This window comes from Vitis vinifera, chromosome 17 (genome assembly GCF_030704535.1).
Source record: "Vitis vinifera cultivar Pinot Noir 40024 chromosome 17, ASM3070453v1".
Taxonomy (NCBI): Eukaryota; Viridiplantae; Streptophyta; class Magnoliopsida; order Vitales; family Vitaceae; genus Vitis; species Vitis vinifera.
The window spans coordinates 2,712,618-2,856,796 of NC_081821.1; the positions used below are offsets into that span (position 1 = coordinate 2,712,618).

General features: G+C 33.1%; 11 protein-coding genes and 1 non-coding gene across 36 annotated transcripts in view; 6 read left to right on the forward strand and 6 right to left on the reverse strand.

The window, feature by feature from the left end:
• The window catches only part of LOC100264572 (calcium-binding allergen Ole e 8-like), a 1,323-nt gene extending 684 nt beyond the window's left edge, over nt 1-639 (forward strand). The window contains exon 1 of the mRNA XM_010665376.3: nt 1-639. This exon is cut by the window's left edge and continues 684 nt beyond it. Coding sequence (XP_010663678.1) covers nt 1-315 — 315 coding nt within the window. The 3' untranslated portion in view covers nt 316-639.
• A 16,207-nt stretch (nt 640-16,846) lies between these two features.
• Nucleotides 16,847-21,471, forward strand: LOC100242285 (ras-related protein RABA6b). The gene is made up of 2 exons (XM_002281919.4): nt 16,847-17,332; nt 20,951-21,471. The coding sequence occupies exons 1-2, from the start codon at nt 17,112-17,114 to the stop codon at nt 21,384-21,386; spliced, it is 657 nt and encodes a 218-aa protein (XP_002281955.1). The 5' UTR covers nt 16,847-17,111; the 3' UTR covers nt 21,387-21,471.
• Nucleotides 21,472-22,993: 1,522 nt separating this feature from the next.
• LOC100266441 (golgin candidate 2) lies at nt 22,994-38,091 on the forward strand. Its single transcript, XM_002278242.4, has 10 exons — nt 22,994-23,299; nt 23,489-24,583; nt 29,613-29,723; nt 29,893-29,952; nt 30,894-30,951; nt 33,430-33,482; nt 33,652-33,744; nt 36,948-37,073; nt 37,408-37,455; nt 37,567-38,091. Exons 1-10 carry the CDS (start codon nt 23,246-23,248, stop codon nt 37,915-37,917), a joined length of 2,049 nt encoding a protein of 682 aa, XP_002278278.1. The 5' UTR covers nt 22,994-23,245; the 3' UTR covers nt 37,918-38,091.
• A 483-nt stretch (nt 38,092-38,574) lies between these two features.
• On the reverse strand, nt 38,575-50,357 carry LOC100853969 (uncharacterized). Of its 4 annotated transcripts, none has more exons than XM_059734158.1 (10): nt 50,170-50,357; nt 50,005-50,074; nt 49,423-49,490; nt 47,069-47,130; nt 46,359-46,440; nt 46,001-46,234; nt 45,583-45,711; nt 45,437-45,498; nt 45,220-45,336; nt 38,575-38,748 (listed from the first exon to the last, which is right to left on the reverse strand). In XM_059734158.1, coding segments are annotated over exons 1-10 (876 nt in total). In that variant the 5' UTR covers nt 50,221-50,357; the 3' UTR covers nt 38,575-38,747. The 4 variants fall into 4 exon arrangements, with proteins under 4 accessions (XP_059590141.1, XP_003634205.1, XP_010663676.1 ...); XM_003634157.3 differs by having other exon boundaries at nt 38,575-38,753; XM_010665374.2 differs by having other exon boundaries at nt 38,575-38,759.
• A 3,633-nt stretch (nt 50,358-53,990) lies between these two features.
• LOC100853930 (peptidyl-prolyl cis-trans isomerase FKBP17-2, chloroplastic) lies at nt 53,991-55,714 on the reverse strand. The gene is made up of 3 exons (XM_003634156.4): nt 54,966-55,714; nt 54,528-54,572; nt 53,991-54,433 (listed from the first exon to the last, which is right to left on the reverse strand). The coding sequence occupies exons 1-3, from the start codon at nt 55,340-55,342 to the stop codon at nt 54,079-54,081; spliced, it is 777 nt and encodes a 258-aa protein (XP_003634204.1). The 5' UTR covers nt 55,343-55,714; the 3' UTR covers nt 53,991-54,078.
• A 115-nt stretch (nt 55,715-55,829) lies between these two features.
• On the reverse strand, nt 55,830-76,637 carry LOC100854850 (probable serine/threonine-protein kinase SIS8). Of its 21 annotated transcripts, XR_009464644.1 has the most exons (16): nt 75,107-76,637; nt 72,997-73,434; nt 68,749-68,852; nt 67,177-68,402; nt 66,969-67,009; nt 65,354-65,422; nt 64,055-64,155; nt 63,464-63,542; nt 63,253-63,351; nt 63,086-63,154; nt 60,755-60,877; nt 58,904-58,953; nt 58,636-58,812; nt 57,771-57,836; nt 56,156-56,400; nt 55,830-55,952 (listed from the first exon to the last, which is right to left on the reverse strand). XR_009464644.1 is itself a non-coding variant. In XM_019226524.2 (15 exons), coding segments are annotated over exons 1-15 (3,132 nt in total). In that variant the 5' UTR covers nt 75,596-76,637; the 3' UTR covers nt 55,961-56,399. The 21 variants fall into 21 exon arrangements, 18 of the variants coding, with proteins under 18 accessions (XP_019082069.1, XP_059590188.1, XP_010663669.1 ...); XR_002032299.2 differs by lacking the exon at nt 57,771-57,836; XM_019226524.2 differs by lacking the exon at nt 55,830-55,952 and having other exon boundaries at nt 55,961-56,400.
• A 6,816-nt stretch (nt 76,638-83,453) lies between these two features.
• LOC100853898 (histone H1) lies at nt 83,454-86,130 on the reverse strand. The gene is made up of 4 exons (XM_003634155.3): nt 85,783-86,130; nt 84,998-85,675; nt 83,997-84,092; nt 83,454-83,912 (listed from the first exon to the last, which is right to left on the reverse strand). Exons 1-4 carry the CDS (start codon nt 86,113-86,115, stop codon nt 83,757-83,759), a joined length of 1,263 nt encoding a protein of 420 aa, XP_003634203.2. The 5' UTR covers nt 86,116-86,130; the 3' UTR covers nt 83,454-83,756.
• A 15,889-nt stretch (nt 86,131-102,019) lies between these two features.
• Nucleotides 102,020-111,645, forward strand: LOC100853858 (mitogen-activated protein kinase 9). The gene is made up of 11 exons (XM_003634154.4): nt 102,020-102,498; nt 103,338-103,746; nt 103,838-103,965; nt 104,113-104,172; nt 105,811-105,960; nt 106,175-106,330; nt 106,454-106,591; nt 106,678-106,751; nt 109,987-110,088; nt 110,665-110,899; nt 111,160-111,645. The coding sequence occupies exons 1-11, from the start codon at nt 102,220-102,222 to the stop codon at nt 111,232-111,234; spliced, it is 1,806 nt and encodes a 601-aa protein (XP_003634202.1). The 5' UTR covers nt 102,020-102,219; the 3' UTR covers nt 111,235-111,645.
• A 132-nt stretch (nt 111,646-111,777) lies between these two features.
• Nucleotides 111,778-115,896, reverse strand: LOC100854769 (pentatricopeptide repeat-containing protein At4g02750). 2 transcript variants are annotated; one of them, XR_009464543.1, is made up of 3 exons: nt 114,293-115,896; nt 112,681-113,942; nt 111,778-112,428 (listed from the first exon to the last, which is right to left on the reverse strand). XR_009464543.1 is itself a non-coding variant. In XM_059733956.1 (2 exons), the coding sequence occupies exons 1-2, from the start codon at nt 115,784-115,786 to the stop codon at nt 113,136-113,138; spliced, it is 2,301 nt and encodes a 766-aa protein (XP_059589939.1). In that variant the 5' UTR covers nt 115,787-115,883; the 3' UTR covers nt 111,778-113,135. The 2 variants fall into 2 exon arrangements, 1 of the variants encoding a protein (XP_059589939.1); XM_059733956.1 differs by having other exon boundaries at nt 111,778-113,942; nt 114,293-115,883.
• Nucleotides 112,084-112,238, reverse strand: MIR3625 (microRNA MIR3625). Its single transcript, NR_127871.1, has one exon. It is a non-coding gene; the product is annotated as a microRNA MIR3625 (primary transcript).
• A 6,546-nt stretch (nt 115,897-122,442) lies between the features above and the next one.
• Nucleotides 122,443-126,892, forward strand: LOC100853765 (laccase-1). The gene is made up of 5 exons (XM_003634153.4): nt 122,443-122,658; nt 122,763-122,914; nt 124,723-124,964; nt 125,303-125,431; nt 125,540-126,892. The coding sequence occupies exons 1-5, from the start codon at nt 122,548-122,550 to the stop codon at nt 126,655-126,657; spliced, it is 1,752 nt and encodes a 583-aa protein (XP_003634201.1). The 5' UTR covers nt 122,443-122,547; the 3' UTR covers nt 126,658-126,892.
• An 8,123-nt stretch (nt 126,893-135,015) lies between these two features.
• Nucleotides 135,016-136,873, forward strand: LOC100853697 (uncharacterized GPI-anchored protein At4g28100). Its single transcript, XM_003634151.4, has 2 exons — nt 135,016-135,755; nt 136,241-136,873. The coding sequence occupies exons 1-2, from the start codon at nt 135,123-135,125 to the stop codon at nt 136,589-136,591; spliced, it is 984 nt and encodes a 327-aa protein (XP_003634199.1). The 5' UTR covers nt 135,016-135,122; the 3' UTR covers nt 136,592-136,873.
• The last annotated feature ends 7,306 nt before the right edge of the window (nt 136,874-144,179 follow it).

The window sequence follows — 144,179 nt, forward strand, 5'->3', positions numbered from 1 at the left end:
CGTGTGATGAAGGAGATCGACACCGATGACGACGGCTGCATAAACCTGGAGGAGTTCGCCCAGTTCTGCAAGTCGGGGAGCAACGCCGACGCCGGAGAGCTGCGTGATGCGTTTCAGTTGTACGATGGGGATAAGAACGGGTTGATCTCGGCGGTAGAGCTCCACCAGGTGTTGAAGCAGTTGGGGGAGAAGTGCTCGGTGCAGGACTGTCAGAAGATGATCGGATCTTTTGACTCCGACGGGGACGGCAATATTAGCTTTGACGAGTTCAAGGAGATGATGACCAAATCCAGCCCTAAACAGCGTCAACAGTGATGTACGGTGATTCACTGCTGAGGCGCATGGATTCTTGGTAGCCGCCACCACATGGGATCCCTTCGCTGCAGCGCACGGTCTCAAACTGTCACGTATCAGTGTTAGATTTCTGGCTTTTGCAATAATATTCAACGCTAAGATTACAAATGCCGAGTAGTTCCCATTAGATATGGAAATTTTGGATGTTTTTCTTCTCGCTCATGTGCGTTGGAAATATGAATTTACAAACAAAAACATCCACAAACTTTCCTAAAATAATTAAGACTGTTAATGTTTTTAATTTTGTTTCAATAATCTATGCTTTTTAGAGTGTGTTTGAGCCAATATTAAATATTGTCAATATTTATTTTAAACAACTATAATAGGAAAATCTTTATAATTAATCACCGTAACCCAAATTTAAAATTTAAAAAAAAAAACATAATTTTAGGAAATTTTTATTTACTATAATTTTTCTCATAAAATACAGGAAGCGAAAGAAGAAAATAAGGAAAAAAGGGACTCAAAATCGACATTGACCATGTTGATTTTGTCACATATGAAAGGGTTCTAGTTATCATTGTTGATTTTAAGTTAATATAATTTTTTTAATCAATATTATGAATATTAATTTTAATTATTTTTAATATAAGCTTCCAACATTGTTATGTTGGTCCTACCACATACATCAAAAAATAATAATAAAACTTTAAAAAAAAATTGAATATTTAACTGTTATCAAAAATTGATTTGATGGGAGTCATGACTTGTGGCCATTAATTCTTTGGTATCTCTCCATGCGCAAGTATGGGACCGCAAAAGTATCCATATTTAAAGCAGGCTTTTGAAAAGCCTTAAGTGGACAATTAAGTGGGACTTTTCTCAATAGCACAGTAGTTTAAAAAAGTTATGCTTAAATTATTGTAGTAGAAGAAGTTATTACAAATATATGGTAGTTTTTGCCACATAGGAGAGAGGAGAGAGGAGAGAGGGTGAGAGAGAGGAGATAGGAGATAGGAGATAGGGTGATAGGATATTATAAAAGGGAACTCGTCTCTTGAAGAGACGAGTTCCATGAAAAAAAAAATATATATTTTTTTAAAAAAATTCTCATTTACTCAAGAGAACTCGTCTCTTCAAGAGACGAGTTCCATGAAAAAAGACAAGGGAAAGACGAGTTCCCAGGGAAATTTTTTTTTTTTTTAAATATATTTTTTATTTAAAAAAAATCCCAAATTAAATAAAAAAAAATTTCCTAAAGGGAACTCGTCTCTTTGGGAAAATTTTTTTTTTTTTAAATATATTTTTTATTTAAAAAAAATCCCAAATTAAAAAAAAAAAAAAATTCTTAAAGGGAACTCGTCTCTTGAAGAGACGAGTTCCCATGTAAAAAAAAATATATTTTTTTTAAAAATATATATATTAAAAAAAAAATTTCCTAAAGGGAACTCGTCTCTTCAAGAGACGAGTTCCCTGGGAAAAAAATTATTATTTTTTTTTAAATATATTTTTTGTTTAAAAAAAAATTTCCTAAAGGGAACTCGTCTCTTCAGGAAAAACAATATTTTTTTTTTAAAAAAAAATCCCAAATTAAAAAAAAAAAAAAAAAAAAAACAAATTTTTTTTACATGGGAACTCGTCTCTTGAAGAGACGAGTTCCCTTTAGGAATTGTTTTTTTTTTTTTTTTTTTTTTTTTTTTTTTTTTTTTTTTAATTATTATTATTATTATATATATATATATATATATATTTAAAAAAAAAAAAAATTTACATGGGAACTCGTCTCTTGAAGAGACGAGTTCCCTTTGGAATTGGTTTTTTTTTTTTTTTTTTTTTTTTTTTTTTTTTTTTTTTAATTTGGGATTTTTTTAAATAAAAAATATATTTTTTTAAAAAAAAAAATTTCCTATGGCAAAAAAAAATTAATTTAAAAAATTGGACTTTAAGACGAGTTCCCATAGGAAATTTTTTTTTTTAAAATATATTTTTTATTTAAAAAAATCCCAAATTAAAAAAAAAAAAAAAAAAAAAAAAAAAAAAAAAACCAATTCCAAAGGGAACTCGTCTCTTGAAGAGACGAGTTCCCATGTAAATTTTTTTTTTTAAAAATATATATATAATAATAATAATAATTAAAAAAAAATTCCTAAAGGGAACTCGTCTCTTCAAGAGACGAGTTCCCATGTAAAAAAATTATATTTTAAAAAAAAAATTGTTTTTTTTTTTTTTTAATTTGGGATTTTTTTAAAAAAAAAAATATTGTTTTTCCTATGGGAACTCGTGTCTTAAAGAGACGAGTTCCCTTTAGGAAAATTTTTTTTAAACAAAAAATATATTTAAAAAAAAATAATAATTTCGTCAAGAGACGAGTTCCCTTTAGGAAATTTTTTTTTTTTAATATATATTTTTTTTTACATGGGAACTCGTCTCTTGAAGAGACGAGTTCCCTTTAAGAATTTTTTTTTTTTTTAATTTGGGATTTTTTTTAAATAAAAAATATATTTAAAAAAAAAAAATTTTCCCCAAAAGACGAGTTACCTTTAGGAATTTTTTTATTTATTTAATTTGGGATTTTTTTTAAATAAAAAATATATTTAAAAAAAAAAAAAATTTTCCCTGGGAACTCGTCTTTCCCTTGTCTTTTTTCATGGAACTCGTCTCTTCAAGAGACGAGTTCCCTTGAGTAAATGAGAATTTTTTTAAAAAAAAATATATTTTTTTTTTCATGGAACTCGTCTCTTCAAGAGACGAGTTCCCTTTTGTAATATCCTATCACCCTATCTCCTATCTCCTCTCTCCTCTCTCTCACCCTCTCTCCTCTCTCCTCTCTCCTCTCTCCTCTCTCACCCTCTCTCTTCTCTCCTCTCTCCTATGTGGCAAAAACTACCATATATTTGTAATAACTTCTTCTACTACAATAATTTAAGCATAACTTTTTTAAACTACTGTACTATTGAGAAAAGTCCCAATTAAGTGTGCAAACAGTTGATTTGGACAGCAAGCTGCCATGAAAAGAGGAAGAAAAGAGACTTGTGAAATTTATGGAAGCCCAAGATGTCTATAATGATAGTATTATGCATTTTGTAAAAAAATATTTTTTTTTATAATCACATTCTCTAAAAACGCAAAATTTTAAAAAATAAAATAGTTAAATATATAATAAAACAAATTTGTCATTCATCTCATAAAAAAAAAATTCTCCAATAATGATCAATAGCTCAATTCCAAGTTTCCAATGAGTTAAGCATAGAGCTCAACCCCTCGCAAGAAGACCGAGTAGTTCAACTCTCGTTATCTCGAACAAGGTACAACAAAATTGATTCAAACTTCATAATCTAATATCTACAACTTATGTTTAGTGTTCAAGAAGATTTGCCCAATAAAATTAATAAAATTATTAAAAAAAATAATTTGCTTCATAAAAATATTAAAATGATTATCTAACTAATTTTAGGTACACATTCAACTCTTAAAAATGCTATTTTATGGATATGATTACATTCTAGTTGAAATAAAGCCCAAAATCTTTTGGCTTTCTTTTTTTTTTAATAAGAACTTCTAAGAATTTTACCCTAAATACTTTTGATTTAAGAAATAGTTTAATATAAAATTAAAAAAGAATATTTGCTTGTAGAAACATTTTTTTTTTGCTTATGTAAAGAGGTCTTTTGTATTTATTTAAATATTTATAATATTCACATCCATTAAAATAAATACTTACATAAATAAAAATAGAGTTTATAATAATATTTTCTTTGATTTTCAGATTAAAATTACATATGGATCTACAAAAGGACAAAAAACCTCTAATTTTGATAAATAAACCCAAACAAGGCCTGGGATTTCTTCTTTGAAATTATAAATTTTGTTCAAGAAAATTAAAAAGAAAAATCTCAACCTAATTTTATTTTAAAAAAATTAACAGATGTATTAACTAATAAGACTGTGTTTCATAGTGATTATAAGAAATATTTATACGCTTTATAATATCCGAAAAATCTAAGTGTTATAAAGTCGAAAAACACTTCCTAAAACCTACTAAACATACTTTAACTCTAATTAAAATGCTAAAAACGTTAAATTTTATGCAAACCCTTTATCATATGATGGGTAGGTTGTCACGTTCAATGTTTGTTATGGCAGGCAGGCACCTTTAAAGTATGAGCTTTATCTTGTTTACAAGGAAGTGACACAACAAAGAAGAACCAGAGGATTCGATTCTATCTTTTTCTCTCATTATTTTTTCTTTTTGTCATTAAATTATTTGCAATACCTCGAGAAAATTAAGTGCTTTATCAAAAGCAGGAAAGGAGCTTGACACGGAGGACTGTCAAAAGGTATGAGCACATGTTCAAAGATTTTATACGTGAGAAGGTCCCAAATCTTATTATTTGTTAAAAGCCTAACACACCGCCCATGGGATGGAAGAGAGTCGTAATAATATTTTAACATATGGGTTGAACTTACTTGACTTGAGCAAGTTCTTATTTAGAAAACTAAAATGTTATTAATCTATTTTTAATATTTTTAATTATTTTATATGATTATTTTTTAAAAGTAAATCTTAAAAAACAAACAAAATAACTGAAAACAATAAAATGTATATTTTTAAATTTTTTATTTTTTATTTTTATTTTTAAAAACCGAAAATAAAAAACAATTTTTTTATTGATAAATATTTTTTTTTCATTTTTTTAATTCTAAAAAATAGAAAATCATTCTCGAAAATAGTTACAGAATAGCCCTCAGGCTCCCATGAAAATGAGACCTACCTTATAGGCTAAAATATTTTTATTTTAAGAGAATTAATTTACCTTACTTCTTATTGTTGATTGAAATTCATTGGAATACGAATGTATATTTGAGATAAGCGATTTTAATAGGAAAAATGATTGAGATGTTAGGGATGAATAAAACTCGTTGGGTAGGTTTCAAATGATTTGTCCTAACAAGTTGTGGATGAGGAGTGATAATCGGAATTAAGATCAAAGATGAGAACAATTTTAAAAACCTAACTCGAAGATGGAAGAACATGGGATGCGAACTTACTCACATGGGTAATTATTAGCATAAATTAATATGATGATTCATGAATAATGACAAACATGACTACAATATCAAAATTTAGAATCCCAAATCAAATGGCCATGCAATTGGTACTAAGGAGACATGTGTTAAGTGTACCATAGATGAATTATTTATTTGTTTGTAGTGATTCGCAATCATGAATGTCACATGTGTATCATGTAACCGATAATAATGGTTGTTAATCTCTTATATTTTGTGTGTGTGATGTATGAATGGATATACTACCTTTTTGTTGAGTCAATAACACGTGGATGCCTTGTAGATAAGGAGACAAAAGAAACTATTTGGAAACATTTTTTAAAATTAATTTACAATATTTGGGAAACAATTTTTTAAATCTCTTGTATTTTGTGTATGTGTTAGATGTATGAATAGATGACTTGTTAAGTCAATAGCACGTGGATACTTTGGATAAAGAGGCATAGATAAGGACATATAAGAGAATATTTGGGAATATTTTTTAAAATACTTTTTAAAAGTGGTTGGAGTTGGATTTGGATGTCCAAGTGGGTTCACCCGATCCAATCTAATAAATGAGATAAATAAGGAGAGTAGTTTATGAGAATTTTAAAACTATCCTAATATATATATATATATATTTATCTTTTAGAACTCGTTCCTTACAAATAAGAAAGTGAAAACTACATTTTTTCTTCTCTTATTAAAAACAAAAAAATGATACATTTTTCTTTCTAAAAAAACCAAAGTCTTTTTCTAAAAACAAAAGTTTGTTTAAAAAATTCATCTTTAAATTATCCCTTCATGCTTTGATGTTTATTTGTTGAGATCAATATCAAGGAACAAGTGGGCATAATTAAAATTACTATTTTACAACATTTTTTTCGTAAGTGATGTAATCATTTTATATTTTTTGAAATTTTATACATACCTAGCAAGAGAATGAAGAAAACTCACTTTGACATTTTGTAATTGTGTCATTCTTCTCTATTACTTGGTGAAATAAATTTGGTTATTAGGACGAAAGTATATGAAATAATAAATATAAATATCTACACATCAAATAATAATAATATATTAAATTATCATTAAATTGGTCTTAAAAAAACGTGTTTCTTAATCCAATAAAGTTTAGGTTCAATAAGTGAGGGGTCACACACTCTTACAGATGAAGTAAAATCTTCTAATTGTAATCAAAAGAGATTTAAAAAAATAAATATTTCCTACAAATTTCCTTAATGAAGGAGATAAGTTACCAAGATCAATGAACTAAATTTTTTGAATTAACTAAATCTTGAGCTTTGAGCCTAAAAAGTAAGCACCTAGTAAGAAGGGGTGGTGATGAAGGACTCATATTCAATAGGAGAGATTGAGACTTGCTTATGAGCTTTACTTTTTTAAATTGCATATATAAGTTAGCCTTTTGCTTTAACGATCATCCCTCAATCCCCAATGACTTTAAAATGAAAAAAAAATTAGGCAAAATCTCTTTTGTCACTTTTTTTTTTCCACGGGATTTCAACAATCAACAATGATAGATATATCTGCCCACTTGATTTGATCCACTAGAAATGAACACAGCTGAGCGTTTGGATTCCAAATTTAATTATCTAATTTCAATTATAAATAATATTAACTTCTTTTAATGAATAAAACTTTGGATCGATAAAAATAACTCTATACGAGAAAAGAGGTTTTACAAAAAAAAAAAAAAATCGTAAAAAAAACTACATATGTGTTCTTCGTCTTTCGACATAGTCATTCAGAAATAAGCCACTTTACACCAACGCTTTCAAAAAATAAAAATAAAAATCAACAACGTCATTTGTTGGAAGTGATCAAAGCAAAAAAATTAGAGAGAAAATATCATTTTATAAAGAATATTATTGCTAAGTTTGTATCCCATGATTATTAATTTTAATAATTTTTTCTTTAGCATATTTTTTTATTGTTTTGCTTATATCATTGGATGTTACGCCAACAAAATCATTTGAAATGATTATTATACTTTTTTTTAAAGTGAAATGTTATTTTAATAAAAATTTATGAATTAAAAAAGACAAAAGGTAAAGCATAAAAGATGAAAGGGACAGGTTAGAAACCAAAAAGAGAGGGTTGAGACAAATTTCCATCTTTTTACCTTTTTAGTATCAAATAAATACATAAGAATCCAATTTTTTTTGCTTTAAATATAGTATATGTTTGTTGTGAAAGATTTGGAGAGAGAAAAAAAAAAAAAAAAAAGACCTAGTGTTGAAAACTTGAAAGCAAGTTAGATGCATGCATGGGGTGGAGACGTTGAGCGGAATTGGAAAAAGTAGAAAAGAAAGAGATCCGTGGCTAGGCGGATTTTTGATAATTGTACGGTGAATTTAAAATTAATTTTTTTAAAATATCGTATAATGAAAATTATTTTCAAATCTACGATAATTTTTGTCATTTTTAAAAATGTATCTTAAAAAGATATTTTACATCATTTTTATATAAATGATACACATTCAAAAAAATTAAGGTATTCCTTCAAGAGACACATTCCATAATTTTTATATCAATAATACATGTTAAAAAAATTTTAATTTACATTAAAAGTATCTCTTCAAGAAACACCTTTTATAATTCTACAAAATCGAATTTATATTAAAAATGTCTTTTAAATAAACATTTTTCACAGTTTTCATATCAATTGCATAATAAAAAAAATTAAATTTATACTAAAGATGTCTTCTTAAGACATACTTTTTACAATTTCGTAAAATTAAATTTATATTAAAGGTGTCTCTTGAAGAGACACCTTCAATAATTATTACATCTGTTATCTGTTGAAATAATTGAATTTGTACTAAAAGTGTATTTTCAAAAGACACATTCCACAATTTCATAAAATTAAATTTATATTAAAAGGTTTTCCTTCAAAATACACTTTTAGTATAAATTTAATTTTTTTAATAGGTGACTAATATAAAAATTGTGAAAAGTGTTTCTTTAAAAGACACATTTAGTATAAATTCAATTGTATGGAATTGTATAGACTCCTTCAATGTAAATTCAAATTTTGTCACTGATATGAAAGTTATCAAAGATGTCTCTTCTAGAGACACCTTTAGTATTAATTTGATTTTATGGTATTGTAGAAATGATATTTCTTTAGTATAAATTCAATTTTTTTTTTAACGTATATGACTAATAAAAAAATTATGGAAAAGTGTCTTTTGAAGAGACACCTTTAACATATATTCAATTTTATGGAAGACACTTTTAGTATAAATTCAATTTTTTTTTTAACATTTATGGTTGATATGAAAAATATAGAAGGTGTCTCTTCAAGAAATACGTTTCAAACGGCAAAAAGTGCTGTAAATTTCGAATTATTTTTAAAGTACCATATTTTAAGAATTATTTTTCAAAGTACCATTTTTTAAGAATTATTTTTTTTAATAGCCGTACAAGTTTAAAAAGCCCGTGGCTAGGCGGTGGCTGCTGGTGGTTAAGTAGCCAAATTTGTAACAACATTTAAAAAAGAGTCGATGTGGGATAAACTTGTTGGAACAATTCCAATAAAGTGGCTAAGCAAAAATAGAGAATTCATAGAGATTGAACCTGTGAGGCATGGTTGGGCTTGGGCCTAGTGTATGGACGAGGGGCTACACTCTCTCTTTACAAGCCCATGTGGCTAAGAATGTAAGATTCAGCATAAACCACTTTTTATCTGTCCTTTTTCTGTGTGGAAACTCATGCAATCTTCTTATAATCAAACCAATGTTGGTAATTAAATCGAAAAAGTTACCGATTTCAGGTTCACTGATCGGACCGGTGATCGAACCACGGTCGAATTAATGATGTCATAAATATATAATTTATATTTTATTAAAATTAATAATAATTTTAAGAAATTTATATATATATATTAAAAATATATCATTTCATTTTTTTTATTTAATATGTCTATTAATTGATAAACATAAATATAAATGTATTAATATATCAAATTTTATTAAATAGAATATGTATAATATTTACATATGAGAAGAAAATTATAATATTTAATTTTATCTACATATCTATGCATTTTATTATTTTAAAAATATTATATTAATTAATTTATATTATTTTCATATTTATTATTAATAATTATTATAAAAAATTGCAAAGAGCATTAATATAAAATATTGTTACCTATATTTAATAAAGGAATTGTGTAGTATGATGGTTGTTCTTTTTTTTTTTTTTTTTTAGACCTTAGATCTGAGGTTCAAATTCCCACAATGCAACGGAGTAGCATTTAATTTTTCTTTATAATCAAATCCCACATCGAAAACTCACAAATTTAATGAGCTCTATAAATAACCTGCACTTGAAGGAAAATTAAAGTTGCTCAATGGGCTGCCTGGTGGGTGGGAGACTGGGAAGATTTTGGGTCCAATGTGGCAAGGCCCAGAGTGGTGTTTTGGATGAGTTGATTGGCCCACATGTTGACTGGTTCATAGAAAATTGTGCATCGATCCAAAGCCCCTTTCGGCTCACAAGCTGAATCGGACCAGACCTTAAATTACACGAAACGGATGAGTTGATACATGCGTTAAATGAACATGAGAATCCAATCAAAATTAATTAGTTATGCGTCACAAAACTTGAGTTAGATCTGTGATAGACCAAAACAAGCGTTTGGTGAATTGATTTTTTACTAGGATTGAGCTTCTTGAACCCAAAGAGTCGAATGTGAAGTGGGATGAGTACAAGATCACTATAATCCCCATCAAAATATCATTAGACCAAGCACTAGTAATTTCCTATTCGACTAAGAATATCATTCTTCTTCGAGTCTTAATTTTTTTTTTTACTTTAAATATTAAGGTTGTTCGATAAAGTTAATTTAAAATTTATTTTAAATCATCAAATAATATATTTATCCTTATTAATTTTAGATAGTATTTATTTTTACCAATTTGAACTCATGTTTAATTAATTTTAAGTAATAAATTTCTTTGTAAAACATTTATATTCAAAGTATTGTAAATATATAAGAAAATTATAAAATATTTATTATAAAAATAAGACATATGTGAAATTATAATCTTAAAATATATTCTAATTAATGGAGACAAATAAGATTGTAGACCCCTCTTGGAACCAACAGTTTTTTCTCACACCGGGGGAGAGCTGTGTTTTCCATTTCGAAATTGGGGGCCGGTTTTCAGGGGAGTGAGCATGCATGGACGTGGTGGTTGAGATGGTGACAGATTGGCTGAGCAAGGAGCAAGGGGCAGGTGAGAAGAAAAGAGGCTGGGAGATTTTTTGGGTAGCAGGGGATCTTCATTTTTGGGAGGGAGGCGAATGCGAAAGGGACGAAGACCAGAGGGTGAGTTTTTATGAAAAAGAGGTTTTTTGAGGAGATTCCTTTTTTTTTTTGGAGCTTGAGGGGAAGCTGCTACCAGAGAGAGGTATTTCCAGGTATGATTACTAAAGCTCCATGTTCTCCTATCTTCATATTATTTTGTTGATTTCTGCATATTATTTTGTTGGCTGAATCTGAATATCAGAAACCATCATGTTATTGTTGAGTCTGAGATTGTTTTTATGCTTCCACTGTTTGGGTTATGCTCTGGTTTCTTTGTCTCTGTTTTATACCAGATTTGCAGCATTTAGAGGTATTATTTACATTCCTATTTTGGACCCCATTTTGAGATTTCTATACATTGGCTCTCGAGTTCACTGGTAACTCATGAAGCAAAGCTTCACTTGTTGACCCAGTGATTTATGTTTATGTCTTGTTTCTATGGTTGTTATTTTTGCTGTGATTTTCCTATGTTCCTATTGACTGTCCATGGTGTGCATCAAGTGGAGCACTTCCACCTAGGGCTGCTCTGATCTGTTGGATAACATACCATTAATTCGAGGAGCTGTGAAAAGAAAGGAAATTTGAATCAGTTGCAAAATGCTTTGAGAAGGCTAGTTACAGTTGGGTTGAAGTTACAGGGCATGTAAGTTGCTTCATGTCTAGGAATCATTATATGGCAGGAGGACTTTTGGTGGGCGGGCATACATGCCCATTTTCCTTTTTTTTAAGCCTTTATGCTCACACGTTTCCACCAATCTTTTTTTTTATAAAAAAAATCAACTTTCAAAATTCTTGATTTTCAATCACTTCAATCTTCAAATTCAAGTTTTTTTAGGATTCCATTTTCGAATAAATTCCCAAAATTCCATTTTTTTTTTAAATTTAATTTTTAAAAAAAACCTCAAAATTTTAAGTTTAATTGTCAAAACTTTAATTTTCCAAAACTATAATTCTTAAATTTAATTTTCATAGCTTCAATTCTCAATTAATTTCCAAAATTATGATTTCTTTCAAATTTAATTTCCAAAATCCAATTCCTTTTAAATTTAATTTCCAAAATTTCATTTCCTAAATTTAATTTTTAAAACTCTAATATCTTTCAAATTTAATTTCCAAAATTCCAACTCTTAAGTTTAATTTCCAAAATTCCATTTCCAAAATTTAATTATCAAAATTTCAATTTCTTTTAAATTTAATATCCAAAATTCTAATTCTTAAATTTCATTCCCAAGACTCAAATTTTCAAGACTCCAATTTTCAAATAAATTTTAAAAATCCAGTTTTCTCTTAAACAGTTTTAATTCCACTATGGTTTTCAAATAATATTATGTTTCTCTTGATTTTACATAAACAATAATGAATTTTCATAATTCCAGAATAATGAAATTTGCGAGATTAATTCGTGCCAGATAAACTGAGCTTTAATGAGGGCCCTACATAGGAGTTTTATTGCCAACCGTTATACTTAATGAATATTGTCTAATCTTTGTCTTGTTGTTTGATACACATGTGATATATTTTATATTCATTATTGTGCACTAATCCCATTTCATGATAGCGCATGGTGGCTTGTCACCCAGGTACGTATCCACTCCCATTCTAGTAATTCTCTATGCATGTATTGTTTCTCACATGTGCATGATTATTTTCAGTATCCATTGATTTACTCATCAATTGCCATGATTGCTTCATTTTATTAGTAGATACCCGATTTTAGGGATTTAGAAGGGTGCTATGGTCTTTATCGTACATTCTCGATAAGTAACCTAACCCCCGAACCCGATCCGGTTTTTCACATCCAAACGAGGAGTTCCACTTAGGGTTTTCTTTCTTATTTTGTTTACTCTTTTAAAATAAAACAAAAATAAGTGGTAACTTCAGGTCATTTTCTAAAAGATAAATCATTTTCAAAATAAAATCGAGCTTGCCATCGAGTGGAAACGCATGAGTAGAAATGCGGGGTCCACAAAGATAAAAAAGATTTAAAATTAAGAATAAGTTAATTATTTTGACTTAATACTTAAAGTTAAAAATAATTTAAGTTATTTTATCAAACATATTTAGTCTACTTAATGACTTAAATTAAGTTCTTAAATCATATTAAGTCATTAAGTTGATTTATCAAATACTCATTTAGAATCCATTCGGTAATAATTTTAGGAAATATTTCTAATATTTCTAGTATTTAATTTTTTATTTATCAAAAGAGTTGTTTTTAAGTGTTGTAAAGATCAAAACATGCCCTATAAACATTATCAAACAAGTTATTAATCATACAGGTGAATGAATTTAATAAGTTATTCCTAAACCAAAAACCCTATCAAATAGAATAGTATGTATTAAGTACATTTAAAAAAAATTAAAATATTTAAATGAATATTTAATAATAAATAAAAATTGGGAACCCTATTTTCACTACTTTGTCACATGGTTTATGCTAGCATAAATAATATATAAAAGTCAAGCTTGGCTGGTTGGCTAAAAGCCCAGGGTCCATCTTGCCAGGAAAAAGGACCTGGGCCATGTGATGTGACTGGGGAATGAGATGGCCAGTAGGCCCAAAGCCCACCCAAAAGTTTTGTCCCGTAATCCGGCCCGCATCTAGCCCAAAAAATCCTTAAACTTTCCAATCAACATTATTTAGGTTGCCCTTAGCACAAATTTTTATCAAATATGAAATTTATAACTTAAAACACTCTGAAATTGAGAGAAATTTAAAATAATCTAATATTTTAATACGCAAGAGAATATGATTTTTTAATATCACACAAAATTTTCTTCTTCGCATACATCTTTTTGAAGTCTATTTTGTTAATGATACCAAATATTATGATCGTCATTTTAATATATTGTTTTAAAATTTATAAAAATATTAATCTATTATTGGAAGAAAATCGACAATAATTTTTCACATTGAAGATCTTGTATGACATTTTGGCAATAGTATATGGCCCAATTCTTTAATTGCATCATCTATAAGATTTGAGGCACATGCTTAGTGAGTTGTCACAATTGTACAACTGTACATCCATTTCATCCAAAGGAGAATTTGCAGTTTTCTCAGTTGGGGTGTTTGGTTGTAGGGTTCTACAAGACCATCCAAAAATTTGAAGGAATTGCATGTACTTTGTTGTAAACATGGGGAAAATGTTTGAAACGCTTGAAAAATAATTTACATTCATTGCTATGTTAAAAATATTAATTTTTTTTAATAAAAAGTTTCCTTAAGAGATTTTCATCTTGTATTGTATAACAAATTATATTGAAACATGAAGTATTCCTTGAGGCTATGTTTGATTCCTGAAAATTTTGAGGGAAAATATGAGGGAAATAAAATAGAGAGGAAAAGTGGAAGGAAAGAAAAAATAAAAGAAAATAAAAGAAAATAAATTTAAAATTAATAAATTGTTTTTATATATTTTTTCAAACTCATTTCACTTAATTTCCTCAATTATATAAAGATTAAATAATTTTAAAATATATAAATTTCCAATTAATTTTAATTATATTTAAAAGAAATTATAGTAAAACCAAACATGAAAAAATCATTTTCCTTTACATTTTTTTTTCCTTGGTACTTTCCAAGAACTAAATAGAACCTGATGGTTTGTGTTGAAATCTGAAATATTCCTCGAGGGTTTGTGTTGAAATTTGAAACATTCCTCGAGGGCGTGTAAAAATATATTGGAGTATTGAATTCAAGTGTAAAAGAATTGAAAACTTAAGTATAATGGAATGAACCTCAAGTTTAGATTGAAATAAAAGCAAGTGAACCACGAACCTAAATAACCATTAAATCACTATGGAAACTATATTTGCATTTCTCTTATGTTGTTTTAATTTATTTTGCTTATATTATATTGTTTTATTATTATTACTATTATTTGCACTAAAATTTATTGAAATTAATAAAAAAATTATTGAGATTAGTAAAAGAGACCAATATCCAATCAAATTACCCTCCTTTTGGTGTCCGGTAACTTTTTGGTACATCTAACCAAACAAACTTGATTTGTAAAAGAGATTAACATCCGATTCAATTTACCCTTCTTTTTGGTACGTCTAACCAAACAAACTTGATTTGTAAAAGAGATCAATATCCAATTCAATTTACCCTCCTTTTTATGTCCGGTATCTTTTTGGTACATCTAACCAAACAAACTTGATTTGTAATTTTTCAAAAATTCCCTGTCTTTTTACAGGTGTTCATATGATGACCCAAAACATCATAATTACTTTTTAATAAAAATGGATGCATCACAGGCAACATTCTCACCTTATCCTTTTGTTTATAAAAAGAAAAAAAATAAAAAAATAAAAAAAACCCATCATTATTGTTATCTTAATCGCTTTGCAAGGCAGTCAACATTATAATGTGAATGGAAATGGTCCCACATAAGTTTCCAAAAGTCTCTTGTGGGGTTAATCCCAGAATACCTTCTTTCATATACTTAATCCTTAACCACTAAGTTGCTTTCCCAATAATCCTTAACCACTGTCTGTTTGTTTTGAGGGAAAAGGAAAGGGAATTAGGAGGAAATTCTCAACAAAACTTGTGATCCCATCAATGTTTTTCTGTCCAAGAAGTTAACCCTTAAGATGGACCTTTTTTTTTTTTTTTTTTTTTTGTAAATTCAAAAATTTTAAATGCTTAATTAAATATTGAATATCTCTTTCTTTACCAAATTTAATAAAAAAAACTAATTACAAATATTTACAAAATATGAATATTTTTTTTCTCCCTTTATATTATTATGCATTATTTTTTCTTTTTAAGAAAGGAACCAATAGTGTGGGTTGTCGAATATTGTGTGCCCTTGCTTATTTTTGAAGCAATAAAATAAAATAAATAAATACATAAATAAAATAAAAGGTTAGTTGCTTTCCTTTGGTACTACTTCGAAGTTCATTACCAAACATATATCCCAATCACCAACTACTTGTCAAACCCACACACAAAACCATTATTAGCTTACTATAATTTTAAGGCACTTAGTTAAACTAAATCTTGATAACCTAGTTTTTTTGTTATATAGAATTGAGGAATACCCAATCAAGAAATGCCACATAAGCATGTGAAAAAAACCTAATTACTTTGACTTCTTATTCCATCATAATTTTTATTTAGATTTATGTTTATAAAGTTAATTTTTTTTATAAAAAAAACTTAATAAGAGTTTTATCCTTATGTAAATAATTTTATCAAGAAACTTGATATGAATATTAATAATTCCTATTTTAATTTATAAAAAAATTAATAAAACTTTACAATATCAAATAGTACTCTCTTTTTAAAAAATTTAAGATCCAATCTAGTGAGAGCTAAAAAGCTACAAAATAAAATGTCATTTAAGTGGAAGAAGTCAAATCACCTTTCAATAGAAAATGTATCGGGATCATTAGATTTTAAAATTTTAAGTTTAAGAGAAAAACATGGATAATTATGAAAGGAAAATGCCACTTAGAGGGGTGAAAAGTGAGGTGATGGTTAAAGAAGATAAAATTTGACATGATTTGTTAATACGATATGAATATAAGCACGTTCTTTTTGTAAAATTAAGTTATGTATAAATGAGTTTAGGCTAAATTTGTATTGACCAATATAACCCATATAATAAATAAGTAATTTTGGATTAATCTGCATTACATGATTTGACTCATTTAATAATCTCGTTATTAATCTAACTATATATTTAAATTATTTAACTCATTTTAAATTTGTTTTTAAATACATAGGTTAATTGATTTATAAATATACTTGATTGAGACATTAATCATATAGACATATATAATATTTAACTCAATTTGATTATTAAATAGATTAAATGAGTTAATTATATTACATTTAATTTATTTAGACATACATACGATGTGTTACCTATTTAATAATTAGATAATGTTTAAGTGTATGTCTTTTTATAATTATTATTCATCTTGAGTTTTGATTGAACTATGTAGTAGAATATTTAAGCTTTGACACGAAACTAACGATGGGCCAACAAGAACTACCATCCTTAGTGGTGGTATCATTTTTAAAATAAAATATATATGCTTTTGTAAAAAATGCTAAAAATTATGATAGGACCATGACATGTGGAGGAATACGATTGGACAGTGCTGGGGAGGGAAGTCATCAATAATGGAGTAGAGGTTGGCTTTTCAGCTTGATCATATCAATTTGTAAAAACTTCAAAGTCCAAGGAACAGCCATCATGTCTTTATCACATGTGATCAATCAATACCTCCAAAGCCAAACACCAAAAGACCATTCCTGTTCTACTTCTTCTTTTGAATTTTATACATATACCACCATGCCCATCTTCCTCTTTTCTCCAACCTCTTCTCTTCTTCCATTTTTCCTCCTTCTTCGTCTCCTTCCTCAGAGACCAAAGAAGAAGAAAGAAAAACCCAAGTATATATACCGTTGTTTACATACATGGCTGCAGATTCTTTCGATGATGAGTGTGATTACCTCTTCAAGGCTGTTCTAATTGGGGACTCTGCAGTTGGAAAATCTAATCTTCTGTCCAGATTCTCCCGGGATGAATTCCGATTAGATTCCAAGCCCACCATCGGAGTCGAATTCGCTTACCGGAATATTAAGGTCGGAGACAAGCTCATCAAGGCTCAGATTTGGGACACTGCTGGCCAAGAACGGTATGCTTCCTTCTTCTTCCTTCCTTCCTTCCTTCTTCCTTCAGCTTTATTCTACTTGATCTTGATGTTGTAGAGATACAAAAGTGGCTTATATGATTAGGGTCTTCATCCTTTATATGATCATAGAGAGTTTATACACAGTACAAAGTACATATTAGGGAGATAATTGATTAATTTCGATAATTTCATAATAATATGGTGCTCATTTTTGGTCTTTTAATTGGGTTGTCAAGCACTTTAGACAAAAAAAAAAAAGTTGGTGAGATTTTATTGAGACTGGGTCCTCCTCCTCCATTTCAAAGTTTGAATTATGTGAAGGGTTTAGTGTTTTTATCATTATTGAATTGGAAGGAAAGAAATATTATTGGAATTAAATAATGGTTTTGTTCTTTTGGGTGGGATTTAGATAGGAACGCATCATTTATTATTTTTATAAATATAAATGAAATTGAAATCTAAGTTGATATATATATATATATTTAAAAAAAACTATAAACAAACCCATAGGTAATCTTTTTAATTTCTCTATATAATATAATTTAAATTTTTTATTCATGGATAAAAATGCCTAACCTTGGAAGAACATAAAATTAAAATTGATTATTAATTAAAAGAAACTCATGTAATTAAATCCGTTAGTGTATATATATATATATATATATGTATAACATTAATTTAATCTACTTCAATTAAATATAAAAAGTTGGTATATCTAAAATGCCCAAAAGTCATAAAATTAATATTATGAATATTTAATATTCGAGTATTTGGATCATTTAGAGGGTCATATATTTTAAAAATAGTTTTTTATTTTTAAAAACAAAAAATTACTATTAAATTTTTTTAATATTATTTGATCGTTGTTTTTTAAAAATAAAATGAAGTAGATAATAATTTTTAAATAATAAGTAGAATTTGTTTTTATCATTTGAAAAAATAAAAGGTCAATTTGACTTTATTTTTTAAAACTTATTTTTAAAAAATAAAAACATAAAAAACAATTTTTAAAAACACATTTCATGCTTCCTATTCTTATAAAAATTAAAATCCACTTTTGTTAGAATATTCCTTTCCTAATTCACCTCTATATTCACTACTTTTTTTTATTATTTATTATTATCAAGCACATTATTAAAGTATTAATATCCTCAAGCCTTTAGAATGAAAAAAGAAGCATGAATTAACAAAATGGTACAAACTTTATATGCGTTCTTGATGAACATTATCAACTTTGAAACTAAACAAAAGACTTTAGCAAAGACAGGTATCATGGAGACTATGGAGTCATAGTGTGGGACCCAAGAATGTGATGACTCTTGTCCTTAATCCAATTCATATGATTTGAAAAATGAAAATTATCTCTAAAAAGGGGTTCACGAGAAGAATAAACAATTAAATATTCCATAAAGCGAAGCACTCCTCCACAAGAAAGATAGTTGGGCCTCTTTTTCTTCCATGCTTATATGCTTTAACTTTGTGTCTTGTTTGTTTATGTCACAAGGAAGCATTAGAAAAAGTTCATTTTCTCTTCATTTTGTCTTCTCATAGTAATTAATTTGGTGGTTCCTATGTTCTTCATGTGTCCCATTTGTGCTACAACTATTAGTATTTTCAACTTCCAAGCAAAAGGGCTTTTTTGTTACTTTCCAATGTGATTCAATTCTTACATGTCTTTGAGTTATGAAAAATAAAGGATTTTAAAGATCTTTGAGGAGGAAGCATGGAGTTTGATGAGTATGATTGAATGTTATTGGAAGTTAATTTTATGATTCAACTAAGGTGATGGTGTAAAATGACAACATAATGGGAATTATTGTACTAATTGGTGGTTTAATTTAGTTGGATTTGGTTGAGCAGGATTATGCAATAAATTTGATCAATCGGGTTATTCTTAATGTCAAAAATATTCAACTTGAAATCAATTTAGGTTAGGTTCAAATAATTCATAATGTAAATCAAACCTGATTTTAGGGTTAGCAGAAGGTTCTAAATATTGATAGAAATAAGAAAACTACTAAAGATTTTTAATTGAGTTTTAGAGAATCGTTTCTTAATCCAATCAGTTTTTAGGTATGAGAGAGTCTAGTTAGTAATGTTTTCAAAAATAACTTTTGAAAAAAATCTTTCTAACAATTTTGAGATAAAAAATGTTTTTTGAAAACTCATGAAAATTTCTTAAATGATTTTACATAATTTCAATTGTTTTCCAAACAATTTAAAAAAGAAACATCTAAAAATGTCTTAAATTTGTTCACATAAACAACTTCTAAAATAAATTCTCAAAAAACTGTTTTCAGTGAAAAATTTATTAAATGTGACTTTTTAAATTGGAAAAAAATCTCTCATTTAAAACTATTTTTAATAATAGTTCCAAACATGACCTTTGTGACTCATATATAAAAATTTTGGTATAAAATTCGAATAATATCTATTCTTTTAAATTTAAATTAGTAATAGAGCCTACATAAAATGGGGACAAAAAGGGAGATAGGTTTAATTTGAAAAATATTGTATTAGGGTAACCATGTTAAATTCATTTTGTTTTCTTTATGGTACATAAAGAAAACAACCATAAAGAAAAACAAAATAAAGAAAACAACCATAAAGAAAAACAAAATTCATTTGTCTTACAAAATTCATTTGTCTCATGTACAATCCCATAGCCATGTGGTACTCTATTTCATCACATCAGTTGTCTCATTTCTTAAATTGAAGTAGGAGACTCCCCCACTTCCTGCCAAGCTTAAGACATTTCATGAGGCTCCACATGCACAACCCTTCACTAATGCCTTCAACCCACACAAAAATATTAAGGAATGCCTCAAGTAATTAGGATATGAGGCGAGGCTTTAGTTGTTATTGTTTTGTGCTTAAGGTTGATACCATTATTTTATATTTTTATCTTATTCTTTTATATATTGATTTTGTTCATTTATATTTGCTCTCATATATTTATATTTTATTCAATAATCTTAATTTTATCATATACTTTTAGACTGTGTTTGATTTCTAGGAAATTTGAGGAAAATGTAAGAGAAATAAAATATAAAGGAAAAGTAGAAGAAAATAAAAAATAAATTAAAACTCAATAAATTATTTTTATTTACTATTTCAAATTCATTTTATTTATTTTAATTCATCGATATAAAAATTAAATAAATTTATTGGATTTTATCAATAACAAAAATAAGAATTCGTATGATACTAGATTAAACAAAATCTGGTAAAAAAAAAAAAGAGTATATCTAGGGTTATTTTAGATAATTTTAACTTTAATTGAACATCATTTTCCTCCCACTCACACAACTTTTACATAGAAAAATTAAAATAAAATAAGTTGTCTATAAAGATGGTGATTAGTACCCCATGCAATCCATGAGAAAAAAAAAAAAAGAAAAAAAGAAATAGTAAATGTCATCTAAATAGTTGTTTGATATGTTTAAACAAGATATTATTTAATTTAAGTATTTTTTTTTAATTTAGCTATTTTTGTCATTGAGCTTTTGTAAGGTATATAGCCAAAGAAATTGGTACTTGAATAAAGTTAAGAATGTTTGTGATATGTGGATATTTAAGTTAGATCTTTCCTTTTCATATGTAAATGTAATTTGATTACAGGTTTAGAGCCATCACAAGCTCATATTATCGTGGAGCTCTTGGTGCCCTATTAGTATACGACATAACACGACGTGCGACGTTTGAAAATTTGAAAAAATGGTTACGTGAGCTGAGAGATTTTGGTAAACCTGACATGGTGATTGTTCTAGTTGGAAATAAATCGGATTTAGGTCATTCTCGAGAAGTTGATGAGGAAGAAGGAAAAACCCTAGCAGAAACGGAAGGCTTATGCTTCATGGAAACATCGGCTTTAGAGAATTTGAATGTGGAAGAGGCATTTCTTCATATGATTACTAAAATCCATGAAGTTACTAGTCAAAAAAACTTAGAAGCAAAGCTCAATGAACCGGTCAAACCTCTTATAATTGGGAAAGAAATAATTCATGTTGATCATGAAGTATCTGCGACTAAACAATCAAGTTGTTGCTCAAGATGAATGTATTTTTATTTCTCATAAAAGCTTAACAGCTAATTTTGGATTCAAATTTGACAATATCCATGTGTCTTATCTTTCTTTCAAATCTCTTTTATATGTTTATTCTTTCATGATCATACAAAATGAATAAAATTGTGCAAAGAAAAAGGAGAATATTGTTTCACTTTACAACGTATCTTGTTATGGATTATATTTTATTAATAATACGTTTATATTCTTAACATCAAGAAAGCATATCAAAATGTTATGTTTCTTTATCTGTTTGGACATATAAAATAATTAAAGGAATTGTTTTAGCATGAATTGGTTACAATAGAAGCAAGAAAATTAAATATATGTAGTTAATTAAGACATATTTTCTATCTTCTCAGACTTACTATTACTATTATCATGAAAAATAAAAAATTAAACATAATTAAAATTAGTTTAAAATTTATGTATTTTAAAATCATCTAATCCTTACATAATTAAGGAAAATAAGTGAAATGAGTTTGAAAAAATATATAAAATTAATTTATTGATTTTAAATTTATTTTTAGTTTTTATTTATTTTTTTACTTTTCCATTTTATTTTATTTTCCTCGTAATCATACTTAAATTTTCCATTACCCAACATAACCATAATGATTTGGTTAGGTTAGATTGATTGTAAGCCCAATATATATATATATATTTTGGGGCTTTTGAGCTTTCATTTAAAAAAAAAAAATCATTTCAAGAGCTAGGTTTTCAAAATTTATAAAATATTTATCAATAGAATATATTGCTTTTTCAATCAACAAATGTAACTTTTGGATTCTTAAATTATAAAATTTCACAAGTATATTTTTAAAATTATTGGAATATGTAAAAAATAAGGCCTTAAAGAAAAAAAAATTAGGAATTTAGACACACTAATCTAAATGGCATAAAAATAGTACAACAAAAAAAATCATATGAAATGTCATATTTGTAACGATATGGGATATCACAAACACCCCCCACACAACTTCCTTGTTGTGTCACATAGGACTACGGGGCCAAACAGGCAAACACCCCTTACCGGGGTCGGGGTGGGCCCAAGGGGACCCTTACGGCTTGAAAACGCATCTACTTGGTTAAGAGGAGCCTCTACATATATAGCGTCAGAAACATTCTTCCTTATCCGATGTGGGACATCACAATATTGATTATAGTTAGCTTAATTAGAAAAAGTTATTACTTCAAAATCGAACTAAACTTAAGCAATTAGGTAAAATTTCAAATCAAATCTATCCAAAGAAAAAACTTAATCAATTGAGTTGTTTCGAAATTGAAATGATGTAAGTTAATTTTATTAAAGAAAAAACCTAACTTAGTTCTAATTTTGATAAAAAAAATATTTAACTTGAATTTAAACACAAATAAAATAGATAATTCCTTATATTAAACCAAAGAAATGAAAAAGACTTTCACAAAGCTAGGCAACAAAATTTGACCATCTTAACCCTGAAAAAAATAGGCAAAACTACTATTCAAGAGAGGGCTATCCCTCTGTCCCATTTACGACTTGAGTAATCATTGCAACCAAACACCCCGAGTAATGCTGTTCGTTGGAAGGTTATAATCGTAAATAAATTTCTTGCCGTGCAGTTATCATCGCTCCTCTCCACCAAAGCCACAGTACGGATATGATCTCACCACAAAGATCAATGTTGTATATGCGTCTGTGACGAAGAATTGCTGCACTGTTGTGTTATTCTAGCATTAATTTCCATGGTCTTCCTCCTCCATCTTCCGTTATCAACTCACAACTGCACTGCATCAAGCGCTAAAATGCGCCATGATCGACTAGTGCTCACATCCGATACGCATCTCGAGGACTGTTGAATCGGACGGCCATGGCTGGATGGATATCATCGAAGCTCAAAGTTGCAGAAACCTTACTTCAACAGGCAATTTCAATTTCTTCTGTTACCATTTTTGTTTTTTCAGTTTCTTGTTTGGTCCCCAAGAATAATCGAGAAAATCAATTAATAAAAATTTGGCTAAAATGGAAAATCTAGGGTTGTAATTTTTGAAATGGATCTGTCTTTGTTTTCTCTTTAAATTGATTCATTGAGTGTGTTGAGTTGACCGTTCAGATCGATCAGCAAGCGGCAGAGTCTCTGGGGAAGAACGAGAGGCCGCAATCAGATGAACTTGATGAGAAGATTCCCGCAAAATCTGGAGGGGTTCTGCCTCTGAAAGATCAGCTGAAGAAAAAAACACAAGAAAGCTATGATTTCCAGGGGAAATTGCACAGCGATCCCAATGTCAATGTGCTTAATAGTCAAGATCGGGACAAAGAGGTTACGAGTCCATCAAAACCTTTTTCGAGCCCTAGGTCTAATCTTACGGACAGTGACTGGACTGAACTCCTCAGCACGCCCAATCAAGAGACCCCATTTGGGGCGAATCGGACTAATGGAACGTCTGGGATTCGTGGTCTGCGGAAAGATGGGCGGAGGCAGGCGAGTTCAGGTTTGAATTTGTCAGGACTGGAAGCGAAGAGGAATTATAGGAGTAATAATAGTGCTTCGAAGCCTCAGCGAAGGTCTGATGTTGGACCAGGAAATAGAGAGAATGCAGGTGGATTGGATAGGAAATTGAGTGATGAGAAAGAGTTGGGACGTTCAGACTCAGTGGATAGAACATCGAGTGCTGAGTTGCGAAATGATGGTAAGTATGTGGAAGCACAAGAATCGGAACTTGTGATGGTGGTGGGAGATGACTCGAATCCAGAAAGGAGTGTTGTTAAAGATAGTGTTGAGGATGGAGGGAGGATTATATCTAAGGGGCATTCGGTTGATAAAAATCATCATTTGGAAACAAAATTGGTGGCTGAAAGAGGTGATAGGATACCTGATATGAATAAGGCAATCAATGATGAGCAGAAAAGGTTAGGGCAGTCAAATGCTGGCTTGGGGAGTTCAGTCTCTCTTGAGTTGAAAGGAACTACTTCTGTAAGTGATGAAAGGTCTGATTCAGATACAGACTCTGCTTCCTCGTCTGACTCAGAAAGTGAACGCATCAGGGAGGAAAGGAAAAGGAGAAGAAAGCAGATTCTGGCCGAGAAACAGGCAGCTAAAGCTGTTGCGGCAATCAAAGAACGCGAGAATATGGTTGCAAGGTTGGAGGGGGAGAAAGAAAGCTTAGAGAAAATACTTGAAGAGAGAGAGAAACAGCAAGCACAAGAGGTCATTCCATACATTTTTTTATTAATATTGTCATTCCTGTTATTGTTTTGTTGTTAATGTTGATTTTAATAGAATCTTGTTCTGTTTGGTAGAAATTTCTTACACTCCTATGAATTAGATGTACAATGGATTAATTTTGTTTTGGAGAAAAGGAAAACCCAAGTTGTGTTTCATCCTAGATTATTACTTGTACTAGAAACCAGGCTAAAGTGTAGATAGAAAAAAGTTAAGACCTAAGAACACCTCTGCATTTCTATTGGAGATTATGAGGTGCCATAGTTCTTGAAATTATGCATTTATTAGTACTGAAATAAACTAACTCAATATTCCTTATTTGTCTTGAACATCATGGCTTTCTTCTTAAGCTCAATTATTTAACCAAACTCTTCCTTGACTGACCCAACCTCCAATAATGTCTTCTTTAGACATTAGATTTATTTATTTTTTATTTTATTTATTTATTTTCTAATAAAAGTTTCTAAATCAAAGTAGGATTAGAATTTTGGAGCTAATCATTGTTAGAGGTCTTTGTTTCCTGAGCCTTGCTTAAAGAAGCTTCTTATTTTGAGAGAGTTCATTTTTTTTAGTTAGTGGGATTTTGTAATATACTTTTTAAATAAGCAAGAAAGGTAGTGGTGATCCAAGAATTTTAATTAAAAAATAAATTCAACAAATAAAAATCTCTACATACATCCTGTATACCCTCCTTTATCTATAATACATTTTCTTTATTTATCCAAAAAACAAATAAAAATCTCTGCAGAGTTTGCACTCATTTATTGGTGGGAGTCCATTAATTTCTTTCATAGTTGAGATTCTTAGGAGCCTTTAATTAAATTCAAGGTTTATCTATTTTTTTTTTAATTTACTTCCATTGTTTGGTATGCACTCTGTACATGCGAAGAACCATCCTTCCTCAAACCCTGATTTTATTCCTTAAGACTGTACCTTTTTTAATCATAAATCCTAATGTCACTCTTACCCCAATTCCTTCACACTAAAATCCTCAATTTCTTTTTTTTTTTTTTTTTTTGATCAGTAAGTGATATATGTATTGAAAAAGAGACGCTAAAGAAGCGACTCAAATAGTTACAGTATAGAAAAAACGACTCACCCCCTTACAAAAGAACCCATCCCTCTATGAAAGCACAAAAAACCCTCCTCTTCCTTAATACATGCACACCCAATCTATAAAATCTAATAAGGTCAAAGGACCATCTTTTATCCACACTTTGGTTTCCGACCATAGCAAATACACAAAGGAAATTTTCAGCTTTTGTATAGACAGCACCCCGTCCTCAAAAGCAATTGAATTTCTAGCCTTCCAAATGACCCAAAACAAGCATAACGGTCCCAAAAGCCACGTCACCTTCCTCTTCTTGCCTATTAAGGAACCTCTCCAACCTATTAGAGTTTCCTTAACCGAATGCGGAAAAACCCAAGAGACTCCAAAAAAAGAGAGGAGCAAGGTCCACACCTCCCTTGTTCTTTCACAATGAAGGAGGAGGTGGTCAATCGACTCCCCACACTTTTGGCAAAGAAAGCACCTATTTGCCAAAGCCCAACTTCTCTTTTGCAGACGGTCCAAAGTTAGGACTCTACCCCATGACACCTCCCACGCAAAGAAGCTTATCTTGGGTCGAGCATAAGACATCCAAATAATCTTTGAAGGAAACCAAGCTGACGACACCGGCTGCATTGCCCTATATAAGGACTTTACCGAAAAAACCCCATCCTTTGATTCCACCCATCTCACCCTATCCTCCTCATCCACCCTTACCATCTTTCCTTCCAAACACCTAAGTAACCTTCCCACTTCTTCCAATTCCCAATCATTAAACGGCCTATTGAAAGTAGGAGTCCAACTTCCCCTCCTATCCCCCTCGGCTGTCCACACTTCATTTACCCATGCCTCTTTTGACGTTGCTATGGAAAATAAAGAAGGGAAAGCCTCGCTTAAAGGGCTGGTACCACACCACTTATCTTTCCAAAACCTCATATTCTTACCATCCCCCACCTCATAGCCAAAAAAAGGGGTTACAAATTGTCCCACCTTATTTATAGCTTTCCACAAACCAACCCCATAAGCCTCCCTGATCTCACAAGATCTCCATCCTCCTTTCTCCTCCCCATACTTCCTTCTAATCACCTGATTCCATAAGGCCGTTTTCTCATTAGCAAAACGCCATGCCCACTTTCCCAGGAGAGCCTTATTGAACAACCCAAGACTCTTTACCCCCAACCCTCCTTTACCTTTATCATCACACACAATCGACCACCTTACTAAGTGAGGTTTCTGCTCAAGAGCGCCTCCTCCCCACAGAAAATCTTTTTGTATCTTTTCCAGTCTTATCCTAACCGCCCTTGGAATTTGGAAGATGGACATGAAATAGATTGGCAAGTTGGACAAAGTACTCCGAATTAAGGTAATCCTTCCTCCTTTTGAAATGTACTGTCGCTTCCACATAGCCAATCTCCTTTTGAATCTTTCCTCTATTCCATCCCAAACACCACTAGATTTAAAAGGAGCACCTAAAGGCATTCCTAGGTAAGTGGATGGTAATTTTCCCACCTTATAACCAAATTCATCAGCTAACTCTCCCACATTTTCAACTCTACCAACTGGAATCAATTCACTCTTTTCCATATTCACTTTTAACCCTGACAAAGCCTCAAACCACATTAGCAACCAGCATAGGTGTGTCAACTGATCCTCTTTAGCTTCACAAAAGACCAACGTGTCATCAGCAAACAACAAATCTGTAATCTGGACCCCTTCGCCCCTTCTTCCCTGAACCAAACAAGGTGTCAAAAAACCACCATCAACTGCTCTTTTCATCAAACAACTGAAAGCCTCCATCACTATTACGAATAAATAAGGCGAGAGGGGGTCTCCTTGCCTTATGCCCCTCGAGCTCTGGAAAAAACCCGTTGGACTACCATTCACCATAACTGAAAATCTGACAGTGGATAAGCACCACTTTATCCAATTACACCACCTACCTCCAAATCCCATTTTCCCCATTACCGCTATCAAAAATTTCCAATCTACATGGTCATAAGCTTTCTCTATATCTAATTTGCACATTATTGCCCCTCTATTATTTTTCAGGATGGAATCTATTGCCTCATTAGCGATCAGAACTGCGTCCATAATCTGCCGCCCCTCCACAAAAGCATTTTGAGATAAAGATATCACTTTAGCTAACACTCCTTTTAACCTGTTAGCCAAAACCTTAGCTAACCATTTGTAAAGCCCTCCCACCAAACTTATTGGCCTAAAGTCCTTTAAGTCCTCAGCCCCCCCTTTCTTGGGAATCAAAACTAAGAAGGTTGCATTCATGCTTCTGACAAATCTCCCCGTCTCATGAAACTGTCTGAACAAATTCAAGACCTCCACCTTCACAAAATCCCAAGCAAACTGCCAAAAGGCCATTGAGAAGCCGTCCGGCCCTGGTGCTTTCTCACCGCAACAGCCTTTCAGCGCTTCAAAGACCTCCTCCTCTGAAAATGGCTGCTCCAGCCTCTCTACCTCCCTCTCTTCCAGCCTCTCAAAGTTTAGCCCTTCAATACTAGGCTTCCAATCACCCGGGTCTGTCAACAGTTCTTGGAAATTTCTGCCAACCTCCTCTTTGATTTCCCTCTCCTCAGTAAAACACCTCTCATTCACCTTTATTCTATTCAGTTGCTTTCTCCTTCTATGAGCATTTGCCATTTTATGAAAAAACTTGGTGTTTCTGTCCCCCTCTTTTAGCCAAATTTCCCTAGACTTTTGCCTCCATGATACTTCTTCCAATAGAGCCCACTTCTTATATAACTCCCTTGCCTCCTTCCTAACTTCTTCTTCTTCTATTGACAGAGAACGAACCATTTCTTCCTTGTCCCAGTACTCTATTAAGTTCCATGCTTTCTGTTTCTCTAAATCAATCTGTCCAAAATCCTCAATTTCCCTTGCTGTGTAGAAACTTCAGCAAGCTTTTCCTTTTAAGTTCAGCTAATAAGATGCCCTAAGCCATACCGATCTGATGTTTATCTCATCCAAAAGCCTATTTCCTCCTTCCCCTCCTTAAGGCCTAAAAAACTGAATTCATAACCCACCATTATTTGATTTCAGCACTCTGTTACACACACAATCATCCTTCCTGCAACTCAAATTTCATTTCTTAAGTCTTGCCTTATGATCTTAAAACCGAATACTACTTTTGCCCTGGCTATCTTAACACTAAAATCCCCAAATTTCCTTTCTATGTATAAATCTCAGCAAGCTTTTCATTTTAATTTCTGAAAAAAATGCCTTGAACAGAAGCCAAAACTGGCCACCATTACTTGATTATAGTCAGTTACTTCGTGGATCAATCTGCATCAAGTTTCCTCACCTTGGACACCCCAATTCTGACAATTGCGAAAATAACACCATGTATTGATATTGACATATTAATTTCATGTTCTGTTTCTAGGATATCTTTACCTTTTGTTAGCCACACTGGCTTTATGAAAATTAACGGTTCAGGAAAGTTGATAAATTATCTTGTGAAGTGAAATACTTCTGTCTTAATTGCTAATTATTTATCTATTATTATCTACGAACTAGTTTTTAACCTGTCCAGTACATGGGATGTGAAAGTATTTGAATAATTGTTTATACAAACAATTTTTGAAAGTTGATTAATTCAGTTTAAATAAGAAGGTCCAAAGAAGAATGCAATGCACTACAAAATCAAAAGTCCCTTGAATGAATGAAATTTGCCATATAAAATCTAACAAGGCAAATATAGGAATTGAATGTAGATAATGTTGGTTACAAAACATCTTAAAGCCCACTAAACAATAACTACAAAACATCTTAAAGCCCACTAAACAATAACTCCACACACTTTAGCATAACTAATTGTCTTGCTGAGTAACTGAAAGCCCTGAAACAATAATAAATTTAACATGCTTGCTTTCTATGTTTATAGAATCATCTTTATTGTACTTTGCTTTAGACTCTTGATTTGTATGTCCAATTTTATCTTCTTTCTGGCTTCAGGCTTCAGAACTCCAGACAACAATGATGGAAACAATGGAAGCTGTTGAGTTAGAGAAGCAGAAACATAATAATACTAGAATGGAAGCCCTTGCAAGATTGGCTAAGCTTGAGGTATTGCAAACAATTTTCGATGCCTGATCTGCATTTTAGTTGGAACATTATTAATCCCCTTTTTATTTGCCATAATTGGCACCAAATATTTTTTGCTTCATTGAAGTTTGAGCAATACATATATTCAGGTCATTCTTTTTTGTCAACTAAAGGTGAAAAGTTGTTACAGACTGTCAATGCTGAACTTGCAAGATCCCTGGCTACTGCCCAATGGAATCTTGAAGTAGAGGTATGTTGAGATTTTTGGTTAATCTTCTCCCATGTCTTCTTAATTCAAGTTTCTATTGGCAAGAAAAATGTCTGCTTCATTCAATTTCTTAGATTTTCAGATAAATGGTAAATGAAGGTACAATGAAATTGTTCATAAAAGATGGTCCTTCAACGTTAGTTGGTTTCATTGATTGGTTGGGCTCTCATTGAGGGTGGGGTCTTTTTTTGTACCTCCTTGTTGACAGCTGTTTTTGTTCCAGCTGCGTGGGGGTTGGTGTATCTTTTTTGTTTACCTTGAGTCACTGTTTTAGCGCCTCTTTTTAATATATTTTTACCTCTCTTTACTTATAAAAAAAAAAAAAAAAAGTTACAATGAAAATGGCCATTATCGAAATTAGGCACAATTTTAATTTATTGAACTTCAGTGTAACCTCTTTTTATTGTCCAGTCTTACCCAGAAAGACGGGGAAAAAACAAACAATATTAGCTATCAATATATACATATAGAAAAATTTGCTTTTACAAATTTTCAAACTATAGTATTATTTGGGTGCTTCAGAAATATTAGAGCCATATGGTTTTAAGATTCTGGGTGTTGATGTCACAAAACTGTGTTGTATGATAACAGGATGAAATGGTTTCCACTCATTAACTTGACTGTACTGAGGCTACCCATAAAAAAAAAAAAAAAAAACTTGACTGTAGTGAGGCTGTTTTATTAGTGTTCCTTTTCAGGTTCAAATGACATATAGACAGTCAATTTTTTAGGTGGCTGAAGTTGCAATGCACTTTTGGCTTTGTTGATTGTTTATTACTTCATGAGACAGTGCATATGTAATTCTGGACATCTTCATGTTAGAATTTATGAAATTTTCTTGGTCATCTTCATGTTACAATTTATGAAATTTTCTCTCGCACCTATTGATAAGGGTGTTAAATTTACATATCTTTGTGGACTAGGTTAATCGGGTGGCAGAAATCCGTCAACAAATTGAATTGAAAGAAGTTGCCCTTGAAGGTAAATACTTTTTCAGATTTTTGTGAAATAACTGTCAACTTTTTATATGTGGTTTTTTTTTTTCTCCCTTCTTTTTTTCTTGGTTTCAGCAGATGTCAGTACTATTACTCACCAAAGGTAGTGGTTTGGGGATTTTAATATCTTATGAACTATCTAATGAAGATTATATATTTTTTGAAACATAGCAAGAAATATCAATTTAATATCAAAATCACTTAGGCTACGTTTGGTTGGCGGGATAGGATAGGATAGGATATGTATATCCTAAGATATCATATCCCATTGGATAGGATATGATTTCCAATAAGATATGATATTCTTGGATATACATATCCTACGGACATGATATTTTAAAATAGCATATTCTATACCATATTATATTTCTATTTAATTTGTGAAATGAATAAAAAAAAAAAGAAATATATATTATTTTTAATATTTAAAATAAAAATTATATCACATTTAAATATTTTCTATTTAAAAAAATGAAAATTTTGTTATGTTTAACAATATTCATGATTAAATTATTTGAACTTTACAAATAAATTTTTTTATATTATGCTATTTAATATATAAAAATAATTTATATATCATATATTAATATTATTTTATAAATATTTTTTTTATTTTTTCTTTTTTAATCATAAATTTCATTTGTAATATAAAAAATTATTTTGTAAAATGAGTATTTTAAAAAATAAAAAATTGATAAAAAATAAATTTATCATACATGGGATATGCATATCTCATATCTTACCATGGGATTAACATATCCCATGTAAAGGGATAAAAAAAGAAGAGAGGGTGGATAATATATTCCATTACTTATCTTATCCCATGTTTGGTTGAACATTGGATAGGATAAGTGATAGGATAACTTATCCTATCTCATCACCAACCAAACATGGGATAGGATATAATATCCCCTCTCTTATCCTATCCCATGCTATATCCGGCCAACCAAACATGACCTTAAGAAATTAAGAATATGTCTTATCCAGGATAAAGTGGAGGTGGCCTAGGGTTTAGGACAACTTCTACTCTTTTGGTTTATGAAATTGAGAACTTGAATTTTTAGTGTTTATATTTGCAATAAGGGTTGAAACTGATAAGTTGAAATCAATTCCTTGTGACTTCATATCAGCTTTTTGAATTGCCTGCAAAGATAAGGAACTAGACTCCTTTTGTATGCCATTACTTTGTCTCAGATGCCAAATTGGTTTGTTAAGAGGTACAGATCTTGATAACAGGCTGAAACCCAAGATGCAGATGTACTTTTGAATTAAATTTGCTATTTCCATATTTTCCACCTTATCATGATGACCAATTACTTCTTCAACAACCCATGAGAACCAAAGTCTTCAGGAACAATGATGTTGATATTTCTTGATATAATTCCTTCATCTATTCGCTTGATCTTTTTTCTATCCATCTTATATTAATAAGATAGATTTTTGTCATTATAGAACATGGGATTCTGCAGGAGCAATAATAAAGAGGTATGAATAGAACAAGAGAAAGGGGCAATAGTAGAGAAAGTTATACAAAGCTATATACAAGTCATCCCCCCTTGTTTTTTGTATTTCATTGATTGAATTTGAATTTCGTTTGATAACATCCAGCAACCTCCTGCAAATATTTGTCCTGCACCATTTTGCTTCTATTTGGACAACACTGCTTCTTTCTTTGTACTTTCAAGAAATCCTTGCCTCTTCTTCATGAACATGCTTTCAAGCAGAGATATCTAATTCCCCAGCCATTCTCTGCAAGATGGCTAATTTTCTGAGCCTGCCAATCAGAGATAGATTGTAGATCTTTCATTCAATTCCTATATGCCTGTCTGCCAGCATAGCCACCTTACTGTAAATAACATCCTTTTACTGCCAACCCGTTGGCCTTTCACATCTCTGTGCACAAATACATCTTTTGCTCTTCTCGAACGCTATGAAGCTATGCCTAGAAGAACTCTAAAACCATCACATAATGGGCAATGTCTTCCTCATCCCTCCCTTGTTTACATGGATAAGTCTGGATGAAATGGTGATAAATTAAGGAAATCTTAGCTGTTTATCTAAGAAACTTTGGATTTAGATTAGATTTTTCAATAGCTTATCAATTATAAATTTACTCACTATTTTTATCAACTAATCAGCCATTAAATTAAATAAACGGAAAAAAGAAGCTAAGATTTTGTTTAGCTTATTGCATAACTGATCACTGATTAGATACTTTTATAAGTTGCGTCTGCTTGTTATGGAGACAAATGCTATTAAGGATATAGTGGTATTGAATGTCTTTTTATCCCTTGCCAATGAACATATACCTTCTCATGAAACTTTCCATTGACTGCATATATGAAAATCCATGTAGACTTAGTGTCACATGAAGGATGTAAAATGGTTAATTTATTGATACAAGACATATCAGCTTATTTTAGCTTGGTATCTGAGATCTGGATGCTCCTTTTTGTCCTTGTAGAACAAAGAAGGAGGATCCCCAATGCTCATCAGATGGGAACCTCTCTAAGCCATGTAAGTCATTTTTTGGCTGCAATGATTTTATTGAATGACTCAGGTTTAGGGAGGATACTGCTTCTCATTTTCGGCTATGGTCTTCAGCTTGCTATTATTTCCTTTCCACATTGACAGCTTCTTCAATCCAGCTTGTGGTAATCTTTGGTTTTTAATGAAAATTTTGCAGTTGGTGGCTGCAAAAGGAGTTGAATTTGAGAAAGAGATACTTGAGGCGGAGTACTCTTTCATTACTGACAAAATTGGATGGTTGCAAGACAAGGTTTGTTTTCTCAGTCTTTTTGATGCATTTCTTTTTTTTTTTGGATAAATCAGTCTTGTTGATGCATTTTAGCACTGCTAATATAATATTATTAGTTTCTGAAAGTCATAATGTTTCTAGATTGCAGTGGTTTTGGTGTTGTAAATGCTTGGACATTAAATAAAAGGAGTATGTTAAAGTACTCTTCTTAAATCTCATGTGGGTTTACCATATAGCTTGAAGATAAGTTGACACACCTCTGATTATACATGGTAAAATCTAAGATGATCAGATGGTTTTGGACCATAAGTTTTGCCATTTAATCTGGTATTGAAGGCACTTAATTCAAATATCTTTCATGAACTACTCATAGTTGTGAAAGGCGCGCTTAGCGCGCCTAGGCTCAAGACACAACCACTCCCTTAGTTATAATGCCTCGCTTGCTAAGGCAAGTGCCTTGTTAGAGAGGTGCACCTAGTCTACTTTATTATTTTTTTTTAAAACATTTTTATTCTTGAAATTTCTAACCATTTATTAAAATTTATATAATTTCATTTTTTTTTTCAAATGCTTATTTTAAATATTTGGAAATTTAAATTTTTTTTATTGATTGGATTAGATTTTAGATCATATTTTAGGGTAAAAAAAATGATAGATAAAGAAATATAGTATTAAAAAAGCGTAAAAAAGGGCACACCAAAGTATAAAGGACGTATACAATGATTGCCAAAAGGTGCAAAAAGGAAAAAAAAAAAAAAAGGACAAGGGATAACAAAAAACTACTCCCTCCTTAAATGCGAACCCAACCAATCAATGAAGTCAAATAAGAACATCGGGCCTTCAACTATATACAACTTGCCCAAGACGACAAGTTACAAGGAAACAAGCTTTTCAATCTTTGGTTAGAGAGTTCCTTGTTATCAAATGATTTTCTATTTCTCTCCTTCCAAATTGTTCAAAAGAGGCACAAATGAGCTGTTTTTTTTTTCATTTTCTTCCAACAAAGGAGTCACGTCATCCTAATAAAGCCTCTTATGGAGGAATGTAGTACCTAAGAAACACTAAAAAGAGATAACATAGGCTGCCACAAAACCCTTGCCTTGTCACAATGTAGTAGGATGTGGTAAATTGACTCCTCTTGGATATGACAAAGGAAACATCTATTCTCCACGTTCAACCTCTCTTCTGAAGCTAATCTAGTGTCAAAGTTTTTCCCCTAAGACGCCTCCCAAGCAAAAAAGCTCGCCTTAGGTAAAACCCACTCATTCCAAACAACACCTATTGGGAAAGACATTGATCTCCCAGGCTCTAGGAGAAAGTAAAGGGACTTAACGGAGTTCAACCATATCCCCTTATCCTTTCCTTTTCCATTCACCATCTTATCTTGTAGCCTTGACAAGAAACTCCACAATCTCAATCTCCCAGTCATTTAGACACTTAGAAAAGCTAGGAGTTCAAGCACCCCTTACATTGGATTAAATTCACAATTCCACCATTTACACCTCTTTTGAACTAGCTATGACAAATAAGGAGGGAAAAGATACACATAAAGACTCATCACCACACCATTTATCCTTTCAAAACTTTATTCTCCTTCCATTTCCCATAGAGAAGGAGACTCTACTATTGATAATCTCCCACAATTTCCTTATGGACTTTCATAACCCAACGTCATACTTGTTTCTCACTTCCTCAGAACACCACCCCCTTTCAACTTCCCCATATTTACCACTTATAATTTGCCTCCAGAAAATCTTCCTTTTCGTTGCAAAACACCATTTCTACTTGCAAAGAAGGGCTTGTTGAGTGAAGAAAGACGCCTCCTAGCCCCCCCTCCCTCCCCCTCTTTTCTCTTATCTAATCAAACAGTAACACACTTCACTAAATGAGGCTTTCTTTCTAAGATCCCATCACCTCATAAGAAATCCCTTTGAATTTATTCCAACCTCAAACTCACTATCCTCAACATCCAAAACAACAATATGAAGTAGATGGGCACGCTAGATAAAGTGCTTTGAATCATAGTGAGTCTCCCTCCTTTGGAAATATGTTGTATTTTCCATATTATCAATCTTTTATGAAACCTCTTTTCCATCCCATCCCAAGCTGCCAGAGAATTATGAGGGGCACCTAGAGGAAGTCCTAAGTAAGTGCTCGGAAGCTCTCCCACCTTAAAACCTAATTCAAAAGCCCTCCAAGTACTCGACCCTCCCAACTAGAATGAGCTCACTTTTGATTAGATTTATTTTTAGTCCCAAAATAGCATCAAACCACATAAATAACCAACTTAAATAGGTCAATATTTTAGAAAATTAATATAGTTGGAGTCGGATTGAGGGAGGAAGTATTTTTGTTTTCCCAATCCTTTTTGACGCTATTTAGCAGTCGTTGTATACACCGTGTACTTTGGTGCGCCCCTTTTGGCGTTTTAATACTATTTGCACTCACCTATAAAAGAAAAAAAAAATTTAGAAAATTGATATGTATTACAGGTAGCATTTCACTTTGCTTAGGCACGTGCCTTGTGTTGCACCTTTCTCCTAAGCCATGGGAGACTTTTGCACCTTAGGTGTGGCTTGCATCTTTTAAAACTATGGAAGTACTCATTTTAGCAATTGATACAACAAATAATTCCACAATGTGTACCCTTCCGATGGTTTCACAAACACTTTTTGCCTACCCATATGTGTATAGTGTGTAGGATTTATCTGACTCATGCTTCTGGAGACAGGTAAGTACTGGATTCAATAAGAAAAGAAGAAGACATAAACTGCTTCTGTTCCCATTTCTAGAAACAGATTTAACCAAAGATGACTATGCAGAGTGTGGATTTGGGGATCATAACCTGAGCCCAATTTTTGGATGCTTAAAACATACTTGTATACTGATTCTTGCGTAGGAGAAGACTTCACTGGTGTTTCTTCATGCTAAGAAGTGGGATAGTCCGGAACTCTAAAAATACATCAATACCCAACTTTTGCACAGTCCATATAATATTGGTTCTCAACTTGATATGCATCTTTTTAGATTGTTGTTCAACTTGGTGTTCACAATCATATTGTTGGTTGCATGTTGGACTGTTGACTCAGTTATTAATACATTGACTCATTGTTTTATAATTTGTTTTGAGTTTCGCTTTATCTCATGTTCAACTTTTTTTTTTTTTTTTTTTTTAATATGTGCCTTATCTGATATTGAACTTACAAACAACCTGTTTGACTCAGGCAAAGAAGCTGGAAGCAAACATTGAAATGACGCGGAAGGAGATGGAGAGTCCAACAGTAGTAGAAGTTGAGCTCAAAAGGAGGCTATTCCAGCTGACTGACCATTTAATTCAGAAACAAGCCCAGGTTTCTATTTTATTTTGATAGTAAAGGTTTCTTTTTTGATGCATGGATGAACTTTGGATTTGAAGGGATAAATATGGATGGGGTGTCCTTAGCATACACAACATGGGTACTTTAGCAATAGGGATGCTAAAATTGGCATTCCTTTTAAATAATGGGCTGTATGGATAGTGTAAATGACAAAATGAGCATAAGTTGGACTAGTGCTTAATTTAGAATTCTCATTGTGGAGTTCATAACCATTGACGATATTCATTTTGCCTTTTCTAAATTATGCATTAACTGAATGAGAAATGTCACAGGCTTGTAAGATTTGAAATTTTACTTGTTCAATTAGGTGGAGGCTCTTTCCTCGGAGAAGGCAACGCTACTGTTTAGAATCGAGGTATATTTCTTCCCTGGACTACTATTTACCACCATTGTCTACCTCCAACCTTGTTTTACCATTCCAGACTGTAGACCTTGATGGGGCTATCGGGTATAACTATATTTGCAGGCTGTTTCAAGATTGCTGGAAGAAAACAAGTTGTTACTCTTGTCGAGGGATGACCTGGAGTCGGGATCATGGGATATTTCTGATTCAAAGCTGAAGCCTCTATTGGAAGACAGAATTCGATCTGGTGGGCAGCACTTCTGGTCGTTGATGCGGCAGTTGGACACAATTTTTTCTGCAGGTGCTGTGTTTCTGAGGAGGAATTCAACGGCTAAATGGTGGGCTTTGTTTTACCTTGTAAGCCTTCATTTGTGGGTTATTTATATACTTACGTCACACTCCGAAACAACAGTGGAGACGAGATCAGGTGCGGTCATGTCCCTGGAGAATATCAATAGCACAGGTGGTGTGTGATTGTGTTTTTATAAGGGGCCATGTTTTTCTTTATCCATTTGTTCTGCCTCAGCATTTAAGAGGTCTATAGATGTGGTCTGTGCAGTTTTTTTTGGCCTGCCCCAACTATAATAGAGATGTAATATGTACCTTTTATTTCTTATAAGTGCAAAAAAGCAGCCTCTTTTACAATAAGACGACGTTACGCTCTTTCTTTCAACAAATTCAGTTAGTCACAAACATCAAATTTTCTTATCTTTTGTTCTCTTTTATTTTTATTTTTTATAATCCCCTTTCTAAGTAATATAGAAGCTCTTCGAACATCCAGGTTTCAACCCGTCCATCTTCCATATTTCAGTTGGGTAATTTCCATAAATTTTTTGAGTTTCGAAAAATTGTGCGAACTGCTGATCTCTTTTGGAAGAAATTTGCATAAAAATTTCAAATAAGACCCAAATATATGACAATATTATAAAATTAAAAACCTATTGCTGATCCTAAAAGATTTTCAAAGCAGAGTCGATGGGTCTGGGGTCTTCTCCTGCTCTCTTACATCCAAGGACAGTTAAAAAGCTTTGAACAAAACTAAACCTGTCCAACTTCAGCTAACAAGAGAGTAAACAATTCTTAAGAAAAATACAAACAAATAAATAAATGAAAGCAAAAAGACACATGACAGGTCCCCTAAGAATATCCATTTTCACCATTTAAGAAAGTAACAAGATGTGTTGCAACATACGTAGCCAATAATACCATACATCAACTGATTCAATAAGGGAATGAATCATTTCGGAATCAGAAGGTTCAACAGCTGCTAGCCCATCTTCACTCCGCTGCTGCTTTGTTTCCTGTCTGTTCTATACCTTGCACAAATTGTTGAATGTCTTAAAAAACAATGAATCGATACCATCCATGAAATGCAGCTTTGCATATCATAAACTAGTATTATGCATTTACATTTGTTCTATTCCTGACTATCAATTTGATGCATTTTGCCTCTACTAACCAACTTCATCAGGCATGATAATATTGAAATGAAGGACAATTGGAAACTAAAAGGAACAGATGCCAAGGACCAGATGAGAATATGGCTTCAAGGATGGTTCATGCGAGACCATTAAAGGGTGGAAGGGGGAATTTAATAGTACTGGCAACTTTACTATCAGTTCAAAATTTTGGCCTAACAGTTTTCCTACTTCTTTTGCCAACAGAAACAAATTAACTACCCGATGTAGTGTTCACTTCACAAAGCAAGCATCTAGCATATGCCAGTGTGAAAGCTAAGAGATGCTTTCCGTACAAAAGCCAGCAGATCATCATTGAGTTGAAAAGTCAAGGGAAATCCCTACTGATGGCCGAGGGAGAACCCATGTCCACATATCAAAGCTAAGAACATCACATTGATAGAGGATTTTTTTTTTTTTTTTTGTTGATAAATAACCAAAAGAATTGTATTACGAAGAGGTGCTAAAATAGCAACTCAAAGATGTACAGTATAGAGACACTCACCCCCTTACAGCGAACCCAAAACAACAAGAAAACAAAAAAACCTTCTCCCTCACTGAGAACCCACCCAATCAATAAAATCTATTAAGGTCAAAAGACCACCTTTTATAAATAATTTGGTCTCCAACAACAGTAAATACACAAAAGAAGCTTTCAGCTTTTGGATGGACAACACACTATCTTCAAAGGCAATTCTATTCCTTGCCTTCCAAACAGACCAAAACAAACATAACGGACCTACTTGCCACACAACCTTACGCTTTTTACCCACAAAGGACCCCCTCCACCCTAAGAGGGTTTCCTTTACTGAAGAGGGAAACACCCAAGACACTCCAAATGATGAAAAGAGCAACATCCACACTTCCCTTGTCTTTTCACAATGGAGAAGGAGATGATCAATAGACTCCTCAAACGTTTGGCAAAAAAAAAACATCCATTAGCTAAAGCCCAACCTCTCTTCTGAATTCGGTCCAAGGTTAGGACTTTTCCCCATGAAGCCTACCAAGCAAAGAAACTTAATTTAGGCTGCACACAAGAATTCCATATAATCTTCGAAGGGAAAGAAACTAGAGAGTCCGACTACAAGGCTCTATAAAAGGACTTAACCAAGAACAAGACATCCTTTGAGTCCAACCACCTCACCCTATCCTCCTCATCCACATTTACCTTCTTCCCACCCAAACAACAAAACAACCTTTCCACCTCTTTCATTTCCCAATCATTGAAAGGCCTAGAGAAGCAAGGGCTCCAACTTCCTCCCCTTTTCCCAAAAGTTGTCCAAACTTCATTCACCCAAGCCTCTTTAGAAGTTGTTAGGGCAAATAAAGAGGGGAATGACTCACACAAAGGAGTAGTTCTACACCACTTATCTTTCCAAAAGCTCACCTTCCTTCCATCACCCACCACAAAGTCAAATCTATGGGTCACTAGATGCCCCAACTTTCTAATTGCTTTCCACAACCCAACTCCATAAGCCTTCCTAGCCTCACAAGTGCTCCACCCGCCTCTTTCCTCCCCATATTTCCCTCTAATCACTTGGTTCCAAAGGGTCTTTCTTTCATTTGCAAAACGCCAACTCCATTTGCCAAGGAGAGCCCTATTGAGTGTCGCAAGACTCTTAAACCCCAACCTTCCTTTCCTTTTATCTAAACAAATGATCATCCACCTTATTAAATGAGGTCTTCGCTCAAGAGCCCCGCCACGCCATAGAAAATCCCTTTGAATCTGCTCCAATCTCATTCTAATAGCCCTAGGCAACTGGAGAATAGACATGAAATAGATTAGCAGGCTAGACAAAGTACTACGAATCAAGGTGATCTTCCCTCCCTAAGAAATATATTGTTGTTTCCACATAGCCAATCTCTTGCAGAGTCTCTTCAATTCTATCCGAAGCGGTTGTAGATTTAAAAAGAGCACCCAATGCGGTTGTAGATTTAAAAAGAGCACCCAATGGCATCCTTAAGTAAGTGGACAATAGTCTCCCTACCTTACAACCAAGCTCTTCAACCAACTCTTCCACATTCTCTACCCTACCAACTGGAATCAACTCACTTTTATCCAAATTTACTCTCAACCCCAAAATTGCCTCAAACCACATTAATAGCCAACACAAAAACATCATCTGCTCCTCCCTCACCTCACAAAAAATCAATGTATCGTCAGCAAACAGCAAGTGAAAGACTTAGACCCCTTCACCCTCTCTTCCCCGAACCGAACAAGGCGATAAAAAGCATCCAGAAACTTCTCTCTTTAATAGACAGCTAAATGTCTCCATCGCTATCACGAACAAATAAGGCTAAATGGGGTCTCCTTGCTTTAAACCCTTTGAGCTCTGAAAAAACCCAATAGGGATTCCATTAACCAAAATAGAAAACCTAGCTGTGGAAAAACACCATTTAATCTAGCTACGCCACTTTTCCTCGAACCCCATCTTCTCCAAAACTGACAAAAAAAAAAAAACCACTCCACATGATCATAGGCTTTCTCAATGTCCAATTTGCAAAGAACCGTCTCTCTATTGCTTTTCAAGATCAAGTCTATTGCTTCATTAACAATAAGCACTGCATCCATAATCTGCTGCCCCTTCACAAACGCATTTTGGGTCGTTGAGATCACCTTAGCTAACACCCCCTTCAGCCTATTAGCCAACACCTTGGTTAGCCACTTGTACAGCCCTCCCACCAAGCTAATTGGCCTAAAATCCTTCAAGTCCTCAACCCCCCTTTTCTTTGGGATCAACACTAGAAAGGTTGCATTCAAACTCCACACAAAGCAACCGAAATCCCCTCCCACCACTTTCTCAGCACCACCTTAAAGCCCTCCTCCTTCAGCCACATGTTTTCAAATCTAAAGGGAGTGGGCCCTCTTCTCATTCCTCCCCTATCTAGAAGAATCAAAAAGTGATTTGAAACCGGCCTAGCCAAAGCAACTTTAATGGCCCTCGGAAAATGAACTTCTCACTCTTCAGAGATGAGAAAACCGATCAATTCTCGACTTTAACCGATTATTTAAGCCTCCACTCCAAGTGAAAAGACCCCCCTGAAGGGGCAGATCCCTTAGTTCTAAGTCCTTAATCACCTCTAAGAATCTCCTCATTGTCGAAGACAATCGGCCTCCTCTACTATTCTTAAAAGGGAATTTAATCATGTTAAAATCTCCTGCCATGCACCAAGGATCGCTCCACAATCCTCTAACATCCCCTAGTTCACTCCAAAAATCTTCTCTTTCCAACTTCAACGTGGGTCCACAAACCCTTATGAAACTCCAGCAAAAACCGTCATCGCAATTCTTGATGCAACAAGAGACTGAGAAGTTGCCCACCTCCATCTCCACCAACTATAACACCCTATTGTCCCAGAGCACCACAACACCCCTCCCCACTCCCCTCTCCTTCCCCACCTCCACCCCTGCTGCACCCCTTGAATTCATAACCCCCCACTCCAAACATCTTCCCACCCTGAGATTTCTCACAATCCCACTAGTCATCTCCTGAATTTTTGTTTCCTACAGGCACACTAAATCCACTTTTTGAGCTTTAATAATATCCTTTATCAATTTTCTCTTATCTCTATCATTTGCCACCCTTACATTCCACGAAAGGATTTGAAATTTCGTCTAAAACACTTTGATTGGCCCCGATCCCCTCCTGACCCATCGTAATTCACAGAACATTCTAGTTTCTTTAGCTCTCGGTCGAATCTAGAGGGTCTCTATCCTTTCCTCTTTTTTTCCGATCACCTTCTCAAATCGTTCTCTTTTCTCCTTCATTTTTTTAAGAAGCTTCAGAATCTCCCCTTCGAATCCCTTAGTGGGCATTCCCAAACAGTGACAAAATTTCGCCAAGCAACTGCACCTCCACGATTCCACATCCTTTCCCTCTTCCTCTACCACTCCATCACCCACCTCCCTCTTCGGGATAGACCCACCATCACCCTTCTCAAAATCCCTTTCTTCCACCAATAACACCCAAAGAGGGTTCACAGACAGCTCCTTTTTGCTTTCCTTCAACTTGACGATTGCACCTTGGCCCTCCCCTACCTTGATCAAAGGCCTTTCCACCCCAAAGAAAGGAGAAGAAGAAGAGTTCTGTCCCCTGCAAATGCAAAAAAAAGAAGGCGAAAGGATGGAGTACCTAGAAGCTTTCTCCATAAGACACGCGTGAGCTGAAGAAAACCTAGTGAGAGCCCCTTCTGCCTCTACAAGCCCCTTTCCACCGACCATTTCTTCTTTGGCATTCCACCTCTAGGAGAACAGGCGACTTCCCAATGCCCTACCCTCTTTTAAATACTCGCCCAAAAAGACTCGGTCCGGAACCGAATCCTTCTCTGCTACCCCACTGGACTGCCCCACCTCCCAAACGGATCTAGGCCCACACCCCTCATCTTCCTTTATAGCACGACCCAACCCACAATTTAAAATTTTTGAAGGGCCTTCATTTTTCCTTGACAGGCCTGCATCCTCTTGGGCCCAAGCATCCATCCTAACAGGCCCGCATCCATTAACAACTACAAACCCTCTATTAGCTCTTCAGCGCACCCATGTACCCTCTTTCTCTCATCTACCGTCCCCAAAGCCTGTAACACCGTCAGAGATTTTTGCAGACCCGTCTCCATCGCCTTTCTCTTCACCCCTGACCTCTTTGACTGTGCAAGACCCACCATCCCCTACAACATGCCAATAATCCTTCACCAAACCCACACTACTCCCCGCACGTGAACCCACTTCCCTAACCTTTTCCCCCTCACTCCCTCTCAACCTATTCATCGGCACCACTACAAATACCCATGGCAGCACCTCCCACTATAATTGGACTGTATAACAAGAAGAGTTCACTACCAGATGCAACGTTCCCGGAAGATCTTTTCCCCCCGACTTCACCAAAATTCTAGTTCATTAGAGCTGAGAAAACCTCTTTGTTTCATCATCCACTTCAACGAAGCCTCCACAGCAGTCACCAATTTTTTTGAACACCTCCCCACTCCAACAGTGAAGCGGGAGACCTGCCACCCTCACCCAAACTTCTTTGGCTAGACTACCTAAGCGCAAGCAACCCGCTGCCTCCGCACTCTACCTCTCCAAATGCAGCAAGTTTCCTTGTAGTGACACACCCTCCTCTTTAACACTCTCTCTGCCTCCTCCCCATCTTCAAACTCCAGCATAAAAAATGCTCCTCCCAGCTTCGAGAATCTCACTCCCCTCTTAAGATTCCAAAGGCGCTCCCCTCATCTCCTTAGCGAGGCCAGATCCAACTCCAACATCGGGCCATCACCCCACCTACCAACTAAGCAACGACCCAGCAAGTCCTCCCTACCCCTCAACTCTCTACCTTCAAGCTGTAGCCAAAACGCATCTCCTATCCTTCCAGCCGACTCTCTGGCAACATCCATAAACGCCTTCTTCTCACACTCCACCGTTTACCAAGGCTCTTCTTAGCCTTGCCAACTACAGACACCGCTTCAGTCTTTGCTTCAGCTCGAGTAACCACCCCAAGGGCCCAGAGTTTCTCAGCCAAAGTGGCCCAACCCCCTTTCCTTCAGGGAACACTAAGCAAAATCTCTTTGACTCCAAGTCGACAACAGAACACAGGACGAACCTCCCCGCCCTGTTAACACACCTATCCAACCTAAACTTTCTCCCCTCATCCTCCAAAACTTTTACCAATCTTCCTTCCTTCTCCTCCCTACAACATTCTTCGATTCCTTCCAACAGGTTCCTTAGACTCAACTCCCCGAACCGAATCCAAGAGGAGAAGCCTCTACTTCTCTCCAAGATGATACCTTTTAACTTCCCTCGGACTTCCTCTACCAAGACTTCAAACGACTTCGACTCAATTTCAAACCAACAGCTTCTCCCTCTCATTAGGTAGAGTAGTTGGAGGTGGAGTTTTTCTCGCAGTGTTATGACTATTTAGAATGAATAGAACCAACTCAGACCAGGGTTTTGGATAAAATATTCTGCCTGAACCCACTTCTCCATACTTGCAAGAACTCATTGATAGAGACATATTACAGATAAGGATGGGAATCTCATGTGCTTTTAAGAGAAGTGGTAAAAGGAAAAAGGAAATAATTTCTAAGAAATATTCTGGCTCCAGAGAAACACTGGGCATAGGAAAAAAATTGTGAATCCAAAATTTCCTCTGCTGTTCATTGTCACCAGGATAATAGAACACATGCAGAGCAGATACGGCAAGTTCTGTGATATGCTCAGGTAAATGCCTTGAGATACTTCAAATATAATGCATCAACATATTTACAGTCTTTGCATGAAACATCATAGAGAAACACATAATAATGTTTGCAGCAGATTGTAGTTTACCAGTTTTGTCCTTCTTGAGGAAGATTTCGACTGTAGAAAGGAAACTCAAGGAGGAATGTTGTTTTGAACCATGAGGGCAAGTTCCCATACACCACTGGGGGGAGTGGAACAAGAGGGCTGGAATGCATATATTTTAGGTTTAGAAACTTGATTTCTCTCGTCAAAACAATACTACAAGAAATAAATGAGTTTTAAAAAACAAACTGACGAATCTGACCTAGTTGTGCTTTTATAGAGCCTGTATCCAGCCACATTGCCAAACTTCTTATCTGCTGATTCCTGCTTCCATCCATGTTGTACAACATAAGCAAATACTCAAGTGGCATGATATTTGTACTTGAACTGAAGGCAGGACAAACAAACCTCAAGCAATGGTATGCCACTGACAAAAAGAAGCAACAATGTGAGGAAGATTGGTCCAAGGATTACAAGCCATTCTGCACCTTCCAGGACAGGGGTGGAAGCAACAAAGATTCCCCACCAAAGCAAAATCTGTCGACAACATTCATCATCCTTCCTTTCATTTCTATGGAAATGAAATCAAGAAAGTGAAATCTAACACTATTGTTTTCCAATTTGACAGCCTAAACAAGCATGATATTCATTTTTTTTCCAACTGAGACAAATCCAGCTACTACAATGCTCCAAGACTGCAGTTAATTTGTTGTCAGTCAGGCCCTCAAGTTGAGGAGCTAACATAACTCTGGCTTTTGTTAGTACAGGTGCATGTGGAGCATCAGTTCCACAAAAAGTGTGAATTAAGAGAGATGGTAGCACTAACCTCACCAAAATAGTTTGGATGACGGGTGTATTTCCAGACTCCAACATTACACCACTTTCCTCTATTCTCTGGGGAATTCTTGAATGACAACTTTTGCTGATCCGCCGAAGCTTCAATTGTAATTCCCACTGACCACATAATCCAACCAATTATGTCTGCAGCTTGAAGAGATGGATCTCTGCCACTAGCATTAACTATTGTCACAGGTAAACTCACAGTCCATACCCAGACAGCCTGCCATAAGTGAGAAATAGGTTTATAACAAAACTTGGGTAAAATACAAATTGGTGTCAAAAACCATGAACAGGCAAGACAATCAATAGATAACACTAGGATGAAACAGAGGAAGCTAGAAAACCTGAAATGTCCAGAAAACTGCCAATTTCCCCAAATTACTGCGCATTTCATCAAAGCGCCTATCCTCACCCCATTGCAAAATCCTGATAAGAAGATAGAGAACATTATAATCATTATTGAAATCATTACCCAACTGCCATTTTCATAAAGAGGATTCTTTCCTGTTCTATACGGTGGCAGGAAGTAATGTTGCAAAAGTTGTAGAATCCATAATAACACTGAGCAGCCTTAATTGAGGAGGGTACTAAAACTGATGTATCAATCTTCTGGTCCAGTTCAATTTTTAAAACAGTAAAGGCTTAGGCCGATGAGGCTAGGGCGTGACCCCCCCAATTCTCAACCCTGGTTATATAATCCATAATAACACTGGGTAGCCTTATTGAGGAGAGTAATAAAATTGATGTTTCAATCATGTGGTCCAGTCCGATTTTTAAAACAGTACTTGTACCATGAGAGGAGATTAAAAAGGTAGTTCTTATGGAATTAGAGAAGAGGAGCTGTGCATCAAGGCTGCTGTGGGATTTACTTATTACTAGTGACATTCAAAGGAAGTTTATAAGAGCAGCCAATTGTACATTTTTTTTTTTAAGAACATTGGGTATTCAAGAAGTAGTAATCAAACAAAATGAGAATGGCTCAAATAAGGGCAATTTGTAGAATCCCATGTAGAATGGAAAGTGTGATTTCGTGTAATGTTATTCTCATCCACACCTCATTAACAGAAAAATTCCCAGTCGAAGGCCCCATATTACTACAAGCAAGGTCAAAACTACCTGAAAAATAGAGCACCAAAATCATAAGTATATCACACAAAAATGTCTCAGCAAAAATTTGTTTACAGATTTTATTGCAGAAGGCATCCTCAGAAGGAATAGTTTAACAAATACAAGACTAGTGAGTACTAAGAAACATAAGAGAACCTCAAGGCTTTTAATGCAAATACACGAACATACAAACATATTAGTACCACTTAGCAGATCAGAAACTCCATAAATGCTAGCACACATGTGCACACACATACACACTTGAGTACAACTTAGCAGATAAGCAGAACCATGAGCACTAGCATATTATGGTTTAGTATATTTACGTCTGTTTCCTTAAATAAGCATATAAAAATGTTAACCAAATGGAGTTGAACAATCCAACTAAAGGCCAGATAGTCCAACTGAAGTATATAAACTCTTCAGAGCTACTTCCATGGGTCAATGGTCAGCAACAGTTTTCTTTCCCAAGTTTGAGAGATTTACTTCAAGAAGATCTGCTTTCTGATCACCATTTTGTTTTGATGATGAAAGTGTTGAGCTGCAAAAATTTGATATTGTGACTCAAGTTGAAACATATGTCAACAAATTGATTTTTGGTTTTAGGTTTTTTGATCATGGATCTAATATGACATTATATGTAGCTTTCTTGGTGTTGTGGAAATAAAGGACAGATATGCATTCAGAGACACATTTGTCTAATGTCCAAAACATATGAAGGCAAAAAAGAATATATGATACAACCGAGGGTGAAGACAAGAAGTGTATATGGGATGACCAAGGGCGAAGGCGAGGAAGAAAAATGACAAAAGACCACAACCCCTAACCCTTAACTAGTTCCATCAATAAAACTCAAAACGGTAATATTAAAAGTTCCAACTCCAAACCTTAGACCACTCAAGCAAAGAATTAAAAAACAAAAATTCAGCTTTAGACCACTCAAACCAAGAGCTAACAAAAGACACTTCGAGAAGAGCACTCTACCTCTTCAAAAAACTCAGATACAATTTTTTTTTGTAAGCTTCAAAAAACTCAGATACAATGCAGCCTACAGATGCATCAAAACAAGCAAAGAGGGGCTAACTACCACAATTTCCTCTACTGCTTGCCCACCACTCTACGTGCCACTCAAATAGTCACTTTCTGACAGACCATAGGAATGCCCCATGGAAATCCAAAACGAGGGGAGCAAAAGGTCTCAAAGCAAGTGATTCTTACTACATATGAGGGTGGGAACGTGGGAGGTCCCAAGTTCATGTTCCAATGGCGATTTCAAAAAAAAAAAAAAAGAAGAAGAAGAAAAAGAAAAGAAAAGAAAAAAGGAAAAAAAAAGTTCACCTATCAAAAAGCATGATTTGTCAACTTCCAATTCTTACACAAGCAACATCTGAAATCCAAACACTAAGAGGAAAGGCCTCAAAGAAGGTAATCCTTACCATTGTATGAGAATATGATTTGTCAACTCTCAATTCTTACACAAGCAACACTTGTTAATCAATGACCACCCCTTTTCTCATAAGTTTGATCAATAGTCAGAATTCTTTCCTCAGCAGCTTCCTTAAGAAAGGAACACACTTTATGAGGTGCCCTAAAATTCCACACCTCCTTAGTAAGGAACTCCTTGAGGACAAGGAAATATAGAAAGATTTAACAATAAAGTTTACATTCTTCACCCATCTCCAAAGACCACTAAGCTCAATAACCTCCACAACCATTTTCCCAACAAAGCCTTTTACAAGGTATAAGAAGTTTTGATCCCCAACCCTTCTTTACCCTTTTTTCCATCCAAATAATATCTCAATTCACTAGACAAAATTTCTTCTCACAAGCCATCCCCCAAAAAGTTGCATTGAATCTTCTCCAACCAGACTCTGACCATATTGGGAATTCATTTTTCAACATCGTTTTGTAACTTCATTACTGTCAAAATTTGTACTGAACTTACATATATCCAACCAATGAAATTTGCATTAGACCAAATAGGATTTTATCAAACAACTTAAGCCTAGAAAATGATTAAATGGACTCGGACAGACCCATTACAGAGTGGCTCAAGTCATTGCTTCGGTCCATTCTGTGGTGCAGCAGAGATACCATATCAATATTTCTTGGCCATTGAAAATTCAACCATTGTGATTGATTTCTAACATCCAATAGTTGAGATTCCGGAGGTCAGGTACCTCCAAAGGTTGCACAGAATTTTCCTACTATTTATTGATAGTCAAAGATGTAAACCTGGTTCTTTTGAATCCACGACAGAATAAAAATTGATATTTGTATTGGGAGGGGGAGGAATATTACCTGTCTAAAATGCCACGTTCCTTTCAAGACCAAAGTTAACACAGCAAGTATAACAAAGTTCGTGCTTCCTGGGAATTAATTAGAAAGAAAAACTCAATTATATTACTTAATCGCATAACACAAAACTTTGAATCATGTCTGATCCTGTTTTGGATTCCAAATAATCTCGATCCATGCCAAACAGTTGGATTGGGCTTAGTTGATTGGAGGCTTATATTTTCTGGTTTTACAGACTAAGAAAATCCAGCAATTTATTTCCTTTTCCCAGCAATGAAAAAGAATAAACGAGACAATTTCCTTAATGGGTTGTTGAGGAAACTGGAGAGAAAGAAGAGAAAAGTCGAAATTTCCTAAAAATGTGAATTTTTTTTTCTTTTTCTGAAAACGGTGTCAGGAAACTCCATCAAAAAACACGACTCCACACCATTTTCACCTCTCATGGTCATAAAGGTCCTAAGGTTATGAATTTTCCTGACTGAGCGAAGGAGAAATTTTTCAAAAGTTTACTCGGAAAACAAACATCCCAAGGACTTGGAAAATTAGAGGCGTAAAGAAGAAGAGGGGAAAAGATAAAAGACGTACCAGCGAAGTCAGTGACTTTATCGAACTTGAGAAGAGCTGTGATAATGAAGAACAAAAACTGATAACCCACCTGCCAAACCCATACAAAACCAACATCCAAATGAATAGACAGATAAACAAGATGTGGGTTGATGTGTTTTAAAGAGATTGAGAAAAAAACGATACAGTGACAATGGCTGTGAGAGCTAAGAAATGGGAATCGATAACGGTTCCCATCGCTTCTCTCCTCTGCAACTATGCCTTATCTTTGATCAGGTGTTTTTCAAAGTATAGTTGGCGTGGCCGCGTGAGAACGGTCGTGTGGCTGGGATTCGAACAGGACTGAGAACAGGAATGAAAAAAATGGGTAATAACCAATATAATCGTACTTTGAATATACGGATAAATATATTGAGGATATATTATATGGAGGATATAGATATATCTGACATATATAAGTACATATTTAAAAAAAAATGGGTAAAACCCTAGAATTTATAAAAATATAATAAAAGTTTTATAAAAATATAATTAAAAGTATAATAAATATTTTAAAATTATTTTATTAAAAAAATTATATATGTATAATATAATTTATTATATTTAATAATAATATTATATATATATATATATATAAAATATGAATTTTATAAGTATAAATTTATTATTAAATTATATCAAATATTATTTGATAATAATATTGTGATATCTTATTATAATATGACTAATTTTAATTAATATTAAAATTATGATTCATTCAATTTTATTGTACTAAATGATATAAAATAAATTATAATATATATATATATATATATATATATATAATTTTTTAATATTTAATTAATCTATTAATGATATTAAAAATACTATGAAGAAAATTATTATAATAATTTTTATATTTTTTGTAATCAATAAAAAAAATTATATTTAATTATAAAATAATTATAATTAATTTGTTCTCTAAGATATTCTTTTAATATTTTATTTATATGGTAACTTTGAATATATATGTTTGATGCAATATTTTTTAACAATGGATAAACCTATCCAGTGGTAAGCTAAGTTGAAGGTTAATTTTTTTGTTTGGGTTCAAGTCCCCTTAATCGCAAAAATTGCAAGGCATTTTTAGGGGGCACTATAGCAGAGGTAGGTACACCCGCAAAACCAACTATTTTTCTCAAAATTTGGTAAAATCAAAAGCTTCTTTACCCCTTTTCCTTTGAATTTTTTTTTTTTTGTGATGCATAGCAATTGATACATTACCAAAAACGACACAAATTTGTTTATTACGGGAAATGTCAGTTATCTTAAGAATTTTTAGACGATAATTTTACCATTGAATATGTTTTCTATATTATTAATAAATAATTTTGAGATTGTCAATAATGTGGGACTCACACATGATGGTAGGTGTCAATCAATAATGCATATCTCTTGTCCCAAAAAATTGTTTTTCACTTTTGAACAATACAACTTGTATTATAAAGTTTTACTTATAAAAGTAAATGATAAAACTAATTTTATTATTTACTTGAATGGACTTGGAAATGATAAGTCCAATTGAAAGTTAGAATTTTCATAAAAATAATCTAATAAATTGTGCATTATTAATCTAGTTTATTATTTTGTATTAATTATAAATTATTTTATACTATCACATCAATAAATTTGTCATTTTTTTTACTCTTTCAGTGGGTTAAAAAAAAGATATATTTATATCTATATCTTTTTAATAAAATATTACGATTTTTAAGAAAATCCAATAAAAAAAATAATTTTCAATATTTTCTAAGTAAAAGTCATATCCTAAGGTTATTATGTTGTTTTATATATGTAACATACAATTAAAAACTTTGTTAGTATAATAGAATGAATAATTATTTATCACAAGCACTCATCAATCGAAAAATATACAAATATTCAATTGAATAACACACCACTATTCATTGAAATAACACGCAACTATTCATTGGGTAATATCGCACCTGAAAAAATTAAACAAAAATAAATTAAATTATGTTGTAATATATTGTAACATTAGTGTATTTATATTATAAGTATAATGCATTTATGTCATATTTATATTTCATTATAAAAGTAATAATTCTAAAAATGTCTATTCATACTCTATTGGTGTTAATACATTATTATTAGTATATTAACATCATTCATCCGGTCCATTGAAATTATTTAATAATTTATGTATATATATATATATGAGTCTTGTGAATTCAAATTAGCATTTCATTTATTTTTATAAATGATTTATAATATAAATATGCTATGGAATATGGTAGGATCATACAAAAATATCATTTTTATAAAAAAAAGTTCAAAATTTTCCTAATTAAGTTTTATTGTAATGTAAGTGTATTTATATTGTAATTATAATATATTTTTATTATACCTGTATTTTATAATAAAAGTAATAATATTATAGATCACTTTTTATGTCTCATTAATATTCAACATATCATATGCATTAACATCATCCACTTAATATATTGGGGGAAAAAAAGTTATATATGAAAATTAAATAGTCTACCTTCCTCAAATTTAATACAAAAACATAATTTATCAATTTAAAATTTTAAAAATATATATGAAAAAATCATCATTTTTATTATATAATTATGAAACTTGTTTTTTCTTAATAACATTAAAAATTAGAATAAAAAAAAACACATTAAATGTTATTTTAAAAATGTTTTTAGAAGTATTTTTTGTTTTAAATAGTAAATTTAAATAACAAATTATACTCTTGTTATATATAATAATGGTAACAGTTAAACCCAAAATTGTGATTTAAAATGTGAATATCAATAATTACAATAAATGTGGGGTCCATCCATCATAAATGTTATGACAAAGCAAGTGAGGTGCTTTAAATGCTTTGAATTTTAAAAAATTTTGTTGAAGGATATTTTTTGTATTTAAGTCTATTATTGTCCTTTCTAAGAATTATCAAAAGAAACCATCATTTCCTGTAATTATCATATTTAACCCACCGTATCCTGTAATTCTCCCAATATTTTATCATTTATCATAACTTATATTCAATTAAATACAAGATAAAGATAAGTAGTAGAATATATTATTATCCATATTTTATTTTATATTCCTTATACATGGAATATGTTATTTTTAAGTTGAGATATAAGATATACATATAGGATATACAAAAAAAATTATTTTTTATTTTTATATTACTTATTTTGCAAGATAAAATTTTTTAATTAAACAATTAAATTTGTAGTTAAAAATAAAAACTAAAGAAATAGTTATGAATTATATTGTAATATATATATATATATATATATATATATATATAGTATTATTTACTATATAATTTTTTTTATATATTGAATAATATAATATAATATAAAAAATTTTATTTGTAAATTTTAAACATTTTAATTATGAATATTATTAATAAATAAATAAATATTTAATAGTTTTTAAATTATTGAACAATGTCTAAATATCATTAAATTAAATTAAATTAAATATTTTTTTAATACCAAATATTGAAATATAATATAATTTTATTTTAAACAAAAATCTAAATTTTTTTAAAATAACGCTTTATTTTTTTATTTATTATCAAGTATGATATAACATATCTTATTAGATACATAGTGCCATGATATTTAAGGATACATATTCTATTAGAAATGATATCTTAAAATATATATGTTATCGATATAAACTGTCATAGTATGAGATGAAATTTTTTCTAATGGGATAGTTTACACTGTTTTTAAAATCAGAGTTTTGTTTTAAAAAAAATAAGGAAATAAATAGTACACATTTCAAGGTAAATTATTCCTAAAATGAGTTTTTGAAAATTATTTTTAAAATATATTTTAATTATTTTTAGTTATTTTCTTGAGATTATCTAAAAAAATAATTATATAAATATGAGAAATTATTAAAAATAAAATAGAAAGTTCTTAATGGGATGGGGGGATGGGGGTGGGGGGAGGAACCATTGAAGACAAAACCGCTACTAGGAATAATAGTCAAGTTTACTGATATGGGTAATTGATAACAGTTCCTAAATGGCTCATAGTTTTTCTTGAAGACAAGTAAAAATCAGGCTGGAGCTATAGAAACTTTATCAACCTCAACTATATATTCAAGAGTAGCAGATGGGGGAATTTGCAGACCTGAACCTAAGTCTGCACCCTTCTCACCAAACCCTAAACTGGGAGGAATTGTCACTCTTCTTTTACCCCCAGCCTTCATAGACCTCAATACAGATTCTATCCCTTCACACATTCCCTTTGTATAAGGCCTTGACCCCATTACCAGGGCCAATGACTTCTTCTCACCATCAAATGTATCAACAAACACTTCCCCACTTCCTTGAACACTTCCCTTGAGATCAATCACTACCAAGTCTCCTGGCCTTGGAGACGCTCCGCCGCCGACTCTCATCTCATAGTACCTGGTTCATATGTATTTGTGATGAAAAAACAACATACTTGCATACAATTTAAGAGGTAAAATATTGCAATTTGTGAGAAAAACAAAAGATGTACCTTATGCCATTAGGCAGGACCACCTCTTCTTCCTTTTCAACATCCCTGTAAAAGACAGAGTCCAGTTATTGGAAGCATTCTAAGACTGAAGCAGAAGATTTAAACCTCAAATTCAATGAACCATGAGATTGAATATCTGTATTTGCTTTCCACAGCATATATCAAATTACTTCAAATTTGCTAAAAATTGAAAGAATGGGCTTTAACTATAAGATTAGGGATCAGAATATGACTTAAAGATGGATAAGTATAACATCATCTCCATCCTTGTGAGCTAGTTTATAGGGTACTAGTACTAACTTTGAGATTGCCCAAAAGTTGAAATGTAAAGGGAAGCTGTTTCACTACAGAAATAGTTCAGTTGAAAGAAAAAATTAATGAAATGAGTAGCCTGAAAGTTGGTGAGGACGACTCAACTCTTGAGCTTAGATTGCGTACCTTGTATTTGCCTCTTGCTGGGAGACTTCAAGGCGGGTTTTGATCTGTTCTGAGACCACCCCAAATGCGAGGAAGGCAGCCCATGCAAGGCCAGCACCAAGGCCGAACCTCCTTGTCAAGGTGGAAGCTATCCAATCTGTTGAATCAGCAGTGGTGACAGGGGTAGTAGCAGGCTTGGTAGGTTTCTGTTGCTGGCCTTTAACTGATGCTGCCGCTGGTGGCTCCGAGGATGTTATACTCAAAGGTGGAGTTGGAGATTGCGGCTGTGAAGGTGGAGTAGGTGGGGGAGGCGGCGGGGGCGTTTGAGAAGAAGAGAAGTGGGGAGTTCTTGTGAGTGGGTGGTAAACAAATGGTGGAGATCCAAAGAAAGCAGCCATTTTCAAGATTGGAGAGACTCCTAGTTAAGTTGGGTTATGGGTGAGGGAAAAGAAATCATCCTGTCACTGCAATAAGTAGAGGGATGGTCCCTACCTTATCCTTATGTGTGATAGAATTTAGATGGTGGTTTTCAGTTTCCTTTTCTTTCCAGGGGGTGTTTGGCTGCAAGGAAACTTGGAAGCCAAACATGCTCAGCGTATTATATAAGCTTCCTCAGGCTCAGCTTGCTGTTACAGTATATATGTCAAATTCTACCATACCAGTTTAACCAACTATTTCCAAAGGAATAAAGGATGGGGAATAGGGTTATATTTACACTCCCCAGGTTTCCTATTTGTAATAGACTGATACCCAGATATTGTCAATAACCGCGAGGAAGAGCTCTGACAAAAAAACCTGCTAATGAGCGGGTTTTGACTGAGAAACAATTCAAGGAACCCTAGTGTATTCCATTTATCAGACTGCCCAAATCCCAATTTCACAACATTTCTGTAACTATTCTTGCCTAGCTCAGACAAAATTTATTGCTTTCCCTTCTCCTGTGACTGCTAGTCATGCCAAGAGCATGTTTTTTCAGTTACAACATCACTTCTTCAAATCACCTGAATGCTAGAAAATCAAACAAAAACACAAAATTCAAACCTTGATTACAACAAATGCAAATGAATTTTTACAAACAAATACACATACTCGTGGGCGGCTGCACCACCAACCCACGAATACAAAGAAAAAAAAGTGAAGAAGAAAAAGAATCACAATAATCTCAAATTGAAGTATATGTTGGCTCAGGGTCTTCAATCAGTCTTTCTTACATTTGTTCCAAATTACCCAGGACCTGCCTCCACTTCTTGGCATTCCAGTGAGCCAGTATTCAGTTTGGTTCTGAACTTGCCTGTTTTATTCTGCTGGTTCTTCTGCAGCTCGTGATGGTTGAACCCTCTCCTGACCACTGCTTATTGCTGCACTAGGTCTAGGCACTTGTGAACTGGTTATAGGCTTTTGCAATGGTTTCAGAGTAGCCATGATTTCAGCAAATGTAGGCCTCATTTTTGGATTTCTAAAATGTAAAAACAGGTAAGATGTTAGAAAACAGTAAGTTTATATGACTAAGATGTTAGAAACCTATAACTTTATATGCTTAACCATGAATGTAAATACATCCATAAACATACTGTATACACTGCAAGATCAAAATAAACAGAGAAATTTTCCACCACGATGCATTCACTACAAAAGCATGCAAAATATATATGTATACACACACACATATAGCTGGGATTATTGTTTACAGATCTTTTATGTGTAGGATTTGGGCTTGTGTTTGCAGATTGAACAGAAAAGGATCTGGGTGGCTTGGTGGTACACTTCCAACAGTAGTTCAATGCAACAGATTGATTGGATCTGACAGAAGATTTTCAGGGGCAACAATTCTATAGAGATCAGAATGGAACAAAGAACTAAGATAAACAAAGACTGAACAAGGCCAAGCTAGCTATACCTTTACCATGTTATGTAGGATTCAACACTAGCTGAACTAACTTGAGAGGAACTATTCAAACACAGACCAGTCATCCACAAGTTGCTTAATCAAGTTCTAACCAATGTAAACTGGTAGGCAAACACAGCTTAACCATTGGATTCTGGTGTTTCTGTTTCTCTCAGATTTTTATATAAATCTTTCATCATTTTATCAAATAAATAAATAAATAAAATATACATAATCCAGCATAATGGATGGTGAACTCAGGTCAAACAGTTTTGATCCAATCTGGGCCCGGACCAATATGACCTTCAGTTTTCAAAAAACTTCTGCCTGCATGGGCACATAAGGCAAACAATAGTCAAAAGTCTTAGGTTTGTTGAACAGTGTTTGGAAAAAATCAAGTTGGTTCCAACACAGCTCAACTGAATACAGCAATGAAATGTACAACATAACATACTGCACAAGACTACTTTTTTAATAGGCCACAATTATTGTACTTTGGAGCATAAAACTACTATTATTTTGTTTCTGATAAAATAACATTAGACACTAAATGCCGACAAAAGGTAGAAATCAGCAATTGCACCAAAACATGTTGCATGAAGGCATCCACTGCACTTCTCACTAACCCTAACCCCTAAACCCATTCATAGAGAACTGTTTCCTATACTATTTACCTTGTGTTTGCCTAATACAGGAAAATCTGACTTTAAAACCTAGAATCTTCAGGACCCAGTAATATGCCTTTACATCCTGTTCTTCAAGTCTTCCTCAACCCTACAAGAACTAAGATGTCTAATGCGCCCCATATGCATTCTATGAACACATACTTAAAATTTGAATTACAGAAGTACCTCTGTTAACATACACAGATGATTTGGTTCCATAAACTGAAATCACTAGTTCCAATGAAATTTGTTGAGATAAATCAAAACGAATATTACCAATTATAATAAAACCATATTTCAGTTGCACAAACTGAAATCAATAGCCAGTCCAAATAGTTGCAACTGAAATTGTCAAGATAATCAGAATCAGTGTTATCAATTCTAGACTGGATGTGAATGCATAGTCACAGTTAATAGCAATAAAATTTGAACTTCTATTTTTAACATACCAAAATTATTAGTTAAGATTTGTTGACAAGAAGAATAAGAGCTAGTATGATCTTGTGATCCTCAAGGTTTTTGTCATGAAGTGTTAATATCGTTATCTCTGTGCATGTGCATGTGTTTTTGCGAGGTTTCTTAACAAGCATTAAAAAACCATTGACTGAAATTCAAAATTTCCATATTTGAACAAAAAATAACATTGCTTAATGTTAAAAACCCCATTTAAATGGCAGAAACCCAATTAAAACAGTTTGGTGCTCTAAAAGAGACACTGTGTGACCTTCAGGACAAAGGATACAGGTCTGGGCATGATTTGTACTGGTACAGTCTGCTCGTCTAAAATGGTAAGAAGCAAAGAAAAATTAACTGGTGACAGAAGTAAATGAAACATTTAGAATTGAGACAAACACATTTCATAAATTATTAAAGATAACCCTTATTGATAAAAAAATAAATAAATAAATAAATTATTAAAGATAAACGATCCCCTAAAATATCAAGTTGGCAAACAGTTTCATAATCAGAAAAATAAAAGCTACAAATAGGAAGTTGTCGATAAATACTCTAGCTTATGCCAACCATGAGCTGTACAGATGCAGGATGCTTTTACCACACAATTATGAAATAAACAAAAGTACATTCCATTGGACATGTTCAAAATAGAGTAGATTGAAGGCGAAATAACTTGTGTACTCACGTGTGCCAGCATCTCCTAATAATATCTGCCACAACAGGATCCATATCATCTGGAATGTCAAGACGGCGATGCTGGAATCCAACAGCACCAACAACTTGCATTGGGTTCATTCCTCCCCATGGTTGTTGTAATGTAGAGAGTTCCCATAATATGACCCCAAAGCTGAAAACATCACACCTGCACATACAGCACATACAACCATTTTCATCAGATGATCATCCAAAATCTTAAAGAAGACAACTGATATACTCTAGGAAAGAGGACATACTTTTCATCTGAAGGCTCATTTCTTAGTACTTCCGGAGCCATCCACTCAGCCTAAACAAGAGTAATATAATATGAATTATTAAAATTTCTGATTGTAATGATTGCCTATAAAAGAAGCATCAATGCTACAGGACTATTATTGAGAAAGTAAAGAAATGATTGCAAACAAATGTGTAAATAAATACAAAAAATTTGTGAAGGAAATGTAATGTTGAACACCTTTTTTTTTTTTTAATTCATTTGTGATGAAACAATAGCTATTTGTTTTAATTGTTCCAAAAAGTATTTTGTGTCAATATACATATTGTTAAGCTATCAATTTGACCCAAAAGCTTGAGCTTTTTAAGTAACTATGGGTCAACAATATATATCAGGCCAAATCGAGATACAGCCCTCAAACACCCTGCCACATGAGCAGCCTTCTTTGGGCTTGCATGTGAGCTCAATAAGTTGGAACACTCCACCTTATGAGCAGCATTTTCTTTGTGTTTGCATGTAGGCTCAATAAGTTGGGGCACCCCACCTCATGGGCATCCTTTCTTTGAGCTTGCACATGAGTTCAATAAATTGAAGGAAACAAATAAAAGTGAGGTTCAAACTCATGACTCTCCATGAGACAAGGCTAACTTAAGCTTTTGGTCACTTGGTAGCTTAAGATGGTATCAAAGCCTTAGTTTATGGAAGGTCATATGTTTGAATGTCATGGATGTTTACTTCCCTATTTATTAAGCCCATATGCAAACCCAAAGAAAGCTACCAGTAAGGTGGGTTATTAAGAGACTAGCCAAAGTGTAAATTGACTTATATGTATAGTTAACCCATTACCTAATAGCTTAAGCTTTTAGGTCAAATTGATAGCTAAACACATGATTCCAAAGAGATGAGTAAAAGTTTGTGAAAATGTGTACCTAATAACATATTACAATTTAATCTCAAATTAACAAACTTCTTCATAAGGAGATTTTGGACAATATATTAATTACTCAGCTCCATATATATACTTCAAAAGTGTATATAGAAGTAAATTCAATGGAATTATAAACCTGATTTCATAGTGATTGCAATAAATATCCTCTTGATTAATGTTGCTATATTATCATTGTTGCATCATATTATCATATTGTTTCCCCTCATAAGTGTCCTAAAAATTTTCAGGCCTCACTGGTTATCTCTAAGTTCTGTTTAGGCCATCCCTATGGACTCCAAACATTATAAAGTGCCATTCTGACTTATAATAAGGGAAAATGGTAATTCATCAATCATGGGGTTTCACTATGTTCCAGTCAATTTAGTCCATGGGGTCTCAACTCTCAAGGGATAAAGATAATGTCTTTTTCCTACTGACTTCACAAAATAACACATTGTATGTCTTTTGTGCTGAAAGCCTGAAACCATCAAATTTGGCATGGAAACAGAGCATGGACAAATGCTAGCCCCTTGCATTTCAACTTGGAATCATTTGCAACATCAAATACTTACCATGACATTGTCACTCTCAGATTGTTCATATACCACTTGATTTATTCTCACATCAACTTTCCATTACCTCTCGCTATGTTTTCTTTTTCAAATTTCTCCATGTGCACCAAGCAATGTACAAACAGTCATGCATACATGCGTTGATAATCTCAAAATTTTCCCACATAGTTCAAACAAAAGCAAACTTTCAGAACCAATTTCTTATTTTCATGCCTCAATATCATTCCTTTTGCATGGGTAGATTCTAAGCAAAGCCCTAAATCTTGAGGATGTTACTGATGCATGATCTTTTTTTCTTTCCCTTCTTTTTTTGGTGATAGACAAACAGAATTCATATATAAAATGCCTAACATTAATGATGCATGAATTTCACCTCAGCTTTAAAGGAAAAGGCATTGAACTTGGCCCCTGAAATGTCAATCCTGAAGAATTCGCCCATCAGAAGGAAAACTCTATGTAAGTTTGCATCTATCTTTTTGTCGTAGATTGCAGTGAACTACTTTGTCAAAGGAGAAACATGGGCATTAAGAGATCTTATCAACTTAATATCTAGAAAGTATGAGGGCATGAAAAGGACAGCTTATCCAATGGGAGGCTCTACAAAATGTAGATCCCAAAGAAGTTAGTCAAGGGGATGTACATGTGTCCGTGGGTGGGGGTGTAATGCTAAATTACTGCACCATCCGTGGATGTTAGCATTATCCTCAATTTCCTTTGGACATAAAATAACCTGTCTTTCTCATTTAAAGATGTCTCCAAACTTATCCTTAAATCTCATCTATGCAAGTTTTTACACAAAAATCCACAAATCAAGTTTCATTTATTACTTTCAAGAACCTACTAGTTCATCTGAGATAGAGATAGATGGACCATAAAATAAAACCAATTAAAAATGCCAATAAAAAATCCCTGAAAAAAAAAATTATTTGATCAAAGACACACAAGTAGTCATCCATCCAATATATATATTTAAGAGATGCCCTTTCTGAAAAACCAATTTCCCTAACCACCTACCATTTTTTCTTGAAAATAGGTTGCCTTCATGCATCTTTGGAACATGTTCTTACTGTAACATTTGGCAGGGAAAAGAGCAGCATACTTAATGGATTGGGGTATTATCATTTGACACAACCAATTTAGGAGATAAACTTCAAATAAAAAATAACATGAAAGAGTGATTTTAGCTACTGAGTTTTATCCCATTTTTCAGAAGACAAAACAAATTAAAATTAAAAATTATGAATAAAAATGAAAAGCGAGCATGATGGCTCGACACATGATCTATATCTGATTCAAGTAGCAGCATGCTTCCTCACCTTGGCAAATAAAATCTCAAGCATAAACAAACAGGGATATGGATTTTTTGGATACAATATCTTGCAGGGTTTTTTAGATCACAGTATATTTTTCAGGGATATTTCAGCATTTTTCCCAAATAAAAAATCATAGAGAAAGAGTGCAACAACTTTATCAAGTTGAAGAAGAGGAAAGGGCTTTTTCAGGGACATTTCAGTATTTTTCCCAAATAAGAAATTTAGGGGAGAGAGAGAGCAATGATAAGGATCCAATTGAAGAAGAAGAAAGGGGCAAACACACATTCTCGTTCATTGATAATTACTCAAATGTTCCCACTGTTAATGAGAAGGATGTGTCATGCAGAAGAAAACTGGGAATGATGCTAACCCAACATATGCATGGGCTTGGCAATATCAATGAAGAAAAATGACCCTGCTTAGCTTGAGTCTAGTCTAACTTCGTGAAATGACTAGAGGCAAAGGATAAGTAGAAGTTGGAAATGTTGGAGCGAAACACTACTACTTTTAACAGTAGTTTACTTATTTCATGAGTTGAAAGCAGGAACACAACCCCTCTTTTTGGACTGAAGGCATGTCTCAGCAAATCAATCCAAGCGCAGAATCTTGCCATCTGGCTAGAGCAACAAATCTATTTAAGGACAATAGAGGTGTCAGAAAAGTTACCACAAGGATAATTGTCCTGTTTTAGCCAAGTGTTCCTACAAACATTGCTTGTTGACCCTTCAACATCAGCTCTTCCTATCATTTTGAATAAAAAAATTACCAAGTGTTGAATTGTCCATCCACCCATAGAGAAAGTGAGTTGGGTTTGAGACAGGTTAGTTTTATTCTGGTGTTGATAGTATCCACTCACACCATTGGTCATCAAGCTGGTTTGAAATGTCAATAGTAGTAAGCTAACGTGAATTGGATTATAATGAGTGTCACTAAGTCAAAATCCCTGCCACACAATTCCTGACTGGGCCTCACAGTCCCCAGCCAATTAGATCTCTCCCACCCCTTCCTCTACAACTCAATTGTCAATCCTTGGTAAGGGCCTCATGGTCCCCAATCAGTTAGATTTCCCAAACCAAAACTAAATCATCACACCCCATCCCCAATCAACCTTGAAACAAGCATGTGCACAAACCACAGACACACATTATCCAGCATAGCGTGATTTCCTTCTATCAAACATATGAAACATCAAGTTAGACATAGAAAATGCCGAAACCTTATGACAACAAACAAAAAGAAGGGAAAAAAATAAAAAAGAAAGAAAAAATGAAGGAAAAAAGCAACAAAAAGAAACATAGTACAGACATAATGTAACAATCAAAAGAAGAATGTATTGTGCTTCATTCATGATGTTGTAGAAATACATGGGCAAGATGCAAAGTACAGCTTACCGTCCCTGCAGTTGACCTGGAAGAAAGAAAAGTACTATGCTTCATTCGTGATAAGCCAAAGTCGCATACCTGAATAACATGCAGAAAAAATTCACATCACGCTGGATTAGGTTTAGAAGATGCATAAAATGTACATGGCATTGTAACAAACAAGACAAAAAGGCTACCTTCACAACCCAATTCTTATCGACAAGAAGGTTTGGAGACTTCAAATCACGATGAACTATTACTGGAGTGCAATTATGCAAATAATTCATTCCCCGAGCCTGAAAGTTCAATTATTTAAGGGAACACATTATCACTAGGTGGAGTAACCAAGCAATACTAAAAGCTTTCATAATTGATATTGATATTAACAATAAGAATATAGAAACATACAGCATCAAGGGCCATCCTCAAACGCCTCCTTTCATCTAATTGATTGTTAGGCCGGTGAATTAGTCTATACAAACTACCTCTGCACAAAAATAAATCACTTCACAATTCCAGGTAAAATAAAGAATCAAACTGGATTACTTTATGAAAAGCTCTAGGAATTGGGGGTTCTAAGTAAAGATGGCACTATGAAACAATTCAACAAAACATGACGTCATCCTCTTTGTTTATGATTTCTAATAAATATATTTGCTTTCATACAAGTCAATGCATGATATAACATAATCGATTTTCCCTCTTCTTTGGAAGGATGAAAGATCCTTTTCACTAAAATCCTGTAAAGTCATAACCCCCTCTTAGCTAGGAAGTTGGATTCCTGATTACAACAAACTTAACCCAATTGATTTCCACCCTCAATTTTGAGATAATAAGGGTCCATAAACCCTTGAGTAATCAGTAAACTTGTACAGGGCCCATAAACTCCTGTGTGATCAATAAACTAGCACAATGAAAGAATCTAATGCAATGGCTTTCAGAAAATCATATTTCAGATGTTAAAATAAACATGAAAAGAAGTATATAGTGCCAGCATACCTGGGAAGAAATTCTGTAACAATTGAAAGATTTGGGACACGAGTTACCGCTCCCATGAAGAGAACAACATTGGGATGCCTTAGTCTTTTCATGATCCGCACCTTGAAAAACAAACCATAAGTGAAATAATAAATTTTTCTAATCCTTCATATGGGCCAAAGTGACATATATAAATCAACATTTATAGGCATGTGGATGTGAAAGTGGACAAAATAGTCATGTGGGTGCAAGAGTAGGAAAAAAAAATTAAAACAAAAAAATAAATAAATAAAAAGAATAAGCATGTGGGTGAAAGATGAAAATGTCAATGCATAAGTGGAAAATAGGATCCATAGATCTTTTGAGTGAAAGAAATAGGATTTGAGACAACTTCATGAAATTGGACTGTTTTCAAAGTAAAGGAAATAGGGTTTAAAAAATTCATGCATTGCACCCTAATTCAGTCCACCTAAAGGACTTAGATGTGCACAATTAAATAGAATTTGGGAAAGGAGCATGAGGATGTTAAAAATCATACCCATCAGAGGAAGTCATTAGTCAATAGTGTCACAGTGCACAGGTCAATAGTGTATTGAAAGGATTTCTGTTTAGCCTTTTTATACTCAAGTACATTATTTTGCTTTTCTGAAGGCCTTCTTCTTATCCTTGTCTTTTTTGCAGATAATTTTACTTTTATCTAATAGAATGTAAGTGTACTTTCCAATAAAAAAAATTAGTTCCAGTGCACCATCAGCACCTAATTTTAGTGCTTGAATGGGAGGAAAAAAACATACAGTACAATACACTATCAAAAGTCAAAGTTGTTTTGGGCCAAGTACAATGCATGACAAATATATAGTACAAAGCTAGTGGCAGGAGCAACTGCCAACCAGGATAACAGAAGCAAAAATCTATGCATATCAAGGATATGGAGGGGCCTATGTCATCATGGACAGAAACTTAAAAAGTTAATCAGTCTTTCTGAAAAAATGGTAATTGCCATATAAACACAGCATCCACTAACAATAGGAAGAAAAGAAACCAACTAGAGCATACAAACATAACAATAAAGATCAATTAAAACAAACTGAGAAAACAAAAAATAGCCAGCCATCTACAATGACTAACATTGCATAAGCTTTAACAATCATGGGTTCCTATCCTTGCATGTGATACAGCTATTACTGAAAGCATGCTCCCATACAAATCATATAGTCATAATTACAAGCATCACTTAGGTTCTGATGTCCTAACTTATCCAGCATTTTTTTAAATGCTATAACACAAATGCAGAGAGAGAGAGAGAGAGAGGGTATTTACCTCACTTCTGAATTCGTCAAGTGATTCACCAGAAATATCTTGGTCCAGGAACTTCTTAACAGCAACTTCCTAAAAAAATCAAAGAGTGACAATATACTCAAAATAAACACCTTTCAAGAATGGGAAATGTCCACTCATAAAAAGATTCACAAACAGAAAATTATAAAAATAAAATAAAAAATCCTGAAATATATTTAGTGGATTTTCTAACCAAAATCTTTAACAACTAAGGAACAACCCTAGAACAAGAGCAAAAAGTGGCAGATTATTGATGCTCCACTATGCATTTAAGCTATAACAAAATTGGTTATACTTTTGGCCACAAATATTTAAGCAAGGTCCAAGGGGATAAAAAGAACATGCTCAAATCATTCAAGAACAGATACATTTGATAATTTGAACTAGACAAAATCTATATAAACAGGGAAGTTCAAGTAAAGTGAATTTATAGGATTGAAATAAATAACATCCAAACACCAGGTACTACAACTATGTTAACATAACAATATTTCCCCCTTGATTTATAAGAACATCATCTGCTGAATGTATGCCTAAGATTAAGAAAACATTTGAAGTAATAATCCTTTTCTATTTTTTATAACTGCAACGGAACTTAAACCTCCGGATTAGGCTAGAATCAGGTAAAATAATGCTTAACTCTGACCTATCAAACAGGGCCATGAGAAATTTTCAGCTGCGGGCATAAAACCAACATCATAAGCAGAGTTTCCAAATTATGCCTCCGAAAATGGTCATAGCCACACACTCAGAACAAACAATAATTGCCATCAATTGGAATTATTAGTATCAGTTTTTTTCAGTCAATCGATTTTATCTGAAGAGCAACACAGGAATAAAAATGAAATACAGCAACCTTTTTCCCTAATACAGAAACCCACTTCCTTGGGTACATGTTACAAAACAGATGGAATCTTAAGAATTTTCATAAAACCTCTTTTTCACTAATAGTTTGGTTGGTTCCAAAGAAAAATGTAGCAAAAGAAATGAAATCAAAATTTAGAAACTTGGATTTTTTAATTATTCAGGAACTGAGGAAAAGCCCAACCTCCAATCAACTGAGCCCAATGCAACTGTACAAGTCAGTTAAGATACATTATTCATTTTTTCAGAAACCAAGCATCATAAAACACATGATTCAAAATGTTGGTTCTTCTTCCTCATTTCTCTCAACAATCAAATGGATGTCAAGTGCTGCCCATCTTATGATATATTAAGGAAATGTAATATTTTCCTATAGGAAATATTAATGGAGCTTTTGGAAGATCCACTTCCCTATGTCTTCCTGTAATTTGGGTAAAATACTTCATGTGTAGGTCTTCAGATGTTTTCAGGACATGATTATATCTATTTTGACATAATTTCACATTTTTTTTAGGCTTCCTAAATGTCTGCTAAGTTTCTTTCCATATCATGTTTCCCTGAGCGCAGCGCTTTCTGAACATGCAATTATACACTGTACAACTGAGCAACACAAATGCACACATAAAATAAAAAGTCCCAGCACTTTGCAGATCTATATAAAAGGACCACAATCATAACAAAGACCTAACATGATAAACAGGGTGAAATGTCAGGGTAGCATGAGGAAACTTACAGTGCCATGCCAGTCTCCACGATATACCTCCCCATACGATCCTGCAACACAAAGAATATACCAAAGAAATGAAATAAACCTGAATATGCTAAAACAAGAGGGAATTAGCATAATATATATAACATGAAGCCTATAAACTCTGTAGCCTATCCAAAAAACAAAAAAATGAAGCTCATAAACTCTAAAGATACAACGCAAAGGCCAATACCAAGTCCGATACGCTCACCCAAGGCGATTTCATCCCATGGGATCTCACAGTCTGCAACATCATCAAGTGCCACATCTGATTTTGTGCTATCCGCAGATCTATCCGATGTTCTCTCTCCTTCAGGATTTGTCCCAGAAGCATCATGCTCCCGGTTACCACTACCATGAGGCTCATAACCAGCACCATCTGCATCTCCCCCACTTTGCATGCCATCCGTTTGGTTAAAGCACTCAGCAGCACCACTTGGAGAATGAACACCAGTTTCCAAGTTCTCATACTGCTTACCAACAGCTGCAGTTGTTGCTACGACTGCTGCAGCAGCAGTGGCAGCAGCCGCCACAGGAAGTTCAAGGTTTGGGTCAGCAGTTGACTTTGCTGCAGCAACAACCATTGAAGATGCAACAACTGCTGCTGCCGCTGCAGCAGCAGCAACAGGAACATTCTTCACATATTTCACAGGATTCACCTCTGATTGTGATGAAACAGACTGCCCAGTTACTTCTTTAAAATCTAGCAGATTGTTAAACCCTAAACCTTCCACAGGCTTAAGATCTGGCTGTACACAAGGACTTACTCTAGGTTGCATCCCATGATAAGGCAGAGGTGGCAAAAAGCCAATCGGACCAAGGTCATCTTGATCTTTAATTTTCCGGATTACTGGTCTCTTTTCATTTTCATCTTTATCTTCAGTTGGGGACTTGGCCTCAACTATTGACACATCTATATGCTCGGGATAAATTTCAGTGAATAGGTTTGGAGGAGCAACAACACCACTTTCAAGTAACACATCATGAAGTTTCTGGGCCAACTGTGGATTTTCTTTGGCAGCATCAATCATATATTGTGAAACATCCTTCACTTTCATTCTACGCACCGCTGGAGAGCTTACACCTTCTGTCCAGGAGGGAGATCTTCCATGCATGTACGGATGGCTAGGCCTGCTGGGAAGTGCCCGAAGCAGAGTCTGCTCTGCATTCAAACTATCTTTACTTGGCCTGGGTAGATTTGCACAAGCCGTAAGTTCCCCTCTGTCATCAGATTCATTTCCAACAGCTGACAGATATGGCCTCACAACCCCACTGCTAGAAGAGGCTATATATGAGGAGTCTATCTCTCTAGACAAAGTACTGGCCGAAAAGATAGAATCATCATATTCTATATGCGATCCTGCTGCATCAGATGGAATAAGTGTTCCAGGATCTGCCATTAGATCAACAATGTACTCCCTGAAATTCACATAATCTCTCACCTTAAATAACATATGAATGCTTTGAGACTTCAATAAAGTAATTATACATGTAAGGAGGCATTTTCCTGCTTCAAGATCAATAGTTTTTGAGTAAAACTACCAAAAGAAAGACTAATCCAACCAGTTAGAATTAGGATCTGACATAAAACTTTGATAGAGCTCAGCAAATTGGGTTAAAGCATCTCATCGTACAGAGCTGGTAAAGCATCTCCTCATGCAGGGCACATGATAAATAATGTTCAACGAAAAGCAAATATAGAATTACATTGCAAACAAGCTATCGTGCTTGTACCAAGAAAAGTTTCACTTATAATAGCAATTACCTTCCATCTTCAATCTTCACGAAGTTCATTGCCACATCATCAGAACCTGTATATTGCTGTCCTTTCACTAATCGGCATGGGATGCCCACACTATCAGCCAAAACCTACATATTCATTTAAGACAGATGGCTAATTGACAGAAAAGCTTGAATTGAAAACCAAAACTCCTAAACAAAAGGACAAAAAGAACAGTAAGAACTAATGAAACAATGCAACATAACTGAAACTCAAGGAATTCCACACATGCATAAAACAACAACTATAAAATTAACAAAACAAGATCTTATGAAGGAATGCTGCATGCATGAAACTCAAGGAATTACACACAGACACACACACATACATATACCCTAAAACTTAATGTGATAAAGTATTAAATGGTAGAAAACTGCTAACTTTATGGATTGTCTAGACAACAAGAACAGAGGAGCTCCTCACGAGGAATCTGCTCTCCACCAAAGCGATAGATTCTAGAAGCATATTTGCACTGCACCTTAAAGCATTTTACCTCTTCTCAACATTCTCCACCATTCAGTTGCCAGCAAAGGCTAATATGGAGACCAGCAACCACCACAGACCACTCCATCATTACATTCCTATTTGTCCAATTATACATGCCAAGATGACAACTAAGGCTGCATAAACTAAATTAAATTCTCCAGTTCCAAATAAATAGTTCGCTTTCATCTTTTGAATGAGATGAATTTTAAGTATTGAAGAAAGGAGGGAAAATTATCCAAGTCTCTCTTTTCTGCTCCCTCCTAAGGTGCATTTTGGATATTTCTGTGCTTTCTAGGAACCTTATGTTATTTGTTAAGAATCATGAAAAAGGAGGACAACAAAGCAGGACAGATCAAATTGATACCAGCATATTTGTTGAATTGACACCAGTGGAAGATTGGCTTAGCAATAGTGATAGGCCTAAGGCAGACACAAACCACTTCTAACTACCATTTACCTCAAAGTGAAAAACTCTTCCTAACACAAAGAGGAAAGGGCCAGTTGATGTCCATGGCAAATTTATATTCGAAGATAAGGTACCAGAAACTCAGGAAATGGGTAACCTTTTCCATTTGAAGCTAGAATATGTTTTCTTCATAAATATAAGAAATAAGATCATGGAGATCTAGCCTAGGCAAGTAGAGTCTCATCAACAGGCAACTGGACCTGGGGAGGAAAGCCTCTTCCTTTTCATCTTTGAAGAACAGGGGAGTCTTAAAACCAATGTTTTTAGAATAGAACCGATCATTGAATCGAAAAAAATTCACGGTTCACTAGTCGAATCGCGATCAAACCGGTGATGTAATAAATATACAATTTATATATTATTAAAGTTAAAAATAACTGTAAAAAATACAAATAATAATTTATATATTATTTAAAAATCAAAATTTTATTTGAAAATCATAAAATTAGTTTCAAGTAAAAAATTTAGATTAAAATCAGAATTTTAATTTAAAATCAGAAATTTTAAAATTTATTTTTAAATCATAAACTAATTTTAAAATAAAAAATTTATTTAAAATATGAGGGACACAATATTTTCAAAAATTTATTTAAAATTTTTTTTCATTAATTTAAATTAAAATTACAAATTATAAATCATAAAATTTAAAAAATAATAAATGTAAAATAAAATAATGGAAATAAATAAAAACAAAAAGTATTAAAAATATATATATCTGAAAGAGGGCGTGAGAGAGTCCCGAGGGGGGGGGGAGGGTGCAGTGGCAACAGCAGGGAAGGGGGGGGGGGAGGGGTAGGATTTGGAATGGGGAGAGTCGTCGGCATGTTGTGGGGTGGGGGGCAGCGACTGGAGCAGCTAGGGAGGCCGTGGGGAGGAGGGAAGGGGGGGGGGGCCACAAAGGAAGGATCTGGAAGTGGGGAGCGTAGGGAAAGGATCTGGAAGGGGGCGAAAGAGTTGGAAGAGGAGAGGGGGATTATTTTGAACCATTCAGTTCATAAAAAACTGGTCAGGTCAGCCGGTTCACCAGTCCAACCATCGGTTCCGACGATTCGAGAGCGGTTCAAAGACTAACCGGCTCAAAGGACTGAACCGGACCAGAATGGTGACCAGCCGACGGTCAGATCAGCCAGTCCGGTCCGGTTTTTAAAACACTGATTAAAACAATCCTGGAGATTGAAAAGGCCATGTCTAGGTTGAACTCCAAAAATGCTAAAAACACTAAGGTCAAATCAGCACTGGCTTGAATCTAGCAGTGCTCCACTTGACTCAAATGGTTCACTCCTGAAGGGGAAAATCATTAAGAGGAGGTCCGCAAATGAAACATATGATGCAGTAGCTTGAATATCTAAGCATTTCTTTCTAGTTCTCTTAATCTACATCATCAAACAAATCTCTATATTTAGCTACTGAACATCATTATGAACATGCAACTGTGACTAAATTTGTATCCTCAAAATTGTACAACACTTTCATCCCAAATTGAGTGTTAAACCTCTAATCTGAGTCTTTAAAAGTATTCTAAGCACCTAACACATCCATATCAACCAAGCACTTGAAGAGGTTACAATTCAAGCACCGATTCCTAGAGACACCCTAGGCAGAGTAAATGACCTTAGAGACCATGTTTTTATTAAGGCAAACTGAAAGAGATTCTGGCATGTGTTTAAAAGTTGCTTTGTTTAATTGAAACTTACCTGTGCAATAATTAGAGTTAAGGAAAGGGAAAAGTGGCCATCAATTGATCCAAAGAGCGGATTAGTCAATAGATACTGTCATTTAACTTTGATAGATCAAGACACTTCTCAATCAATTATGAAGAAATTGCACCTCAGTTGATCAAGGGGCATTTCCAATTGACTGAGATTGCAATGTTCCATCTAGATAGAGCTTTCGATTACGAAGCAAATTGATCCAGCATTGTTCCTAAATTGTTTTGAACTCTTATAGAATGAGTTCTAGTCAAACAGGACATGTTTTCCCCATGAATATCAAAACTGAGAGATTGTTCAATATGCCCCTTCTAATGCTTTAAAATAGAAAAAAGACACAGGAAAACATTTTTATAAAAGCCAAACCTTTTTCATGTGTTAATTCTTCATTGATTTTTGAAACCCCAAAATCCTTACAACTTGCCCTATATATTCATTGCATGTTTGAATTATAAGAAGTCATTGTTTTTGGTAGAATGCTGAATTCATGCATATCTACTAGAAGGCGAAAACAAATGTGGTGGTATAGTGTATGACTAGCAAGCAAAGTGCAAAAACTCATGAAAATCAGGTGCTGTAAACCAATGATTAGATGCAATGGAGAACTGATATTCTTGTGCTCATGACTTAAATTTCTAATGGATTAGATTCATACAACTTGTGCTATGTTTTTTCATCCCTTGTGATATCCCATATTTGATAAGGGAAAAAGCTACTAGTACCATATATGTATGGGATTCTCCCAACCAAGTAGACACATCTAAAGTCTTGAGGGCCCATTGAACCAAAAGCGGACAATATCTACATGGGAGGAAGTGACCTATTACATCCCTCCTTTGGGTTTTCCACGTAAACTGAAACATGTCCCATTGATTTATTTTTCTCAATACATGTTATCTGTGATTGCTTGCTTGATAGATTTTCAGATGCAATCTCATGAGAGAAATGCATAAATTTGAGCAGATCATACTATCTGCTAATTCTCATGAGAGAATGTTCCAAGAAGAAGAGAAGTCAAATACGAGCTTGAAGAATCTCTTCCTTCGGGCTCTTCTTGAATGGTCTCAACAGTTCATGGACGTGGACTATCTCTCCTTTATGAATATGTTGGGTGGTTGATTTGTTGGTCATCTTTGGCATTTCTAGGTTTTTGTTTCTCCTTTGTTGCCTTGGGTGAGGCCTTCTTTGTATACTGCCGGTGTACTTAGGGAGCGCCCCCTGTTTTGGCGTGGTCTAATATGATTTCTTCTCTTGGTTTATCAAAAAAAAAAAATGTTTTACTCAATAACAGTCTGTCCAGTCTAGCAATAGCATTGTCAAAGGTAAATGACTTCCAATGATTAAAATCACAGAAAATGAATGGAAAAATATGATTAATAATTGCATAATAATAGGGTAGTACTTTTATGAAGGAAACTAATACCACCTGACAAATTACTTACATAAGTAGACCTTAGAAGCATTTAATAAAGGTTTTAAATGAGGAAATAGATGGCTCAGCAACATAATTTATTGTAGAGTTCCTAATTAGATTTATCCAAATCTTTTTAAGCTAAAAAGTGGATTAAGTACCTTGAACAACAATGCCCGATGGCGAGCCAATCCAATTGTCAGAGAACCAAGAGGCAAAACCATGCTCCCAAGGGTTGCTTTCAAACTGTAACTGAGACTTTGCCACGCTCTTGACATGTTGACTGGATCCCCAACTGGTCCACCCATATTCGCAGCAACTAAAGCAGCAAGCCTTTGCACCAAATCACTACCTACAAAAACTGGAGATTCCGACCTTGACTTGACGGCCATGACCAGGGCCTCCTGTTCAAGTTTTAACAGGTTAGCATCAGCAGCTCTATTGACCAAAACTGCTTCCCAGGTGACACAATCTGATAATGGTGTTCCTTGTAGATCAACAAGGGAAGGCATCTTTTGTGAGGTGGACTCCATCAAAATTCCATACAGGTCGTAAAAACCATCCAAGATCTTGTCATCATAGCTAAGAGCATTGTAATTCTGTGAAGCACGGATAAATCTACGATATGAGAAAGGTTAGAAAGGAACAAACATATTGAAAAGTAATTTCATGAAAGAAAAAAAAAATGATATATTGGAATGAATCTAGTAAAATATCAAATCCATCTGAAATTTCTCTAGGAATAGATAACTAAGGCTCTTGGCAAGTTAGGAAATAATATATACTAATTATCAACAGAAGACATCTCCCCATCAGATTTTCTCTTTACAACATATATTATGCTCAACAAAACCTATGAAGAAGGAACCATTGCCTTCTGTTGTAATCCTAGGCCCTAACTGGAGAATTAAGGAAAAAGATCAGACACAATGCAAGATTGGAAATGAAGCAAGATCCCATATTTTCAAGCTCTGTTTCTCTACCATAGTTATAAAATCCTGGTTCTTAAATGAAATATATAAATAAAATCAATATAATAAACTAACACAAAGATCAAAGAATAAAAGGTTTAGACTGAAAACAAAGTCCACATGATGACATATGGAACTGAGTTGGATGAAGTTAAAGTCAGAAACGAAGAGAAAAAATTAAAGTAGTAAGATAAAAGCATGTGATTTCCAAAAAAGAAAAAAAGAAATTCAGAAAATGTTACAGATACTAATTTGCAAAAAGGTTTTAGGTATGAGCACTTGATATCATAGAGAAGCACACAAACATATTAAGTATAAAGTCTACAGAATACACACACACACACACACGCATATATGATATTCTTCACTCTGGACAGTATCAGTAATAGCATAAGTGAAATCAGCATCAAATAATAATCATCAAATGTATGCAAGAAATAAAATAGATATCTATATGGTGAAGCTTTTCATCTTTAAAACTATAGCTTCACAGTTCCCAATGTCTGAAGATGAGATAGCTTTTTGTCACTTTAGTTCTGCATGATTCTCCTATTACTAGAGTTCTGTCCATCCTTTAAACAAGTGCTTGAAGGCTGGGCAGTTTCCCCAATGTATATCTGAACCTAGATCTTCTAAATTCAAAAGGTTCAAACCACTAGTCCTGCCTTCCCATTGGTAGAAGAGATGATGCACATCTGTATTGATAAGACTCTCAACTACATTCCTGCTAAAGTTGATGATGATATTGACACCAGCAGCCTGATGTGTCTGTCATTCATCACAGGTGATTCAAAGGTTGAACAACAAGGATCACAGGAGAGGTCAAGATTGCCCTCTGAGACTGTTTTTCTCAATTTCTTCCAATGTCTCTTTCAACAGAGGTAATTCAAGGGTTTAAGGACAAAGATCACGGGAGCGGTGAAGGGTGAAACTGACTGTTCTAAGCTCTTTTTTCCAATTTCTTGAACCAAAATTTCAGTCCATAAGCATGACTGAAGCTTCATGCTTTATGAAAATTGCTAATTTTATTGCAACATGATATACCCCCCAGAGGGACCAAAATTCGAATTTATTCCTGTCAGTGTAAATTTTTATGACAGCAATGTCAGACACATAATGCAGCACATTAGTTGACTCAGTACCAAATCAATTATAAACTTGTATAAAAATGAGTGAGCAATTAAGCAAATGTAGGCCTACAGTCTCTTATAATGTATCATGATTTTGCATATTGAGAAGAGAAACAACAAGTCAACCAAACTCAAATTCATGGACCAGGCAGAAGAAGAGACAAACTTACCCAGTATCGATAAGCAACAATTTCTGCTGGAGTATTTTCTGGAGCACAAGAGCCCAAACTGATCTGCTTAACGGCTTCAATCTGAACTGCTTCAGGATCCTCCCTCGCACTCAACTCCAAGGCCAATTGTATCTGATACTCCTCCTCTATATCCGGATCCCTTGAATTGCTAGACCCTGAGTCACGCCTCACTGCATCTGAAACGACGTCCAAACCGCAACTGCTCATGGAATCAGATGGTTCTGATCTCTCTACTCTTGTGACATTTGAAGATAATGGGGGACTGGGGCTATGTCTATTAGCAACTGAATTCAACCAATTCGAAAGACCCGAAAAGGGTTTATGCTCGGAATTATGATGGGGCCGAGAATGCAAAAGCCTATCTGGGGATGACCCATCATGAGTCTTGCTTCCCCTTGATGAAGTAGACCCTTCAACGTCTTCGGTTTGATTCGACACAATATGGAGCTTCTTCAGAATGTTCTTCATATTGTCTCACTAAGCTAATACAGTATTCAACGCTAAAGGTATAAAAATCTGGCCATAAACATCTCCATTGTCTTGGACCAAACATGAAATCTCAATCACCAAATCACCACTAAAAGGAAAAGTTCAAAATAACCCGAAAAAGCCCCTTTGCCCAATATCCCCTGCACCCCACAGTAGACCCCAAGCCAACCCAACAAATCCAAGCGCCGCAATCACCATTTCAAGCAAAACCCAGTAAAGCCTGCCCAATATCAAGAAGACCCTGATGCCCAGATTGAAAAAGAAAACACCCTCCCTTCTACTATACAACAAACACCCAACCTTGAACACAACAATACGATAGAGTAGGAAACAAAATAATTAAAATAAAAAACAAACAAAAAACATATATAACCAAAAGAAGAAAAAATTGATCCTTTCTACCTTAAACAAGCAGATTAATAAGATTAAATCAATACCCAGACTGAGGGAAGTGGATCTTTCATTAGAGATAGAGAGGAAGAACATGGAGAAAGAGTTTTGGGAAAAAAAAAAAAAAAAAGGGGGAAGCTAACCCAAGCACAGCACAGCCAGCAAAGACCAGCAAGTGGGAGTTGGACCTGAAGATGACCCACTTGAGTTGAGGCGCAAAGGATTTCACGGTCCCAGAAAAAGGTTAAATTGGTGGGAAACAGAACCAACTCTTTCTCTCTCTTCTGGGAATCCCAAACTCCCAAGCGTGGCAGGAGTTGGAAATTTGTGGTGAACTGCACATACATGGAATATTGAATGAACCACTTGGCTGTATCCCTATTTTCAACTCCACTTTTGCTATTTCAAGCCACTCTCGATTTTTCATTTTTTTTTTCTTTTGTTTTGTTGTTGCCTGTTGGTGTTGAATTCAATGCCCTCTTCTCCTCACTTGCACATAACTTCCTAATTTGAACGTATTAAATTTTTCCTCAAGCAGAAACAATCACCTGTAACTGGTTTTTCCTTTCAACAACACACCATGGATTATTTTTTGCTACTTAAAGATCTATTCTTGCCTTCTCAACAACATTGCCTGATTTTGTTTTGCTCATCAACAAATCTTAAATATATTTATTCCTGGATAGTATTTTCACTTTGTGTGGTTTTGACTTTTGTTCTTTTGTGCAAATAAAAAATAAAAATAAATAAAAATCTGAAAATCTAAATAGGGTTCTTCCATTGAGTTCAAGAGACATGGGTGGTTTTGTAATTCACATAATTCTTTGTATCTTATTATCCTAATTTTCATCTATTCATACTTAAATTATTTTTAAACTTTCTTCTTAATAGACATTTACTCATATGTATACATTAAAAAAAATGGAAACATGAATAATATTTTGAAAAAAGAGATGGTTGATGTGGGAAATAGCTAAATGGGTGTGGAAATATCAAGTCTAGTCTATTAAATAAATGACAGTGACTTAACATACAACCTTTTTCTCAAAGGTTTACTTCTTGTGGTTCACTAAAAATGATTACTTTCAGCATACTTTTCTCAATGACCTTATGGAATGAATACTTTGAAAAATAAAATTAAATACATAAATATATGCAGATAGGTTAATGTTGATGTCTTCTTTCCTATCCAAATTCAGATTGGAAGAAAAAAGGTGGGTTCATCAGGATAACACCACTCAACATTGATACTCTCCTGCCTTTCTTGTCCTATTGTACTAGTGACCTTCATTCTTAAGATGCCCCTTTAAAAGGGTTGATGGAGAAATTCTTTGGCCCTTTCCATTTTCATTCTATTATTGTTTGCCCAAGTGGGGTTTTCCTTTTTCATTTTTTCTTCAATGGAAATTGAGCTAGTGGGAAAAAAATACCCAGAAAAAAAAAAAAATCCTATAAAAGGTGAAAGCCAACTTATTATTAGCATAGATGAAAATTTTTAGAATTTATGTGTATTAAAAACCTAGGCTCCATGTGGGCTTTAGCAAATATTAGGATAAGAAAACAAAGTTATAGGATGGAATCTCAAATTCTTGTTTTGGATTTACAAATATATGTGGTAATATTCTTTTAAATGGTTAAAAAATAAAAAATAAAATAAAAACCACTTTTTTAGAATAATTTTAATTATTTTCAAAAATAAAATTCAAAAAACCTCTTCTTCTTTTTTTCCTGAAGATGTCAAAGGTATATCTATTTTCTATATTTAAATTATTTTTCATGACATTTTACCAAAAAAGAAAAAAAAAAAAAAAAACCTTAACATACTTTAAATTTTCTCTAAAAAGTAAGAATATTTTTTAAACAAATTATTAACAATTTGCTTTCAATTCAGAATTTACCAAACATATTTTTAAGAAGAAATTTTGTTTTTTATTATTAAAAATAAAAATTAAACACAATTCTAAAGGGGTTTTATATTTTCCAAGCTCTTCATTTAAATAAAATTTGTACAAGTTAGTAAGAAAATTTTAATAAATTTAAGCTTTTTTATCTCCAATGATGATCTCTTTCCTTTTGTTTTAACACTATATTGGTTAAAATTAAGGAAATTAATTTCTTCATGTTTGGTTTTACTATCCAAAATATTAAAGAAAAATTAAATATAAGTACAATTAGTTAAAAACTTATGCAATTTCAAATTATTTATGAGTTAAAATAAATTAGTTGACTTTCAAGTAATATATAAAAATAATTTATTAATTTTAATTTTTCTTATTGTTTTCATTTTTTTTTTCTAGTAATTTTTTTCAAATGTCCCAAAAATCAAATATAGCCTAAAAGTTTTTTTTAAGACCTAATCCTCCACAATATTACACCATATGAGCAAAATTAGAGGCTATAACACACCTAACATACATTTATAGTATTAAAAAAATATAAAAATAAATATTTCTAGGTAATATTTTAAAAAATGGGATATGTCTCTAAAATATATAAAGTATTAGGTTATATTTGGTTCTCAAAAAAATACTAAGGAAATAAAAAATTAAAAAGGAAAATAATTTTTTCATATTTGGTTATCTTATGAAAAAACATAAAAGAAAATCAAATGTAATTAAAAGTTTATGATCGATGAATTAAAATAAACAAAATGAGTTTGATAACAAATAAAAATAATTTATCAACTTTTACTGTATTTTTTTATTTTTATTTTTATTTTTTATTTTTCTACCTTTTCTTTGTATTTTATTTTTCTTACATTTTCCTTCAAATTTTTTTGGGAACAAACATAACCTTAAAGATAAAGAAAAGAGAATCTTCACTTTTTTCTTTTTCTTTTTCTTTTTTATTTTATTTATTTTTTATAAAACATGGATATGGGAGAGAAAGGGTGAAGTTCCTTTTTGATCGTTAATACATCAATGGAACAGTTGTTTTTTGCATTGTCATGAAACAAGTTTGGCCCTTTTCTTCTTGGGCAAAGGCTTTATTTGCTTGTCTTATGTTGGAACAAATGCTTTCACTGTTCAACAAATAGCTTTCCATGTTGATGCTCCCCATCTATCCTTTTCTTCCTTGGCCCGATCCGAGCATATTCTAAGAAAGTTAAAAAATTTGTTTAATACTTGTAAGAAAAATTATAAGACATCGACTTGGTACATATCGAATTTGTAATCTTAAAGACACTTTTTATATTCATATCTAAATACGAACTAATTCTTTGTAAAGATATTTCGAATGAAGATCTGATTTACAAAAGCGACGTAATTCAAAATGGTCGATTTTCTTCTATATGTTATAAACATTTTTTTTTTATCGTTTATTTTGTTCCAATAATCAAAATTATGAACTTCTAAGTTGGAAACCCCCTTACAAAAAAAGCTACCCAACTTGGGCAATCATAAAAATACCCTTTCCATGTACATCTTTTCAAACTATGCTCACATCAAAACTAAGCATGGCACAATCACAACTCAGTGCCATTAGAATCAAGACAGGCATCCATCCAATGTGTGCCCAAATAGACCAATGACAAAGCTTAAATTCACCTTCCACCTGAAAATTCTCTTTAGGCCACTTGTGTTGATTAATCAGACAAGAGGCACAATCTGACTTTCCCCACTGGTGTATTTACTCACTCCCAACATATTTAAACATCTTCAATCATTGCTTCTCCTTTCCTATTTTTGCTTTACACCCCATTCATTTGTCAACCGCCACCTACCACCATTTTATTTTCACATTTATATTAAGTATTAAATACAAATATATTCAATAATATACTCTCCTCCCTCACCTCATACCCCTAAACTAAAAAAAAAAAAAGTGAATATAAAAAATAGCGGGTTTAGTTAAAACATCGAATGATAATTTTTCATTATCGTATTAAAAATACGCTATTAATTATATCATGTAGATTTCATCACACGTATTCAATAGTCCAAATGTGGAATTCCATAGTTATAGCTTCTATAGTTTAACATTTTTCAAAATCAATTTAGTAACAAAATGGGAAAAATACTTAATCCAAAAATATTATATATGTGATCTGTTTGGTGAATGATTTTAATTTTTTCTAAAGCGAATGGTCACCCCCTTGGAAATATCAAGAATAAACAAATCCGCAAGTCACACTCAACAATGTCACTTGATTAAATATAGAGAAACCCATTGGTCAATAGTGATACATGTCTTCTATGTCAGCAATGGGGCCACTGTACTTATAATTATCATTATTTTTCAATATTAAAATAATAATTTTAATAAACATTAAGAGATTTACTATTGGTTGAGGATTGGGTGGAACCCAAGTTTGAATTTTTTTTTTTATTAAAAAATAATAATTAATGATGAATGGATCTATCCTGGATATCCATCTCAATAGATAAATGTCACATTCTTATATTCGTATGTTTGTATTTTTTTAATCAATATTGGACCAAAATAAATTTAAAAATTAAATTAAAATAATAATGTCACAATTTTTTAATAACATAATAAAAATATAAATATATTTTTAAAATAAAATGTTCCAATTAAGCATGGATACTCAAACCAAAAGGGTGGTTTATTACTTGCTCACGAAGGTAATGCTTGATGACGTGCGTGATATTTAAAATATTAGATAATTAATTAAAATAATAATAAATAATAGGAAAAAAATTAGGTGAAGGTGTAAAAGGTGGCTGGCGTGGACTCATTCATGGGGGCGGCTTTGTTTGTCTCCAGCTTTTAATGTAAACACTAAAAAGTACTATAAAAACGTGTCTCAAGCCCACGCGCGAGTCTGAGCTTATGATTGGAGCGTGTGAAGAGGGCGAGTGGGAATGATTGCTTTTAAGTTTTATCTTTCTAAGGATGGTCCACTTCTATCCAATCACGAGAGTGCTTAAAGTAGTATTGGCGCCACTTGTCATTGGCGCGTAGATGAGCGCGTGGGGTGAATTGCCATTAGGCCCACTTGTGTCCACTTGGTGTCGGGAAAGGATGAATCTTTGTGATAGGCTTTGTGGGTGGGAAGGTGTGGACGGTCCCGTCAATTCCATTTTGATCGTTAAAATTAGACTCAAACTCGATTGACTTAGTCAATTTGATTAATTAAAAAATCATATTAATTAAATTAAAAGATAATTGATGGGTTGAGCCCAATTTAGTTCATATGTTCTTACTTATATATTCATAATTAAAATTATAATAGAGCATTAAATTTAAAAAGATAATATCTACGTAGAAATAAATAGGTAATTATAAATGATATCGGGAAATTTATTAAATTGCACGTTTTGAAATCATAAATACTCATTAAACTTATGTAGTATTTGATTTTTGATTGAATATAAAAAATTAAAAGTAATCAATATCAATCAATATAACAAAATTGAACCTATTGATGACAAGTTCACTTTAATTATATTGATTGATATTAACTGATTACTTTTAAGAAAAAATCAAACATTTAATTTTTTTCTATATAGTAAATAAAACAAACATTACGGGTAAATCAATTCTAATTCCATCATTGGATTACCTTAGATCGAAGTAATGTATTACTAGAGCAAGAAACAAAAATGCCAACATCTTGGAAAACAAGCCAAGAAGTGCCGCGGTTAAACACTTCACATGAAAATTCATATTACCTACTGTCATAAATTTAAGTATTTTAAGGTTATGACACTAAAACATACATATTCTGTCGAGCAGTTAGAAGGCAATTACTGCAACCTACGTCTCAATTCCTGTAATTGTCTTTATTTAAGAGGTTGTTAGGCAAATTTTTATTGCTCAAACAATTCTTCAGATTACTAAAGGTGGGCGGCCCAAACACTTGTAAATGAGGCCCATTACCTAGAAAGAGTCAGGAGCCAGGAGTCAGGACCACTATCCTTCTAGAATCACCCCAAAACAGGCTGTCGACTTTCTTAGAATCATTCCAAAAGGAGCTCCTTATTGAATTCCATTTGTCCTTAACAACTCTCTCTCTCTGGAATCACTCCAAAATGGGCAGTTGACCCCCCTATAATTACTCTATAACCAACTCTTTCATTAATTACAATTTTTTCTGAAAGATTAAATCAGGGGAAGTAAGCATGTATGTAATTAAGTTTGAATCTATGGTCACCCTCAAACAAGAGTTTGACACCAAGAAGGTATTTATTTTTTTATTGAAATTAATTTATTTTTATATTTTAAGTTATTTGTTTTCTACATTTTTATAACTTATTATAAATTTTTTGTTGAATAAAAAAAACAAAAATATTTGATTTTTTCTAAATGGAAAAAACAACATATTAAACTTTTTTTTTTCTTTTTAATGCTTAATAAAAATAAAATATTACAAAAACAAATAATCTAATACTTAATATTATTAAGCATTAAAATTTTATTTAAAATTAAGTAAAAAAAACAAACAAAAACAATCAATTTGCTTAAAAGTTTTCACATAAGGCTATGTTTGGTTCCCGGAAAGTACAAAGGAAAGAAAAAAAATGCTAAGGAAAATGATTTTCTCATGTTTGGTTGTCCTATGAAAAATATCAAAGAAAATCAAATATAATTAAAACTAATTAAAAACTTATGTATTTTTAAATTATTTAATCTTTATATTGATGAGTTAAAATAAATAAAATGAGTTTGAAGTAACAAAAAAAATAATTTATCAATTTTTAATCTATTTTTTTATTTTCCTTCATTTTTTCTTTCCTTCTACTTTTCCTTTGCATTTTCTTTCCCTCGCATTTTCCCTCAAATTTTCCGGGAACCAAACATAGCCTAAGTCAACAATATATATTGAGTTTATTTGTCCTTTAACCCTAAAATTTAAAATTGGTTTTTTTGGGACAATCAGCTTTGGAGAGCCAGCAAAATCTTTACTAATTTAATTGGAATTAATTTCTTTTTATTGAAGGAATATTATATAAGATTGTTCAGGATGAAGAAACAATTGTATTTATTTTTATATTTTATAATTTTCTTTATTATATAATGGAATGTTATCTTTTACTGTAGAGATGAACATTGATGTACTTTTTTTGCATATGAATTGTTTTATTTTTGTGTTCTTCCATTGATATGTTGGCCTTAGAGGTTCCGCTGGCACAGTACACAGAACATCTGTTTTCTGGACTTTCTGGATGCAATTTCTTCCTGTTCCAAAGAGGTTCTTCCCAAGCATACCTTATGGGCATGGCTGGAAGAGAATAACAAGCACCTTGCTCCTAACTATGAAAGATTCATCTGTTCTCACTGGCATCTAAAAAGCTCCATTAGCAGCCACAATGGAACAACAGTACATTCAGAACAAGCAGGCTAGTACCAGAAATTCCAACACCTTTGCTTAGAACAATCTTTACTCACCTACCAAAACAAAAGATCACGATGGAATGGAGCATGCAAGATTTAAGTTAGTATGGACTAGAAATGCATGCAATTGGGTGAATTGAGATGGGCATGAAGAAGAAGAAAGAAAGGGCGATGAAGCCTGTCATTGCTCTTCAATTCGACAAGTCCCACATTACAAAAGTCTCCAAATTAGTTCAAAATCAGTTCAGATACAACATGACTCATGGGCATCCCATAAGTGGCACCAACCACCAACCTCATGTTAATCTCCATTCTTGACCATTAAACCGCATCCATTTTTCTCACCTCTTGCCTGAACCTTTCCCTGAGCTCTTTGTTAAACTACTCCCCCCTCCAGCTCTTGGTGTCACATTGAGGTTGGGTCCTCCATCCCTGCACATCACATCTTCTCTCAATTTCCAAAGAACAGCTGACCTTCGATATTTAGTGGCGCACTAATGTCCATAGTCGCCAGGTCTTCCAACTCCTGTAATGCTGACATCGCACTCACATTGTTCTCGCTGAACTGGGTCCTTAGCACACCGACAGACAGTTTGATCTTTCCTTGCTGCAGATATTGAAATTATAGCATAAACAACAAAGCATTGCTAAGCCTGCTTAAAGAGTGGCTAACAAAAATAAGTTAACTTACAATGTGCTCCAGTTTTTGCTTAAGATCCTCGTAGTTCATCCACTCTGCCACTGGTTGTTCGGAAGCAGCTGGCAGAATTTCCCCAGTTGCAAGTTTCTTGTGTAAAGAAGGGGAACACCAAACATAAAATCAGAACAAGTTCAGCACAATACATACCCATGAAGAGAAAAAAATAACAACATTACAACACACAGCAGTTCAACTAAGAACTAGCCCTTTTCAGCTGATAGCATTTTACTTCCTTGAACTATAAATGCAAACTCAAAACTCACCAAATTTGCCTCCATCATATCACTCACTTCCCAATTAGAGAAAGGAAATTGTAAATTATTCTACCAATAGATTTCCCTTTTATTTTAATTTATTTTCTAAAATCCTCAAACCATATGGCGGCTGGTTGAAGTTAAACCCTCCATCCATTTTTCAAGTAACACCAGATATGAAAATCAAATGGCTGAAATCTGTTGTATGCACTCAAAATGAAATATATATAGGATGGATGAAGAATCCAAAATCATCAAATGGGAACCCCTATTCATTTACTAGATACTACAAACTGCACACCATATTGGAATCATGGACGAATAGACAACATAAAGGCTGTTAGAATGTTAGATAATTGCACATTACCCAAAAAAAAAAAACTAATATTAGATAATTGCAAGCATACAATGGTTAAGGCTAACTAAAATGACATTGAGGGTAGCAATCAGTTAGGAAGTGACTGAAAATAATTCTAAGCTGCAGACCATAAGCATTCAGCAACACATCAGTTACTAGAGAATTTGAGTAAGTCATTTTACTTGAAACACTGTTGATTTCACAACTGAATGCTAGTACAGGTTGTTAAGGCACTGTTTGGTTATGTTTTAGGAAGTTGTTTTCCTATTCCTAGGAGCCAAAATCAATTTGATAAAGCTACTGTGGAGAGCCAAACAACAATTCAAATTCAAAGTCAGTGTGGATAGCCAAAAGTGCGGGAAAGAGAAAAGTGATCTCACCTTTCTGGGCCGGCCCACTGGCCTTCCAGTAAGCTTCTTGGGCCTCTTCGGTCCGTCAGCCTTAGGAGGCCGGCCCCGCCGTTTCACAGAGAGACCTCCACCGACGCCGGCACCAACAGTCAGAATCTTCGGCGGCCTACCACGTGGCCTCCCGGACACCTTCACCTTAGTAACACCTGCCGTCCTGGGCCGCTCCCTCGGCACCCCGCCAGGAATCACCCCACCCAACTGGGCCTTGGGTGGACGGCCAGGCCTCCTTTTGGGTCCATCTAACGACTTGGGCCTCGGCCCACGCACACCACCAGACTTAGGCGGACGCCCAGGGCCCCTCTTCGGCACCACGGGCCCATCTACCAACCCCACAGCCACGAGCACCGACTCCGAAGTGGGCTGGACGGGGATCTTGGGCTTGGGGGGCCGGCCACGACCCCTCTTGGGCCCAGAGACAGGCCCAGGATGAAGGGGGAGAGCGTGAGCATCATCTCCAGATCTGGGGAGCATGTAGGAGTGTTTCACCATCACAACTTGACCACTGCTTCTCAATCTCTTTAGATGGTGAGTCAACAACGCCGGATGACTCGGCGGCAAGTCGCCGAAAGTTCTTTCTATGTACTTCGCTATAGCTTTCTTACTCGACCCCGTTCTCTCATTCAAAGCCCCAATTGCCGTTGTTATCATCTGCAAGCCCCAAAAATTCAAAAAAAAAATTAGGGTTTCTACACAAAATCAAACAAATATTCTGGATTTTCCCTTTTGCTGGTCTCTCCCTCCTTTTTTTTTTTTACCTCGGCGTAGGGCGGGTGGTTGTGCGGTGGTCCGTGGCTAGGGGTAGGGTTGGCGGCATGAGCTACGTGTGCCTCGGAGGCTGCCGGAGGTTGAGGTGGCGGTGGTGGAGGGAGCGGTGGGGGTGGTGCTGGGTCCATGTAGAGAGAGAAAGCGGAGAAAAGAGAGAGGAGAGAGACGGGGAGAGGGAGAGGGAGAGGGAGAGAGAAGAGGTTAGGTGAGTTGTTCAGAAGGAGAGTAGTGTTTTTACCATATAAGAAATAAGAAATGAGAAAAGAGTGAGGAGGGGGTGAGGGGGTGGGGCGCGTGTAATCGGACCGTTGAGCATGGCCCATCGATCCTTTTGGACACACATGTGACGTGGCTGATGTGTTTTTGCTTTACTTTGTTTTGCATTCAGCTCCTCCAACTTTTCTATTATTCGTGTTATGACACTCGAATAAAAAGCGAATTTCATTTCCATCCTTAGCTAAAAATGACCTTCAATAAATATAATGTAACATCTAAATTTTAGCAAAATTTCTTTCGCTAATTGGCTTAACAATGTTTAAAATTCAAAATAAAATACAACATTGGGTTTCCCTTTATTTAACAAATAGTCCTTAAAGAAGTAAAATATATTGTAAGGAACACAAAAGTAAGCATGCAAAATTAGACGAGAATTAGGATATTGTTATGCTCATATTGAGTATGGATGATATGAATGAACAAAGGAAAATTTGTGACACATGAGTAAAAATAGGAGACGGGTTGCAAAATTTAACATAATATTCTCAAATTGACTTTCTATATTAATCAATTAATAAGTAAGATAACTAAGATGATATATTTGGATTGTTTTTTTATACATGTCACTTTTCGAATGTTAATTTAACAATCTCAACTCAACCCTAAAATTTAGCCTTCAGGTAGGAGTTACGACTAGTGCCCTACTCAACTCTAAAATTTACCTTTAGACATGAGTTACTAGCCAAAACTTACTATAGATGGAGTTGGGTTGAAGTTCTAAAACACTAAAAAAAATTTAGTACGATCTTGGTTAGTCGCATGAGAGCTTAGATGCCTGAATTTAATTATTAAGTTACTATCATTTTAATCAAAAATGTTTTTGCCAAGAAATCCTAATAACATGTTTCCACTTTTTTATTCTTAGTCAACATTTTCATTATCATTCTCCTTACTATTTCACCACTCATGCAACTCCCATCACAATTTAAAATCACCATTGTCATCACTTTTCTTATCCATTAATGTTACCATCATTGATAATGTTGTTCACCATTTATCTACTCTTGATATGCTTATTCATCTTCGCTAATTTTCCTTACTACAACGTTTCTTATCCTAAAATGATTCTCTCCAAGTGTTATCCAATCATATTTTAAACCACCGACAAACTTAAATCTCACATTACTAATTAAACCAATCTAAAGTAACAAAAATAAGCTCATATTAAACACGAGCTATAAAGCTTGAGTTAAGTTTAGATAAGAAAGAGTTCAACTAAAAGCTCATATGTAATATCTCAGTTTTAATCATTACTCCTAAGGAATCATTATTGTTTAAAAGTCACTAATAAGCTCTATCAAACATTGAATAACTAATAGTGAATCTCACATAAAAAAAAATCACTAAAAAACATCATATTATATATTTACATAAAACCATATAAAAGTGTTTAATCCCATTAGACATTACACAACCAAATAATTAATGTTTATTAGGTCAAGATAGTTTCAATGTGTAATTTGCAACATCTTACCTTGAAAAGGATATAGATTTCATTTTAACTTTTAATGTAGTTAGTTTTGGGTGGATGATACTAATTTTTTTTTGTTAGATTTTAGTTTTTGGATACCATGATCTATTTTGTTGGATTTCACATTTATCACTTGGACTTTTTTCGTATTAAATATTTGTGCAATTACTTTTTACATCATTTTCAATTTGAAATGGTCGTATAATTTTGATCCCATCACTTTTCATCAAATTGGTTGTTACTTAAGTTTTTATTTCATTTATTGTGATTATAAAAGGAAATAAGACATACAAATTTTAAATGACTTTCTATTTGTTCATTTAAAACAACTTTTTCTTAAAATGTATATTTATTTGTTAAGAGATGCTAGGCACATCCATAGATGTTACCTCAAAATAGTATCATTAGGTTTTTACTAATGAATTATCTAATTGATTCAGATTTTTTTATCTTTAAAATCCAAAATTTTACTTAAAATTTTATTGTCATCTTTTATATCATTCTTTCATGATTTTCCCATTTTTCTTTTTCCATTATATGATTGAATTATTATTTTCGCCGTTTCCCTTTTTCAATGTATTATTAAATTATCAAACTTTAAGTTTTCCCATATGGATGTTTGCTAGATTATACAAATATTTATTTCAGGTTAATGTTTATATTTTTATTTATTTCAATGTGTTCTTAGAATGCATTTATTGGTGTTTTTATTCAAAATGTTTTCTCTTAAAGTGTTTTTAGTAGAATCACTATCAAGTGTTTCTCTATAAAACACTAAAAATGATTTTTCAAAATTTTAAAAGTATTTCGTAATTTCGTTAAAAATTAGATTTTTTTTTTTTTGAAAAAAATTAAAAACATTGCCAAATAGACTCTTATTCTCTTTATAAAAATTTGAACTTAATAAATCTCATGATATTTAATAGTTAGAAATTGAAAACCTTAGATTAAATGAAAGTTAAGAATAATTGAATAAATACATTTTGCTTAGAACAATTTGAAAGTCAAATAGCATATGGAATCCTCTTCATTTAAGAAACAATTTTTAGAGGATTGGAATATATTAAGACAAAAATAAGAAGAAGGTTTTTAATACTAAGTAAGACTTTGTTTATGCTTGTAACAACTCGTAACCAATTGTGTGAATATTATTCGCTCTAGGTTCAAAATGGCCCTTATTGCTTTAAAATGCGTTTATAAGGTTAAGAGAAGTTCATACTTATATAGTATTAAGAACTTTTTCTCCTATCTAATATAGGATATCATAATCACTTCATTTCTCTTCTTCATGTAGACACAATGTCTTCGTTGTGTTCCATGAGATTACGGGGCAAAACAAACTCTCACACTAGGGTAAATGATTAGTTATGATATTATTTGTAATGACTCGCACCAAATCGTGTAGATATTGTTTGTTTTGAGCCTAAAAAGGTCTTTACAACTTTAAAATGCGTATATAAAGTTAAAATGAGTACATGCTTATATAGTGTTAGGAACTTTCTTCTTCATATGATGTGGGATATCACAATGTTAACCTCGCAATGCATATAGGAAAATTGGTTTTTGAATTGGAAAAATTAACAATTGAAAATTTTGAGAAAGCTTGAATATAGGATATTTATGATTCTAACAAGGGCAACATCCTTTATCGAAACGAGTGGCTAGAGAAATAAAAATCCTTCAGAGTCGTAGGATATTTATGGAGGATTTGAGACTTCAGTGTGTTTCCAAATAATAACAATGATCCATTTTTGGCATAGAGTGCTATGGTACTTGTCTACTACCCATATTAGCATATTTCATGGTTGGTGTATTACTATTTTTATATTAAAGCTTATTTGGTATCCCACAATTGACTAGTTTTGGCCATTAGACTCGACTCATATGCGATTAACTCAGATTACCCTTTGATCGATTTCACATTTTACATTTGGTTGCTATTAGGTTGGGCAAGGGTTGCATTATTTCAACTAGTTCCCTGACCTAACCCAAGCTTGCTCATAGCCTCACCTAACCCTTCAATTGTCTTTTTTTTCTTGAATATAAAACCTTATAACTCTTAAAAGTGTAGTGCTACAACTTGAAATTGCAATCTTACACAAAATGACAATTAAAGACTAAGTCAAGATCTTTCTTGGAAATCGGGTTAGTTAGGTGGAAAGATGAAAGGAAATTTTTTTAATAGAACATTGTCAAAGAAAAAAGAAAAGAATTACCAATGGACCGCATTATGCAATATATTTATGAAGGATTTTGGGTGTAAGACGTGCCTCTAAATATGGATAATGACCTAATTTTGACATAAAGTGTTTTAATTGTCCTCTACTACTCAGATTAGCACCCTCCATAATTGTTGTAAATACCATTTTCACATAAAAGATTATTAGTAACTCTTGGTTGACTTGTTTTGCTCATAAGCTCAAGCTCACATATGAAGGATTAGGCTTAAATTGTTTCTTAGGCCTAGCCGACCCTTTATGCTACATCATTATTGGGTTAGGTAAAGGCCATGTTAGCCTGGTCTAGTTCCTCCCACTCATCCTAAGTTGGCCTATAACCTATTTCGACCTTTTAATGTATTTTTTTCTTGATTTGTTATATGTAATAATGAACAAGAAAATTTCAACTCTCCTATAGCAAAAAAGTATGGATTTACATGAGTGGCTGCGTGGATAATACCTTAATAATGAGTTTTGTCAAATTATTCATCTCAATCGTTAAGGCATAATTAAGATTTAATAAGAGAATAAGAAACTAATTGGTGGTTGTGCCAAAATGCCCACTTCTATAATCAAGTTAGTTAAATGAAGGAGAAATGCAAAATCTTAGTATAATACTCTTAAAAATAAAATAAAATAATTACCTATGGAATAGATTGCACAAGGTATTTATGAAGAATTCAAGAGTTAAATGTATCTCCAAATATAGGTAATAACCCATTTTTGAGATAAAGTATTATGGTAATCACCCTCTACCCAAATTAGTGCATTCCACAACTATTATAGGGAATCGTTTTTTCCTTTGTCCTTCCCCCATTGCTATTTTAACATTAAAGCTTATTAGGTAACCCATGACATGTCTGTTTTGACCTTAGGCCTAATCCCACATGTGGTGAACTAGGCTTAAAATTACCCTCTAGGCTTAACTGGTCTTTTATGTTGGGTTTTTATTGGGCTTAACAAAGCTCATGTAAGTTCGGTCAAGTTACCTCAATCTAGTTAAGCTAGTCTATTACCTCACTCAACCTTTCAATAGGAATAGTATTTTTAAATTGAATTTTTATATTAACTAGTTAATTGACATTAGATTATAGTTTTTGAATTTTTTTTATGAGGGTTACTTATACCTAAAACTTCGCCTCTTTAGCCACATTAAAAAAATATTCTTAATAGTTATACTTTGACTAGAGAAAGAAATTTACCTATCTCAATAAGGGTTAGGCTTGAATAGAAGAATAATACTTGAGCTTAATGCAAGGTCAAGCCTAATGTAGTTAATAGTATTTTAATTGTAAATATTTTTTTCGTAAAAAGATCATGGTAAAGTCTTATTTTCTTTTTCTCTTTCTACTTTTATGGGTATCGTCATTACCGTTATTCTTACTAATTTTTTATCCACGATCACTATTACTACCTTTTTTTTAAAAATAAAATAAAATATAAAGTTGTCATCTATTATAACAAAATAATGTTAGTGTTTATCATTTTTTATTGTCACCTTTTTTCTTGATCTTTGTTTGTTGTTGTCTTTTCTTTCAGCCAACGTTCAACCATTTGAAAATTTGTTTTTATCTTTAATTTATTTTTCTAGAGCACATTTAAATCATAAACCAACTAGATTCTAACCTAACAAACCAATTGAAGCTCAAAAAATATGTTCATGTTGTGCATAGTTTAAGGAGCTCAGGTTACTCTCTTTCCAACAGTGATGATAGTGGGATAGATTCGGATGAGGAACACCTATTCCATTCCCATCCCAATTATTTAATTATTTCCCATCCTTGTCCCAAATCAAGGGTAAATCGGGATGGGTTGTTGAGTTCACATCCCCAATTATAAAATAAATGATAACCATATGTTTGCCCTATCCCTTGTAAGGTTTCTATTTTTTCTTAACCACTAAATATAAAAAAAAATCATATAAATACGCAAATAACTATACAAAACTCTAGAAGTCCTTTAAAAATCAATCTAATAGTATCTAGATTACACAATTACATATTTTTTTCGAATATCAAAAGTTTAACCTCAACAAATAAATTAATATGACCAAAAAAAACAAAAACACTATCTAAGAAAACAACAATTTGTAAAGAAAAAAGCTTTTCGGTTTTTTCTTATATTTAAAGGATATTTTGGTAAGTTCACACATATTTGAAGCAAGGTTTCCCCAAACTTGTTCCATTCCTAATTGTTATCTTCCCATTCCCATCCAAATAGGTTGATCGAACTAAATCACATGAATCGCCTACACAGCTATCATCCCTACCTATCAAAGGGTTTTGTAAATTTTAGTTACACTTGTATTAACTTCCAACTTGCTTAATTTGGTTATAGTTATAAAAAATATTTTATTAGCTATCAATTTTATAAAAAAATAAATAAATTAGAAAACTCTTCTTTAATTTTTTTAAGGAAATAAAAGAGGAATATTTTTAATAGTTATGCCTAAAAGTCGTAGTAGGACATGAAAATTTAAGTTTGAGTGCATGAATTCACCCAAAATTGAGTCAATATCTTGTCTGGTGGAGTGAATTCTAAAATTACTCAACCAAACATGACTACTTTAACAAAGTCTAAATTAAGATTCACCTTACATTTTAAATTAATAAATGTTATATGCACTATCACTTTTACTACTACTTAATTACATGACAAATAGCAATGCAACATAATAAAAAGTAACCTTAATTATTAGATACAAAAGTTTGAGGGCTTCAAAACACCATTTGTTACTTAACAAGGTTGTAAAAATGATATTAAAAGTGGTAATATGATTAGTGTTTTCTTAAATTAATAGTAGAATATAAAATATATTCTCAATAGAATAGTGAAATAATATTGGGCTATTAGATGAACATAACCTATGAATTTATTATAAGCAATTTAAATTACCATTTACTCTTAAATACAGATGAGAAGTTTGTATAATTTTGAAAATTTTTCACATTCATAACCCATAGGTATATACTCTTCACTGATACAATGTTAACATTCTCTTGGTGACTATTTTTGCTAGCAACAACTTGATTAAGAAAGTTAATTTAAGAAAATAAAAATAATTATTATGAGAACAAGGTAATGGCAAAGACAAAACTTAATTATCCCTTACGCCACATATGTCATGTAGCTAAACTTGGATTAATACTTGACTCTACTAAACAAAAGCAATTCCCTAGTTTTTACGTTGAGGTTTCTAAGTTAAATTCTAATTAAAAATTCCAACTCATTGCCAGGTAACTTGGTATGAATCTCACAATGAATGTTATCTATGACAGTAACAACCTATCCATCCGTATGCAAAATATAAAGAATAAAGAATATATAGAACGAAGCACATGAGAGCAAAGAAAGGAAAACAAAGTAGATAATGGTAGCATGTCTTAAGGACATTCATATTTAATAACAATTTGGTTATGACCATGTACCCACTACTTATTATTAGGGTAACTATTGAAAGTATCTAGTAAACATAGACAAGTTTTACCCATCTAAAATGGGTCATGCTGATACTAAAATGAAAGGAAGACAATCTACTCATCTAAAAGTGTCGATTGAGTATGAGTTTTCTATATTTGGATCACATTCAAAGTGGTATAATAAGAACCAATAAATTATAGAATGGGAAGCATGACCCAAATGGTCGTGCTCCTAAAAAAACACAACTTTAATGGTTATGCTCTAAAAAGAAGCGTGCATAACTTGCATTCCTTAACACACCTAACTCCACTTTCAACCTAGTTAACCTTAGTTATAACTGCCTCACTCATATGTGTGCCCTATATATATGGGGGTGAAATCAATGATGATGTAGGCCAATCTTGACCTAGTGAGAAACTCTACCAAAATTTCCTCTAGTTTTCTCCTCCTTTCGACTTTATAATTGGATGTGTACTAAATAAGACTTTGATCATCTCTGTTACAGGGTCCATTGTCAAACTACATGCAGTGCACATGTAGGAGGAGGTCTTTTGTCAAGAGTCATGACTCCTTCGCAAATAAGGAACAACTACGTAATTAGTTAATCCATAGAAGGATTTGTTTCAATTATCCACAATCATCTTTTAGAGAGTGAAAATTTTGCTAAATGTGTATAGACCAAAGGAACAACTTAATGTGAGAGTATATGAACAACTTAATGTGAGAGTTAAATAAGTTCATTTTGTAATAAAAAATAGTAGATAAAAATAATTACGGGTTGACTTGGTTACAATTTCTCAATTTCTTATTTTTAAAGAGCATGTGGGTTTCAAATATAAACCCATAGTAAAACTCTTCGCTTATTTAAGAAACATCTAAACATAGTGTTGAATTATTTTTCTTAGCAAAGGACTATGACTAAGGAAGATGATGATGATCGATGATAGAAAAAATAAACAACAATGCATAGTAATGATTTATGGGAAAAAAAAAAAAAAGGACAATGATCAACAACAAAGGATGATTATCAATGGCTAAGAATAATATTTAATGATAGAAAATTATGCTTGATGGTTGTCTAAAAGGATGATCAACATTGACAGGAGATTATAGCTTACGACCATGGAGGATGATGATAGAAGATAATAATCAACAAATGTAAAAACCAACAACTCATAACAATAGGAGATGATAGTTTATGGGCATGGAGGATGATAATGGATAGTGGCGGAAGATAACAATCAACAAACGCAAAAGGCGACAACTTATAATAAAAAGATATTTTGTAATCTTCTTTCATTTTTCTCAACTTACTTTCCTTGTGTCAAGTGAAATATAAACTATAAAAATGCTATTTTTTTTTATATATTCTAACACCTTCAAAAAATGTTGTATCAAAATAAACAAAAAGTAAAATTAAATTAATAAACATTATTTTAAAAATAAAAAACAAAAGAGTAGCCAAACCATCCTAAGCTTTAAAGAGGGACTTAAATGAAGTTATAGCCAAACATAATGGAGAGAGCATATTTTCCAAAAAGAAAGAGGATGTTCCAATAATTAACGGAAACTACAGAGAGTGGAGTGTAATTTGTCAACGCAAGAATAATTTTTAACTGCCACGCGTAAAAAAAGTTAAAAAGAATCTGATTTTCTACTTTTCCACACTCTCACATTTTCAGCTCACCATCCCCACTCTCTCCCTCTCTCTCTCATCGCCGGCGGGGAGCTCTCGTCGCCGATCAGCCTCACCGGAAAGAAAACAGCTCCGATCTAGGTACTTCTGGTGATTTCGTATTTTGTATTGGTATCTTTATCTGTTTTCATGCTTTGTAATTATTTCCTTATCTGTGATCATCTTAGGGTTAGGGTTTCTCAAGCTTTTCTGCTACTGCCTATCCGATAATTCAATTTTATTTCAAATTGTAACGGTTCAAATTGAGGATTTGGTTCCTTCAGTGATAGTGAGTATTAAATAGTTGAATCCTGCTTGAATCTGTAACTTTCTGGGCAATCATGGCTACTTTCTTGCTTTCTTATTTTTTTTAGTTTTTGGAGTATATATTTGTTGCGAAGCCGTTGATTTGAATGAGAATGATGCCTTAGTTCATCAAGCAACCTTGATCTCTGGATTGTTTCAGTTTGGTTCTGAAGATTCAATTCCTCAAAGCGTGTGTTGCAGATGCTTCCGGGATATGTGGTCATTCCTCAGTTGTGTCCTTTGGATGCCATTCCCTTGTACCACTGGTAAATTCTCATAGAAAGATTCTGCCTTTCATTTTTATTTTGCGTTAATGATAAATTGCTTTTACGATGTCTTAGTCATAATCTGTTGCTGTTTTTTCTTTGCTTCATCAATTAGAATATGACAATCGTTTTGCATGTGAAACTGCACAGTATCTTGGGTTTGTTAAGATCTCAAATTTTGGAATTTTCTTTAGCTGGACTTGTAGTAGACTCAGTTTCCAGTGATTCGGGGTCATAATTAAAGTCTATTTAAATGTTTGTTGTGTTGGGAATATTTGTTGTATTGAGTGTTGCCTTCTCCCAAGCAATCATGGTCCACTCAACCCTTTCTACATGTTTAGAAAGGCAAGTGCTTTAAGCCTTTCTTACTCCAATGGGATTTTATATCTTCCTTAAACTTTCCTCCTAAAAGATCCAAATTAATTAAAATGAGTGAATTAGTTTTGTAAAGCATTTGATTTTTTAGGCAAGTTAGTATAAATTAAAAGATAGTAGTTCTAGAGCCCAAACTTGTAATTTCTGAAAACCTTATTCATGTATCTTCCTAGGAATCAATGATTTTATAAAATCAGCTGAGATATAAGCTTTTAAAATCTAAAAATGATTTTCTCATGCTTGGTTTACTATGGAAGATATATATATATATATATATATATATATAAAGTAAATATAATTAAAATTAGTTAGAAATTTATGCATTTTAAAATTATTTAATCTTTATATAGAAAGAAAATAAATAAATAAAATGGGTTTAAAGAATCATATAAAAATAATTTATTAACCTTAAATCAATTTGTTATTTTCCTTCTTTTTTTTTTTCTTTCTATTTTTATTCTCTATTTTCTTATCCTCGCATTTTTCCTTAAATTCTCCGAGAACCAAACTAAGGAGAAAAATATTAGTATCTCACACAAGATAATTTTGAGTGTTTAATTCTATAATTAAAAATTGACTTTCCTAGTTTTCCAATGAGCATATTGTCTATTAAATTGGATTTAAATTGAAAATTTTAAAATTTTTTGTTTTGAAGGAAGTTGTAATTTTGTAAGGCGAGCAAGTTTGATCAATAGCACCCATCTAGACCCTTGAAAATAGTCCGCAATCCCTAGCAATTTAGTTGCAAGCCCAATTTTTACCATTAAACATCCATCAAGCCGTAAGCTTGGTAAATAAAATGGAGAGACACCAAAAATGGCAAATTGTACAAAAAAAAACCTTGATACTCGTATTTCTCCTTCCAACTGTGTATTTCTCAATCCTAGTTAACCTTCATGGTCCACATCATACCAAATCCAGTCTAGTAGTGCAAGGAAAGCCATTGTCTTGGAGCAACTTGGAAGAAAAATAGAAGCAAAAAGTAGTAGGGAACTATGGTTTATTCAATTTAATTTGAGACTGAGATTGAAAAAATAGGTGTTTGACCCAATCCAATCTTTTAGAAAAGTCCTTGAATCCAAATTAAATTTAAACCTCTGTGGCCTTATTTTATGGTTTTTCCTTTGTCAGCTACAATCTCCCTACATTTGTAAACCATGGTTACTTTATGAGATATAATCGGGTTTCATGATAATGATTATCAATTTAGATAGGAACTATATCTGGCATATGCACTATATTCCTTTCCTACTTTTTGTGTTGTCCTTGATCGTATTTGTGTTTGTGTTATATGTTTTTGGCATATTCATATCAATTAGTTGCCTACTATGAGCTTACTTTCTATTTCCTTCTTTGGGCTGGTTTGATTTTGGTTTCAATTCTAGTTTGTATTGATTTGTATTTGATTATTAATTATTTCTTTGCCGATTTTAATATCAGGACTGGGGCTTCACTTACTTCTTGTGAAGTGGGAAATGCTCCTCTCATTAGCTGATTGCCACACTGCAACTGATAGGAAGAAGCCAGCTTGGCCTTGTCAATTGGAGGTTGATTCCGGGGACCTGCTTGGAGATTGATCATACTGATAAGAACTTCAGAAGAAGAATCAACCAAATGTTGGAGGGCAATTGTTGAGAACTCTAAGCCTGAGAAAACAAAGGAAAAAACTCCTGAGGTCTAAAGCAGAGGGATGTAAATGTAATAGACCAGATAAAATCCTATTGCAGCACTCATAGAAACATTAACACCATCTTCACCATCCCTTGAGGAAATTAGCCGTCCAGACTTCAGTGACACCATATTTGATCTGGCATGCTCAACACAACGCCATGTCTTATTAATGGGCAAGAGAAGGTACATTGAAGCCCATATGTTTGAGATTATCTCTGTGATTCACACCACCTGCACCCACCTTACTCAGGAGGTAACATGCTGTTCCCAATGTCTATATAATTCATTTTTGCTGCTTTCATCATGTAATGATATCATGGGAAATTGTGTTTGCAGAGGATATTCAAAGATATTAGAGTCTTCACCGAGCAATAAGTTCCTCTCAAAGCTTCCATATCCACATATGTAACATCACAAAAGGCTTCTATATCAACATACACAAAGCAGAGTGAAGATGAGGGTTAGATCTTCAAAACCACTGGTGAGGGTGCCCCATTAGTTGGGGCGAATGACAGGATGTATAATAGAGGTGCATGGTCTCGGGTTCAATTCTTGGTGTTGGTTGAACGCCCCAGATTACCCACTGGTTGTGATGGGCACGATGAACACTCGGCACCCATGGATAGCGGGCTCAGCCATGAAGAAAAAGGGGCTTCAGAGAATCTGGGCTTTAGATGAGGAAGAACTTCAGCAACCAAAGCAATGAGGCTAACACATACAAGCCCAGGCAAGCGCGTTCTAAAGCGTAACTAGTGTGTTAAGAGCAACCAAGCTGCCCAAAACAAAATGAACAAAGCCTACAGGGAACTTATGAAAATTCAAGGTAAAAGTTAATGGGAATGATAAACATTCTAATGGCGCAAATAACATTTCGTTTTAAGTATCGTTCCAATTGTTTTTTTTTCAAGTTAAAAGTAATCAACTCCATAAAGGCTTTTTTCCCCATCTTGGTTGGGCTTTAAATTGAGGATTCTGCAAAAATATTAGACCGTTACTATGAAGTGATGGCTTTTAAATTAATTTTTACTATTATTATATTTGTAAAATCTTTAATTAAATGAAAACACACCTGTCATATATGCAGAAAAAGAAACGAAGTTGTGAACGTTTGATGTGGAAGGCAGAAAGCGTTAGATTAACCCTCCCATAAGGGCCATAACTGACGAACTATCTTGAATCAAGCAGACCGCCAGAAAATCACTTTCTTTCAAATGAGCTCTTGTGGATCTTATCCTGCTTGGGTATCTAAATTAAAAATTTAAAAGAATATGTTATTCAACGGTTCAATCCATATGATGATGATGGTTGAGGCGCGTGATGAGAGGGAGACTTCCAAAAATACAGCAAATAAGTGGTTGGCGACGCGGATAAGATGAACCCAGCTTTTGATGCTACCCCCATCTCCACATTTTCAAAAGTGTTTAGTTTACCGATACAACTGGACAGCGATCTTCCCCTTCTTTCCTTTCTCTCCTTTTAAAAAATTTCTTATGTCACTTTCATCTTTTATCCAACTATTTATTCATATCCTCCTTTATATAAATGCATATAGTATGCGCTTATCATATTTTAGTAAAAGCCATGTAACATCATTAATAAAATAATCCGATTAAAAGGATAAAATATTCGAAAACTAATCCTTCACATTTTTTTAACCTAAAAAATGTCAATTTTAGATAAAAATATCTTCATATTTTTATTATAAAAGTAATCTTTTCTTTTAAAAGACATATGTAAATAATAAAAATATTGAAGGGTATTTATGTTAAAAATTGATTATTTCTCAAGTTCAAAAATGAGAAAAATTAGTTTTATAAATTTAAGATGTTTTCATCTTTTTTAATCAATTAATCCTAAAATAATTAAGATATCACTATTACCTAATAATTTTCATTCATACTCTTAAAATAATGTGACGTGGCTTGCAAATTTTAATTATGTGATTCACTTTTTTTTCTTGTTTTTTTTTCTTTTTTTTTAAATATTTTGAAAATTTAATCATGTGGTGATAACCAAACTTGAACCTCAATTATTGCCAAATCAATGACACGCATGTGATCGTGCCCGACACGTGTATGGTTCACAACTGACCTCGATTACAGTCGAACGGTACAAAATAGCCTAAAATAATTTTTTAACGTTTTTTTTTTTTTTTTTTCTGAGTGGAGATTGTCTGATTTTATGTACTTCCAATTTTCATCATCTAATATCATATCCCTTTAAAAGTAAGCTTCCCATCAAGACTGGGACAGACAGGAGGCAAGAGATACTAGACAGCAACCTCACACGTCACGAGAGACATTTTTAAGGCAACGCAAACGGAAGCAGCCACGTGTGCAGAAAAAATCAATTAATCACTTGATTGAGAGGAGCAGCTGACCTAACCCTTCATTTTTTCTACCTTATCAATACTATTAATTATATCATATAAATACAACGGTCCATTTATTTTTTCATTCGCCTTGTGATTTAATAATTTTCTAATTTATATCATTATCAAGAAAGTCACAATTTAATTAAAATTAAAAGGATAATACGAAGTAATACTTATTATAGAAGTGAAACTTGACTTTTGATGTCATATATTGTGCAATAAAATTAAAAATAAATTAATATATACAAGACCTTAGCATTATTTGGACACGTGCAAGTAATCTACATCATTGTCTATTAAATAATTTTTTGAGTTTTAAATGGTTAAGTAACGGGGTGTTAGGCTTATCATCATCGACTTTTAGCCAAAAGTTTAAATTGTTGTCCGGCTAATAAGTCAATTGAGTGGGTATTTAGTAAACTTTAATATTTTTTATTTAATGACGAATTCAAGTTAAATTATTTTTAAGTTGTCAACTTCTAATTTATTAGCTGTTTTTTTTAAGTATTAAGGTTTTTAGTAAAATTAATTTAAAATTTACTTATGATTGTTAAATTAATATAATTATTGTTTATTAATTATCATTAATGTTTATTGTTAAAAATTTAATTAGTGTTTTTTTCATAAAAAAAATGAAGTAAATAAATTCTATTAGATGTACTCAAATGATATTTAGTTGTTTTTATTAAATATGCTTAATTTATATAATAACCTTTAAGTTATTAAGTCACTTTAATTCATTGAGCTGATTTACCAAGTATCCTCCAACCATATGACTTCTATTTCATTTTCAATAACTTTTTGGTTAATATTTTTGTACTAAACTTTTGTAATTCACGGATTATTTAGTTATGAACTAAAGATGAAACAATATAAATATTAAGTTTTGTTAGGTAACCATTTTTAAAAGCCGTTATAAAAAATAATTTTTAGAAATTGTTCTATAATTTTTGTACAATAGAGTTTATTTGAAAACCTAAAATATTTTAAACTTATTTTCAATATTTAAAAATATGTTTTAAAAATATTTTTCATAGTTAGTATTTTATTTTTAATTATATATAACTTAGAACACCTTGCATCTCTTTTAAAAAATAGTTTGTTTTGAGAACAATTTATTTTTAAAATATTTATTAAAAAAATACGAAATTTTAAGAAATTAAAAGGCATTTATTCATTACATAGCGTAACTGATGATTGAAATATATACGTTTTGGAAGCATTAAATTAAATAAAAAATAAATAAATTTAAAAACAACAATAAATGGAATTTGAGTAGCATTAAAAATGGCAAAAGATAGATTATATGACGGAATGTAAGTTTGTTTAATAGAAATGATGACGGAAACGTTAGATTGTGATGTGATTTGTCCACGTGGTTTTCTACAATTATAATATTTGTCCCCTTATAAAAAATAACGGTGGGAACGTGACACAACGTGCCAATTATCACATTTTGTCTCTTAAATAAAAAAGTTGATTTAAATATTGTACTGCACATTAATCTTTTTGTAAATTCCCTTTATGCCCGGCGTGATGGAAGGCCAGCATGTTTGTTATATTTATATGGATTTAATTTAATCATTAATTTTTTTTAATTATTTTTAGGATATTTAGAATAAAGTAAATGACAGGTTTAAGATTTTTTTTAAAAACCCAAAATTAGGTTTAGGACAGGTTTTAGGTATATAAAATTTGTAATATTTTTTTTAATAATTTTATAAAATTCCATTTATATTTAAAGAATGTTTTTAGTAATATATTTGAAAAACACATTTAGTTTTAAAAAATATTTTTAAAAAACAAATGAAATGCTTAATAAAATTTAAAAAATGCTTTTAAAAGTTATTTATAAAGACTATTTCGATACCATATCCTAAGATTGTATTCTAAAAGTCATTATTTCGAGGACTCATTCCCGGACTTATTTTTAGTCGAAATACTATTAACTTTTTATTTAATCTAATTGCATTGACAAAATGGTGTTGAAAATGGCGGTTCATGTTGCCAATATTGAATGGATCAGGAGAGACTTGCTCAAGAAATTAATTAATTTTATATTTTTATTAAACTAAAAAAAAAATGGAGATTTTGTCATACGTGATGAATGGAGAGAATTTTCCTTGTAGAAATGATTATAATTATTATAATTTTCCATTTAAAAAATGATTTTAAGGCAACATTACAAAAAGAAGGTGTATAAAATGGGGCCATGTTCATGGTTGTAAACCCAGAAGAGATTGAGAGGTGGCGAAGGGAGAGGGAAAGTAGAGGGAAAAAGCAGCGGCGAAAATGCAGACAATCCTTTGGCTGCGAATTGAAATCGAATAGCCACTGTACAGTGTACACATAAAATTTGTATGTATATTTATTTATGGGGAGTGGAACACTGGTGGATGGCGTTCGTCGCTGGTTTCAACGCCGCTCTTCAACCTCCTCCACTACCACCACCACCACCACCAACAATGACTCCAACAATGCCGCAATCCATGCTTCTTGTGTATTTGTGACCGAAGTCCACGCTCAATCCTCAGCTTCAGCCACACAGCCTCGTCCTCATCATAAAAAACGACAGCCACAAGACCCGGAAGCAGCCCCTGCTTTGACGCTCATCAAAGTCCCCAAACGACGACCCATGGATCCTCACAAGAAGGTCTGCCTTTTATTCTCTCCAGATCTCTCCAAAACAAGGGTTTCGATTCATTTTTTTTTTTATTTCCTCCAAACGGTTTTTTTTTTTGATTCATTTTCGTGTTGGGTAGTTTTCAAGTTAAGAACTCTGCAGGGGATTAAAGCCAGTTAGAGTATTATTTCTTTCTTATCCTGACTTGCGTTTATTATATTTGGGTTTTTGGATTCTCCCCCCCAATCGTATCTTGTATGATCAGTATGTAATCGCGCGCTATTCTGTGATCTGTGTTATCCTCCTATTATTCTCAGTATTATCTCCGAGACCGCAACATGTATGGATCATACGTGAATGATGAAATTATCAAATGCACAGGAATTGTTTGCCATCTTCAATTGACACACACATTTTTTTACCCTGTTTGGGAGAAGGATTTCGTGGCAGTGGTCTGTTTGTAGGATGAAGAAAATATAGAAATTTATATCTATTTCAAACAGTTATAGAAATGTTTGCTGGTAGGGGGCTTCTATTGAAATGAGTGAGATCTGGAAATTTATCAAATTTCCCCAAAAACTTTCGAAAAGGAGAAAGCGAAATATTGTGAATTTTGTAGAATATTTTTCTTATCCTGTTTTTCTTAACGGTGAAAGGAGTCTTAATCAAATGGATTTTCTTGTCTTGCACAGATTCATCATTGTTGAGGAATATGCTATTCATTGATGTACGGACGACCTAGAATAATATTGATTTTTTAAAACTTGAAAAAAAAAATATTTTCTTCTCCATTCTGTACTAATTCAACCATTTATATACTTGATTAATTGATAAATAATGATTGCTAAGGGAGACCATTTTTTACTCAGGGCATGCCAGAAACAGAATTCTTCACAGAATATGGAGAGGCGAGCAGATACCAAGTCCAGGAAGTTGTTGGCAAAGGAAGTTATGGTGTTGTTGGCTCTGCAATTGATACCCACACTGGAGAAAAGGTTGCAATCAAGAAGATTAATGATGTCTTTGAACATGTCTCTGATGCTACACGGATTCTAAGAGAAATCAAGCTCTTACGGTTGCTTCGGCATCCGGATATTGTAGAAATAAAACATATCATGCTCCCGCCTTCTCGAAGAGAATTTAGAGATATTTACGTTGTTTTTGAATTGATGGAATCTGATCTTCATCAAGTAATTAAGGCAAACGATGATCTTACTCCCGAGCACTATCAATTTTTCTTGTACCAGCTTCTTCGGGGTCTAAAATATATACATACAGGTTGGTGCTTTTCAGAGATATTATAGCCTCACCGTTTGTTTGCTTTTATGTCCTGAATGGCCACTAATAAAAATTTTATGGTTTCTTCCAGCAAATGTGTTTCATCGAGATTTGAAGCCAAAAAATATTCTTGCTAATGCCGACTGCAAGTTGAAGATTTGTGATTTTGGGCTTGCTCGGGTGTCATTCAATGATGCACCATCAGCTATTTTCTGGACAGTATGTAGTCTTGCCAAAGTACTCCTGACATTTGCTGCATTTCTGCATACGGCCGAGAAAATTACTTAGTCTCTTTTATTTTATGATACTTTAAAATTTTTGAAAGCTAGAAACTTTAACTAATCATATTTATTTACTTTTTCAAAGGACTATGTTGCAACCCGATGGTACCGTGCTCCTGAACTTTGTGGCTCCTTTTTCTCCAAGGTAAGGTGGTTTTTATTTTTGATATCTCAAAAGTTTATTTTGGCCACCAGATCTTCAATTATGTTTATTTAAAGTAAATAAGATATAATAAAATGAGCACCAAGAATAGGGGTTCAGGCCATATACATGAGATGTGTACAAAAATCACTTAGAAAACAAAGAAAAAAATTCCTTATACCTCAATGACGACATAAAATATTCTAAGCTTATTCACTGTCCTTTTCAGATACTTCATTGGCTGGACTTCTGGTAGCTATCACCAATGAATACATCACTGTCCTTTGAAATTGTGTTTGAAAAATATTCTTGTGTAGATAACTTTTGTAGTTCTTGCTCTATGAAGTGGATGGTAGCATGTCCAAAAAATGAGAGAAGGTGAATAGTATTCACAGAGATCCATACATTTCCATATTCTCTTGTATTCTTCTGTTTTGATCTCTTCATTTTTCATCATCTTCTATTGAGATTCAATGTCAGAGTTGCCAACTATTCAAAGTTGAACTTTGATGGTTTGAGACAATGTAGGAACAAGACTTGGATTACCAGAATCAACTTGCTACCATGAAACGTTTTGGAAGTCTTCCTCCATAAGGATCACTCATTAGTTTTCCCGTGACATGTCTCTTCAACTTTTCTTGATATGGAGAAATTTGTTGGATTGGTGCCTTTTGAGGCATTACTCAAGTGGCAAGGGGTTAGTGTGGGAAGGTGGGAGGTTCTTGGTTTGATTTTGGGGAAAAAAATGATGGGTTTGTTTTTTTCTTCATAATTTCCCAGATGCAAGATATCTTTGTGTCTGCTACTTTGGTTCAAATGACAGATTTGCTGTGCCTGACCAACAGGCTTATTCAATGCTCCAGAGTTTTCTATTTTCATAACAGGGTTCATAATCTCCCAGGCGCATTGATTGGAATTTTGAAACTTGACCCAGGAGTCTGCTTTGGTCATTGTTAGCCTGGTATATGTGTGGGCTGACTTTAGAAAAGTTGGTACTTAACATGGTATTAGAGCTATGATTAACTAGAGGTCTCGAGTTCAAGTTTCTCCTATTGCTTATTCCCTCATCAATTATCTATTATTTGTAACTGCTAATTTCTCTCTCTATGTGTGGGTATGGGTCTACACATAGGAGGGTGTTAGCTTGGTATACATTGCGGGCCCATTTTAAGATATTAGCAAAGTTGATAGCTTAACAGTCATGCACTCAACTTGACCAAATGAAATCATAGATGGTGATAAAGCAATATACTTCCTAATCTAGAAATGCATAGAGGAAGTGTCTGCACACACAATTGATGGGCAGTTTTGCAAGATATAATCAGTTACTGGCCAATTAGTTGCATTCTTGGCAGTTTTACAGGGACTTTGGTATACTTTCATTCTATAGACATGCACAGAGTTTTACATGGATTTTGGTATACTTTCATTATAGTCACACACACACACAAAGCTTATGCATTACATAGCTACGTGGTGGTGTGGTTTATCAATCTGGTACCACATGATTGTTTTTATGTTATTTCTTCTGTGCATGAGCTCTTTTGATGAAATATGACCTCTTTGGTTTATAAAATTTAAGTGGAGTTATGTTTTATTAAACTATATATCAAATTTCTTAAAACCTTCTCCATTTTTCAGTACACTCCTGCGATTGATATTTGGAGCATAGGATGCATATTTGCAGAAATGCTTACAGGAAAACCGCTGTTTCCGGGGAAAAATGTAGTGCACCAGTTGGATCTCATGACTGATTTGCTTGGCACTCCTTCTGCTGAATCAATCGCAAGGGTTAGTTATCTCATTCTAATTCTGTTTTTTCTGGTCACTAATTGACAGACTGATTGTATGTTCCAAGTGGACACTCTCTGAATTTGGTTAGCTTTCTTTTTCTACAACTGGTTGATCTAACATTAATTTCAATGCTTTTGCGGCAAAAATTGAGTACTTTTCTGATTTTACCTTACACCCACACATAGATGATTATTCTTTCATGACATGGCAGATTCGGAATGAGAAGGCAAGAAGATATCTAAGTACCATGCGAAAAAAACCATCCATTCCCTTCTCACAAAAATTCCCTGATGCTGATCCGTTGGCTCTTCATCTAGTGGAACGTCTCCTTGCATTTGATCCTAAAGATCGTCCAACTGCTGAAGAGGTAATAGTTGGTAATTCTAATATTTCGCTACTTCAAAATTTAAATTAAAATTGTAAAGAAATATAATCTAGTTGATTTGGGAACACTGTGCTTCCTAATATCATTGCGTGTTTATGTTGGCAGGCTTTAGCTGATCCGTATTTTGATGGTTTGGCAAATGTAGATCGTGAACCTTCCACTCAACCCATTTCAAAACTTGAGTTTGAGTTTGAGAGAAGGAAATTAACAAAAGATGATGTTAGGGAGTTAATATATCGAGAGGTATGGGGTCACAACTTTCTTTGATGGTATTGTGGGTTTTATGCTGTCAGTAGAGTTATAACAAATTTTTGTTTAAATTGAAACAGATCCTAGAGTATCATCCCCAGATGCTGCAGGAGTATCTTCGTGGTGGAGATCAAACTAGCTTCATGTACCCGAGGTCAGGCATTCTACTGAATCCATTGTCACTCTTATAATGAGAGCTATCTCATTCTTCTACTAAATTGCTGGTGCTTTAATATACTTCTGCATTGATTCCCTCTCCACTGGATCTTAGGTACTAATATTATTAACAATACATGATTAGTGGCAGAAATCTATGATAAATTTGAGTGACAAATTTGGATCCTTTAGAATAATTCGTAAATCTTTACTAGTTCACTACTTAGTAAAATGATTCTTGGTTGTGTTGTGTTTGCGGTTTTGCTCTTTAACAGCATCCGGTGCTTGTCAGAGGAATTTTGGTACCATTGTTACTTAGTATCCTCTAGAAGTTTGCCCTGTTGTGGCTTATAATTCTATGGAATATATCTCTTCAGTATCATTCTCATGTAAACTAGCTAATACTTATGATTTCTAATCCCAACTTTGATATTTGAATGTCTTTTCTATTTGACTAGTGCTTTTAATAAATTTCTCCAGTAAATGGATATTTCCAGTCACCAGACCAAGTTCATCTGTTTAGCACTCTTCATCCACACAATGCTTCCTATCTCCCTGTTTATTTTTTATTTTTAATTTTTTTCCTTTAATTTTAATTTATTACTTTTTCACTCAATAGAACAGAAATTGCTGGACATGTTCCATTCTGGTTTGTGATTCCTTATGAACATTTTATCTTCTTCTTCTTCTTACTATTATTATCATCATCCACAGTTATCAGATCAAGTTCATCTGCTTATCTCTCTTGACCCCCACAGGGCTTCTGCTTTTTGTTGTTTTTCAATCAAATGGAACAGCATTTGCTGCTTTTGAAGCATAATGTCAATTTTGTTTTCCTTTCCCTTATAGAACACGTGATAACTATGGATAATGCTTTCATTTTTTGACTTTGCAAACACCAAATAACGCATATACTTTGACTTATTATCTACATCAGATTTGTGAAGGTTCCAGATTAGAATTTAAGGTTTAATTTTGTAGGTGGCGGTATGGATTGTCATTAATTTCAGTTAGCCATTTATATACTGGTGCCCTCAACACCCCTGTATTTCATGGAGACTAGAGATCCATGCAGAAATGGGGAAAAGGCCTTTTGTTGGTCTGTCATGATGAGAACCCCGATACTCGAAGGTTAGAAAATCTAAAGGATTTCAAAGAATCTTCCTCACGTGTTAAATTTAAATCTCAAGAAGGGGCATAGCCCAAGGGGTTTTTGTTTTCATTCTAGCTCAAAAGCATAACATGAGAGTAAAATAAACACTTCAAAGGGGCATTTCTCTTTCCCCCCTTTTTTCAGTAGGCGGCGTTTCTCCCAGTAGGTTGCATTTTTATTTCTTTGCATGGACCATTTTTTCTAGGCAATCTAATGTCTTGGGAGTTAACTCTTGGTGTTCCAGGCAAACAACATCATCTATGAAGATATTTAGGTGCCTGTGTCCTATCACCTTGATTGGGATCTATTCTTAAAATGAGCTACAAAAATAGTTAGGTAAAACAACTTAAACCTTGTCAACTGATAATGAGAGAATGAAATTCGGGTAAATATCAATTCCTATAATGGGTATTAAATAACTCACGAAGAGCTTCGGGCGTTAAATATCTAGTATATGTCATGTTCCATCTTTTTCTTCTTTTGAGTCTTCTCTTTTTGGGGAGCCATCCTATATCTTGCATTTTCTCCTCTCAAACAAAAAGTTGACCTTTTGACAAATTCATGGTCAGGCTTATGTTTAGTCGGACTTATAAATGGATTTCTTAAATGGAAACAGAAAGTAATCATTTTCTACTAGTCTCAATCTCTTGTTAAGTGTTGTGTCAACTCAAGGATCTCCTGTGGTGTTTGAGGTCTTCTTTTTCATTTGTTCTCGGGTGAGTGAGGGATTGGAGAGAAACTATGATTGAGAAGGTTTTGCTTCATTTGGTTGGTTTACCTTGTTTGCAAGTCTAATTTGATTGGCTGACCAAAATGAAACAAAAAGCAACAGGAAAAAAAATGAAATTTGCACTGTAGGGACAGGTCTCAACCCTTTAGCTGACATTTCAGTAAAGTCTCACCTAGATGGTTGACTTGGTTTATGAGATGCTTCAGTAGTAGTTTCCTAGGCTGCTTCGGTTACTATGGTACCTAGGCAGTATTATCAATTCATGTGGGAATTCTGGATCTCTTCAGGAATCTTAGGTGAACTGTAAATGAGCTCCTAGATTGTCTGACCAAGAAACTGGTTTTTTGACTAAAATGAGGATTTTTGTAGGAGATTATTAGGTGTCCAACTTTGGAGGCTTTCATAGGAGATGATTTTATGCCTCTTGATGTGATTGATTATTGATCTCATGGTTTTGGTTCTTTCTTGTTTTGTTTTTCTTGCTCTGTTGTAGTTTTACAGGATCCTTGCTTCTTCATTTTACTATTGATTTTTAATAAATGAAGTTGGTTTCTTCTGAAAAAGAGATACTTGCACAATATTTGCATAAAAGACGCTTGTCAACTCAAGTTATTTGCTTAATTACACAATCTTACTAAAGTAGAGATAAAAATATTTATGTTGAATATAACCAGATCATAAATCTTCACTATGAATTTATCTAAACAAAAATTGGAGATACTGAAATTTAACTGTATACTCAAGATTGTCAACCTTTTTTATATGGCTGATGATGCCAGCCAACTTGGTTGAGTTTTGGGGTTTGTAGATCTGGCTTCAGGTTTCCAAACCCTGACCTAGAATAGCTGCTTGTTCTTGCTAGAGATATTAAAAGAGTGGAAAATTAATGTTCGTCTATGAATTTGTTATAGGTTCTAGAGATATTCAATGTTCATTTATTGAAATTTAAATACTATTGATATTCTCACCATATTGTAGCTGTTTATTTATTTCAGTTTATCTACTAAACATTATTTCCTCTTATTGAAGTTCCAGAACAACAAAATTCTTACTCAGAACTGCATCCTCTGTGCCTCTGTACTCACATAATCCACATGACCTTGTGACTCAAACAACTGACTAATAGTTAAAATCATTTATTTCTTCTATTGGGCTTGAAGAAGTTTGTTAAGTCTGCAAATTGGCATTTTTTGGTTTTTCCTTTGAGATCTCTGAGGCTTTATTAGTGTCTATGTCTCTGTTGCAAAGTCACAGCTAGATTCATGTTAGAAACACCCTTTCTATTATACAATCTTCTATGCTGGCCATTCTCAAGTGCTAACCCAGTGTTATCTTTTTATGTCAATCTAGTGGTGTTGATCGGTTTAAGCGACAGTTTGCTCATCTTGAAGAGCATTATGGTAAAGGTGAAAGAAGCACTCCACTCCAGAGGCAGCATGCTTCCTTGCCTAGGTAAGGTGTTGGACACTCATGCACACTGAAGCATAGTTAGGGGACACTGATTCAATATAGCAGGGACATCTCATCATGACAAATCCTAAAAATATAGGATAAGGATGCGAATCCTAGACCTATGAATCCCACCCCACAAAAATACCACTTGAGGAAAGGCTCATGGGCTGACCTACAAACAGAGTCTGGTCAACTCAAGATTTTTGGAGAGGGTTTATATACAACTGAAACTTTCTTTTTTCTGTTTCTTAAGGAAAAACCCTCTTATGTTTTTAGAAAAAGAACATCATAAAACTAGCTGTTCTTTTAAAAAAATTGCATTTGAATGCAAATGTATCAAGGGTGTAGCCTACATATATCTGTAATTTAAAAGATTAAGAAAAGTGTTGGATGTGCACAAAATGTGTAGGGCCCATATCTTTTCATTTCTGGTCTGATATGGTTACAATGCCTTGCATTAGTATCCATACTATATACCATTTTCAGGTTTACCGCTCTAGTTCTACTAATTTGATGATGTCTTTAAGATGTATCATCCAATATGTGATTATTATTAATTATTTTCTTTTTTTTCAGAGAGCGGGTTTGTGCACCTATTAATGAGGCTGCTGATGAAAATAAGGAATTTGAAAAGCGTTCTGCTGCCTCTGTTGCTACAACTCTTGAGAGTCCTCCAAAAGCTGAGGGTTTAGAGAAAGGAAATGTAGAAAATGGACCCAGCAAGCCAAACCAAAGTGCTCGTAGCCTATTGAAGAGTGCTAGTATTAGTGCTTCCAAGTGTATAGGTGTGAAGGAACAAAAAGATGTTGAGGTAAGTTATATGGCTTTACATATTTCCTGCTGTTTTTCATTTTGCTTTGCCATTCACGGAAATTGTTGGTGGATCATCGTTGATGTAAGTAGAACTGTCTCACAAATCAGACCGATGAGTTAATAGCTTGCACATGTAGATCACCTCTTCCCCTAAGAAGTCGATTTCTCACAACAATAGAACAGGGTTAAATCACCTCTGGAAATGCAGAGGTATGCTTTTCTCTGGTATTCTCACATAGTTTATTTTGTTCTGATCAGGAGGAAACAATTGTCGAGCACGATGATGAGGGTGTCAATGGGTTATCCCACGACTTAGCAGCTCTCAATTCCTGATTTCAAACTTTTAACCTGATGAGTTGGAAAGAATCAGATGGCTTCATTGTTGTGCTCTGCCCAATTTTACCCGGTCTATGTGGGTCAACAGTGCTTCACAAGGGCCCATGCTGAAGATCTTCACATTGTTTCAGCTAGAAACTAACGGTAGGATTCAATTGTTACTATGTGTTGTTACATTAGAGAGAAGAATTGCCCTCTTATTAATTGACACAGAAACATGTTTTGGAGGAATCCAATGTGTATTTCTGTCATTTCGGTAATTAGTTCAATGCTACTGGGAGAAAACAGTTGTTTGAAGAAGCAGAAAATTGTTGTATTATTTTTTGAAGACCATATGAGAAATACAGAATTATTGTTTAAATGTTTTGGCTCCATTCAATGAAGGTATATATTACCAGTTTGATACAATGGTGAGGAAATGTTGGGGATTGATATTCAAACAGTATCAATGCTGACATTATTGATCTTTACTATGCAAGAATTTCATCAATTTCTACCATGTGTCCTTATAATTTGATGGGTTGAAATTTGAGCTCTACGTAACCGAAATAATTATTTTTATTTCACAAAGAAAGTAAAAAATTTGGATGAGGGTATTACAAAAGTAGCTTCATACAAAGTTGTAACACAAACATTCTCCAGCAAATCGCCCTTTCCATATAGCACATCACTAAGTTCATACTGTTCTCTCAGAACATTAGCAGAAGTACAATTTCTTTTCTTCTTTTTTTCCCTTTTAATTTTTTTATTTTTTCCTTTTTCTTTTCCTGTTAAGAGAGGCATGTGATTTTCAGGACTGGCCTTCACTTATTTCCTCAGCTCAAGTCTAAAAAACTGAAAAAGAAGCAAACAGAGCATACACACACACAAATACGAGTTTTGGCTTCCAGTAGTCATCTCCCGGGAGGAGCAGATCAATTCAGCAAGGGCAATCAAGTTTTGCTCCACCTTGGAGATGACTGCTGGAAGCCAAAACTGATGTATAAGGTATAGTCTTCTTGGTCTAACATCTGGCATTTGGATGTAAAATGAACGCCAGCAGGGTGCAGATACAAAGTCAGGTTGGAGATGCTGGCTGGGAAGAGTATGACATGCAGGTTACCGCCATTCTACTTATGACCTTTGGTTGAAGTTGTTTGAGACCTCTTGTTCAGTAAATGCTTTTGAATTCCAGGTGTGTGCCTGTCTTCCCTGCAGACATGGAAATCCGATGTTCAGAAATGCACTAAACAGAAACTGGATTTCTCAAGAATTCCAGTATTAGTCTTCTCACTTATAAAGCTCTTATTTAACAGCACAAGGAAGCCTTTTACAGACAGGAAGAAATCAGATATCTCAAAGTAAAGTTTTAAAGCAAAAATCAAGGATAGAGTCAACAAAAAGCTTTCTTTTGATCTAGGTTGATGATGCAGCTTCCAAGAGAACTAGATGTAGTCTCCTCACCTCCATGTTTTTGGCTGAATCTAAAGCACCTTTTCCTTTCACAATGAATTCATTCTTCAAATTTCTATTTGTCTGGCATTCTGACATCTTCAAAAAATGATCATGATCTTAAACCACAGCTTCCAACAGTAATGGCAGCACTATTTTCTTAATTTCTTTAAATTATTAGCATGTAGAAGGTGTACAGATTGATCATTTTGAGCTTTTGAAGGAGTTGACTGTAGTTCCACATCTAACTAGAAGTCCTTGTAGAAATGGGTTTTCTTTTCCACACCATGTAATCCACTATTGAAGGAAGCAGCAGTTGTGTCCGTTCTCTCCTTGCACGAGTTATAAAAAACACCAACCAAACAGAAAATAAGAAAGGAACATGTTCACCCACAAGGCGTAAAGGTTTGGTGAGTAAATTTTCAGAAGCAATCATTTGCTCTTTCTCCTTATTGACCATTCCAATCTCACCAATAGTCCCCACAAGAACATTGACCCCCATTAAAGTGATGAAAGCGGTGAGAATCCCTTAAGATTATCAACCTTCCCACAATCTTGGATATGTGTTTCATTGCATTGTGACAATCTTCACACACCCGCAAATTCTTTATCACACGGATTGGTCTTCCAGCAGGAATGGCCAGTATTCCAAATGCAACTGCTAGTTTTTCACTATGATACTTGAGCATATGCACCTTCTCCTCCTCTTCTACGTCATGTAAAACCAACTTTGTAGAAGAAACATAACCCTCCTTCTTCATCTTGAGATCCAACTCTTCCAAAAAGGTGTATATCCTATCCCTCTCTGGGTGAACAGAATCCCCAACTGTAAATGTGTGAATCTTGTTTTGCACTTCAACCCAACTATACCCGGGCACTTTCTTCACACCTCTATCCCTCATTCTTAATCTCATCCTACCAACATCACCCCACCTCCCAGAAGCTGCATATAAGTTTGAAAGAAGAACATACATTCCTGAATTATCAGGTTCCATCTCAAAAATCATCTTAGCAGCCTTTTCACCCAACTCTGTATTGCCATGAATCCTGCTAGCACCAAGTAAAGCACCCCATGTTGCAGCATCAGGTTCAAAAGGCATGTTCTTCATTAGATTTTGGGCATCATCCAGGCGCCCTGCTCTTCCCAGAAGATCAATCATGCAAGTGTAGTGTTTTGAATTTGCAGTTATACCATAATCTTGAGTCATTGAATAAAAATACTCTGTGCCTTTGTCTACTAAGCCAGTATGGCTACATGCAGATAAAACGCCAACCTGAAATGTTACACAAATAAAATAAATATAAATTAAAAAACATTCAACAGAGAAATTATATGTAGACACAAAGATATGGCTGAACTAATAAATGAACTATAAAACAATAACTGATGCCCCTCTTTAAACCATTTTCAACTACTGTATTTAGAATTTTTTTTTTTAAATATGTAAAATATAATATGATAGACAGTACGTAAAGTTGCATAACGTAGCTGCAGTGCAGTGAAATATACCCATCCAAGAAGTGGGAGGTCCAGAACAACAATTTGATCAAATGTATTGAAGTTTGATGGGGCTAATAAAACTAAGACATATTGAGTTCATGTTACTGTAACTGAAATGATTACCATTGTGACATCATCTGGTAGGATACCGGTTTTCTTCATTGACTCAAAAAGCATCAGAGCCTCTTTGCCAAATCCATGTCTTGCATAACCAGCAATCATTGTATTCCATGACACAACTTCTTTTTCTTCAATTCCCTCAAACACAATGTATGCATCGTCTATGTTTCCACACTTACAATACATTACAAGAAGTGCATTCCCCACATAACACCCACTTTCCAATCCTGCCTTTACAACCCGTCCATGTACTTGCTTCCCCAATTCCAAAGCAGCTATCTCAGCACATGTGCTCAAAGTACTTGTAAATGTAGACCTATTCAATCTTTCGCCATCTCTCTTCATCTCCACAAATAGATGCAAAGCCTCTTCACCATAGCCACTTTGGGCATATCCAGCAATAATAGCTGCCCATGAGATGGAATCACGCTGAGGCATCCTGTCAAAAAAATTCCTAGCTTGAGCAATATCACCATTCTGTGCATAGCCAGTAATCATTGTATTCCAAGAAGAAACATTCTGACAAGGCATAGCCTCAAACAACTCCCTTGCCTGGTCCATTCTCTTACATTGCACATAACCTGCGATAATAGCATTCCACGAAACTGAATTCTTCTCCGGCATTCCATCAAAAACTCTTCTTGCTTCATCCAACATCCCATTCTGCACATATCCTGACACCATTGCTGTCCAAGTGAAGACATCCCGAACTGGAGACTCTTCAAACAATCTCTGTGCTTCCAACAACTCCCCATTCTGGGCATATCCCGAAATCATAGTATTCCATGAAACTTCATCCCTCTCTGGCATTCTATCAAAAATCCCCCTCGCATCAACCAACCTATTCCTCTTCACATATCCACCCATCATACAGTTCCAAGAAATCAACTCCCAATCCGCTTTGGACTCAAATAGCCTCCGCGCATCCTCTATCCGTCCATTCTGCACATACGCTGCAAGCATTCCATTCCAAGATATTGAATTCTTACATGGCATCTCATCAAAAATCTCCTTAGCCTCCTTCACATACCCATTCTGCGCATAACCGGATAACATCGCATTCCACGAAACGACATCCCTTTCAGGCATTTGATCAAATAACAAACGCGCAGCCCGTAGATTCCGATACCGGACACACCCACTAATCATCACATTCCATGAAACCAAGTCTCTTGTGGGCATTTTCTCAAACAACTGGCGAGCGAGATAAAATTTATCATTCGATAAGCAACCGGAGATCATGGCGTTCCAAGAAATCGAACTCCGGCGAGGCATGGAGTTGAAGAGGCGGAGAGCGGAGTCGCATTGTCCGTTTCGCATGTGGTTGGTGATGGCAATGTTCCATTTGACAATGTCGGCGTCAGTGGCGAGGGACGACGTCGTTTTGGGTTGGTTTCTTGTTGACGGCTTCCGATTTGCAGTGGTGGTTGTTTGGAGGGAGCGTAGGCAGCTTCTGCTGTGTAACTGTCTGAAGCGGTTGCTCCCGCGCATTGCCATCACTTTTCAACCTTCTTCTTTCTTTGATTATTCTTGTCTTTAATGCCATGGAAATTAAACGAAGAATTAGAAAATGTAGGAAATATATGCCATCTAAAGCCCGAAGTGAAAGTCAAATAAAGTTTCTACGTAAAACAACTTTTATTATTATTATTATTATTTTTTTAAATTTCTATATTAAGCACTTTTTTTTTTAAGTCAACTTAAAATGAACAAATAAGTGTAGAAGTTTTTATTGAGCTTAAAAAAGAGCTTTTGAAATTTGAGTGTTTGCCGGATCAACTTAATGATTAAATACCATTTAATAACTTAATTAAAATTATTAAGTAAATTAAATATATTTCATATAATAATTTAAAGTTAAAAATAATTTTAATGCTATTTGGCTCATAGCACACAATAAGAAAAGAAAAAAATATTAAAAAAAATTGTTTTCTCATACTTGTTTTATTCTGAAAAATATGAAAGAAAATCAAAATTAGAATTAGTTAGGAAGGTTTATATTTTCAATTTAATTACAATCAACCTAGGATATTTTTTTTATAAAATATTTTGAATGATAATTAAAAATATGAAAAATATTTTATAAATTTTTTTACAATGTAAATAAACGCATAAAACATTTATAGAGAATGAACTAAGAAAACTATTTTTCACATTTAAGTTTTCAAACAAAATTTTGCTTTTGAAAACAGTTGAAAATGATCCTCCAAAATCATTTTTAGAATTTATTTTGAAAACATTCCTAAACACATGGACAATTTTTCAAAAGAAGATTTTCTGATTTCCTTGATCCCTACAATTAATTTAATTATTTATTTATGTTAAAGGGTGACAATGTTATTTTTTTTTTTTAAAAAAAAAAATTATTACATTTGGCACTACCCTTTAAATTATTTGGCTAGCCAAGTTAGGTGATAAGGGCCAAAAATTTTGGACCCCAGCCCTTATACACAGGGATATGAACCCACCCTTTTGCAGAGTCCAAAAGAGACCTTATTTTGAAACCCATGAGGTGAGGTTCATGCTTTCTTCTCCCAATGGGATAAAAAGGGTAGTGTTTGAGCATCAATAATTTTTTTTTTAATTATTATTATTATTTTAATTTTCAGATTTTTGAATCATTCTTTTTATATTTTACTGCCATCAAGATGATTTGTTCTTTTTTTTTTTTATTAAAAAAAATTCTTCATAAATTTCAAGGTCTAAAAAAAGGTTTAAATTTTGAATATTAACAATGATCTTAAGACACTAAAAAGTAAAAACATGTGTGAAGACTGTCCTTGAAAATAGTTTTTTTTGTTCTTTAAAATTAAAAATTATATTTTAGGGAATAAAAAATTAATTTTCTAACTTAAAAAAGATATTTCATACAATTTTCTCATAGATTTTTTTTTTTGGAAAATTTGTTCTAAAAACAAGTTATGTTTAAAATATTTTAAAGCGTTTAAAACTATTTTTTTTTTGCAGTATTTTGAGAAATAATTAAAAATATGAAGAATAAATCTAAAAAATTTAAAAATCATATTTGAGCTTTTAGATAAAAATTATTTTTATAAATTTTTTTTTAAAGAATTGTTACTAAATAAGTCCCAAATGTTCTAAATATATTTTTATATTTAAAAAGTAAACGTAACTTTTAAGTTTGTTTTTAATAATCATATTAATGTTTATATTTTGTAAAATGAAAATAATTTATCATATTCTAAAAATGGCATATAATTAAAAAAATATTATCAAAAATAGATTTCTTTATACTATATATTAAACATGTTTTCTAGTTAGAAAAAAAATACATCACTCAACTAAATAACACATTTTACATCTTTTTAAGCCATCTCAAAATTACTCTTAATATTCTAACAACATTCTTATAAATAATAATATTAAACTTAAATAATTTGTGTGATCATATCCATATACATATCAGACTACGTGTATCTCTATAACTACTAGTTATTATTTTTAATACTAAAAATTTTAAGGTATTGAGTCGATATCTATTGAAAATACAATTCAGATCATTACAAGTATATGATGAAATTTAAACCGTTGAATGATGATATATTTATATTAAATTTTGATTAATCTTGCCTTATACTACGAATGATTTACACCGCTTTTTATTATGTGCCGATAATAGAACACGAGCCTTCTTAATACTCTCATTATGGATAACATTTCGATTGTTAATGGTCATAATACAACTTTATGACACTTTTGAGGACAACTTTTGGAGACCTAATACACTTGTTCTGTTCATTTATTTATTTTTAATGTTGGATTATTACATATTTATAGTCTATATGACATTCCTTTTCTCATATTGGTAAAAGTTAAGTGAGGGTTGGGCTCCATGTCGGACCATGGATATTGGACATTTCATATAATTTCCATTGTCCTCTTCACATATTATTGAACATGGTGACAGATGGGTGTCTTGAAGTTGCCATGGGGCCATATGGGTCAGCAACAGCAAGATCAGAGACGATAAGGTAGGTGCAACTGTGCAAGACCCACATGGCAATGGATGTTAGGGTATGTTTGCCTTTTTTTCCAAAAGAAAATCAATTCTTTTGTTTTTTTTTTTCTTTAGAATCACATACTCCACAAATTTTTAGAATAAAAATAGTTTTGAAGAAATTATTTTGAAAACAACATATTTTTATTTCAAGAAATAATTTTAAACACAGAGAATAACTCAACAAATTGAATTATACATGTGATATCTCACATTGGTCAAGCGAAAATATTATAAGCTCTTCTTAATAATAAAGAAATATTTTAAAATTGTGAGGATAGTTAAATTTGAGGGATGATATTTATCGGGAAAATACAGTTTGTTATAATATATTGCAGCAATATTTATTGAGGGGATTGTTGTAATGAATTTAAATAAAATTTAACCATTGGGTTTCTTTGATAGTGAATTTAAAATCTATTTTAATATTGACATTCAATATCACAACTCGAGGATCTGTTTTAAGAGTCATCATTTAGGTGATCTATCATTGGGGTTAAGAGTGATGTTGTTATACCCTAACAATCTCTCTTTCAAAATAACGTTCGTGTGTTTTGAACTCATAACCTTTGACTTTGATACTAATTGGAGGGTCCAATTGGTGATTAGTGAGAATATATCAAACCTTTTATAATATCGGACGTAACATCTTACGGGTTTGTTTTAAGAGTCATTATTTGAGCAACTCATACTTAAACTTAAAAACGATATTATTACGATCTAATAATATATATACATATATATATATATATATATATATATATTTTGATTGTTTGCTTTTGTTTAAAAAAGAAAAGGCAAATCAATTGCTTTCATTAGAACAACCACATAGAAGTTTATTTGCCTTCTACTATACTTAAAAGAATCTTTTAAGTATACTAACACAAAGTATACGTATCATCATGATCGTGATTGGGTGACAGCCAAATAGCCATACTTTAATTGGGATTTCCTCTAAGCTCCTTTCCAAATAATTGGAAGGTCAAAGTTGGAGTAGTACACATGATCAGAAAAGTTAAGAAAGATGGGTCATATCAAAGGGCTCATAAAGTAGAGTTTTCCAAGTTTTATAATGGAAGGCATGAGACACCCCATAGACTAGAATTCTTGCTCCTCTATATGATTGAACAAAGAGGTCTTCCAACTTTTGATATTAATAGAGCCATAACCAGACAATAAAGACTATGAGCATCTTCTTGTGCTTGATTGTATCATGGATATCAATCGATCAGATTTGAACCCTATTTAGTTCTTTGAATGAATGAAAATACAAAAATTTTCATCATCATTGTGGGATCCTCCCTAAAAAATGCCACGTGGCTCTTTCTTCCTTGCACACGCAGACGGTCCCCCTTAAGATGCGCGACATAGCTCATTCCACCCGGGGAAGAATTCTGTCCGACCGACGTTCCACCTTCTCCGGATATTTTACATCCGGAATTCTGTCTGGCCGACGTTCCACCTTCTCCAAATATTTCACATCCGACGCTTGACGTCGGATGGGAGAGGAGGGCGATTCAATTTCTCCGGTCAGACATATCTAGATCCTCTGATAGCACTTACCCGGAGAGCATTCGTAACCGATAATTCAGATTCCCCGGACAGCTTGGCTCGTCAAACACTCGCGATTCGCCGGATCCATTTCCGCCCACAATAAAAAAACAAACTCCGATAATACTGACGACCAAGTCTCCTGAACTGTCACTCATCTTTAATGCAAGATACGCTCGACAAGATATTTCCAAATCTTCTCAGAGTGCTTGATGCATCCCCGATATTTAAAGTCATAAATTGAGGCGACATCCGCTGCCTAAATACCCTCCTGACAGTCGCCACCTGGCACCAAAAATGTCATGATTGTTTTGCCACCCTATGAGCCGCATTCATGACGATGAGACCCGCTAGCACAGCGGGACCATACTTTCTGACTCATATATAAACTCTAAGGAAACTCTCAGGAAGGTAAGCATCCTTGACGAAAATCACAGAGCAATACTCCCTGAGGAAAACTCTATTTTCCAACAACTTCCAAAAGACTAACTTAATCATCGGAGGGTGTGTTCGGATAACCCATTCAGACATCTTTTTGCAGGAGGAAGGAGGAATTACTACTACGCGTTGATCGAGATTCCATTGCTTGTGACTACTATTGTAGCAGGGGAATTTTGCCATCAACAATCATAACTTTTTTGGATTCAAATGAGAGAAAAAACCAAAAAAAAAAGATTCAAAAGGAATAGAACGATATCTAAAAATTATAAATCAAAATATAAATAAAGACGTAATCAAATGATAACATTGTATGGAAGAAATAAATCAAAATTCTCATGTGACTAGATTCTGATTTATATTAAAATGAATTTTCGTTTCCATTATTAGCAATTTCTAATCTACATGATACGATAATTGAGGAAAGATAGGATGATTTTTTTTTTTTTTTATATTCCATTATTCCGAATCCTTTTCCAAGGAGGCAAGAGAAGGAAAATGAAAACATTTATTTATATTCATGGAGATAATTACCAAAAGATTATACTATATCATTTGGAAAGATTATTATAATAGAGAAGAAGACACCATGAGTAGAGAGAATTTTTGGAGACGAGATGAAGGTCCAGAAGAGAAGAGACAACACCAGGAGTAGAGAATTTTTGGAGACGAGATGAAGGTCCAGCAGAGAAGAGACAAAACTGGCCGCCTATATATAGATATATATAGATATAATATTATATTTCCAAATTCATCTTTGCATAGGAACCAGTCCGAGGATATTGTTTTAAAATACCCGAAAAAAGAATTTAGAATCAATATTGCAAGCTATCTTTGATTTCAGCAGATTAAAAAATTGATTTTCTTATATTTAATTTTACTATTAAAAATAAAATATAATTAAAAATAATTAAAATTTATATAAATTTTTTGTAATTTAATATTTTTATAAAAGAATTAAAATAAATTAAATAAGTTTAAAACACTACTTAAAATTTTATTGATTTTTAAATTGATTTTAATTTTTCTTTTCCTTTTCTTATATATTGATTTATACTTACATTTGTTTTGTCCATAACTTCTCATTTTTAGCTTGTAATAAACAAATGATGAATGATGCTTGCTTTTTACTTAATTCTAAATAAAACCTTAATACTTAATAATATTATTGAGTAAAAAGTTTATAATAAGTCATGAAAAAATAAAAAAAACAAACATCCTAAATTCTAAAAACAAATTACTTTCAACAAAAAACAAAAAAAACAAATACCCTCTTAAACTCAAAACCCCCCATAAAATCAAGCCTTATTAATATCATGTTAAATTATAATTAATTCAATCCAAGTTATAAACTATTAGGTAGTGCTAATCGAATTTATTTAAGTTATAAATTAATCCAAGAATGACCAATAATGTGAATTGAACTTATTTAAGCTACAACCCTAACCCAAGAGAATCAAAAAAGCTTTCCTTTTTAAAAATTTTATCACAGCTAGCCCATGTGAAACTAAATATAGAAAACATGCATGCAAACCTTAATTAATTTGCCCTTCTATGGGCCTAGTCCACCAACCACCATACATTGAAAGAGATCAAAATTTGAAAGAAAATCATGTTGGCTAATAGCTAGCCCATCTTTAGTTAATTCGCTGGTGGTAAGGTGGCTTGAAAAAATATATATACATCCCTGGACCCCCACCACTAGGAGTAGCCAACCCAAAGTCAATGGTGTCCAATTTTCAGGAGGCTGCAAACAATTTTTCTTTCTTTTTCTTTTTTTTTTTTTTTGCCTGAAAAGCCAAGATGGTAATCCACACCAACCACCAACACTTCTCTTTAGACATCAATTTTCCTTGTTTAGTAGCTGAGAAAGTGGAAAGATCCGAATACATACATATGTATCATGAAAGGATCACTGCTTTAATGACGATGGCTCCCTTTTACCTTCCAAGTATGTTTATTAATCTAACCAAGAATATCAGCCATGGCAGCCAAGCTTTCAAATAATTAAATTGTACTCAGACTACATAAAAGGTCATTTAACCTGTTCTTTGTCTGTTCATTACCTACCCCATCCAGCACCACAAAAAATATGTACCGTTAACTATAATAATAGTGAAGAATAGAATAATATTGGAAGAAGGGACAAAATAGTGTATATATATTGGTATTCATGCAGAGTGGCTCAGTAGAATATTGTGGTCATTGGCAGTGAAGTTCTTAGAACGGTACTGCTCTTGAGGTGGTGATAATGGAGGGCTGCCACCACCAGTCTTCCAGGCTGTTGATGATGGGGATATTGTTTCTGGCTGTGATTTTTCCGTCATCTTCTTCGCCGACTACACGTCGGTTTCAATTTAATGTAAGCTTGTTTGGAGCTCTCTCTGTGTCCTTATAAACATGTCTCACACATAGATGCTTGGAAGAGTATGAGAAGCATTTAACTTTTGTAATTGTTTTTTTCAGGTTCAATGGAAGAAGGTAACCCGTCTGTGCCATACAAAGCCACTTCTTACAGTAAATGGGAAGTATCCAGGGCCAACCATTGCTGTTCATGAAGGTGACAATGTTGAAGTTAAGGTTACTAACCTTATTGCCACCAACACAACCATTCATTGGTGAGTTCTCTGAGCATTTCCCAATTTTTGGAAAATAATGCAGCACAAATTCTTGTCAGGTTGTTCGTATGTGAAGAAATTCCTTTATATATATATATATATATATATATATATATATATATATATATATATATAAAGTAGCCCATATATAATACTAGTTTTTTTTCACCATATATTATTATTATTTTGACCATATATTAAAATTTTGGATTAGTCATTCATGGCTCTGGTATCTACTGATCTCAAATTCAGGTTGTTTCCTTTTCTTTAGCAATGTATTCCTCATTTGGCTCATTGTTTATCTTTCCACATACATGGATTGTGGAATAGTACTGTTGATTAGGCAAATAATTTACTAAAATAATTGTTGCTAGTGGTTGTTGTATATCCCCATGTATGTACATGAATGCAGACATCTCCTCGTAAAGAAAAAAAGTGGAAGAAACAAAAAGAGTCATAGCAATAATCTTTAGTTAATCATCACTTTGCTATTGTTTATGCATATCTAGTTGGCTCATGGAACATCCTTTGAATTGATGAGGTCAAATGGTATGCCCTGAAAGATTGAGAACCAATACTAAATGACAAAGACTATTTCTTAAGCAAAAGATAAATTGAAAGTAAACCACATATTGGGTTATATATTTATGTATGTCCTTTTCATGGTGTGCCTTTAAGTGTATGTTATGGTGCCTACAACTATTTCTGAGTTACTATACTTCTTAAAAGCCTGAGTACAAACCATCTATTATGTCACCATTTTATCTCAAAATCATGTAAAAATCATTTTTTCACTTATTTCAAAACCATTAATATAAGATTGAGAGAAAAATCCTAAAAGTTGCTTTGCAAATTTCATTCATAATCAACATTTCTTTTTAGTTATTTTCGGTAAATTGCTATTTGCTTTATGGGTTTTTCTATGGTATTGAAAAGTGTCATCCAAGAAAAATACAACCACGTAGTTTTTCTTATTTGTTTATACACAAGTTTGTTTTGATATTAATTACCAATTTTCAAAAAATTAATATTCTCCTTCAAACCAAGTTTTGATACCATGTTAAACAACCAACTTCCCTAAAAATTTAAGTTTATAGGATTTGGGTTTATGTACATCATGCTTCTTAACGCCTCCCTCAGGTGTGGTCTCATACTTGTATGTAGAGAGATAGATAGAATTTTGAACTACCATGCTCTTATATTATGTTATGATATCATATTAAACTATCAATTTTTCTAAAATATTTAAACTATGTAGGATTTAGACTAATATGTATGTCGTGTTTCTTAATAATTATATAATATAACATTGATACTCTAGAATTTTTTATTCCGGAGTTTGAAATTTTTGATGATTGAAAAATCATGCAAGTTGTCAGATAAAATTATAGAGCAGAATAGATGCCCATGTGCTCTCTCCTGTGGTTCACTGCCCAAATTTTGCTTTATGTTACTTGATTGGCATCTATCATTTATTCATGTATAGGCAATGCAATCTGGACCATTGTACTGCCCTTTTCTATAAATTATTGCTTATCTAGCACGGAAGCTAGCTACCAAACTTGAAGGCATAATTGCCATTACAGTTGCTCTTGCTGCTTTATCTATATATGGTCAGATCATATAGCAAATGAGAAGTGAGAAATAAAGAGAAAAAAAAGGACAGGAAGGTGAAACTAGAGGAAATATCTTTTGATTGAACCAATCTAGCCTGTTGGATGCCTGTTTCTTTACCCTTTCTTTGTCATCTTGTAGACACTATGCTGATTGACTGAATAATGTGTATTGTTGGGGGGTGAATGATACAGGCATGGAATAAGGCAACTGAGGACAGGTTGGGCCGATGGTCCTGCTTACGTTACACAATGCCCCATCAGAGGAGGGCAGTCGTACACATACAAGTTCAGTGTGGTGGATCATAGGGGCACACTCCTGTGGCATGCTCATTACTCGTGGCAGCGGGTGTCCGTCTATGGCGCCTTCATCATCTATCCCCGCATGCCATATCCATTCAAAGCTCCTATTCAAGATGAAGTCCCCATTATATTTGGTAATTAATCACTTGACGATCAACATCACCTTAATTTTTATGTGTATTATCAAACTTACTTTTATTCTACAAAACATCGTATAATAATTTTAAAATACCGATCTTAAAAACTGTTTTGTAAAATGTTTTCAAACCATTCTTTATATTTTCAAATATTTCGACTACATCTGGAAAACAGTTTTCTATTTTTGGTGGTGGAAAAACTGTTCCAAACAGACTCTTAAGTTCAACTGTTCTTTCGGATCAGGTATAATATCGTAAATTTGACATGGAATCATCAGTGTCTCCCATGTGAACTTTTTTCTTTTTTTCTTTAACGTATATGCTTTTGCGGAAAGGTGAATGGTGGAATGACGATGCGGAAGAAGTGGAAAGGGAGATGATGAGGACTGGAGATGGGCCCAAGATCTCAGAAGCTTACACCATTAATGGCATGCCTGGACCCCTCTATCCCTGCTCTAACAAAGGTGAATTCGTAAGCCTCCAACATATATATTATCACCAAAAAGCAATTTTTTCGTATCATATACAAAAAGAAGTGGTAGTAAATCAATCTGCAATCTATGAATGTACAGATACTTTCATCCAGAATGTGGTTCCTGGCAAAACCTACTTGCTTCGTATCATCAATGCAGCACTCAACGCTGAGCTTTTCTTCGCCATTGCTAATCACACATTGACTGTCGTAGAGATTGATGGGTTGTACACAAAACCCTTTACGACCACAGCCATTATGATCGCTCCAGGACAAACCACCAATGTTCTGCTCACAGCGGATCAAGTTCCCGACTCTTCTGCCATGTTTCCCATGGCTGCAAACAATTATGTCACCTCCATTTTTCCATTCGATAATTCAACCACAATGGGCTTCTTACGCTACAAAACTATTACAAACCCAAGAGCTAAACCCCTAAACAGACCAGCTGTATACAGTCTCTCATCACTTTACAATCTTCCTCAAATGAAAGATACAGCTTTTGCCACTGGATTTTCGAGCAAGCTCCGAAGCCTTGCTTCTGCTCAGTACCCATGTAACGTGCCCAAGACTATTGATAAGCGAATAGTGACCACCATAAGCCTAAACCTTCAAGACTGTCCAGCCAATCAGACCTGCAAGGGCTACAACGGAAAGAGGTTCTTCGCTTCAATGAACAACCAGTCCTTTATTCGTCCTTTCGAATCCATACTAGAATGCCACTACAAAAACCTAACAAACCACTTGTTCTCATCCGATTTTCCCGAGAAACCACCAACCACTTTCGACTACACGGGCGTCAATCCGTTCACTTCAAACATGAACACCCAGTTTGGCACCAAGCTTTTGGTGGTTCCCTATGGCAGCAGCTTGGAAATTGTTATGCAGGGAACGAGTTTTCTCAGTGTGGAGAACCATCCTATCCATTTCCACGGCCACAACTTCTTCATAGTCGGGAGGGGGTTCGGAAACTTTGATGTTAATAAGGATCCACAGAACTACAACCTTGTTGATCCTCCGGAGAGGAACACGGTGGCAGTTCCAACCGGAGGGTGGGCTGCAATCCGGTTCAAGGCTGATAACCCAGGAGTATGGTTCATACATTGCCATCTTGAAGAACACACTTCATGGGGTCTAGCTATGGGACTGGTGGTTCAAAATGGCCCCAATCCATCTCAGTGCTTGCTGCCTCCTCCTGCAGATCTTCCGTCATGTTAGATCCTCAACAGCTACTTAGTTGTGTGAGCTATTTCCAATTGACACCTTAATCACTAGGTTAATTAGACAGTTTAGTAGAGAAGTGTTAGAAATTTTCTCCATTTGAATGTCCATGTTTTTGGTTTTTTAATTAGGTGGCAAACTTCATTAATTGGTCTTGTATCATAAGATTGAGACGTTGGTGATTTGCATAAGATTTAAATTTATTAATTTGGGATGTCGTTGGAACATTAAACTCGTCCTTCTGTTCTGAAATTGTGCCTCTAATACCTTGGGAAAGAGTAATAGTTTACTAGTACTTAAAAGGAACACAATGATCATGTTTAAACTAATCGAATTTTGAGCTTTAATTGGGCCACGTTTGAAGGATGGGCTTGGGTTTTGGTGAAGATCCCTATGGGCCGATCCCTCCTCTATCATCATTGATCTCATTGGGGTGTGTGGCTTTGCTCTCAACCTGTTTTGTTAAATATTACTCACGTGTATATATAAAATATATAGTTTTAGGGTTATAATGATTATACTTCTATTACAACCGCTAGTATATTTTTTCTCTTATACCAATATTTGTTAAGATATGGATTCACATATCTCACAATAATTCATGACTAAGCTATTCACTTTTTCAATTTGTTTTCTATTCGTTCAAGAATATGGGCCACCTATGTGTAGAGCCCAAACGCCATCACGAGCCTTAGATAATGGGCTTAAGACTCGTGAGGCCCAATAGCCCAATGGGTATGGTTCCTAAAGCAGGAGGGTATAAAAGGTCAAGGGCCTATTCATTTGTTAATATCACTTTTGAATAGAACAAAACCCTAATCTCTCCCGCTTCCCATTGCCAGAGAGAATCTAGTGACGGTGGTTACCCTTCTCGGCCTTAGAAGATCCATACATCTTCAACCAAAAATTCAGAAATGGATTCGGGTATGTTCCATGTGAATAAATGCATGTTTTAAATGAATTTATAAATATATCCTGCATATGTTTTGATGATAATGAAGATCAAAGACAAATAACAATATTTTAATATAATAAATTTTCCTTCTCCTCAACCCATAGTTTTCTTCAACTAAGGTTTTTCACATAAATTTGTGTATTCTTATTTTGTTTTTTTTTTTATATATTCTCATTATTATGCAATAGACTGTTTTTAGCTTTAATTGGGCCACGTTTGAAGGATGGGCTTGGGTTTTGGTGAAGATCCCTATGGGCCGATCCCTCCTCTATCATCATTGATCTCATTGGGGTGTGTGGCTTCGCTCTTAACCTGTTTTGTTAAATATTACTCATACGTATATATATAATATATAGTTTTAGGGTTATAATGATTATACTTCTATTACAATCGCTAGTATATTTTCTCTCTTATACCAATATTTTAATATAATAAATTTTCCTTCTCCTCAACCCATAGTTTTCTTCAACTAAGGTTTTTCACGTAAATTTATGTATTCTTATTTTGTTTTTTTTTTCTATTCTCGTTATTATGCAACAGACTGTTTTTTCAAAAGCTTAAGTCAATGTGTTATTGGATCAAGGAAATCCAAATGAACAAAAACTTAGTACCTTAAAAATAATATATTAATGTTAAAATTTAGAAAATGGTGATAAAAATAATATTTCTATTTTGCCAAATTTAATTATTGTATATCATATTTTATTGTGAAAGAATTAATATTGTAAAAATAATGGCAAAAGAAACATTAAAATGTGCTTGAATCATTAATCATATTTATTCTCATCAACAAACAAATCCTTGAACTGATTTCAACTGATCATTGAAGCAGTAAACATGATTAGTAGAATCCTAAACCAATAATATTGGATTTCTCAACGGAATCCATAGAACAATTCCTCCAATAAATTAATACTAACGCTCCCCCGCTGTTTCTTTTTCACAATGATGCCTTCCTTCTGTTCTTCGATCAGATCACTGGAAAATTAAAGCTATGCTTTTAATGATCTCAAGGTGGCTTGAACCGTCGAGATTGATGAAAGTGGGGTTTATTCTGGCTTTTCATTTTGTACTAATTTCCAATCATTAAAAAAAAGGAGATGTTAAAAGTGTAATTATTACTAATTAATTACACAAAAAAAAAAAGGGAGGCTCTTCATTGCTTTCTATTATCTCTAGGCTTTAATTACTAAATTGCAGTGAGTGGATGGCCTCTGGGGAAGCTTTGATTCAAGTTGTTGACTTTGGGGAACAGTGTCGAATCGTTGGCATCCATTTAGTTTAAATTAATTATTTTTATAATGCTTAAAAAGAATCCCATTGTTGGCCATACTCTCATTTCTCACCTGGCTTCCATGTTTTTTTTTTTTTAATTTTTTTTTTATCTTTTCTTATCTTATTTTCTAAAGGAAATATGCCCTATCAATATTTTAACCATTCTTTTTTGGTAGTATATTGATCTTCTTGGAAGAGGAGATTGTCTTTCTAGTGAAGATGTTTGGAACAAAAAGGAAGTTGTTATGGTAACATCTGATGGGTAGAGGGGGGACTCAGATGGTGGAACATGGTGCATGCATGGAAGAGGGAGTGGGGAAGAAGGGTATGCGAGGTTGCCATTGAAACAAATATATATATATATATATATAGCATGCAAATAACAAAATAAAAATTAAATTTTGGAATGTTTGCTCTCTTTCTCAAATATAGAGAACAATGAATGCCTAAATGAATAAATTCAAATGTCTATGTACACTTTTGTTTTTGGAAACAAAATCATAAATATTTATTATTATAATTTTTAATAAAACTTTTGGCCTTCATAAATAATAAACTTGTTTGTTTGGTAGTCTTAAATTCTTAATTTTATTTTTAGGTTTTCAAATAAAAATATTGGAAAAATTAGATGTAGTTTAGATATACAATGTTTTTTTTTTTTAAAAAAAAATAGAAAATATAAATATTTTTTCAATTATATTTTTAATTTTTATAAGTTATATATAAACATGTTTGAAAGATTTAGTTTTATTTCTTGTTTTAAAAAATTAAAAATAAAAATATTTGATATAAAACAACAAATTACATGAAAAAGATTTTGAGGTCATTAGTCTAGGGTGAGAAAAGTGAGTTATAATGAGTTATGATGTCTAAGTTGTGACTTATATCTTATGTTGCCCTTTTATGCAATTTACCCATTTTTATCTAACAAATTTTAAGTTTTTAGGCTATTATTAGTTTAATTTTTGAATGAGCCACATTTTGAATTGTAATTTTTTTTTTAAAATATGTAAATTAAAATTTAACCCAAAAAAATTGTGTTGGTCAAATTTTGGTTAAGCTCAATTTTAATGATAATGAAATAAAGTTTGAATATAATATTTTATATTTAAGTGTGTGGATTTCTAAAGAAATGAAAAAAAATATCAAATTAGAAGAAAATCAAGAAAAAGAAGATTTAAAAAAGGTGATATTTTAAGTTAATTTTTCTAAAATTCCTTTATAAGGTGTGGTATACTAAATTTATATAATATTACACTTTTATTTAAGTAATTAAGTTCATTCAAATATTAAATTGATTTTAATTCTTTTATAATTTGGATGAAAAAATCATTTGAGGAAAAAATTTGGTCTAAAACTCGAAAATTTTCATAATGTGTATGAGTCAATTCAATTAAACATTGTTTTATTGATCAAATAAGTTGTTCATTGAAACAAGTTTCAATCGATTGATAATGAAAACCTAGATTAATCGATTGGATGAGTGTTTAGGACATAATAGTCACTTATTAATGCATTAAAAATTTAACGATTAGTAATCGATTTAACTAGTAAACTTCATATTATGTCTAATGGTTAGTTTGAACCTTCAATTTCTATTTAAAAGTTCCGAACTTCATGTATTACAAGAAATAAAGTTCAAATCTTTATTAAGAGGTTTAAAGTATATTTTGTTCTTAAAATTGCTTTTCATCTTAGTATTACTTAATTTTAGATACACTTTTATTATTTGAGGTTTAATTCATGTATTAATAGTTTATACCTTATGAGGTGAGGTCAAGTGTAAGGCAATACCTAAGAGATTTCAAGTGTTGTACATCATTTAAAGAGTTTGAAAGAGTGATTTTTGGAAGACTTTGTAAAGGGTTTATTAAAACTATGATCTAATAGGTTGATTGAAAATATAATCTAATAGTAAGGTTTGAAAACTTAGGTTAAAAGCATTAAAATAGTTGAACCTTTATCTTAATTGAAGTTTGAGGAAAATAGATATAATTTGAATTGTACTAAATCAATATAAAATCTTAAATTTAGAATTTCATAATCATTCTCTCTTTATATTTTATTATTCATATTGTTTAAATCACCTATTGCATTCTTTTAAGTTTAAATTTATAGATGTTTTGAGAAGAGACCGAGGCTAAATTTATTTCCCTTACCTTTATGATAAAATTTTACAAAATAAAAATTACAAAATTGGTTTGTTTTGCCCGTGATTTTGCTTTTCGACAACTCTTTGTCACTCATGGTCATTGAAATGCCAAAAGTTTCTAAATTTCACACGTATTAATTATTTTTTTTTTATAGAATTGCGCAGGTTGATCCTAAAAAAAAATATGGCAAAATGATGGAAACAACAGCCAGCCAACGGGTGGTAAAAAATTAAAAGTTGTTTTTAAAATGCTTTTCCCCTTTTCTCCCCCCCTTTTTCTAAAGTGATTTACAGTAATCTATAAGTAAATTATAATTAATTACAAAAGGAGTTGGGCCTAAAAAAAAAAGGGGTCTGATGTGGATGGGTGATGGAACTTGACATTTTGGTGGGACGCCATCTTTACTATTTGCAATGAATCTCTCTATATTTCCATTGAAACAGAGAGAGAGAGAGGGAGAGACATTGATGCACATTGGCCATTCTCGTGAGGTTCATCCAAAGGGGGGCCACTAAAGAAGTGAAGCTGTCATTCATTTATAGAAGTGTTTCATAATTCCACCATTCACCCCCATCAACTCACACCCTCTCACATTTATTTATTTGCAGAGAGAAAGTGAGAGAAGCCAGAGGCCTTGTTTTTCTTTTCCCTCGTATTCTTTGGAAGAGCAGCCCCTTTCAAGTGATAACAGCTTTAAGACTGCAAGGCGTGCAACCCCACCTCTTCCTCTTTGCTTAAAAGTACGTGTCTTTCACTGCTTTTGCTTTGCCCACTCAACCAAAAGTACCCATTCTTAATCTAGGGCTTGTTTTTCTATTCTTCTATTCATCAGATAGGCCATGATGATAGGCCATTTTTATAGGAGATTCATCTTTACTTCTCTTCAATGGTTGAATGTTTTAGAAAACAACCATATGATGTAAGGTATGGGCAAGTCTATATCAATGGAAATGCAGACCATTGAAAAATAAAAGGGAAACTAGGATAAGAAAAGAGGCAGTAAAGGAATCAAAAGATTCAGTCCCAGTATCTGTCAAAGTCTTTTTGTCACTTTATAGAGGCCAGGGGTATCATATGTTTTCAGCAGTACCCTTTCAAAAGGGAAAAGGCAAATTCCCTTACCACTAAAAATAAAAATTTAAAAAAAATAAATAAAAATTCCTAGTGGGTTTCAGCTAAAGACAGAGTCAATGGTCATAAAAGCTGGGTTGTGCCTCAAATTAAATACCACAAGTCACAGTTTTTTCAAGAATTGTATTAATATATTGGTACAATTGTGTTTGGGGCTCGGTACAAAAATTAAGTTTTGATTAGTATAATTTTATTATTTAAGCTCATGACCCAAAAAAAAAAGTGTATTAAGAAAAAAAATATAAATTTTTTATCTTTCTATAAATGAACTTTGTTGACTGAAAAAAGAAATAGTAGAAAAATATTAATTTAAATTTTATTCCTTTTATAAATCTCAATAAAATTCATTATAATTTAGTATTTTGGAAAAAAATATATAATTTTTCAAAAAAATAAAAATAAAAATAAAATATTATTATTATTATTTAAAAATCAAACATCTTGGAAAGTATATATTTTTAAAATTATGTATATAAAAAATAACTAAAAATATGTCAATTTTTTTAAATGATATATTTTTAGAATATATTTAAAAAAAAAATAGTTTTCTAAAAATAATAAATTTTCAGAATAATTATTAAATAAAAAATAAAAAAATTTGTCAAGTGATAGAAAATAATTTTGAAGGGTATATTGGTCTCTTTATATTTTATATCATCTTCATCAATTATGTAATTTGTATGAATTAAAACTTAATTTTTTGGACCGTACAAAACACAACTATCCCTTGTATTATCCCTTGTATTAAAGACTGTGTACATACCATACTAAGTGAAATTCATGAGAATAGGCTTGTTTGTACTTTTAAACAATGGAAAAATTATTAAAAATAAAAATAATTTTGATTTTTTTTAAAAAAATTAGTCTATTAAAAATAATATTTTTACATTTTTTAATTAAAAATAAATATACAAATATAAAATGGACGTTTAAGAATTTTATCTTACCCCTCTTAAATAGTTGTCTTTGGTCTTATAAGTCATGGTGCTTATTTTCTAAAATTACCTTATTTTAATAGAAAAAGGTTATGTTTTAAAATTCTTACAACAATATTGAAAAAAATAGGGGAATTTAAGGTTTATTTGATATCTATTTTTAAAAATATTTTTTTATTTTTATTTTTAAAAAATCTACATTTAGAAAATAAAAAATAACAAATAAATTTTTGTTTTTAAAAACAAAAAATAAGGTATGTCCAAAAAATATTTTTTTAGTTGTTTTCACTTTTAGGTTCTTTAAAAAAATAATTGTATAAATAAGAAAAATCATTAAAAATAGAGTACTACACATAAAAATTATTTTAAATATAAAAAAACAAGTTAAAAATGATTTAGGTTTTTAAATAGATATTTATTTTACAAAATATTAAAAAACAATTTTCTAAAAATTATTCTTAAAAACTGTTTTTGAAAATAGTTATTAAACATGATTTATAAAAATATTTAAAATTAAAAATGTTTTAGTTTCTTAAATAGATATTTATTTTATAAAATATTAAATATTAATTTTTAAAAAATTATTTTTGAAAACCGATTTACAAGACATATTCATTTATTATTTTTTTTTTTAAAAAAGGGTATATTATATTAGGATATTTATACTAAACAGACAAAACCTGGTTAAAACACAAGTTCCAATTCCAATTCACTCTGATGATTCATGATTTATTTCTTCTAGTAATTAAATAAAGCCATTCAATCTGGACTCTAGAATTTCATAGATATTTGAGATTCTCTAGATTTTTTTTATTTTTTATTTTTATTTATTTATTTATTTTTACTAATAATCACAATGCAAAGTGCTGCTTAGTTTTTATAAATACATCTTTGAAATCCCCCCATCACTCCTCTCCTGGCCCATTGAATTTAATACACATTGAGATGATAAAACAAAGTCTCAATTTCAAGAAGCCAGTCTCAATTTCACAAATATTATAGAAAAAAAAATTAAATAAAGCAAGGACAGATATATTTACAATCAGATTATTCATCTCATTTATCATCCCTATTTCGTCCTTTTATTTTTTTTTATAAAAAATTGGAATTTATAAATTTTTGACATTGAAGTTAAATTTTGCAAGTGGTTAAAAAAATTAATTTTGATCTGAAGATGACAAGGGCAAGGGCCATGAAAATGGACAAAGGGGAAGGAAGGGGAGTGAACCCGTGAGTGTGGAACCCAAGCCAGAGCAATGGGTTTCTTGATTAAGTGACCTTATCATATCTAGACTTAGCTGGCCGATGGCCATATATTCGGCCTAGTGGGGTTTCAGGCGACTCCTTCACCACATGATTTGCCCCCAAAGTCACATCTCTGTCTCCTCTACCATTTTTCCTTTTTGAAAATTACTCTTTTTTTTAAATATAAAACTATTTTTAACTCTTCTTTTATAAGAATTAATGTTGGATTTTTTATATTTTTTATTTTATTTTTCTCTTTACCAAGAAAGATATATATGCCTCCTCCTGCCAAGAAAACTTTTCCTCTCTAGAAAAAAATTTGTCCCTTTCCCCACTTTTACAACTTTGTCTTTTGGCTTGAAGCTGTAAACATAGTATAAAATCTTTGGTCACATCTTTTTTTGAATAATTCTCTTGTTTGATCATGGTTGGACACAAATAGGTAACCATATACTCTCTAGACATGGTGAACTAAACTTGGCCCATAAATGATTTGATCATGATTCTACTACTAATCCCAAATACTTTAGAGGTACTGCAACCATATGGGTAACAACCAGCCAAATTTACTCAACCCCACTTGACCTTTTTTTGGCCATACCTTTCACTTGCTCCAACCCCAATACCCATTACCCATTACCCACCACCACTACCTTTATTACTGGGGCTATACCCTGCCCCTATCCTCATTCCTCACAATAAAGGATCGCCAAAACCAAACCCATATCCCCACATTTCACTATTTCACTACACAACCATCCGCCAGCAATGTCCCAAGCTCTTCTCCTTCTCGTCTTTTGCTTTCTTCTGCCAATCTTTCAGGCACTGCCGGAGCCAGACCCAGTTAAGATCCATCCGTTCCACCCAAACCCATCTCCGCCGGAGACCATTCCGGCGTTCCCCGAGCAGTCCGACGTCGCCGGCTGCCCGCTCAACCTCCCGGACGAGCTCTTCCACGGGATAAAGACCGCCTGCAGCGCGGGGAAAGGGGCGTCCGGGGAGCTACGACGGAGCCGGTGCTGCCCGGTCCTGGCGGCCTGGCTGTACTCCGCGTACTCGGGGACTGCGCTGGGGAGGGCAAAGAGGGGGTTGGCTCCCGAAGCGACGCCGTACGACCTGCCGTTGTTGCCCGACGATTCGGAGACGTGTGTGAATGACTTGGAAAAATCTCTGAAGAGCAGAGGCGTGGAATTGGTGAAGCCAAACGAGACTTGCGATGTTGTGTACTGCTTCTGTGGCATTCGGCTTCACCCCCTGAGTTGCCCGGAGGCGTTCTCAGTGTCGTCCAAAGGCAAGCTCGTCGGGGACGAGAGTGTGAAGAAATTAGAAAGAGATTGCCTGAGCACCAATGGATTTCCAGGCCTTGGCGGCTGTTCCAAATGCTTGAACACCCTCTACCTGGTAAGCTTCTCTGTCCACTTATCCACTCCTTCTCTGATCTTGCATTGATTTTAACATGCCCGAAGAAGAAACATCTGAGTATTAATTAGGGTTTGGTTGGTAATTGGGAAAGTTGCCTCCCTGCTTTCCAATTTTTTTTTCCCTTTCACTTTTCCTTTTTGTTCATCGCGGGCCAATTGTTTAATTTAATCTCACCACCTCCTATACATTATAATTTATCCACTGGGTTTGCTTCCAGAACCAGGTTTTGTGATTCCACATGAACAGCATAATTCTTGAGCAGGGTTTTGTAGTGGGGATGACAACTTGTTCAAAATCCTAGTCTTTCATTTCTCCATCATGCATTCTTTGACTACACTATCTCCCAACTGCTCTCCATAAATGCATGCTCCATTTTTTGCGACTATACATTGTGTCTCTCAATAAATCATTATATTAATTATATAAAAATATTTGAAAATTTACTTTCTCTAATACTCTTGCAGCTTGGTAAGGACAAAACTGGGAATTCAAGCAAATTGGAGGCCAGATCACGTAAGATGCACAACAGGGACTGCGAGCTCATGGGTCTGACGTGGCTCCTCGCCAAGAACCGAACCGCCTACATCCACACAGTCTCAGCCGTCTTAAGAGCCATCATGATGAGCACCGACGGCTCTGATCCTCTGTCGTGCACTCTCAACAGTGACGGAATGCCCCTGGCCGTTGATTCCGCTGAAATTTCTTCTCACTCCTCGTCAACCTCCCTCCATTTCTCCATCCATCTCTGCATCTTATCCCTCTCTTTCCTGTACGCTCACCTCGCTGTATCATTCCCCGAGGCCTCCCTTTGGTGAACTCATCTGTAACGCACGTACATTGTATTGTATTCGTTTGTTGTAATTTTGGTGATTTGACGAGGGTAGATAAGGAAAACTTTTATATGGTAGTTGGAGTTGGGCCACGCGGCCCACCACAGACGTGGTCCATGGCCCATGTGCGTGGGCCAAGGTTTTTGACAACGTTTTTTTGTTTTTTTGGTGGCATTATTTGATGGGCAGCCTACAAAACGGTTGGGCCTCATGCACAATTTAAGGGAATGTCAACATCATACTTGGTGGTAGAGGGCCATTTTATCATATTTTATCTGTGGATGCCAACATGCTTTAATTTTATTTGCTTCTTTTGGAATTCTTTAAACCCTTTTTCAATCCACTTTTTAAAAACATTTTCTGTATTTTCTATTGTTCTTTCCAATTATTAATTTTTTAATTAATTATATTAAAGTATATAAATTTCAATAAAAACAAACATCTGACCACTTAGCACTTAATAATATTCAGACATTAATAATAAGAAGGGAACCAAATATAACCTTTATAAATGGTTATGTAACAATCATGGTGGGAGGTCGGTTGGTTGAATTCTACCCACCTCCCATCATTTTTCAAAGTAGCAAATACCCAATATCTACCAATTTATATTTGATTGTTTCACCCGTTGCCTTATCATTGTCTCTAACCTCTTTTGTCATCATGCCCATGGCATTGATTCGAATGGAAATGAACTCAACCTCTTTGACGACATTTACTTTCAGTACGACATCTCCTCTTCTTTAATTATAAGACATGAAATATCATGACAAATATGTTAAGGAACATAAATAAAGACCCATTTATATTTACAAGAGAAAAAGAAGATATAAATTAAAACAGAGTATACGCTTTAAGTCAATTTATCTCTATGTCTGCTCATAAAGCGCGAAGAGTACTTGATCAAATTCTTGGACGTTCCTATCGGAAAACACTTACGATACTTGAACTCATGCCTTATCGAGCATGTTATCCCATTTTTAAATTAATTTATATTGCAGCAGCAAATGCTAAGCACAATATGGGTTTGAACGAATAATATTTAATCATTATTAAAATCACAGTCAACGAGGGTACTACCATGAAAAAATTGAGAAGAAGATAGTGTTAAATTATTTTATATTTTTAACTTTAATTTGTCTTAAAAGTTATTGGTTGAAGAAGATATTATTTTTGTACTATAGCTTGTATATTCGATCGAATTTTTGAAATCCTACTAGAATGAGTTTTGACCTCAATGATAATACGAGGCATCCACTTCCTTAAGGCATTGGAAATTATATAAAAATAAAAAAAAGTTTTAATTTTTTTTCAATGTGGTATTGACACTTTTTAATATATTTTACACATGACTCACATCCACTCTTTCTACGATTGTAATAAAAGACGAATAAGTTAACAAGAAATGAGATGATCGAGAAGTACCATGCTCAAAGGTTCCAATGACAAAGACGTAAATTAATAATTACTTAGGAGATGACAATTGAGGATGACAAAATTTTGTGTTAGCCTTTATACGTGAAAAGTATCCTATTTGGGTGTTGTGCATTCGTAGTGATCATGTTCTCTTCTTTGAAGATCTTTGCTAAGCACCAAGCCCCTCTTATAGGATTATGGTGGGTGGTGCATGGACAAAAAATGGTACATAGAAGAGGAATGACTAGACTTAAAGGAACGCCAAAAATCATCTTTTTAGTGGGTTGAAGAGTAGTACTCCTAGCTTTGTCCTACTTTCAGGATTGTAAGGTCAGATGTAAAGCTTATTTGATAGTGATTTTATGAAATATTTTTAATATTTTTAGCACTTAAAAATAACTTTTTTCAATAAAAAAATATTTAATGTTAAAAATGTTAGAAACATTTTCTAAAATCACAATCAAACAGATTTATAATCTTATATCAAGGTTGAAGATCTGATTACTTTTTATATAGATTGATATTATTTACTCTAAAACCATTGATTAAGGAATCATAACATTTTATTCCTTCATGGGCGTGAGGGACAAGCAACCAACACAAAAGAGATTGGTAACTCCTAAAACAAAGTCCGAAGCATACATTAGCGAATAATATCATGTCACACAACAAATTTGTATAAACCCAAATACAATACAAAAGCATCTATGTATCAACTTAAGCATATGATCTAATGCTTCCAAAATCATGATTATCAACAGTGTCAACTAACAGCATTCATAAATACTCAACTAATGATGCCCCATTTCATAACAGCAGCCAGCAGCAACAATATACGAATTTATAAAAGAAATCTCAAACAGAATCACACTTTCTGCAGAAGCAATCTATACCAGTTGGCATCTAATCCATACCTAGATTAAATATCACACCAAACGCAATCGATATCTAAGGCTATCAACAGCAATCCTAGTAACATAAATTCTGTGAGAGCAAAATATTATGAAGTTACAAGGAAATACTACAGAACTTGTATAAGATTTGAGCCACTCCTCGGCCCAATGGGTCCAACCAGATTTGCCTGCCACTGCCAGTCCAATGCCCAATTGGTAAGTACTGAGTAGTGAGTAGTGTCTCTAGTATATCAAACCTAAGTTTGGGTGGGTTGGACTATTATGGCCCAAACAGACCCTAAGGGGATGCATTGAAATAATGCTAATACTATACTTGATTATGACAATGGATTCACAGCCCAAACCCAATAATGATATGTTACATTAAAATTTAAAATTAAAAAAATGTGATAAATATTAAAATGAAAATCAAAGTTTTTGAATTAAGCACATGGTCATGTAGAATAAAAACAATTTTCTAAAAGACATTTTAACAATAAATTTTTTAGTAAGAATCAATATTTTTTTTTTTATAAAAAAAAAAAACATCTTAGAAAATTCACAATAAATTTCAAAAATAGAAAAGAATTTATTAAAAATCATCTAAATGAATTTTTAGTAATTTTTTTATCCAACAAATACTACAAACATGAGATAATAAATAGTAAGAATGTGTTTAATAGGTAATTCTGAAAAATATTTTTAATCTTTAAAATATTTAAAAATTTTATTTTTTAAATATTAAAAAAATTAGAAACACTTGGTAAAACACCTATCAAATACACCTTACACTTAATGTCACAAAACATTTTAATAAACATATAGAAAATAAATGTTTATTTAAAAGGAAGTTGTATTTACTAAAACACCCTTCACCCCATATCCTACCACTCGTGCATGTATGTTGCATGCATGCACATGCACATGCACACATATCCAGATGGATAATTTCTTAAATTTAAATATGTATCAGAATAAAATGTAAAACTTGGTTTTGTCCTCCCGACCTTATTCCCTGCCCACATGAACACACCTACATTATAGGCTAACACGTGAGAATTGATTCCTTACTCTCCACAAAAGCATGCTGCACGCGTACGAACACATTCTCATATCTACTTACTGACACAAACACACTGAACACGTGCGCACACATTCTTGTATGAACTTTATCATTCAACAACAAAATAGTAAGAACAAATTTAGGGACATTATCTATAATATTGTAATGCATTATAGTTTATAAATTACACCTAAAAGTGTTGAAAGTAGAGTAAAATATGCCCAAATTAATAAATTAGACTAATAAATTATTTGATAAAATATAATATTTATTATTTAATGATTTAAATTAACCTTAAATTAAATTATATTTAAATTATCGATTTAAAATTTATTATTTAATTCTTATTTTAAGTTTTAAGGTTATTTGATAAAATTAATTTAAAATTTATTTTAAATCATTAAATTGATATATTTATTATTATAAATTATTGTTAAATAGGAATAGTCTTTTTTTTACGCACATGCACACATTCACTCGTGGATGCACCTTGAGTAAGACCACATGTACTAGCACTCAAAGTTTCTAGTATCAATTCAAAGTTTCATTTAATATACATAAATACACACACAAAACTTTCATTGATACAATAGAAGGGTGACAAATTAATCTCAAGTAAAGTTTAGATACACAAAAAGCAAACCTCATGACCAAAACATTACGTCTAAAATAAAATTAAATAAGGCACATAAAAGACCAAAAAAATACACAAAAAAGTACTCAAGCCTAAGTAGGCAAAAATATTCAACCCCATCAAACACTAAAATCCCTAAACCAAACATATCCGATTTGGACTACCATTTCTGAACATAGCCTCTCCTTAGAATGAGATCAAATTCAAATTCTTTTTATAGTCACGGAGCCATTATTGATTTAAAAATGACAATAAGATTGATTGTTTGAGAATCCTCCTTGCCCTCAATAGGATAAGATTGAGGTAAAGATAAATGAGTTAGAAAGGGGTTTGAATTTTTTCTTTTTTTTTTTTCAAAATCCAAGTTAGGTTCATGTACTGTCATGTCTCATCTAGCCCATTTCGTTTATATATATAATTTTTTTTTTCATTTTTCTATTTTTTAACACACAATAAAAAAGTAATTTCATATAAAAATAAATTATAAGATTTAATGTAATTATAATTATATTTTTTTTTATAAATTTATAATTTATTTTTAATGTAATTAAAAACTTTAAAAATATTATAAAAGATGGGTTAGGTTGGAGAATTTTTTTAGGGAGAATTATCTTTTGGGGGTAGATGGGCTTCCAAATTAACAAAAGGTTCATATAACTCTTCAAATTGAGTTGAAGGATATGAAATAGTAACAGACAAATATACCCTTTAAGAGCACATATAAAATATTTTATAAAATTAAGTTAAATAATTTTTTTTCAATAATTTTTTTTTCAAAAATACTAAATCAAATAAAAGTAGTTTTCAAAAATATTAAATTAAATAATTTTTTTTCAAAAATATTAAATTAAATTAAAGTATTTAAAAAAAATATTAAATTAAATATTTTTAAAAATATTAAATTAAATAAATTTATTTTTTAAAAATATTAAATTAAATAAAAGTATTTTAAAAAATATTAAATTACATAAAAGTATTTTTAAAAAATATTAAATTAAATAAAAGTATTTTTCAAAAATATTAATTTTTTTCTCAAAATCAACAAAGGGCATTTTTGGAAATACTAAAGAATGATATCCTTCAACTCAATTTCCATACTTTCATTGGGTCTTGAACTCAATTTGAAGAGTTACATGAACCTTTTGTTAATTTGGGACCCATCTACCCCCAAAACATAATTCTCCCTTTTTTTTATACCCATCTTGCCCGTTTGTCCCCTCATCCCATTTAAATTCTTTTTTGGGATGGGGATGAGAACCTATTCCCATATACTGTCCTGGGTACCTATCCCGTCTTGTCACATTTAAATTCTTTTTTGGAACGAGGATGAGAATATGTTATAAATCATATGGATTTGGGACGAGAGTGACCCATTCAGACATGCCACCCCATCCCCAACTGTTGCAACCACCATTCCAGTTTCTAGCTTTTCCATCGAAGACCATAAGGATCAACAATGGAACGGTAGGAAATGGTGATAGCAACAAGGATGAATGACATTTTTCTCCGATCTTATCTCACAGTTTCTCTTTCAAATCTTTAGAATTTGGTGGCACTGCCTGCTGCTTTCCACCAACGTGGGCCTTCATCAAATATAATATTTTTTGATGCATAACAACGGCTGGGTGTAGGCTCGCAAACGTCTCCATCTTTCTCTACCTATCATAACCCATAAATATGCAATTATTTGCCTTCTTAATAGACCTGCTTGGCAAGTGCGATACAAACAAATAGCAAGCACGTCCAAAAATTCGAAAATGACTCAGGCATGATATTTTACTAATTTCGAAAAAGTGAAATTTTTAGAAAGTGTCTCAAATTTGTAATCCGTGTATCTTTTATTTTAAAAAAATATTATATACATTGATATGTTGAAGTGATATTAGATTTTTTTATTTATAGAATATAAAAAAATCATTATAAATATTTTGATATTTTTAATAAAATGTTATAAGATAAAAAGAACTTATAAAAATTACAAGTGGTAAATATAGATAAGAAGAAGGAGAGATACCCATTTGAGTGAGGGACTCATGGTTCACTTAGATATAAAGAGTGATAAAACATAAAATATATTTTATGATTCAATAATTATATTTACTTTTTGCGCTTTATAATATTCTCAATCATATAATAGAATCATTTTTTCTCATTCATGGATATGATTGTGATTGGTCAAATCAATGTTAAAACCTCATATACTTTAATTCTTATATTATTTTTTCTTTGTGTTTTTTCATTAATATTTTTGCATTGAAGCTTCTGACACAACAACAATAAACCCTAAGTTTGCCTATGATAACTTGTTGATCATGTGAACCAACAATTTCATAATTTGTAGGGATACTTTTACTATATATGTGACATAAGCAAATTTATGGAATGCTCGTACAAGTTAGTTGACATCAAATTTTACATTATCTTAGACTTCCTGAGAACCAATCTAATGTGTGTTCAATCCCATTGTTTGTAAGTGGATATCTAATTTTCTTCTCAAATTCATTTTCAACTTTGCTTCACAATTCTTTGAACCTAATTAGAACGATCCTTCTTTTGTTTTATAAAATGCTTCTACATCTTTGTTTTAGAAAATTCATCAATATGTATTTTGAAAAATCATCTATAAGACTTACCATGTAACACATCGCTTTGCAAATTGATGTTTATTTTATCACATTGGACAAAACTAAATGAATAAGTTTTAGAAGTTATTCAACTCTAAACTTCGAATCTTGATATGGAAAATTATGCACCTTACTATTTTGAGACCCGTTACAAATATAAATTTCTTGAGGTATTAGTTGTGATATCGATAATAAAATCTTATTCATTCTAGGAACATGGAAGGTATTTTAAAACTACACTTGAAAAGAACCAAAACAGGGGATGATCATTGGCTGACCAGCATGAGTAATTGGAACCTTTGAGTTCTCGGTAGTTATTATTACTCCATCTCCTTCGTATCATGATACAATATATAACTTCTCCTTGTTGCTAATGTCGATTCATTAGGCTCTACTAAAATAGTATTTGCAATTACCTTCTCTAAGAATCTTGCTTGGACAAGCTCTTACATTGTAAATGATACCTAAAAATCTCATTCATCTTCAATATTTTCTTTTTCAGTTGCAAATGTGACCTTGTTAACCTCTTTGACCAACAAATATTAACATTGCACTTTTTGGATCCTTTGTGTTGCATCTCATTTATGTCTTTTTTTTTTTGAACTTGTGTTTGGAAGCTTATTTCTTCTTGCATATTTACCTTGACTTTTTTCTTTTTTTTTTTTCCAATCCTTGTAGCACATTGCCATATCTCTAATTTTTGTTGAAGAGCACTTCCTCTTCCTTCTTGGGGGAACTTTCATCCATTTGCGTTTAGGTAAACTTTCTTGATTAGCTAATAGGTTTTCCACAACTCCAAGAGTGACAATTGAGTTGGTCATCCTTGAGTTACAATAATAAATCCATTGCATTCAAATTCTCAATTATAGATACTAAGGATTTGTTTGGTAACTGTTTTCGAAAATAATTTTTTGTTTTTTAAAATGAGAAAAAAAAAACATTT

Excerpts from the sequence above, each read along its gene's own strand:
- LOC100854850 (XM_059734201.1), bottom strand. The coding sequence starts at position 75,595 with ATGAAGAACATTCTGAAGAAGCTCCATATTGTGTCGAATCAAACCGAA. Across the intron at positions 73,435-75,106 it reads TTGTTGCTTATCGATACTGG|AATTACAATGCTCTTAGCTA; the intron begins GTAAGTTTGTCT and ends CGTGCTTCACAG. Across the intron at positions 68,403-68,748 it reads GTGAAGATTGAAGATGGAAG|GGAGTACATTGTTGATCTAA; the intron begins GTAATTGCTATT and ends TGTGAATTTCAG.
- LOC100853969 (XM_059734157.1), bottom strand. The coding sequence starts at position 50,220 with ATGGGAACCGTTATCGATTCCCATTTCTTAGCTCTCACAGCCATTGTC. Across the intron at positions 50,075-50,169 it reads CTCTCACAGCCATTGTCACT|GTGGGTTATCAGTTTTTGTT; the intron begins GTATCGTTTTTT and ends TGGGTTTGGCAG. Across the intron at positions 45,499-45,582 it reads GTGGCATACCATTGCTTGAG|GAATCAGCAGATAAGAAGTT; the intron begins GTTTGTTTGTCC and ends GGATGGAAGCAG.
- LOC100853765 (XM_003634153.4), top strand. The coding sequence starts at position 122,548 with ATGGAGGGCTGCCACCACCAGTCTTCCAGGCTGTTGATGATGGGGATA. Across the intron at positions 122,659-122,762 it reads CACGTCGGTTTCAATTTAAT|GTTCAATGGAAGAAGGTAAC; the intron begins GTAAGCTTGTTT and ends TGTTTTTTTCAG. Across the intron at positions 125,432-125,539 it reads CTATCCCTGCTCTAACAAAG|ATACTTTCATCCAGAATGTG; the intron begins GTGAATTCGTAA and ends ATGAATGTACAG.
- LOC100266441 (XM_002278242.4), top strand. The coding sequence starts at position 23,246 with ATGGCTGGATGGATATCATCGAAGCTCAAAGTTGCAGAAACCTTACTT. Across the intron at positions 24,584-29,612 it reads AGAAACAGCAAGCACAAGAG|GCTTCAGAACTCCAGACAAC; the intron begins GTCATTCCATAC and ends TTCTGGCTTCAG. Across the intron at positions 30,952-33,429 it reads GAAAGAAGTTGCCCTTGAAG|AACAAAGAAGGAGGATCCCC; the intron begins GTAAATACTTTT and ends TTGTCCTTGTAG.
- LOC100853697 (XM_003634151.4), top strand. The coding sequence starts at position 135,123 with ATGTCCCAAGCTCTTCTCCTTCTCGTCTTTTGCTTTCTTCTGCCAATC. Across the intron at positions 135,756-136,240 it reads GCTTGAACACCCTCTACCTG|CTTGGTAAGGACAAAACTGG; the intron begins GTAAGCTTCTCT and ends ATACTCTTGCAG.
- LOC100854769 (XM_059733956.1), bottom strand. The coding sequence starts at position 115,786 with ATGGCAATGCGCGGGAGCAACCGCTTCAGACAGTTACACAGCAGAAGC. Across the intron at positions 113,943-114,292 it reads TACCAGATGATGTCACAATG|GTTGGCGTTTTATCTGCATG; the intron begins GTAATCATTTCA and ends GTAACATTTCAG.
- LOC100853898 (XM_003634155.3), bottom strand. The coding sequence starts at position 86,115 with ATGGGCCATGCTCAACGGTCCGATTACACGCGCCCCACCCCCTCACCC. Across the intron at positions 85,676-85,782 it reads ACCACCCGCCCTACGCCGAG|ATGATAACAACGGCAATTGG; the intron begins GTAAAAAAAAAA and ends TGGGGCTTGCAG. Across the intron at positions 84,093-84,997 it reads CAGTGGGCCGGCCCAGAAAG|AAACTTGCAACTGGGGAAAT; the intron begins GTGAGATCACTT and ends TCTTTACACAAG.
- LOC100853858 (XM_003634154.4), top strand. The coding sequence starts at position 102,220 with ATGGGGAGTGGAACACTGGTGGATGGCGTTCGTCGCTGGTTTCAACGC. Across the intron at positions 106,592-106,677 it reads GGGAGTTAATATATCGAGAG|ATCCTAGAGTATCATCCCCA; the intron begins GTATGGGGTCAC and ends AAATTGAAACAG. Across the intron at positions 110,089-110,664 it reads CAGCATGCTTCCTTGCCTAG|AGAGCGGGTTTGTGCACCTA; the intron begins GTAAGGTGTTGG and ends CTTTTTTTTCAG.
- LOC100853930 (XM_003634156.4), bottom strand. The coding sequence starts at position 55,342 with ATGGCTGCTTTCTTTGGATCTCCACCATTTGTTTACCACCCACTCACA. Across the intron at positions 54,573-54,965 it reads CAGCAAGAGGCAAATACAAG|GGATGTTGAAAAGGAAGAAG; the intron begins GTACGCAATCTA and ends TGTCTTTTACAG. Across the intron at positions 54,434-54,527 it reads GTCCTGCCTAATGGCATAAG|GTACTATGAGATGAGAGTCG; the intron begins GTACATCTTTTG and ends CATATGAACCAG.
- LOC100242285 (XM_002281919.4), top strand. The coding sequence starts at position 17,112 with ATGGCTGCAGATTCTTTCGATGATGAGTGTGATTACCTCTTCAAGGCT. Across the intron at positions 17,333-20,950 it reads GACACTGCTGGCCAAGAACG|GTTTAGAGCCATCACAAGCT; the intron begins GTATGCTTCCTT and ends ATTTGATTACAG.